This window comes from Staurois parvus, unplaced genomic scaffold (genome assembly GCF_062004578.1).
Source record: "Staurois parvus isolate SC_StPar_1 unplaced genomic scaffold, SC_StPar_1.0 ptg000616l, whole genome shotgun sequence".
NCBI lineage: Eukaryota > Metazoa > Chordata > Amphibia > Anura > Ranidae > Staurois > Staurois parvus.
In genome coordinates this window covers 625,510-769,688 of record NW_028318412.1, presented here as the reverse complement: position 1 = coordinate 769,688, position 144,179 = coordinate 625,510, and the positions used below count along the sequence as shown (strand labels likewise).

Genomic DNA, 144,179 nt, shown 5'->3' with positions numbered 1-144,179 from the left:
TCTACTAATTGTTGACAAGAAGGCGTCTTCCATGCTTCTAGTAGGGTTACTGCAAGTAACTATGAACATCCCACATTCTGTAAAGTTTGCCAGACCCTCCTCACTAGTAGTCAGTAGGTTTTGTAACTTAAAGCCTAACTCCGGGCTCCATGCTCACCCCGTTCCCCAGAAAGTCCCAAATTCTCTAGTTTATGCTATTTATTTTAATATTTATCTTTCTTAAGTCTACGACCTGGTCACAATACACCATGGGGTCCTCTTCCTCTTTTCCGCTTCTCTGGACTAGGGTGTTCTTACTGGTGAACAATATGAACAACTGATTTTTTTTCGGAACGGAGCAGCACTGCAACCATGTGTAATGCATGTGGTTGCGGTATGGTGGTGCAGGTTATTGGGGGTTAAAACAGGCAGTGCACTCTGCCCAACAAATGCCTTCTGAGGAGTGAAATGTAACAAGCCATCACTGTCATGTGTTACAACATGCATGTCTGGGCTGTATCATCCTCGATGGTCAAAGCAGGCTGTAAAACACATACAGCACAGATCATCTGACATAAATGTAGGCAGGTGCAGTTTGTCTTCCATCCAGCAAGTGTTCTACTGTATAGATGGAGCAGAGGCTTACAAGAACATTGCTTCACTGCAGGCTCTATAGGTGTCTAACAGAGAGCAGCTATCTGATTGGATGCTGCGATTCATGGTGACCCTAGGCATCTATCTTGCACGAGGCAGCCCTTTTAAATAAGGGTACCTAACTCATTTTGGCATGCTTTGAATGTATAGTTAGGTCAGGGACAGAGCCCCTGCTTGTTAGGGAAAGCCTTAGCCCAGGGAGTGGTTCCTGTTTGAGGAGGGATAATGCAGGAACATCACTGATTCTCAGCACACATTCTGGTTCCACAGCAGCATTAGCAGACCCCTGTATAGCACAGAAGAACCACTATTTATTTGGTCCTCCAGGCAGCCACCATTCTTGCCATCCTTGGTAAAACAGGCCTTGCTTAAAACCATGCCTTACTGCTATTGTTGATGAGATACCACTGCATTACTGTTTTATTACAGAGTAATCTGCTGTGTCTTCCTGAGTGGCTGGCCACTGCAACAAGGACTGTTCTATTGCATTGCCTGAACTTCTGCCAGGTGTTAATGGGAATCTAAATCAGCAATACCAAATACTCCTGGTTTTGGGGATGGACTCAAAATGGGCTATGATGACATCTCGGATGTCCTGGAATGTGCACTTCTTGCTGCCCTCAGAGGACCAGGGAAGTCCAAATGTACTGGATATAAAGAAAACAAACAGAGGGTGCACCGGCCTAATGCAATACCTTAAAAAACATTTATTAAAGCAATAAAAATAGGTATTGTACTCACAAACGACAATAATATCAAAGGCACATCATGAAAGAACAGCACTGTCCAATCCACACTACGTGTCTGTCCACAATGGGACAACTGTCCACCTGCTGGAACATACGCCCACATGTGCGGTCCATAGACTCAGCTGCTGTCATGCCAGCTAGTGTGCTCCATCAGGAGTTGGGACCACCCCCCCAAGACCAGGAAGAGCGGGCCCACGATGTGCCTCCCCGGGAGCCAATGGGAACGCACTGGCAGAGCATGTGCCTGTTCCCCTACCCGGAAGGGAAATCTATTGTCTGCCAATGTTATTCACAACTAACTGTGCTAACCATTTCACTAAATACAAGATAGTATATCACATTCTCGGCAGTGTGTATACGTTCTCTTCCAGCTGGGTACCTCAACCCCTGTCCCTGCCCACATAATCTGCCAAGAACTATTTCCTCAAGTCCATTTAATTGTACTGCAGCATTGACCCACCTGCATGTGAATAACATCTTGTGTTCCCCACAGGAAAAGGAAGCCTACATTTAATTTGCTCATACACAGGGCTTTCTTTCTCAGGGAATAGGTGCAGGAACTCAACCTTTCAAGTTACCCCTTGTTTCCACCCCCTACCCACCTCTGAGCACTGTCCCTTGGCCCCCCACCTCCAAGTACCACCCCTTTTAGAGAACACAGAACCAAGTATCATTTTGTGGTGGTAAGTATTTTGTATGGAATTTGTTAATGAGAAGCTGCAATATATATCCCTTGCAGCCAGCAACAAAACACCCCATTTCAACAATAGATCCCCCCCCCCCACAATAAATTGCCCCTAGCAACAATAGACCCCCATAACAAATTACTCCCTCTCAACAACAGACAATTTTTCATAAATAATCACATAATCTGCATTCTCAGCTGCATAAGGGTCTTGGGGAACTGGGGTTGGAGAAAAAAACAGTACACTGATCTTCCCAGTGAATAACTGTGCAGGAGGCATGTGAACACACATCTTCACCACTGGAGGAAAAGCAGGCTGGGCTCACAAAAAAACTGACCACACTGAGAATGATGTGCTCTCATGCCTATCGTGGTCAGTTTGATATAGGAAAGTAGAAAGGCTGGCAGGAACACACGGTATTTCACACAAAGAAAGAAATACAAAAAGAAAAGGATACATTTTAACATAGGTCCATTATGCAACAGACATGTATCAGGAATATGAAATGTTGGGGTAACATATTCTTTAACTTCCAGTTTGAACATGGTCTGGAATTCTGTCTGTGGCTGGTAGCCTGAAAGTCTGGCTTAGTTTCTACTTATGGGCTTTGATGTAAACAAGCTAACTGTGACTTTAACATGATGAAAAGCCTGTGAATGGTCTGCTCCCAGTATCAGTCATCATTTTGTGAGACACTGCTTCAGGAATTCACCCCCCTGTGTGTGTGTGGTCTGCATATATTTCCCATGCCAACCTCAGCTCATTAGGATCACTTTTCTGACATAAGACATCTATTTTCTTTAAGAGACACAGACTTTACTTATTCATATACTTGTATCACTGAGCACCATCATCAGCATTCAATATTCCATCTTCAAGTACTTTATGTCTAACCAGCCAGTAATAGTTATACAGGCCCTGATCTCCTAATTTTGCAATCTGCATTCCTCAAACAGTGCTATCCTTCAATACAAGTTTGGCCTACATCATCATATGAAACAAAGAAAAATTCTACAGCAAATTTTTCTCCAAGCCAGGCGAGTGTTTCTGTAATGTCTCCCCCAGCAACTTGCGCTTAGTAATCGTCTGCATCATTCTATGGAGTCATTTTGCACATGACAGAAAGAAAAGTCCATTATCCCTCAGCATCTCAAAGCTCCATCTCCATGGTAACTTGAGAACCTCTCTGTGCCTCAAACATCTGATTCAGAGGGTCTTTTGTCCATCGGAGATGGGGATTGTCAGCTCTCCGCACTATAAAATGTTGCATCTGTATACATACCCTTGGGTTTTTAATCAGAAACCTCAGGGCTCCTCCTTATTTATTAACTGAAACACCCATGAGTTTGTGTTTTTGCTGAGAAGTCCCATCTTTTGAACAAAAAAATGCCTCTTTTTTTTAGCTGTGTTCATATATGTAGCTAAATAGCACAGCAGAGCTACTATACTTTGGCACCCAAAAAAGGGAAATCAGTTGTATTTTGAGTCCAAGAAACCCATTTTTTTTCTTACTGACAAATGAAGGTTATGGAATGGTCATGGGTTGTCATATCAGATCACTTGTTGTTTTTCAGCAACTATAAGAGATGCATTATCATATTAAAATCTAGACTGGCAACCTGGCATTAGTGGTATTTGCCAAAAGGGATACTGTACCAGAGCAGGCTATTGTTTAACCACTTGCCTACCGGGCACTTATACCCCCTTCCTGCCCAGGCCAATTTTCAGCTTTCAGCGCTGTCGCACTTTGAATGACAATTGCCCATATGACCTTTTTATCATTTTTCACACAAATAGAGCTTTCTTTTGGTGGTATTTAATTGCCACTGGGTGTTTTTATTTTTTGTGCTATAAACAAAAAAAGAGCTAAAAATCTGAATAAAAAAAAGTTTTTCTTTGTTTGTATTATAAAATTTTGTAAACAGAGAATTTTTCTCCTTCTCTGATGTGCATTGATGAGGCTGCACTGATAGGCAACACTGATGGGCACTGATAGGCAGCACTGATGAGGTGGCATGGATAGGCAACACTGATAGGCGGCACTGATGAGCTGGCACTGATATGCAGCAATGATGGGCACTGATAGGCGGCACTAATGGGTGGGACTGACTGATGGCACTGACTGGCGACACTGCTGGGCACTGAAGGGTGTCTCTACTGGGCAGCACTGATGGGTGGCACTGCTGGGTACAGGTAGGTGGCACTGCTAGGCACTGCTGGGAACTGGTGGGTGGCACTGGTGGGCACTGATCATCAGGGCACTGATCATCAGTGCCGATCTTTTTTCTGACAATTGCTGGTTATCGGCATTACTTTCCTTATGCTGTGACAGCATGAGGAAAGTGCAGTCGATAACCGGCAACTGCATTTACCCGGCGATTTGCTATGTCATTGGACACAGCTGATCACGTGGTAAAAAGCCGTTGTGATTGGCCTTTTACCACATCACGTGATCAGCTGTGTCCGTAGGACACAGCGATCACGGAGATTGCCGGGTACGTGCCGCTGGGGAGGGCGCAGGAGGGCGCGTTCTGGGAGGACGTTATACGACACCCTCCCAGAACTGGACAACCACGCTGCAGCCGTCATTGGGCTATAGCACAGCTGGCAAGTGGTTAATGGATAAATTCAGCTTTTGAAAAAACAAATAATGCACATTTATTTGGTGGGGAAAAAAATGTGTATTTATTATTTTTTTTTCTAATTAGCCTGCAGTACATTGCCATGTCAGGCTCCTGCAGACTCTCGGGATACCTGTTCACCTGTACCTTCCGTACAGGCAGGCAGTTACTTGAGAACAGGAAGATCAATTAACTACCAGAGCCCTCATAGTTCATTGAGAACTACAAGCTGTCAGCCACAATGGCGTACTTGTCTATTTGTTCACAGCACTGTTTTCAAATTCTGACAGTGGGTTCATGGAGAAGTTCCCCTCCCACTGTCACAATGAGGGAAATTGGAGGGAGAAGGTGCAGATGCTGGACCATGTTCCATGTTCCAGCCTAAAAACAGATGGAACATGTAACGTTGTAAAAGTGAACTTATCCTTTAAACTCTATTTGTTGCCAGGTTATGTACATCCAAATATTTGCAGTTTACATTTTCAGGAAGGTACATACGTGTGCATATGCATGCTTACACAAGTGCCGTGGCATACAGCCATTGATTTCTATAGGCGACTGGACACAGCACCTATGTCTCCCAGGTTGGGAAATACAGTTGTGTTCAAAATAATAGCAGTGTGTTGAAAAAAGTGAATAAAGCTCAAAATCCTTCTAATAGCTTTTATTACCATACACACAAATGCATTGGGAACACTACACATTCTATTCCAAATCAAAACATGAAGAAAAATATATCAAATTTGTGTTGTTCCTCTAAAAAATGGAAGAAAAGTGAATATTAGACTGTTCAAAAAAATAGCAGTGTTTGTATTCTTCTTTACTAACTCAAACATTCACTATATAAACTGAAAAATGTTTGAAGATTTTGCTTTCCTTTGAATCACTTAATTAATATTTAGTTGTATAAGCACTGTTTCTGAGAACTGCTGTACATCTGTGTTGCATGGAGTCAACCAACTTCTGGCACCTGTGAACAGGTATTCCAGCCCAGGATGATTGGACTACATTCTTGGTTTTGCCTCAGAAACTGCATTTTTGATGTCACCCCACAAGTTTTCTATTGGGTTAAGATCCGGGGATTGGGCTGGCCACTCCATAACGTCAATCTTGTTGGTCTGGAACCAAGATGTTGCACATTTACTGGTGTGTTTGGGGTCGCTGTCTTGTTGGAACACCCATTTCAAGGGCATTTCCTCTTCAGTATAAGGCAGCATGACCTCTTCAAGAATTCTGATGTATTCAAACTGATCCATGATCCCTGGTATGGGATAAATAGGCCCAACACCGCAGTATGAGAAACATCCCCATATCATGATGCTTGCGCAACCATGCTTCACTGTCTTCACAGTGTACTGTGGCTTGATTTCAGTGTTTGGGGGTCGTCTGACAAACTGTCACCGGCCACTAGACCCAAAAAGAACAATCTTACTTTCATCAGTCCACAAAATGTTGCACCATTTCTCTTTAGGCCAGTCAATGTGCTCTTTAGCAAATTGTAACCTCTTCAGCACGTCTTTTTTTCAACAGTGGGACTTTGCGGGGGCTTCTTGCAGATAGCTTGGCTTCACATAGGCGTCTTCTAATTGTAACAGTACTCACAGGTAACTTTACACCTTCTTTGATCTTCCTGGAGCTGATTGTTGGCCAAGTCCTTGCCATTTTGGCTATTCTTCTATCCATTCGAATAGTAGTTTTTCGCTTTCTTCCACGTCTTTCAGGTTTTGGTTGCCATTTTAAAGCATTTGCGATCATTTTAGCTGAGCAGCCTATCATTTTCTGCACTTCTTTATATGTTTTCCCCTCTCCAATCAACTTTTTAATCAAGGTACGCTGTTCTTCTGAACAATGTCTGGAACAACCCATTTTCCTCAGAATTTCAGAGAGAAATGCACTGTAACCAGTATGTACAACATTTGCTGCCTTCCTTCCTTAAATAAGGGCAATAATTGCCACCTGTTTTTCAAAGAATGAATGACCTCACTAATAGAACTCCACACTGCTATTATTTTGAACATGCCCCTTTCAATTAGTGATTCAATCACACAGAATCAGCAGCATGCATGTCATGACTGTTGGGTCTGTTGGATTCCCATTACTCTACTACACCTGCTAGTAAATTATTTGTCATGTAGAAATATAATTTCTACCAAAAACAGTGATTGATCAGGTTAGTGATATCTGACTGCTATTATTTTGAACACAACTGTACATTTGAATTTTACATTGTATGACACCAAGTGCCCTTGTGCATAAGGCCACACAATTACAGTGCTTCTGCTGTGAACCTTGAAGATGAATTGCACCACAGTGTCAGCAACTATAGAGGTCATTGATGGCTTGTCTTAAAGTTAATTTACTGTTTGTTGTGAGTATGCATTACAGCTGCAAACTGCCCCCTTATTGGGAAGGACTGTTGTGTACTCATTGCAAAAACAATGCATTCAAAATTTACAGCTTGCCTTTAGTATGTTACAGAGCCGACACTGGTATTAGTATACAAATATTAATGCACCACTGTAGGTTTCCCATATTGGATACAGGCACAAATAAGCATTATAAATATTTAATATGTATATAAAGGTGTGCTTTTACTCTATGGTACAAGTCTGATGCTATAATAATTCTATTTGGTGTAGGCGTATTTGTTTTAGGTGACAGCAGTGACAGTATGTAGTGAGAAAGTCGATGACAGACTTTTTGTTTCTTCAGTGATTTCTGCCTTAATATTCCAACCGGAGGTATGAAACAGAAATATTCATTACATCTGTCTGATACTGACCTGACAAAATGTATTCTTTGTTCTTTCCTTCCCACAGACTCTCACTCGATTTCCACCATCCTGATGAAAATTAGAACTTTATTTTCACCCATTAGAAAAACAACTTTGTTCTTCACATGGTTTAATTAAACAGTTTCTTCTTCTTAGGTGTGATGTCACCTCAAACTAAGTGTTATTATCTAACACTTCTCTCAAACACCACATCAGCCAGAAATATACTTGATTGTATAACACTGGTAACCACCCTTAACGTTTTGAAGGCAGATTTCAATATGCAAGCTTACATTTCTTAGAAGTTTGATGAAGTTCATGAAAACAAGATATGATACCTAGTGCAGATAAAAATGGTGGAGGACCTCATTGCAGTGAATAATGATGGACTTATCCTCTACACTTTAAAAATATGTGATTTTGGTAACTGGCCACCTATGTGGCAGGCACTTTTACTCTTGACTGTAAACAACTTCTTCCTTGTTTGCAGGTCTAATTCATGAGGACAATTTTCCCGTATACAGATCATATCCAGAAGTGTGACCAAGTTCATAAAAACAAGACATGGTACACAATGCAGATCAAGACTGTAAAGAACCCCAGGGCAGTGAATAACTATCCTCCACACTCTAGAAATATGTAATTTTGGTAACTGGCTACTCTGTAGGCCCTTTTATTCTTGATTGTGAACCTCTTCTTCTTTGTTTTCAGGTCTATTTATTTACGACAATTTTCTCCATATTTAAATCATATCCAGATCCCCATATACAAGCTTACATTTCCCAGAAGTGTGACCATGTTAATGAAAACAAGCAATGGTACCCAATGCAGATCAAGACTGTAAAGAACCCCATGGTAGTCAATAATGAATGGCTTATTCTCCACACTAGAAATATGTAATTTTGGTAACTGGCTACTTGTGCTGTAGGCCCTTTCACGCATGATTGGAAACCTCTTCTTCCTTGTATTCATGTCTATTTAATTAGGACAATTTTCTGTAAATCATATTCAGATCCCCATATACAAGCTTATACTTCTCACACGTTTGACCAAGTACCTGAAAACAAGACTTGGTACCCAATGCAGAACAAGTCTATGGAGAACCCCCGGGCTGTGAATAACTGGTCCCCATGGGGTGGGACTAGAGTGGGGATTCCACTCCTACCCATTTCTTGATTTTGGTCCGTCCTTTTGCGTTTGTTCGCTTCCTTCACATTAGTGTTTGTATATTAATGTTCATATCATCCCATGTATTCCATTGCATACTACCTTCATTACATTATCGTACACACATATTTAATTTCTATTGGGTGTATTTACATCCCTACAGATCCTTTGTTTTCTTCTTACATATAGCAGTATCCTTTTAGTCATTCTAGTACATAATGTGTGGGATCCTTGGCAGGGGCGGACTGACAACTCATGGGGCCCCCTGGGCAATAAGTGATCATGGGGCCCCTGTGTCCTTGCCCAAACTCAAAAAAGCCTATGAAAAAGGTACCAGGGGCATCTCATGGGGCCCCCTACTGACCCCGGGCCCTCAGGCAGTGCCCGAGTTTCCAAATGGTCAGTCCGCCCCTGATCCTTGGGTAACATAGGAATGTGAACACATATATGATTTTTGTATTCACACATATAGGCAACCCCTGAGCTATAGAGTATGCACATCGTGGTTGCTTATGCATTTTTTACCTCTAGGGATTTGCGTAATAATTTTTTTTTTAGTATATGCTATTTAGCTCTTTTACTCCTTATTCTATGGACATGTGCCTTTGTCCAGTGAGGCCCATTTCAACTAAATTGAATTATAGCTTTTATTGCACAGTTCACAAAAGATGCATCCCTTTGTTCGTACTATGTAATCTCTACATTATGTATAGCGTAACATATTGGATTTTTAAATGTTATTTATTTTTAATATTATAATTTAATATCATATTGATAATTTTATTTTTTATTGTTGCATCTCTCTCCCCTCTTCCCATTCCCCCCCCCCTCTTTTAGTACTCCTTTGGCAGATTATTATATACACACACACTTTGCACATACATTTGTATTATTATCTTTTTGGATATAGAGAGCTTTTTCATTTATTTATTTTATTTATTTATACATTTAAACATATATATAATTTAGTTATTACCCACATTGCATCTATACATTTAATTGCTTGCTGGCTGACTGTGGAGATGTCCCTTAATCTATACTGCATATCTCCAACAGGAGGAGTTATTCTTGGTGTATGCATCACTGGCTCTCCTCTGTACCGTCCAGAGGATGTGATGTTACGTGACATCATGAGATACCAGAACTGCTTGCTGGAATGAACTTCCGGTGCTGACTTCCAGATGGATGACAGGTGTGTTCCATGCCGGCCTGCCGGTTCCCTGGGGGCTGACTGGTCGAATGCACCATTCTTCCAGTGTCCATCTAGACTTGTGCGGCAACTACCACCAGCTCACTATGCACTTGAACAAGTAGCCTGTGTACAACTCATCACACACCAGTGTATTGACTATCCCTGCTCTCTATATTGCAAGGTACACTATATTGCCAAAAGTATTGGAACGCCTACCTTTTCACGCACATGAACTAAAATGGCATCCCAGTCTTACTTAGGGTTCAATATTGAGATGGCCCTTTGCAGCTATAACAGCTTCAACTCTACTGGGAAGGCAGTCCACAAGGTTTAGGAATGTTTCTATGGGAATGTTTGACCATTCTTCCAGAAGCGCATTTGTGAGGTCAGACACTGATGTTGGATGAGAAGGCCTGGCTTGCATTCTCCGCTCTAATTCATCCCAGAGGTGTTCTATCAGGTTGAGGCCAGGACTCTGTGCAGACCAGTCAAGTTCCTCCATCCCAAACTCCCTCATTCATATCTTTATGGACCTTGCTTTGTGCACTGGTGCGCAGTCATGTTGGAACAGGAAAAGGCCATCCCCAATCTGTTCCCACAAAGTTGGGAGCATGAAATTGTCCAAAATGTTCTGGTATGCTGACGACTTAAGAGTTCCCTTCACTGGAACTAAGGAGCCAAGCCCAACCCCTGAAAAACAACCCTGCACCACAATCCCCCCTTCATCAAACTTTACACTTGGCACAATGCAGAAAGGCAAGTACCATTCTCCTGGCAACTGCCAAACCCAGACATGTCCAACAGATTGCCAGACAGAGAAGCGTGATTTGTCACTCCAGAGAACACGCCTCCACTGCTCTAGAGTCCAGTGGTGGTGTGCTTTACGCCACTGCATCTGATACTTTGCATTGCACTTGGTGATGTAAGGCTTGAATTCAGCATCTCAGTCATGGAAACCCATTTCATGAAGCTCTCTACGTACTGTTCTTGTGCTAGTCTGAAGGCCACATGAAGTTTGGAGGTCTTTAGCTATTGACTGCAGACAGCTGGCGACCTGTGCGCACTGTGCGCTTCAGTATGCGCTGGCCCCGCTCTGTCATTTTACGTGGCCTACTACTTCGTGGCTGAATTGCTGTTGTTCCCAGTTGCTTCCACTTTGTTATATTACCCCTAACAATGGTAAATTTACTAGCAAGCAAATTTCATGGATGGACTTATTGCACAGGTAGCAACCTATCCCGGTACAATGCTTGAATTCACTAAGCTCCTGAGAGTGGCCCATTCTTTCACAAATGTTTGTAGAAGCAGTCTGCATGCCTAAGTGCTTGATTTTATACACCTGTGGCCATGGAGGTGATTGGAACACCTGAATCCAATGATTTGGAGGGGTGTCCAAATACTTTTGGCAATATAGTGTATATCTGTTTAGTATTTGTTAATACTGTTCATCATTATTATTATTATTATTATTATTAATAATAATAATAATAATAATAATATCTGTCACTATTATCATTGTGTGTTGCTTGCACGGTGATCCCTCTCCCTGTTTGAGGGAGGAGCTATGGGTCACCTGCCTAGGACGTTGAGAGATATATTGGGAGAGAGGGCATATGTTCCCTTGACTCGGAGGAAGAGGATTACCCTCGAAACGTGTCAGCCACATTTGGTCCTTGGATTGCACTTCGTTGACATCAGGTCCTTTTGACTCATGGAGACATGCACTTTGTCACTATCTATTTATATGCGATTTGTCTACTTTCGCTTGTGAGGATAATTTTACCTATGTTTTAATAAATTGGCATTTGGGATAATGCGCTAGGTCAGGGCGCTCTTGTTTTATTCCTTTCGCAGTTTCTTCTGGACATCCCCTGTTCTTCACAAGAGCTGCAAGACTACGCCTACCCTCTGGAACTTCATACGTATCCATATTTCACCGACTATTCCCATTTCCCAGCTTTCCACACTTATGTGCAGGAGTTTTTTTACATTATTTCATCTTTGACTGTGAATAAAGATGGGATTATCCTTCACACTCTAAAAATAGGTTATTTTTGTCCACCTTAGTGTTGCAGGCCCTTTTTGAATGTAAACCGCATCTTCCCTTTTTGCAGGTCCAATTGACGAGGACAATTTACAACATGCTGATATTATAGACTTATTGGAAAAAAAATCCCTCTTTAAGATTATTACTACCAACGACAAAAATGGCATACCAAATTGTAATACCAAAATCAATATTTACTCACTAAACCGTATTTACCTTTTAAGAGGATGAATATATAATATCAATATATTGCTTAGCCTACTTTAACATGTGATTAACTGAATGGTTTACATAATTACGCCAATTTGTAAAAATATATCTATAATATTTAATCAATTTCAGCCAAGCAGTGAAACTGTGCTCTAAGATATCTAAATGCTCAACATTCTGTCTTAAAGTGATTTTTGCAATAAATACGTAAGGCAAAAATTCTCTAAAATATTACAGTTTTCATATTTGATAGAACGTGCACCTACTCTTTCACTAGTACATTTATATTTATACAGTACATTCATAATGAATGGTGCGGATAACAGGGTAGCCTCCAGTAAATCATTAGACAACTCCGTTACCATGGCTTTATGTTAGCAAATAAGTGTTAACAAAAATTTACTCAAAGAAACTTTGTCTTCTTAGTACATAGGAGTTGCATCAACACAGGCTGACCTATATCAGAAGGATGAAGATGCCAACAGCAGGAGTAGAACAGATTTTCAGGGCTTCTTTACACTGCACACATAGCAGTGCGTTTTGCATTAACACATATTGTTATGCATTTTCAAATGCATTGCATCTTGAAGTTATCCCATTCAATGGATTTTCAGAGGATATAAAAAATACAGCACATACATTTTTAACGGTAGAATGTATACAGTATAGTATTATATGGAAAGCATTATCATCTGTATTACCTTGCATTTTACCTGCGTAACTAAATAAAGGGTACAAGCAGTGTGAATGAGTTGACAATGTAGCCCATTTAACAAGGTCTGAGCCCTTGTTAGATGCTACAACTTAGACCTCATGCACACGGACAGAAAATAAAGCCACTTTTAAAGGCCTTTTTAATTTTTTGTAACGCCTCTGAACACAGCTCCGTTTTAGCCAATGTGTCCTTGCACATTGTGGCATTTAGATTCACAGCAGCATTCAGGGGCATAAAACATTGCCCTAATCCTGCATTTGGAAAAGAGCTTACTGGCATAATTTCTACACATACGCACATAAACCTGTAAATTCATTCCATAAATAAATATTCTGGCCGGTAAAATTAGGTTTTGTTCTTACGCTTTTAAATGCCGCATGCCTGTAACCACACATACATGCCCAAGCATTTATTTATGTTTGATTTTTCTGCCAGCTCCAGGCAGAAAGATTCAGAGTAGGTAGGAGTATTTTAATACACCCATGTGCATAAAGCCTTAGACTTTTGAAGATAAAAATGTTTTACTCCTTAAATATATTTATTAAACAAGGGTTTATTTAAAGTGTTACTAAACCCACAACAGTAGAATCAATCTGTATATGCAGTAAAGCATGCTTGTTATATTTACTGTGAAACCTAAGGGGTTAATCCTCTGCATTGTGTAAAAAACAATGTTTGATCCTGACTTCTCTGATCCTCCCCTTCTTACAGTGCCCCCCCCCCCCCTTATCTTCTGATAAGACACATCATGTGGAGACACTCTGCACATGCACAGTTTGGAGTGTATTGCTAGAGAAGTTTTTTTTTCTTTTGGGAGAGTGAATGTGATCAGCACAGGGCCAATCATCACTGTCAGCACAGAGGTCAGGGGTTCTGCATCCTCCTATAGTAAAATGAAAACTCCTACAAGCTTTAACCAGTGCTCTGCTGAACAGTAATAGAAGTCAGAAGACTGCTCTAACTGCTGGCGGGAAAAGGTATTTAGCAGTTTATATTTACTAAAATAATTGCCCTTCCATATTCTGTGTGTAACGATTATGCGCAATAGAGACATGGAAGCTGTACGTGACAGCCATCTTGTTAAGGTCTCAGCCATTTTGTTTTTCATGAACAATCATCTTTCTCCCCTGCTCTTGAAATGGAATTTGTAGCTATAAGTTGTAACAGACTTCAAAAGAGCCTCTTATCTTAAATAAAACACAAATAGAGGCCAGCTCTAGAGCTGTAAACCGCTGATTAGTCTTGGCATTTTGCAAAGACACTTTACTCTGCCCTATCGTAAAACAATAACTCAGTCATCCATCACACATGACCTGTTAGGCCATTAGAGCTTAGGAATGCAGACCGTGCCATAAACCGTCTATTTCACATGTAACCATTTCACATGCAGTTCATGACATCCAACATAAACTGGGCTCATTAATATTAGGTATATGTTTGGATAGATCATTTCATACCGAACCAAGCAAGGTCCTACGTGACTATGTTAGCACATAGGAAAGGGGAGAAAGCAGTCTCTTCCCTCTTGGGTGACAAGGGTACGTTGTGTTTGGTATCCCTGGGTTTGAAATATAATTCTGAATATTAATCTGCCAGTTGCTAGAATACCACCTGCACATACTGGAGGTTATTAATATTAGTATAAAATTGTAGTTGGGACTTGGTCATAAACTTTGTGACCTCCTAGAACCCATCCCCTAAATAGGGTGATTGGTCAGTTGTTCTCAGGCGACACCCCTTTAATATCATAGAAAAGAATGACAGGCCTGGAGAAGGGAGCTCTCGTTTAACATCATCAAGAAACATCTTAACGGACTTGAGAGCCAAGGCAATATTTTTGCTCGGACAATTGGACTCTGCTAAACTAGGACTTTGCAAGTATTCTGCCTTCTTATCTCCTTTCTATTATTTCTCTGTTTCATTATTGTTCTCTTTATATCTTTGTAACATCTTTTTCTGTAAATATCTTAATTGCACCATTTTGAATTTTTTAGTATAAACCCCTCTTTCATAAAGTGTTGAAACTGTCTCTAAAGCTTTTAATGCAAACTAAAGAATCCCTGTCTCTTGAAGAGTGCTACCTTATGTAATAATCCTCTGAATATACCTGTCTGTGGTGACAGTGTGTGTTGCAGACGCTTATGCTAATATCATAGTGTTACTGCTAAGATTTGTGAGTTTCCTCCTCTGTAAAAAGGCGGTGGTGGCAGCGTGAAGGGTTAATTGCGTAATTAACCTAACCCAGTAACAATCGCTCTCAGGCTGCTGGCACATAGATTGTGCTCCCACGAGCTGGAAAATCTTTGTGTAGGGTGCAGCTGAGAGTGGCATTGTTATGCAAGTGCCAGCGCGGTGCGAGATTGGCAGGTCCTTTGTCATGAGTAAGTGAGAAGGGCAGGAGTTGGGCACTGTGTTCCGTCACACTGTGCACTGTGGGAGACCAGATATAGTGAATGCAGGGTCCTGGGTTTAGTAACACTTTAAGTAAAGCTGTGAATTCCCAAGGTACACTCCCACAAAATATGTTACCTATTATTCTTTTACACTGATTTGTTCAAGAACACAAAACTATTATTGCAGGCCTAAAAAGAAACAGTGAAAATGGATTTACATAAAAGGTGTCATGTAGTCATATGCATTATCTGGTATTAGAGCATTTCTGGAGGTCAGAAAGGATATTAGATTGTAGAATTACACCTCTGTGATGCAGACTTGCAAAGTTACCAAAATGACCATTTTAAGATGACCATGCGCATTACGATCTCCTTTTAGATCTACCAACAACTAGTAGTGGGAGGGCCTGTCTGGAAGGTTACGTATTGTTCAGTTAGGCCTTCATATTACGTAGTTGTGTTAAATATAAAGGAGTGTACAGTCAGAATTATGGCCAACTTTAAGGAGTGGATGTTGGGTGAGTCGCCCTGCCTCTTCTGCTGCAAAGCCTCTGTCATTTAACTGTCAAGTGATGGACATACAAGTCTATGTACACCCTAACTATGAACTTCTATTTGCTTTTGTTTTATCTGTTTGATAGGTGCAAAAAATAACTTTTTTTTTTTTTAGAAATCTTGTGAGCTAATAACTTCCTGTGCTCTTTTTCTGTGCTCAAGGTGTGGAGAGAGAAGATGAGGGGAGATCTATTATTTTTGCAATCCATAATAAATGAAGTAGGCAGGGCTGACACCACATGTTTAGGAATTATTATTTTTCTCAAGGGTTTAAAGTGGAACTTCACTCTTTCAATTTAACATTAGCTGTTTTTAATCCTTATGTTGCTAGCATTTGTAAAAAACGTTTTTCAGTTACTTCCTGGTTTCTATGCCTAGGCAAATTAAGTCATACATCCCAGGATTCTTAAGTAGGGGAAAAGGGGCATTCTAAGCTAAACACACCCTCATGCCTGCATGCCTGAGCTAAGGGCAGCTGGATTCCAGTAAGTAAATTCTACATGAATCATCTGCCCTTACTCTAGATGGTCGTGACCAGAAATGCTAGAGGGGTGTTTTTCAAAATGATTTCTTAGCAAAAGCCGTGTCAGAATACCGGGCCGGCCACTCGGCTCTGCAGCGGGACCTTATGGAGATGACTGCTGACCTTTGGAGAGGTGGGGAGCGGGTACCTGAATTTGACAGGTACCCGCTCTTACTTCTTTGTTCTTTGATCTTACCTGTTCCTCTATCCAGCGGCGCGCTGTCTTCCGGCTTCTGTAGTGTGGGCACTGGGCATGACAGCCGGGTGCCAAGTGCGCATGCGCAAGAAGCGGTGCTTTTTGTGAATGGTAAGGCGGTACCTGGGACACATGACAGATCCCAGAAGCTGCCGGACCAATCACAAAGCGCAAGTGCTTCTCGCTCATGCGCACTGGGCACCCGGCTGTCATGCCGAGCGCCATTACAGAAGCCGGGAAGACAGCGCGCGGCTGGATCGAGGAACAGGTAAGATCAAACAAAAACTCTGCGGAAGTAAGAGCGGGTACCTGTCAAATTCAGGTACCCGCTCCCCACCTCCCCAAAGGTCAGCAGTAATCTGTACTGTCCGCAGTCTCTGGTCATCCCTGTGCTGTCCGCAGTCTCTGGTCATCCCTGTGCTGTCCGCAGTCTCTGGTCATCCCTGTGCTGTCCGCAGTCTCTGGTCATCCCTGTGCTGTCTGCAGTCTCTGATCATCCCTGTGCTGTCCGCAGTCTCTGGTCATCCCTGTGCTGTCCGCAGTCTCTGGTCATCCCTGTGCTGTCTGCAGTCCATTAGTTCAGAATTTTTTTTTTCTGTTTTCTGCCTCTAAAACCTAGGTGCGTCTTATGGTCAGGTGCATCTTATGGAGCGAAAAATACGGTAATTAAGACAGCTCTCATTGACTAACATTGGATTTTGCATGTCATGTGACTTGGGGTCTCACAAACCGGATCCCAAGTAATAGCGGTGTGAACCGAGCCTAATAATAGATACATTTCAGGATTGATACATTACTGACAAAACATAGTGGGGTGGACTGGTGCCCTACAATGCCTAGTACACACACTATTAGAAAATCGGATGAAAATATCCGTATTTGGAACAGTCATTTGATTTTCTGTTCTTTAGTACATTGCTTGCGAGAGCCAATATAGAGTGTTCAGACAAATATTTCCAAAGAGAAATGTTTGAAAATTTTTCTAATTAGTTATCATAATGTCCGTTTTTTGTTTATGTAGTACAGTATTGACCCTATAAATCCTCATGCACACTGGACATTTTTACAGCTGCTGTTTTGGGCTTCTGGTGTTTTTTACAGCCAGTAAACTCCCCAGCATGTTATCCTATGTGTCCATACACACATAGACTGTAATCAACGTTTTTTGGCTGGGATGTTTTTTGGCTGGAAAAAAAACCCAGGACTAGTGGGTTTCTAGAAGAGTAAAGCTGTAAAAATGCTCTAACGCTAAAAACGCAACAAATCGCTGCAAACCGACTTTTTTTTACCTAAAAATGCAAACGCTGAAAAACTCAGCTAAACGCAGCAAAACGCCTCTAAACGCTAATGCAAAAACGCTATAAAAAGCTGACAAACTCAAATTTTTAACGTGACTTTACACAGGTAACGTTACCAGTGTTATCAAAACACCCAGTGTGCATGGAGACTAAAATCGAATGGGCAAGTTAAAACATGACCGGAAACAAAGTATGAACATAGACAAGACATAGACCATAGCTACATACAAGGGAAGTTGTTTTTTTTTCGTTCGAGAATTTTCATACTAATTTAGGCATTGTCATTTTCAACATGGGACAAGGACATGGAAAAATGTGAATGATCATTCATTTTATTTTCTAATAGTTTGTACTAGGCTTAAAGTTGCATACATCACATTGTTTAAAGTGTATGCTAACCCTAACAATGAACTTCTCTTATTTCCCCCCTTTTGGGCTGTACCATTGAAAGTGTTTTGTTATTATGTTGGATAATTGCAAAAAAATACTTACTGCATCAGGCAGAAATCCGGAGAACTTCCAGTGTCTCTGTTAACTATTATCAATTGGCTTTGTCACAGTCTCTGTGGACTACAGAACACCACTGCTCCCTCTGGGTTATTCAGGTGGGGAGAAGGGGAGGTGTGCTGTAGCACTAAGACCCTGGTCACACTGGGTGCGATTTGGCATGCGATTTGCATGCTATGCAGCTTGCAAATCACATGGCCAGTCACACCCTATTGTCCGCAATTACAGCAGTCATATCGCTGCGGTTCCGACTTGGTCGGAGCCATACCAATTTCTAAAGCAGTACATGCACTACTTTTGATGCGATTTGCATAGATATCTGTGTCAGATGTCTTGCAAATCACACCTGAAATCAGCATGTGCCCCGACTTTGAAATTGTGCGACTTCACTATAAGTCGCACGATTTCAAAGTCAGGCTTGATGTGACCGGGGTGTAACATCCGAGGAAAGAAAATGTGTTACTGGCAGGGTCACCAAGTAAAATTATCCACTTGCCCTCCTGAGGATTTACCCCCCTTCCTGACCAGGCCATTTTTTGTGTTACGGCACTGCGTTACTTTAACTGACAATTCCGCGGTCATGCTACGCTGCACCCAAATGAAATTTGTGTCCTTTTTCTCACAAATTGAGCTTTCTTTCAGTGGTATTTGATTGCATGTGCTTTTTTTTTTTTTTTTTAGAGCTATAAAATAAAAGACCGACAATTTTGAGAAAAAAAAACTATATTTTTGACTTTTTCCTATTAAACATGTCCAGTAAAAATAAAAAAAATCCAATTTTGTCATAAATTTAGAACAAAATGTATTCTGCGACATGTCTTTGCTAAAAAAAATCCCAATACGTGTAAATTCATTGGTATACATGAAAGTTATAGCGTTTATAAATGGCGGTATATACTGGAATTTTTTTTTTCTATCAGCGATTGGCGATCAGCGACTTAAAGCGGGACTGTGGCGGGCATTCTGACACTGAGGGGAACTGACTTTGTGTCACTGACATCCCCAGTGACACCAATACAGTGATCAGTGCTAAAAAAAAGCACTGACACTGTACTAATGGCACTGGGCATGAAGGGGTTAACAGGAGGGGCGATGAAAGGGTTAACTGTGTGCTGGAAGTGTTTTACTGGGGGGCGGTGTGTTGGTGCTTCACTGTAAGCACACTGCTCTGGATGGCTATGCTGTGCACAGCCATCCACAGCAGTGTGTCCGAGCCGACAGGGAAGACTGTTAGTAAACAAAGCCGCCCTCCTCCCCAATCGGAGATCCTCGGTAATCACCGGGTGCTGGAGGGGAATCACCGGGCGGGACCCGATGATTGACAGCCACAAATAGCAGCGTGGGTAGGGCACTCGCACGCGCCCATCTACCCGGAAATACAAAATCACGTATATATACATGATTTTGTGCACCCCTTCCCCGGCAGGGAATCGGTTATAGGAAACAAGCCTGAATAAAAGAAAACAAACTAAACAGTGGTTAACTTCACTTTATTAAAATGTAATTCTTGGATTTAGGCAGGCTTTAATGCTCTGGTTTGAATGGAGCTACAGTAACAGTCTGTTTTGTCTAGAGTTTATCTTGAAAACATATACATACATACATACATACATACATACATAAGATGATCTGCACCAGTCATTTTCAACTAGGTTTTTCTAGCAGTGGTCTCCAAACTTTGGCCCTGGGGCCAGATGTGGCCCTTTGCTTGCCTTTACCCGGCCCTTAAGGCATTATGCCTGCCACTGACACCAATAACGGGGCACAGTTCCTGTCACTGACATCAACAATGGGGCACTATTCCTTCCACTGACACCAATGATGGGGCATAATTCCTTCCACTGACAACAAAAATGGGGCACTATTCATCCAACTGACACCAACAATTTCTCCACCTAATACCAAAGATCGGGCATTGTTTACTCCCACTGGGCACAGTACGGCCCCCCTAAAGTCTAAAGGACACTAAACTGGCCCTTTCTTTAGAAAGTTTGGAGATCCCTGCTCTAGGGTTCCTTGAACTGTAGCTTATTGAGCTCCTATTTGATGGTTCCTGCATAGGTGCAGGGCCAATATCACTTGGCAGAGCCAGCAGCATGACACCAATGATCTTTTTAGCTGTTTTAAGGGTTGCATTCTGATCACCACTAGAATGGTTGCATTTCTCCTCCTGAACACCAATGTAAGGGGCATTTTCCCATTTGACTCTCGATGATCTGGATTTGGTAAGGGTTCCCTGAGACCTGAAAATTATTTTAGAGGTTCTTCTAGGATAAAAAAGTTTGAGAGAGGCTGATCTACATTGATATAAACATGTAAACCAAGACTGCAGATAAATCCAGAGAAAAAGAGATCCAAGATTGTACAGAAAATATTCTTCAGGACCCATGCCTCCATTTAAAGGCTAAGTTCACCTTTCATAACATGTTCAGGGGAGGACTGACCATTTGGAAACTCGGGCACTGCCCGAGGGCCCAGGGTCAGTAGGGGGCCCCATGAGATGCCCCTGGTACCTTTTTCATAGGCTTTTTTGAGTTTGGGCAAGGACACGGGGCCCCATGATCCCCTATTGCCCGGGGGCCCCATGAGTTGTCAGTCTGCCCCTGAACATGTTACACCCATATTCAGGAAGTAACATGTAACAAGTTCGGATCAGACTGGCCCCCACTCCCCGGTTTCACAGCTAGCAGGGCATCTTCTCGCCACACGCTAGCTGTCAAATTAAAAAAAAACACGGCCACGTCACTCATTCACAGTCAACTGTGAATTAGAGACTACAAGTTCCGACAGCCTTAGTGAATGTCAGCTTGTAGTACTCAATGAACTATCACGGTGCTATGGGGCGCTGTGGTAGTTCATTCATTTTTCCTGTCAGTATATCTGCTTACCTGTACATCCCATATGAGCAAGCAGATAAACTGACAGATCTGTAGGAGATCTGCATAGCATCAGCGATCTGCTTATCGATGGTGAAATGCTTTCCAGGCTCCTGCAGATGAAAATAATAAATGTACGTATTGAGTACACTTATAGCCCTCCAGCAACCAGTTCGTGTAGATTTCATAATGGCTAATAAACACGCATCTAAACAGTCATTTCGCACACTTTCCGTGGCCTCTCTCAACGCAAGGGGCCTAAATGTGCCTGAAAAACGCTCGCAGCTACTCACTTATATGAAGAGCCTACGTGCAGATGTGATCTTTGTCCAAGAAACTCATTTTCGAGCAGACCAAGTCCCTAAATTCTCTAATGTTAACTACCCCACGGCATTTCACTCAGTTAATGCGGAAGTAAAAGCTAAGGGGGTATCCATTTTGCTTTCTAAAACGCTCCCGTTTGAACTTGCTGAGTCTCTTGAAGATCCCGAGGGCAGGTTCCTTTTTCTCAAAGGCACCCTCTTTAATAAACCGCTTACCCTAGTCAATGTTTATAGTCCCAATACTGCACAAGTAAGCTTTTTTCGTAAAATCACCAAGTTACTTGCTACATTTCAATCGGGTATCCTGATTCTGGGAGGCGATTTTAATGTGGCTCTGAACCCACTGGAAGATACGTCCTCGGGGTTTTCCTCCATACCGTTCCAAGCACTCAAACAAATCAAAATTGAATTGAAAGACCTTCTCCTTCATGATACATGGCGTACCCTTCACCCTTCGGACAGAGATTATACCTTTTATTCTGCTCCTCACAAACGCCACTCTAGAATCGACTACTTCTTTCTCTCGCAAAACGATTTAAATACCTTGCAGTCTGCCTCGATCGAACCAAAGATCCTCTCAGATCACCACCCGATTATGATAACGTTGCAATTCCTGGATACACCAGGCATATCCAAAATATGGAGACTGGATCCATTTCTCCTTACGGATTCCTCAGTTACCCTCCAGATCCGTGATTCTTTGACAAACTACTTTCGAGAAAATACATCCTTGGAAACGACCCCTCTCGTACGGTGGGAAGCACACAAATGTGTAATACGTGGACTTATAATGTCAATCTCAGCTGCGCGAAAACGTCGGGCTCAAGCATCATTTTCTTCTTTATTGCAAAAAGTTCGCTCACTTGAGTGCGCACATAAACGATCTATAGCCTTAAGATCGGCTACTGAACTGGATCGAGCACGACAACAACTCCGCGATGTCGTAGAGAAGAAAACTAAGCGTAATTTTACTCTACAACAGAAGCTTTTCTATGAACATGGCAATAAGAGTGGCAAATTTCTTGCTCGGGCGCTACAATCTAAAAAGGCAGCTCGACACATTTATCAGCTCCATTCCAAGCATGGACGCCTACTGAAAACATCGTCGGAAATCGCGGCGGAATTTGAAGAGTTTTACTCTCACCTATACAACCTACCTTTACAGCCCAAACCAACAGGTGACATTAGGCCACGTAAGACCATTATACAGGCCTTCCTCACGCAATATCTCCCCAAACCAGTTTCAAGGACACAAGCGAAAGAATTGGAGGGAGCTTTGACGCTACAGGAACTACAACAGGCTATTACACAGTTGAAACCTGGTAAAAGCCCAGGACCCGATGGCTTTATCAACTCTTACTACAAATCTTTTCTTGACATTTTAGCGCTTCCATTTCTACAGGCCTTCAACACATTAGACACGCCAGGACAATCTATGAGTCATCTTTCGGAGGCTCACATTACGGTTATACCCAAAGAGAATAAAGACCAAACTTCTACAGTGAATTATCGTCCGATTTCGCTATTAAATGTTGATCTAAAGATCTTTGCTAAAATTCTGGCTAACCGCTTACTACCTGTTATAGAATCCATCATATCTCCGGACCAGGTGGGCTTTGTTCCGGGCAGAGAGGCCAGAGATAACACAATTAGGGCCATTAATATACATCACTGGCTACTTCAAAAGCGACAACCTGGATTTTTTCTCTCTTTAGATGCCGAAAAGGCGTTTGACAGACTAGCATGGGATTACCTGGAGGCAGTTTTGATTGGACTAGGACTGCCTTTGCGCTTTTTGACTTTTATTATGTCTCTATATATAGCCCCCACAGCGCGAGTGCGCGTTAATGGTCACCTTTCGGACTCCTTCTCAATTGGCAACGGGACTAGACAGGGATGCCCCTTGTCACCCCTCTTATTTATCCTTACATTGGAACCTTTATTGAATTGCATTAAGGATAATGCTAACATCAAGGGGATTTTGATCAATGACAAACTACATAAAGTGGCAGCCTTTGCTGATGACATACTTCTTTTCCTAACAGACCCGCATATCACGTTGCCAAACTTGCTACAAGATTTCAAACTATTTCAGTACTTGGCTAACTTTAAAATCAATTTTTCTAAATCTCAAGCACTTAATGTATCATTAACTCCGGATGTGTTGAAACAAGCGACATCAAATTTTCCTTTTACTTGGCAACGTGAAGCTATCACTTATTTAGGAATCCAATTACCAACACATCTTTCGGAATTATATACAAAAAATTTTCTACCCCTCTTACGTGACATCTCCAAAGACCTACAGACATGGAATAAACCCTGGTTTTCTTGGTTTGGTAGGGCAGCTATACTAAAGATGAACGTGCTCCCCAGAATATTATATCTTTTGCAGACAATACCAATCCAATTACCAAACTCATTCTTCAAATCCTATAGAACGCTCTGTACCTCCTTTCTTTGGTATAATAAACGCCCAAGAATTAGCTTTGCCCAACTCACCATGCCCAAGAGGAGTGGAGGTATAGGACTTCCGGATATTCACCGTTATTACAGGTCCTGTCACCTAGCCAGAATAGTGGACTGGACAACAAACCTCACTCGTAAGGTGTGGGTTGGTGTAGAGGCTGATTTCTCAAAGATACCACTCTCCACCTCCCCGTGGCTGAAAACCTCTCACGTCCCTTCCGAGTTTCGAGAACACCCACTTATAGGTCCCACTCTATGCTGTAGTGCTCAGTTGTTCCAGAAAAAAGAACTATCTTCCTTTCCGAGCCCTCTTACTCCGATCAAATTGAATCCGGACTTTATTCCAGGGATTTCTCCGACCTTTCTCGCTGGGTATGGCCGTGATGAGAGTCTTACAGTGGGTCAATTCTTCAAAGATTCTAGCCTCTTATCTAAAGAAGACATTGCAAAGACGTGGCCATCCATTACACTAACACCATGGATGTATAGACAAATACACCATTTCTTACGTAACTCCCCACATCTAAAAGACTATTCAAGACCGCTTACTGCATTTGAGAAGCTCTGCTTTACGGACATCCCCCAGCGGCATGTTATATCTAAGCTCTATTCCTATCTTGAAAGTACTAACACATCTCATTCGCGGAAGACCTGTTCAGCCTGGCAACGTGACCTACGACTTCAAATCTCACCAGAGGACTGGGACCACATTTACGACCATATGCATAAAGGCTCCATTTGTGTCTCTACACAAGAAGGCAATTATAAATTATTTTCCAGATGGTACAGAGTTCCGTCTTGGGTTAGTAAATTTGATCCTAACGCCTCAGATCTATGCTGGAGATGTTCCCGGGCAACAGGTACTCTTCTACATATCTGGTGGGACTGCCCGCGGCTGCAACCCTTCTGGAGAAAAGTTTTGGACATAATCACTCAAGTAACTACATACACCCTAGACTTTACCCCAGCACAATGTCTACTTCATCATTCCTCACTTTCTGTGCGGACTTATCGTAGGTCGCTTGCTTTACACATGATAAATGCGGCAAGACAGTGTATTCCGGTCCATTGGCGATCGGAATACGTTCCCACCGTGCGAGAGTGGATTCTTAGGATCATCAGGATCGCAGAGATGGAGGAGCTGATTTCAGTGGCAAAAGAACACCCCGAGAGATTCAGGAAGACTTGGGCGTGTTGGAATCATTTCCAAACTACCGATACTTATCATTGTCTAATGAAGGAATGAGCGAGAGGAGATTTGGTGACACGGAAACCCCTAGAACGTTCACTTCAGGAATAGTTCCATTACGGGACTTTAACGAAATTGTATTTCTAAGTAATGATTGAATCTGTCTCAGCCTGGAAGCTGCTAACTGATATGACTGGTTTGGTTATGCCTATTTAGTTATATACCTCATCCTTCCCCCATTCACCTCCCCCCCCCCCCTCTTCCCCCCTTTTTTTTTTTTTTTTTTTTTCTCTCTCTCTCTCTCTCTCTCTCTCTCCCTCTACCTCTCTCTCTCTCTCTCTTCATCTGTATTCGTCCCCTACGTCCCTCCTCGCCCCACTATGATATTTTTTCTCATACTCTTCCTCCATTCCCTTGCTCATTTCATTCCCATCTCTTCTTTCTCTCTTTTTCACCTCTTTACCATATTCTAACTAACTATATTTTTCATAAGGTACAAAGTACTTACAGACACACAGGTGTAACAATACTCCTCCAATCTAATCTATAATGTTCAAGTACGGAATCCTAAGACATATATGCCTTGAGTTGACACGACTATTGCTATATACCTCACTGTCCTGTTTCTTTAGATCTCCCTACACAAGGACTATTGTACCCCGTATTTCTATAAATTACTTACTGCTAACATCATTGCTATGGGTATATACGGTGCCTTCCCCTTAGGACTGTATTTCAGGTTGAGCTACGATTTACTTATATGTCCTGAACCCGTCTGCGTTACGGGAGAACATGCTTAAAGACTTGCGCGGACTGCGATCCGTATTTGTTTATGACTTGTTATGCCTTTCATATCTCAATAAAATTTCTTGGAAAAAAAAAAAAAAAAAAAAAAGAAAATAATAAATGCACATTTTTTTTACCAGCAAAAAAATATGCATTTATTATTTTTTTCTAAAAGGTGAACTTATCCTTTAAGCCTTGTACACACGATGAGAATATTAGATGAAAAATGCTGCTTTTGGAGTGACCGTTCAAGAAACTGATCATTAGTCATTTTCAAGAGCCGACCATGACAGTTCATGGGAAAATATCCAAAGAAATAAGCATGAAAATCTTGTATGATAACAGAACACACGATTTCCATTTAATCAGTACAGTATTTGTTCATAAAAAAATGAGTAACCAAGACCGCACATGCTTGGAAAGGAAATAATACATTACAATGCAATACAATACATTACATCACTTCCGAAGTTGTATTCTGTCTTACGAGAATTTTCGTAACTTTAGTATTTTCTTGATGTTTGATATGAGATCTACATGCAAAAAAAAAATGGATGATCATTTGTCTGATATTCTGATATTATAGTGTATACAAGGCTTATGAAATAAATTGGTTTTCAGTGGACTTTATATTATGGCAGAAGAATCAGTGACCTGTAACATCCTTGGAAACCCCTGCTAATGATGCATTAACCCTCTGTGGCACCAAATTCTTACCTCCCCCTCTTCAATCCCCTGTGTTTGGCTTTACTTTCTCCCTGACAATCAGCAGTGTTTTTTGTGGTTTCTCAGCTAGCTAAAATACATGTTGGGGCTTGCCCAGTTCTGGGAAAGATGCAGTCAGTGAGCAGGAATTTGTATGAAGTCCAAGGAATGAATTAAGTTATCCTATCATCCTGTTACATTACAATTTTTTGCTAAATGTTCTGATTAATAGTGCAGGTGGTGGACAGCTATGGAAATCAGTGAAACTCAGTACCTGTACACAGTGAGAGATGGTTCTAAAATTACATGTACACTGGGGCTTTTGTTAGGGCTCATGTACATGGGGCATTTGGAAAACTCTTCTGAACAATGGAAACTGACTGCTGGAAAATGTAGGTTAACAAACGTCTGTTTAGCCGCGTTTGCATACTGCGTTTATGAGCGTTTGCGTTTTAGAAGCATTTTTAAAGATAACCTCAGGAGACCTTCCCAAATGCCCAGAATGCACTGAAAAATAGTAAAAAATTAACTATTTCAGACATTTTGAGAGAACTAGAGAGAGCAGAAGCAGAGAGATCAGTATGTGTTGAGATGACCTGTCTTTTCTGGTTGTATTCACTACCCATCATGAACATAATGCAGGACGTTCTACCATTTTTTCCTTCACGCGAAACCTGGAACTGACTGTGCTGGTGTGCTAGGTCCATTTGAATACATGGAAAACACTTTGCATGCATTTCTGATGAGGAAAAAAGGCTCTGGACAGCATCTAGATATGGAACAGTTATTTATTTATTTTATTATTTATTTCAGGTATTTATATAGCGCCATCAATTTACGCAGTGCGTTACATATATATTGTACATTCACATCAGTCCCTAACCCCCAAGGGGTGTACAATCTAAGGTCCCTAACTCACATTCATACATACATATACACGGGCCAATTTAGACAGGATCCAATTAACCTACCAGCATGTCTTTGGAGTGTGGGAGGAAACTGGAGTACCCAGAGGATACCCACGCAAGCACTAGGAGAACATGCAAACTCCAGGCAGCTGGTGCCATGGTTGGACTTCTAAATGCAAACGCTTATAAACGCGGTTAACGCAAGTTTTGTGCGTTCAGAAAAACGACTCTAAACTCAACTGCCTGTAAACGACTGTAAACGACTATGTGTACATGGACATATAGGAAAACATTAGGGAGAGTTCAGGGGCTGCTGAAAAAAACGCTGAACAGCTCCTGAACATCAGTTTAGCCCTAACACTTCTCTTTTGCAGGAGAAAAGCAGCTTCAAACAAAGGACATCAATCACTTGGGCATTTGTTTATTTAATTGGCTGGAATATTAATTTATTCTGTCCATCGAAATTAAAGACCTCTCAAGCTCTACACGTGCCTAGTGCTTAGCTGCGTATAGACATGTTTACATGCGTTTAGATACGTTTGGTGGTTTTTCTTTGTATCTTTGCATTTGTAATTTCTTAAGTAGTTCTTGAATTACTTTGCATTATTGCAGTTTTGTTGCGATTTCACACACATAGAATATAATGGAAATCACACTGCAAATTGCAAAAAATTGTTGAAAATCTTCATAAGTAGCAATAAAATCTTCAGAAATCGTACCTGAAATCACGCTGAAATTGCACACAAATTGTGCGATTTTAAATCGCACTGGTGTGACCGGTGACTTAAACAGTTTATAACATTTTGGCATTCATTTCAATGAAAAAAAATCACCTGAAAGCATGTTGTTTTTGGCACCTGTGTCCAAGAGCCCTAAGAGAGCAAAATAAGAGCTTACCAAAAAGAGCTTCCCTTTTCTGTGTATCATAAGACTCCCTGCAAATCTAAAATAAAAATGAGACCTTTTCCCTTTCACTGCAGCTGTGCCCCTTGCTGATGTTGTGGACACTGTTGACCTGCTTGTTCAAAAGGACAATGCTATTTTTTTTGTTTTTTAGCCCTCATGCACACTAGACGTTATTACAGCGGCTGTTTTTGGCTTTTTTTCCACAGGCAGTAAACCCCCCAGCATGTTATCCTATGTGTCCATGCACACATAGACTGTAATCAACGTTTTTTGGCTGGAAAAAATACCCAGAACTAGTGGGTTTCTAGAAGAGCTTTTAGCTGTAGAATTGCTCTAATGCAGCAAAATGTGGTAAAACGTGACAACCTGGCTTTTTGGAACTTTTTTGAGCAAAAAAAAAAAATGGGGGGTGTAAAGGGGTAAAAAAAAAACGCTAAATAAGCGGCTAAACGCTAATGCAAAAATGCTAAAAAAATGCTGAAAAAAATCATGTTGTTAATGTGACTTTACACCGCTAACCTTACCAGCCTTATTATAACATCCAGTGTGCATGGAGCCTTATAGCAGCATTACTATACACAACTGCATGATACCAAGGCAGGCCATAGATTATGTGATTTTCTAGAAAATCAATCTATTCCACCATCAACACAGTCCTACAGGACACAGTGATTACTGCTAGAGCCCATAGCCACTGGCAATAATTGCATGCCAAAAATCCAACACGCTGGCTGTACCCTGACTTGGGTACAACCATCATGTCAGGTTTTTGACATGCAATCAACCTGCCCAGAGATGGATCGAGTCTCACTATATAAGAGAACCCATGTGGATGAGCCCTTTTTATATATTTTTCAAATGTTTAATACATTTTGTACTTTTTAAAATAATTTTTTGCATTCTTCACAATGCTTTTTATGGGGTGAGGGGCAGTGGTTTGTGTCAGTAGGGCAGTGGATGGTGTCAATAGAGCAGTGGATGGAGTCAGTATTTTTTGCATTTGTATTCATTTATTTTGATTATTTTTTACAATTTAATTTTTTTTTTAACAGCCCTATTGGGGGGGGCTTTGGTAAAATATCAGGGTTTTAAACAAACCCAGGCCCAGACTGGCCCAAGGGTGGGCCGGGGCCGCATGGATAGGAGGGGCGGCACACAGAGGAACTGGACTGTGCATTTCTCGGTTCCTCTATGTGCCGCCTGGCCGCCCATCCTGTCCATCTCCTGCATGCCCTGGGCTCCAGTATGCTCCCCCATGGTCCCCCCCCCCATCTCCTGCAGGGCTATGGGGGATCTGTCAGCATATTCTGTCCCAAGTGCTGACAGACCCCCCCCACCACCACAGACGGGTTAAGAGAAAGATCTTTCTTTCTTTCTTGCCACCGGGCTCCAAGGAAAGGGTCCCCAGGCTTGGGGCTGCTCAGTCCAAAATGCTGGGCCCATTTTTTGTCTCAGTCCGGGCCTGAACAAACTCTTGAAGTCTCACTTTTGAGACAGAGAAAAAGACTGAGGAAACATTCACAAGTCCTTTTCTCTGTAGCCTCAGCTGCACTGCAGATGAATGAACAGGAGACAGAAACTCCTGTTCATTCACAAACTGAAGCATAGTAAACACAGTTCACTATGCTTCAGTTATGAATGAACACAGTGAGTGATCGGCACCATCATTCACATAAGTAAGGGGCCAGTAAATGACAGAGTAGTACGGAAAACTGCAGCAGTGTTGCAGTTTTCCATACCACTCTGTACCGCAGGTGACAGCTATGAAGTAGTGTCAACTGGGCACACAGAAAAACATTGTTTTCTGTGTGTCCTTGCAGGCAGCTGTGTTTTTCTTATGCAGAAACATATAGCGTGAACAGGCCCTAAGGTCCAAGCCCAACCACAACATTTGTTTAGTTGTAGAATAATAGAATATAATGTTGGGGAATAGACATAACTTCTGTTAGGTTTTTATTTTTAGTCTGTGTCCCCATTGGGGATATTTAAATTTTATTCCTGTTGAGGCAGTAAGTAATAGGCTTTATCTCCAGGCTTTGATATTTCCTATCTCCAGGGAAAGGAAAAATCTTATGGAGTAACCCCACTGTAAGGGCTAGTTTACACGTGCTTCAAAATGTGTCATTGGACACGCTTTTTTAAAGCGCTGTGAATGCCAATCAAAGCTCCTGTCACTAAATAAAATGGTTAGCTTACAGTCCTGTGTACACCTTTTAGTTTGCTTTGCTTCAAAAACTATACCCCATGCCGCTTTCATTGTTCTTCAAAGCATCTCTGAAGCCTCTATAGAAGCCTATGACAAAGCTTGCTTACAGCACCTGCAGCTTTTGAAAGGCATTCAGCTTTAGTTTTGCTTTGTTTTGGAGGTATTGCAGGTATATGATATCCAAGGAAGCACTGGGAAACCAAAAAGTGAACCTTTCTATTCAGATTTAAAGCTAATAGAGCTACTGGTGGACTTTTAATTTCAAAATATGTGTACTACTGAGGAAAATAATATATTGGAAATAAATGCAATATTTATATGTATTATATAAAAGACTATTCTGTCTATGTATTCTGTCTCCCTTTTCACTGGATAACAGGTTATACTTTCAGAAGTAACATAACATATATTTCTTGCTCATGTACTATATAGTTAAAGGCTTGTGGACACCTGGCCATAATACCTAGATTAACTTTTTAGACATTATTATACAGTATTTATTATTATACAGTATTTATAAAGCGCCAATAGTTCACTCAGCGCTGTACATTACAATGGGAGACAATACATGAGACAGTACAGTAACAATACAATGCGATACACGAGGGTTCAAGAGCATCCCATTCCAGATTAGATTTTAGCGTGTTTCTGATATTGTACAATAGCTGGCCCTCAGAAAGATGTCATAAGCATTCACTTCTGGTTCATGTGTATATAATCTGGGAGTGTCTGGTGCAGACGTCCCATCTGATGTGCAGTGTGGAGCAGCAGGAAGGTGAGCAGGGTCAGGACCAGAGCAGAGCACACATTGTGTGCAACATGGAAACACTATAGCAGAAGGTATGCAGGGACTGGAGAAAGAGGACCGAGCGGCAGAGGAACAGCAGAGCTGAGGGAATGGAGCAGGAATATTAGCAATGGCACACGTGTTGCACAGCATGGAAGCAATAGAGTGGGAGGTGAGCGGGGACCAGAGAGAGAGGAAGAACAGCACACCAGAGGATACGCAGAGCTGGGGGTTACTACTGAGTGAGAGATCAGCAGAGCTGTAGGTTACTACTGAGTGAGGGATCAGCAGAGCTGGGGGATACTGCTGAGCAGGTGATCTGCTGAAAAAGGGTAGTAATAAGCTGGGGATCTGCTGAATAAGGGTACCCATGAGCTGGGGATATGCTGAACAGGGGTACTAATTAGCAAGGGATCTGCTGACTAGGGGTACTTCTAAGCTGGGGTTCTACTGGGCTCCTTTAAAACAAATAGAAAATCAAAACACACACAGGGCATTTGCCAAGCTTCATTAAAGCTTAAAAAAACATAATTGAAGGATCATCAAAGCATCACTGAAGCTTTGCTGAAGGATCAAAAACACATCAAAAAAGCGTGTTGAGAGAAGGAGCTCGAAAGGGTCCACTGGTCCTATTTGTCATTAATCCTTCAAAAAATTGGCTTTCAAGGCCACATCTGTTCTGCTATAATGGCATTATACTAATGCCTGTCAGTGCAGGTACTGTACATTGCTCTGCTATGCTATTCAAACCCTTTGATATCACTAATGGCACTAAACAAGGGTGTCCCCTATCCCCCCTTATTTTCAATCTACTCATGGAGCCATTAGCAAAGATGGTTAGAGCACACACAAATAATACTGGCTTTAAGATTGGCACCAGGGAACATAAAATAAATCTATTTGCTGATGATGTTATTTATATGGTAACTTCCCCTGACTCTTCCCTGGCCGAGGTACAAAATTTACTGAACACTTTCAGTGCTATTTCATATTACAAAGTTAATGCCAACCATTTTGACCTAGGCATGCATCCTACAACAAACACAGACTGCAAAGAACCAAATATGCAGCACACTAACAAGCCAGGGGTATATACGGTAGAAAGTTATTCTAAAGGCATGCCTTTTGGAATAACATTCTACTTTATATACTCCTGGCTTGTTAGTGCGCTGCATATTTGGTTCTTTGCAGTCCTATAATGGTATCCCACCTGAGAGAACACTATTCTTATGCTTGGGCAACAGAAGCTATAGACTGAGGATTAAACTGACTAAATTGGTTTCCTCTTTATATCATGCCAACTTCCCTCCTTTTCTGTAATCACTTCAAAAAGACCTTGCCCACCTGTCTAAATGTATGCTTTCTTGGTCTGGTCGATAGGCTACTTTTAAAAAGTTACCCAAACTGCTCTACTTTTACAGAGCCCTAGCCATCCCAGTACCGCTATCATATTTTAAAACACTTCAATCTATATTAGCCCAATTTGTATGGCAGGGAAAGAAACCTCGCTGCTCCCTCACTAAACTAACAAACATAGGTCAGCTGGCTATGTGGACTTCAGGGACAACTACTGGGCAAACCTATTAGCTCAGCTCAAGACTTGGTTTGTGCACACCCTTCACAGTATTTGGAAAGAACTAGAATCTTCTCAAGCACCAGGGAAATACCTTTGTAACTGGTTGATATGTGATATTAAGGTAAAGGCTACTAATATCCCACTCTCACCCACGATTATTGCTGCCAGATCCACCTTCACATACTTTCGAAAGCGCATCAAGGCAACGCTCCCGGTACATTTACCAATCCCTATTACTGCATTCAAGTTAATGATCCTTAACTAAACATCATCCTCCTGGTCAGTGAAGGGACTTATCTATGTGACAGATCTAGATTCTGGAGGAATACCGAAACCCTTCTCCAAACTTCAATCAAAATTTGACCTTACAATTTCAGATTACTATAAATATTCTCAAATTACACACTGTTTGTTGCACAGCCCACACCTTCTTAAAATGATTCATAAAAAAGCATGGATTTACCTAACTGAATGCACTTCACCTTCGAAAGGCATATCCCTTTTCTATGACGTGTTACAGGACAAGACCAGCTCCTCTAAATCAGACCCCTTCCAAAAATGGGAAACAGACTTAGGCTCCACCTTCACAGACTCTCAGTGGCTAGAGGCCCTAGGGGCCACATTCAAGACCACCAGCTTCGCTAATCTATGGGAACTTTCCTACAAAATTAATTTTAGGTGGTACCTTACACCCAACTTCTTAAGTAAATGTGACCCTTCCACCTCTCCCTTTTGTTGGAAGAACTGTGGGTCACTGGCAGCCTTTTCCATATTCTCTTGAAATGCACTAAAATTTCCCGTTTTTGGACAGAGGTTTTTCAACTAGCCTTTGAGATTACTAATATTATTATCATACCCACACCAGAATTAGCCTTGTTAAATATCTGTATAGAACAGATACTGCCCTATGCTAGATGCCTTTTCACCCATATACTACTAGCAGCTAGACTAGCTATAATTTGGCGATGGAAATCTTCCGACCCAATATCTAGATGGGAAGTCATATCCATAGTTCAAACTCATGGTTTATATGAGAAAATGCTAGCTGCCAGCAAAGCCCATCTACACTCAGTGTCACGCTATTGGTACACTTGGATTCATTGGTATGAAATGTGTTGTGAGGTTTTTTTTTTTCTTTTTTCTTCTCTATGCTAATATGTTGTGGTAGAACCTCTACCTCTCACTAATATTCCACTATATTGTTTACCTAGTTGTAACCAAAGCTTACATGTTAAAAGCACTTTTGTTTTTGTATACTCTTTTGTTTTTTCCTTTCTGGTTCTGTATAACCATTTATATATTTTCTCAATAAACACTATTGAAATGAAAAAAAAAGCATGTCAAAGCAATAGGTGCTTTAATGTGTGTTGAAGCCGAAGCAAGTGTAAATGAGCCCTAAGGGTTAAATGCTTGTGTCAGGAACTTCATGCTGGCCATTCTCACACTGGCGTATCAATAGATTCTGGCACCCGGAGGCCTAATTAAAATTGAGACTTGCTTAGTGTCATCGTTGGATGGTCGTCAGCTCTTATCCCTGTGACCTGTGTTCTTGAAATCTGTTGGTCCTGTTACTGACCTGGCTATGTCTGACTCTTCTCTGGATTTCCCTTGCTTTCTCATGTCTGCTGCTCATCTGCGATATTGACCCAACCTGGACTTTTGACTAAGATTCTGTCTTTAATTTTGTACTTAACAGCCAACACATTGCCACCCCCTGCCTGTCTCTGACTTGGAACCTGATCGTGATTCTGTACCTATATGCTTGGCTGTTACCAAACTCAGCTTGTGGCGGGACTCCTTGCTTCTGTTTATCAGACTCTAGCACTTTCAAGCTCAAGTTTGTTGATCCAGCTACCTGGCACCTGCACCCTTCTGCTGCCCTAGCAGTCCCTGTCACCACTACAAGGGGTGCTTGGATGGGAATTGTGAAAGAGACCACCCTCGTTATCTTGAGCCCCATTGTAGGTATGTGACAGCCCATTTATGTCTAGGGTACCAGAAAAAGACGTTTTACTTACCTGACTTCCCATTCCCCTACACTCTTATGCTCCAGCAGTTAACTGCCCCTTGGTGTCCTCACGATCCAATGCAGAGGCCTGCAACCACTAAAGAATAGGGGAGAAGAGGCTCCCAATGGGAGCAGAGGATTAGGTAAGTAAAAATAAAGTTATTTGTATGGCCTCCAAAATGTAAATGAACATTTGACCCTTGCAATCTGGGAATGGACCCACTGCAAAGAATTTTTATTTTCCCAGGAGTTCAGCTTCAACAAAACACTCTTTTTCCCACCAAATATGACAGGGTTAGACCCTCTATCAGTTAAAGTGGTGCTTCAGGCTACCATAGAAAAATTAAAAGTCAGCAGGTACAAATACTGTAGTTGCTGACTTTTAATATAAGGACACTTACCTGTCCAGGGACCCAGGCATCTTCAGTAAGGAAAACCAGAAGCCAGAAGTGAAACCTTGTGGCTTCACAGATGGTCTCCTACTGCGCATGGATGAAGCATCGTGAATAGTCCCACAGTCTTCTGGGACCTATAAAGTGTCCCAGAAGGCTATTGGTAAGGAGGGGAGGGCCAAACTTCCGGCTCAGATCGCCGCGCTGTATGTCATGTCAAAACCAGGTACCCTCACCCCCCCTCCCAAAAAAAAGGTGCCAAATATGGCAGTGGAGGGGGGGTGGAGCAAACAAGCGTAACTTCCCCTTTTGGGTGAAGTTTCACTTTAATTATTACTGTCTATGTCTTCCTATGGCAATAACAATCACTCCCTTCATTTCATGTGAAGTAAATGGAATTCTCACAGAAAACAATGAAAACTCGATAGAAGCCAATTTTATTCAAGCAAGTCTATCCAAAAACAAAAAAACTGGTAAAAGAGACATATGCAATCCATTGCTGATTACGGAGAGTAAAGCAGCACAAGGAACCAATCAATTGTGCAGCAGTGCAAGGAACTTGCAAATGGATAGAGAAAACAGAGTGACAGAGAAATTACCTCATTAGTCTGCTGATTCTTCTGCCACTGTCCAGTTACAGGCTGGGGAAGAGACCCGACCTGTAAGTGTAACTGCAGCACAGGAAATAAGGGCTCCTGCACTGCCAGATAAATGTTTCCATGTGGCAAAACTGTGTACTATAATCAGATGAAACCATTCAACAAGAGGGAGTCATTGCTCTGACATTTGTGTGTAAGTCCTTGCTTGAGCTATTGAACTGTGTGAGTATGCTTTTTCTTACAGCTAAGAAGCCAGAGGCAAACATGTGAAAAGCAGCATAAAGCTCCACCTGTTGGCTAGATAAAATGCTACATAGTATTCATATACAGTTCGGTCCATATATATTTGGACACAGGCACAATTTTAGTTTTTTTTAGGTATTTACCAAAACATATTCAAGCTATAGTTATATGATTGATATGGACTGAAAGTACAAACTCGCAGGTTTAATTTGAGGGTATGTACATCCAAATTGGAGGAAGGGTTTAGGAATTACAGCTCTTAAGAGTAACCATCCCCCCTTTTTTTCAAGGGATCAAAGTAATTGGACAATTGAATCAAAAGTCATGGCCAGGTGTGGGCTACACCTTCGTTATTTCTTCATCAATTAAGCAGGTAAAAGGTCTGGAGTTGATTCTAAGTGTGATATTTGCATTTGGAATCTATTGCTGTGAACCTACATCATGCGTTCAAAGGAGCTGTCCATGCAAGTGAAACAGGCCATTGTAAGGATTCAAAAATGAAACAAATCCATCAGAGATAGCAGCAACATTTGGAATGTCCAAATCAACAGTTTGGTACATTCTGAGGAAAGAAGAGGTGAGCACTGGTGAGCTCAGCAACATAAAATGGCATGGACGTCCATGGAAGACAACAGTGATGGATGATTGCAGGATCCTCTCTATGGTAAAGAAAAAACAATTCTCAACATCCAGACAAGTGAAGGACACTCTCCAGGAGGTGGGCGTATCATTGTCAAAGTCTACAATCAAGAGAAGACGGCTTGGAACAACTCATGATTCAAAGCACACAACGTCATTTGTAAAACATGGTGGAGGCAGTGTGATGGCATGGGCATGCATGGCTTCCAGTGGCACTGTGTCATTGATGTTTATTGACGATGAGACAGAAGACAGAAGCAGCCGGATGAATTCTGCAGTGTTTACAGATATACTGTCAGCCCAGATTCAGCCAAAAGCAGCAAAGTTGATTGGACGGCGCTTCACAGTACAGATGGACAATGATCCAAAACACACTGCAAAAGTAACCCAGGAGTTTTTGAAGGAAAAGAAGTGGACTATTCTGCAATGGCCGAGTCAATCACCTGATCTCAACCCAATTGAGCATGCATTTCACTTGCTGAAGGCAAAACTAAAGGCAGAAAGACCCAGAAACAAAGAACAACTGAAGACAGCTGCAGTTAGAGCCTGGCAAAGCATCAGAAAGGAGGAAACCCAGTCTTTGGAAATGTTCATGGGCTCCACACTTCAGGCAGTCATTGCCAGTAAAGGATTCTCAACAAAATATTAAAAATGAACATTTTATTTATGATTATAGTCATTTATCAAATTACATTTGAGCCCCTGAATATGGAAGGAATGTGTATAAAAATAGTTGCAGTTCCTAAAATGTGTGTTTGATACTTATGTTGAACCCCTTGAATTAAAGCTGAAAGTCTGCATTTCAAATTCATTTGGATTGTTTCGTTTTAAATTATTCTGGTGGCATACAGAGCCAAAAGTATGAAAATTGTGCCTGTGTCCAAATATATATGGTCCTAACTGTATGTTGTACAAAATTTCATATTTACCTAAAAAGATGAACTTTAAAAATGTATTTTTGTCCTTACTGTAAATGAAAAAAAAATGTACATAACCGCTATGTTTTCCTTAAACTTATTTTTTTCACATTGTTATTTAACAGATAATAAAAAGCTATAGTTTCTCTATAGGACTCCTAAAATAGTCTTCAACTTCCAAGAATGCAAAGAGAGAGGTTGATCTTAATGAGAGAGTTTACCATGCTTTAACCTCCTTGGCGGTATTCCCGAGTGTAGCTCGGGGTAACATTTCAGTACCAAAAGCGGTAACCCCGAGCTACACTCGGGAATACCATGCGGCGCTGCTCCGGCATGTGTTCTTCACTTACCTTACCCTGCGCTCCCACGATGTGTCCCCTGCAGCGTCCCCGGCCATCTCCTCCGGCCGATGCCGGCATCCGTCTTCTGTGTCCTGTCCCTGTGACGTCGGGACGTACGGGCGCCGCCGCCGTCGGCGGCGGGAAATTTAAAAATTTTAAAAAATGTCATTTTTTTTTTTTTCATTTTACACAGTAAAACATTGCTGTTTCAACCTATTTCACATACATATTGTCCCTAGTGCTTTGTCCTGCGCCCTGCCTGCATTTTGTCTGTTCTTTCTGCCTGGAAACTGAGAAATGTCCATGGCGTCCAAAAAGTGTCCCTTTAGGTCAAAAGCGGTTTAGATCAGCTAGAGAACAGCGATAGTAAATCAGAACCACTTACAGAATTGAGTGATAATGATTCGTGGGGGAAATTCGTCATCAGAAACTGAAAACGATTTTGCGACTGAGCTCAGCAATGTGTGAACTTGGCGCTCTATTTCACATTTCAGTGTTTTTGGTTTGATTATATTATTGAATTAAATTTTTTATTATTTTTATATTATTTTTATGATTATTTATTAAATTATAATTTATGATTTTGTGTTTCAAATTTTATCATACCCGGGATGTTTACTAGACTCTTGTTCGGACAGATTTCAGTGAGTTTTTCCTAAAAATTACAGCCTACAATAAAAAAAATACATATTTCCATGCAAAAAAATGGTACCGCTTTCAGCACCAAAAATCTGAAATAATCATACCGCCAGGGAGGTTAAGCAAACTTTTCGAATTTGGTAGGCTTTATCAGGAATATAAGAGCTCCAAGAGAGATGCTTTGGCACTTTTTAAAATGTTTGCAAATGACCTCTATGCTCTACAGCATATTGTTTTTATTAGCTAAATTTAAACATACCCACATGAACTGTACTAGCAGTTCAATGATTAATTTAACTTAATGCTTGGAGTGGCTTTTTAAATTAATTGCCCACCTTGGCCAGTTTGATTCTACTGTCTCCATGACTACAGAATATAGTGCCAGCCTAGATCGCTAATGTACATTTTCAAAATGACTGAATATTAGTACACATACTACAGAAACACGGTCAATCTGTTTTAATTGATTAGGCGCACTTTGCGTTCTATTTATAGTTTGTTTTTTAATAAAATATAAACACTGCAATATAAAGTACAATGTATATATTTGTTTATGATCAACAAATAGATATTTTCTGGTTAGTCTCTTGTACAACATACAGTAGATTTTATATTTAACCACTTCAGTACAGCCTGTAATATGCCTTCATTACCAGTCCATTTTTCAGCGTTGGGATACTTTGACTGACTGTCACTCTGTCATGCAACACTGTACCTGACACTTTGAGCATTCTTTTGGTGGTATTTGATAATCAGTGGGTATTTTTTTTTTTTACTGTATAAAGGAAAGAAGACCAAACATTTTGGGAAAAGAAAGCTTCCCCTGCTATTTATTTTCAAGCAAAAATGCCAGGACAGTACAATAAAAACTCAAACAATTAATTTTCTGGAAAGTAGACACACTAAGGTGATCCTTTTTTTTTTGCACCTTTTTTTTTTGTAAATGAGGAAACATGCTGGTATTGAAGGAGATAAAAACATAGAACTTAGCAATGGTGCAGTAGATACCTTAACATATCATACACACAGGGAGGAGGAGGTGCAGGAGGTCAGGGAGTTAACCACTTGCGCACCAGCAATGTACCCATACGTCGCTGGACCTCAAGTGGTTATACCGGAGTGATGCCTGCAGGCATCACCCTGATATTGTTTTTTTAGAGCCTGTGGTCATCTCCGTTGTACAAGCAATCAGAGTGGCTAACTAGCCCCTTGATTTCTTGTTCAAGCAGCGGGAGGGGACAACCCCCGCCACCTTCTGTGGCTCTCTCGGGATCTCCCATCCCTCGGGAGATGTGAGCAACCAGTCGGCACAGCCAGGATTGTCTTTGATTGTCTCTCCCTTATAGTATATCAGAAGTGATGACCTGACATCACTTCCAGTTTACTCAGGAAACTATCGGTGCCAGTTTTAAAAACACCGATCTTGGTGTTTTGAATGCTTTCAAGTGCAGACGAGAGATTTGGGATTCCCATATTCCTTCATAAAGAGTATCTGTCGTGTGTCTATTGCTGTCACAAGGGATGTTTACATTCCTTGTGACAGCAATAAAAGTGATAAAAAAAAATGTAAAGCAACAGTGTAAAATAAAAAATATATTAATATTTTAGGAAAATAATAAATTATAGTGCCCCCGTGCTCATGCAAAGGCAACTGCAGGAGTCAGTCTCGCACGCATGCAAAATGCGATTGTCTCACACATGTGAGTTATCGCTGCGAATGTCAGGTCATGGGCAGTAATTCTAGCACTAGACTTCCTCTTGTAAATCTAAAGTGGTAACCTCTGAAGGCTTTTAAAGCATCACCTATGAATAATGATGTTTTGTATCTATTTACTCAGCATAACATCATCATTTATATTTTACAAAAAAATGGGTTATATATTGTGTTTTTTGCACAATAAAAAAAAGTGTATTTTTTCCCAAAAAATTGTGTTTGAAAAACCGCCACACAAATACTGTGACATAAAAAATGCAGAAGCCACCGATTTATTCTCTAGGGCCTCTGCTTTATAAAAATATATAATGTTTGGGAATTCCAAGACATTTTATAACAAAAAAAAATGATTTTAACGTGTACACAAAAAGTGCCAGATTTGGCCTGGAGCTTGCAGAGACAGAATAGGACTGAATTATACTGGACAGGAGAAGAGTAAAAGGGCTAAAAATTAACTCACAGCCTTGGGAAGGATTAGCAGATAGTGAAGTTCAGTACACTGGCAAACTGGGACCAAAGGCTGTGTCAGTGCAGCTTCTGTGTTCCAATAGACACGAATGGAACTGCCTGCATACAGAGGCACAGAGCACCTGTGCATTCCCTTGAGGGTAGACATGGCCTTTCACATGGATGTACGCTTACGTATGCCCGTGTGAGCGAGGACTAAAGTTTTTACTTTGCCTATTATGGACAAGGTACAGGTTTCCTTTAAACTAGTTTTATTTCATACATTTCTGTTCTTACATGAGGAAGAAATGTAAAACAAATCCTAAAACACAGGCCAGCTTGGTGCCCTTGGCCTTGACTTAAATCACCTGCTCATAAATCCTGGAAAAATAAATACATAAAGTGACTATATCATCCTGTTAATCAGGCACATAGGTAATTCACATAGGGTTGCTGTGGCTGACCAAATTGTATGATTAGTATGCACCTCTCATTACCTGTTACTAGGCCCAGAACCTGCGTAAATCATAGATAAATTTGCAGGCATATTTTTTTTAAGGTTTTTATGATAAGTGTAAAGGCTAGGCACAGCCAAGGTCATCTACTAATGGAGAAAATGAGCAGTGGATTGAAAGAGATGGAACACACGCACACATTTACTTGTTTTCAAAGAAACCAGATTACAAAAGAATGATTGGTTGAGTTCCGTGCCAGTACTGCAATGTAGATTTTCAGCTCTGCTCAGTTGGTGTATATTATCGTTAAGTCAAAGCTGTTGACATATATTTCATTATCATGGATACTACAATGACAATTGCAATTACAACTACAAAGTACTGTTACGAATCTGTCAAAGTTGTTATTTTAAGATTATAGTTAGTAGTAAAATGTCTGCTAAATGCTTTCTTTTAAGAGCCCATACAAAATGGTGCCTATAATGCGCATAGCCTCATTCAATGAGTTATATTAGTGCAACTTAAAACAATACCCTCCCTGTGTAGATGATATTTAAGGCCTCATGCACGCTGGGCATTTAGCCCTGGTACAGGAGGCTTGAAGGTATAGGTGAAGTGGCACTTAGTGCAGTATGTGCCTAGGGGTTAATGCCTGGAATGCAAACATAAGTACCGCTCAGTGCACCATTTAGCTCTGACGAGTTGCCGCATAGCGTTTCACAGGTTGCCAGCAGCGGAGCTGGGTAGCGTGTCTGTACCTTCCACTCACACCTTAACACAGGGTTGTGGAAATTTTTTTAAAAAACTACTTGTTTAAGGACTAAATCGGTGTCCTGATCTACTTGTCCCTCATGACAATCTACTTGTCCTGATAAAAAAAAATACATTTGAACTAAAACCATATTTAAATCTGCTTTAACCGCTTCCCGACCGCCTTATAGCAGACAGGGCAACACAGGTGTGCAAAATCTTGTATATATACGGGATTTTGCATTTACGGGTAGGGGGCGCGCGCACCCTACCTGCGTCGCCATTCGCTGCTGTCAATCACCGGGTCCCGGGCTGGTGATTACTTTCCGGCGCCCAGTGATTGCCGAGCATCTCTGACGGGGAGGACAACTGTTTTGTTTACAAACAGTTCTCCTCCCTGTCAGCTCCTGTGCACTGCTTTGGATGGCTGTGCACAGCACAGCCATGCAAAGCAGTGTGATTACAGTGAAGCACACAGTTAACCCTTTCATTGCCCCTCATATTAATCCCTTCCTGCCCAGTGCCATTAGTACAGTTTCAGTGCTTTTTTTTTAGCACTGATCACTCTATTGGTGTCACTGAGGATGTCAGTGACACCAAGTCAATTCCCCTCCAGTGTTAGAATGCCTGCCGCAGTCCTGCAGTCCCGCTATAAGTCGCTGATCGCCGCCATTACTAGTAAAAAATTTTTTTCTAAATTCCAGTATCTATACCGCCTATGTCTAAAGGTGGGGAGTTCCTGCATCTATTCTCTGAGGAAAAAAAGCCCTATATTTGTAAACGCTATAATTTTCACATAAACCAATTCATTTACACATATTGGGATTTTTTTCAGCAAAGACATGTAGCAGAATACATTTTGGCCTAAATTTATGATGAGATTTGATTTTTTAAATTTTTTTTACTGGACATGTTTAATAGCAAAAAGTAAAAAATATAGTTTATTTTTCAAAATTGTCGGTCTTTTTTTCTTTTTCTATAAAGCAAAAAATTAAAAATGCAGAGGCGATCAAATACCACTCAATTCGTGGGAAAAAAAGGATGTAAATTTAATTTGGGTAAAGCGTTGCATGACCGCGCAATCGTCAGTTAAAGTAACGCAGCGCCATAACGCAACAAATGGTTTTGTCAGGAAGGGGGGTAAATCCTCAGGAGGGCCCCTATGCCTGCCGGCAGCCAACGAGCTGGTAGGCAAGCGGAGTCTGGAACATATAGCAGGCATGGGGGCTGGTAATATAGTGGGCTGTGTGGAATCAATTGGGCGGCAGCGCTGCTGCTCAAATGTTTCCACCTGACAGGTGAGCCCTGCTGCTTGCAGGGCTAAAGGTAGAAAAAATACCTGCCTGGCGCCCGGAACTACATGTTGGGCGATATGCATTGAAGACCCCTGTTAACACCGGAGCCTCATGCATCGGGGACTAAACATTCGTAAACATGAGTTTGATACATGAGGTTAATAAACTAGTTGATCTACTGTGCCCCTAATGGCTAACCTGATTATCTCTGCTCATTACCAAGCCCCAAGGGGGTGGGTCCTTGACACCCTGGGCTCAAAGTATTGTTGCAAGAGCTGCTTTTTTATTTCAGCATCAAGTTGGACTTGAATTCTAATGCCTTTCTACAGTATACAGAATTGTTGTTATACATCTGCACTTTTCAGAATCAATACAAAAATCCTTTTAGATGAAACATAAGCCTAAAGCAAAAGGCAAACCTGCATTCTTTCCAAATTCCAGAAGCTGACTCATCAGTGATATACTGATCTCTGCGGCTACACCCACAGTCCCTGGACGCAGGTACATCGCTGTTTGTTGTTTCTGAGATTTTTAAAGAATTCAGGTTATGAACTTGCAAAGGATGCTTCATTATTCTATGCCTATTGGAAACAAAATACCTAGCTGCTATGTCTGGGTTGTTTTTAAGCAGCTGCTTGTTAAAGCATAGTTCCACCCAAAAGGGGAAGTTCCGCTTTAATGCTTTGTCCCCCGCTCTCCATTAAGGATTGGCACATTTGGGGAGCGGGGGGGAGCGGGTACCCGAATTTGACAGGTAGCCGCTCCCACTTCCGCTGCAATCACCTAGGCAATTGGAAGCGGACGTTGTCCTCCCTCCCTTCTCACGCATGCGCAGTGGGCACCCGGCTGTGAAGCCGCAAGATGTCACAACCGGGTGCCCACACTGAAGATGCCGACGCCAGGGAGAGAAGACGGCCGGTGAAACCAGCGGTGGTGAGGACACCACTGAGCCGAGGGACAGGTAAGTGTCTGTATTTTAACTGCATGCTGCCCAGCCACTGTACATATACGGCGGCAGGGCGGCACTCGCAGGCAAAACCACATTTTAAAACGCGTGTTTTGTAAACAAATAGGGGGCGCGCGCGAGGCGCGCCGCCGCCCTATCTGTCCCGCCCATCACCGCCGCAGATGCGAGTCGCCGGGTCACAGCCGCTCCTTAGAGGCTATCTCCTGGTGATCGGCGGCAAACAGTGACAGACAGCACAGCTGCAGTAGCTGTGCTGTCTGTCACTTCCCTGTCAGCTCGAGGATGAGCTGATCGAGAAAGAACAGTTTCTCTTTCTCGATCAGCCTTGTCCCGCCCAGTACACACCCCCGCCCCCTAGTAAAACACTCCCCTCACTCCTATAACCCTTCCCTGCAAAATAAAGTTAACCCCTTCCTCCCCATTGCCATTAGTACAGTGTCAGTGTTTTTTTTTTTGCACTGATCACTGTATTAGTGTTTTTGGGGATGTCAGTGACCCCAAGTCAGTACCCCCCAATGTCAGAATGTCCGCCGCAGTCCCACAGTCCCGCCATAAGTCACTGGTCGCTGCCATAAGTCCCTGATCGCCGCCATAATTCGCTGATCGCCGCCATTATTAGTATAAAAAAAAACCTAAAAATCCCAGTATCTTTCCCGCCATTTGTAAACGCTATAACTTTCACGTAAACCAATTAATTTACACGTATTGGGTTTTTTTTTTTTAGCAAAGACATGTCGCAGAATGACATTTATGACTAAATTTGATTTTTGCATTTTTTTTTTACTGGACATGTTTTATAGCAAAAAGTCCAAAATATTGTTTTTTTTTCCTCAAAATTGTCAGCCTTTTTTTTTATAGCGCAAAAAATAAAAACCGCACAGGCAATCAAATACCACCGAACGAAAGCTCAATTTGTGGGGAAAAAAAGGATGTAAATTTTATTTATGTACCGTATTGCATAACCGCGCAATCGTCTGTTAAACTAGCGCAGTGCTGTATAGCAGAAAAATGGCATAAATTGCAGTATCTATACCATAGTTTGTAGACGCTATAACTTTCACACAAAGCAATCAGTATACACTTATTGGGATTTTTTTTTACCAAAAACATGTAGCAGAATACATTTTGGCCTAAATTTATAACCAACTTTGAGTTTACTATATATTTTTTATAGCTGAAAGTAAAAAAAAATTGTTTTTCTTCCAAATTTTTGGCCTTTTTTTGTTTATAGCGTGAAAAATAAAAAGCGCACAGGTGATCAAATTACACCGAAAGAAAGCTCTATTTGTGTGAAAAAAAGGTCGTAAATTTCGTTTGGGTGCAGCATTGCATGACCGCGCAATTATCAGTTGAATTAGTGCAGCGCCGAATAGCAAAAAGAGGCCTGGTCATTAAGGGGGGTAAATCCTCTGGAGCTCAAGTGGTTAAAAGTCATCAGCTATAGTTTTTGTAGATGCTGACTTTTTTTTTTTCAGCTGGAACTCCGCTTTAAGGATAGCTGAGCAGAGTAGCTAATCAATGAGCACAAATACTGCTGCAAAGTGTATAAATGTGTTTACATTTAGATATAGATTTATAGTGGACTATGCATAGTGTATATTGTATCTCCTAGTTTTCTCACCCACACCTGGCGAGGGGCTCCAGGATGTGTGTCTGATTTGGAAAAAACAAACATTGTTTTCTCAGTTTTCTAATAAGTTCTGTTTTGGGTCCTGGAGCCTGGAGGCTTTGTAGAGCTTTGAGTGGGATAAAGCCTCCATTCCTAGATCCACATTGTGAGCTGATTCTCAGGGGTCTTTATCTGCTGTGAAAAGGCTGACTTCTTACAGAACACTAAAATGGTTCAAGAACTGGCTGTTTGTTTTGGGAAGCCTGTTAGGGGGCACTCAGTTAATCAGTAACTGACCTGAGTTTTGTTATTGACTTGGATGACTCAATTTTTTTGATTTACTATGAACTTGCTGTACAAAGCTTTCCTGCAATGAAAATGTAATTGGTGGTGTCCTTATTGAGTAAACATGCAGGATGCACCTGCTTAGACTGTTCCTGAAAGTCCCTGTCTTTTGCATGGTTTGTTGCTGCTAATACCAATTGGGCCTCCCCCCTATTATATATATATACAAATATAAATACATATACACACTGTATATGTGTGTGTATGTATGTATATATATATATGTGGTTTTTTTTCAGCAGGAACTTGGGGGGGTGCAGTTCCAGCACCTCCAGCACTGAATGTATGTGCTGGAGGGTCTGTTTATGCTGGTTGCTGGAGATCTACTGTTACTGATGGGAATCCATTTTTGCATGGGGGTCTATTGTTGCTTGGGGTCTTATTGTTACTGGGGGGTCTTAATTTGCTAGGGGGTCAGTTGTTGCTGCAATGAATATCCTGTTAAGGGAGGAGTTTATTATTACTGGCTGCTGGGGGGCCTATTGATGCTGGCTGCTGGGAGATCTATGTTGCTGCTGGGGTCTAAAATTACTGGGGGTTATTTTTTTGTGGGGGGTTCATTGTTGCTGGCTGCAGGGGATCTACTATATTTTACTGTTTTTCATTTTATCATTCAAACATTACATGCAAATTACTTAGCACCATAAAATGATACTTGGTTTTGTATTCTCTAAAAGGGCCAGTACTGGGAGGTGGGTAGGAGGTGGATCCAAGGGACGGTGCTTAGAGGTGGGTAGGGGACGAAGACAAGGGGTGACTCAAAAGGTGGGGAGTTCCTGCATCTATTCTATGAGGAAAAAAAGCCCTATATACAGCATACACTATATTGCCAAAAGTATTGGGACACTCCTCCAAATCATTGGATTCAGGTGTTCCAATCACCTCCATGGCCACAGGTGTATAAAATCAAGCACCTAGGCATGCAGACTGCTTCTACAAACATTTCTGAAAGAATGGGTCGCTCTCAGGAGCTCAGTGAATTCAAGCATGCTACCGTGATAGATTGCCAACTATGCAATAAGTCCATCCATGACATTTCCTTGCTACTATATATTCCACGGTAAACTGTAGTGGTATTATAAAGTGGAAACAACTGGGAACAACAACTCAGCCACAAAGTATTAAAAAGACAGAGTGGGGTCAGTGCATGCCGAAGCGCACAGTGTGCAGAAGTCGCCAACTGTTTGCAGAGTCAATAGTTAAAGACCTACAAACTTCATGTGGCCTTCAGATTAGCACAACAACAGTGCATAGAGCTTCATGGAATGGGTTTCCATGGCTGAGCAACTGCATCCAAGCCTTACATCACCAAGTACAATGTATCAGATGCAGTGGTGTAAAGCATGCCGCCACTGGACTCTAGAGCAGTGGAGACGTGTTCTCTGGAGTGATGAATCATGCTTCTCTGTCTGGCAATCCAATGGACGTGTCTGAGTTTGGCGGTTGCCAAGAGAACGGTACTTGCCTGACTGCATTGTGCCCAGTGTAAAATTTGGTGGAGGGGGGATTATGGTGTAGGGTTGTTTTTCAGGGGTTGGGCTTGGCCCCTTAGTTCTGGTGAAGGGAACTCTTAAGACATCAGTACACCAAGACATTTTGGACAATTTCATGCTCCCAACTTTGTGGGAATAGTTTGGGGATGGCCCCTTCCTGTTCCAACATGACTGTGCACCAGTGCTCAAAGCAAGGTCCATAAAGACATGGATGAGCGAGTTTGGGGTGGAGGAACTTGACTGGCCTGCACACGGTCCTGACCTCAACCAGATAAACACCTTTGGGATGAATTATAGTGGAGACTGTGAGCCCGGCCCTTTCCTCCGATATCAGTGCCTGACCTCACAAATGTGCTTCTGGAAGAATTGTCATACATTCCCATAGACACATTCCTAAACCTTGCGGACAGGCATCCCAATACTTTTGGCAATATAGTGTTGTGTGTATATATATTTTATTAGTGAAAATGTTTGGTTGACAAATGTATGGTAAATCTTTGCTGAATCCGCAATTCAATAACTTAGTGCAAACCTACATCTAGAGAGGTAGAGAAGTATGCAGGCTTTCACTGCTGCCCTTCTTAAAATGCTACATACTGCCAGGAAAGTCAAAATCCCTGATCTCCATACATGTTCCTGGTCTATGACTCAGAAAATAGTGAAGTCAATTAATCAAAATGACAGCCAGGTTCCTGTCTATCTGTAAGATGACCTGTTTGCCTTTCTTTAACATGATACTGAATGGTGATTATTTTGGAGTTGTGTTTGTTTAGTGATTTTGATTGCACTGGACAGCTTTACTTTTGTTTGTATTTAAGTCTTCTTTGACAAAAAAAAAATGATAGCCAGAAAACTGGTATCTTCAGAAAGAGAGGGTAGCAATGGAAGCCCCTATATTTCCTTCCTCACAGGTTCACTTTAAAGCATAACTCCAGCAAAAAATGTTTTTAGGTTTAACAACATGGTGAAGAATAAAAACTTTATCAGTTAAAGAGAGTAATAAAACATTAATTAGGTACAACTACCATGTGAGTACCACACAACACACGCTGACTGTGATGTTGTTACATCTTCAATGATAACATATGCGCAGTATTGTGTATTTATGTTGTGTCTTTTTCCTTTGTAGCACCCTGCCTATCACCTTGAAGAAGCGGAGTCTGCAAAACGTGTTGGGATACAGCATCCTTCATCCAATAATATTGATGCTTGTGTTTTGGTGGATTCTTGCATTGTTTATGTATTATATATCTGTATAGTAACAAGTTAAAAAAAATGGGTGGGATACAAAAGGTGTAACATTATTGTTTATTTGAGGAGGATTATATCATTTTTTAACAAGATATGTTAGATAATACATTTTGTACATTTAAACAGTATTTTGTTTCCATTTACTCCTGGGCTTGGAAAGAAGGCTCCTTAAAAATCCCAAACATCTTTATAAAGCAGATTGGGGAACTATGAGAACCTGCATTAGGTTTTAATTGCTGTGTTTCTGTTGGGAAAATCTCCTCACTTCCTGTTTGATCACCAAGACAGGAAGTTGAGATCTTCCCAACAGGGACACAGATAAAAAGGAAAACCTGACAGAGTATTGAACCATTTCACGTTGTAACCAAAACCAACTATATGTTCCAACTTACGTACCCTTTGTGTATTTATAGAGATTGTTCACCTAGCAAAGTAAATAATTGTGTGAGAATTTTTTTTTTTTACCTACCACATAACTGGATATTCAAAATGAACATAGCTTCATTTAGCTAGTATACAGCCCGAGTCTCTGCAGTAAATCAAATCCACCACTGCTTGATTCAGCATAGACAAACATTTGTGAACATGTTCCCGTGTTTAATAAAAACTAATGAGAAATGATGACACCCATACATGTCTATCAGAACTGTGACCTCCTAGGCTTTCTGAAAATGTAACTATACAGCCACCTAGTGTCCAAACTGGGCCACTACATAATAGGATTTTTTTAGCGCTGTACTTTCTTACATATACTATTGTAGGGGATTGTTACCTTCACCTTGTGTGCTAGCTGCTCCCCAGATATCGCCAGCGCTCACCTATATATTAGATTCTATTACATAATAGGATTTGTTTTCAAGTACTTATATAGTGCTGTCAAATTACGCAGTGCTTTACATATATACACTACTCAAAATAATTGAAGGAACACTTTGAAAACACATCAGATCTCAATGGGGAAAAATATCATATTGTATATCTATACTAATATGGACTGGGTAATGTGTTAGGAACACAGAGATACCCCATTGTTTGATGGGAATTAAAATTATCAACCTACAGAGGACTGAATTCAAAGACACCCCGAAAATCAAAGTGAAAAAATGATGCAGCAGGCGAGTCCATTTTGCTGAAATGTCATTGTGACAACTCAAAATGGTACTCAGTAGTTTGTATGGCCCCCATGTGCTTGTATGCATGCCTGACAACATCGGGGCATGCTCCCAAAGAGACGACGGATGGTGTCCTGGGGTATTTCCTCCCAGATCTTGACCAGGGCATCACTGAGCTCCTGGACAGTCTGAGGTGCAACCTGGTGGCCTCAGATGGACCACAACATGACATCCCAGAGGTGTTCAATTGGATTTAAGTCAGGTGAGCGTGGGGGCCATTCAATGGTATCAATTCCTTCATCCTCCAGGAACTGCCGGCATACTCTCGCCACATGAGGCCGGGCATTGTCGTGCACCAGGAGGAACCCAGGACCCACTGCACCAGTGTATTTCATCCCAATACCCAATAGCAGTTAGGGTGCCATTGTCTAGCCTGTAGAGGTCTGTGTGTCCCTCCATAGATATGCCTCCCCACACCATCACTGACCCACCACCAAAACGGTCATGCTGAACGATGTTACAGGCAACATAAAGTTCTCCACGGCTTCTCCAGCCCCTTTCACGTCTGTCACATGTGCTCAGGGTGAACCTGCGCTCATCTGTGAAAAGCACAGGGTGCCAGTGGTGGACCTGCCAATTATGGTGTTCAATGGGAAATGCCAATCAAGCTCTATGGTGCCTGGCAGTGAGCACAGGGCCCACTAGAGGATGTCAGGCCCTCAGGACACCCTCATGAAGTCTGTTTCTGATTGGTCAGAGAAATTTGCACCAGTGGCCTACTGGAGGTCATTTGTAGGGCTCTGGCAGTGCTCATCCTGTTCTTCCTTGCACAAAGGAGAATATACCGGTCCTGCTGATGGGTTAAGGACCTTCCATGGCCCTGTCCAGCTCTCTTAGAGTAACTGCCAGTCTCCTGGAATCTCCTCCATGCTCTTGAGACTGTGCTGGGAGACACAGCAAACCTTCTGGCAATGGCACCTATTGATGTGCCATCCTGGAGGAGTTGAACTGCCTGTGCAACCTCTGTAGGGTCCAGGTATCACCTTATGCTACCAATAGTAACACTGACCCTAGCCAAATGGAAAACTAGTCGGAAAAGATGAGTAGGGAAAAAAATGTCAGCGGCCTCCACTTGTAAAACCATTCCTGTTTTGGGGGTCATCTCATTGTTGCCCATCTAAGCACCTGTTGTGAATTTCATTAACACCAAAGCAGCTGAAACTGATTAACAATCCCCTCTGCTACTTAACTGACCAGATCTATATCCCAGAAGTTTAATTGACTTGATGCTATACTCTGATTAAAAATTGTTCCTTTCATTTTTTTGAGCGGTGTATATTGTTCATTCACATCAGTCCCTAATCCATCAAGCTGAGACAAGCTAAATTTTTTGTTTCCAAAATACTTACCTATCAAGCTAAGTATGATGAACACCATGCATAGCTGATGATTTTCATCAATATTGCAGGCAGTCCCCAGGTTATGGACACGATAGGATCTGTAGGTTTGTTCTTAAGTTAAATTTTGTGTTATGTAAGTTGGAACGGGTATATTTTTTAAGTGCTGCTCCAGCCAAAAAAAAATATTTTTAATTTTTGTGGATAGCAAAGGGAAGGGCTAACACCCCAGTAATGTTTATTTTGCTGTCTGTGCTTCTGTTCACATTTCACATCACTTTCTGTCCCTGTGACAATTGTGACAATTGGATTTTGAAAATTTTGGGTTGTCTTGGAAACAAGGATTGGTGATAAACCTTCAGTGAAGACACCTTTTTCCTATGATAACTCTTACAAAAGTGAATTTCCTTTCCTAAGAGTAGATTTCCTCTGACCTCTTGTTTCTCCCTCCGTTCGTATCCCATCAGCAGTGCAGGAGGGGATCTGAGTGAGTACCCCTGCACCCCCTGGGTGGATGGGGGGGGAATACTCTGGTGGGAAACCAGATTCACCACCTACCTGGGACTGTCCATTTCTTAAAGCAACAGGAACTGGATCCCCTGTTCAGGGATACCTCCAGATTGCTGGGTGAAGGAAGAGGAGTTCATCTAGGGTCTGGGGTGGTACATTAGGAGACACTGGCTGGAACTCCTACAGAGACTGTGTTGCAGTGGAGGCTTGTAAATAGTTCCAGGGAGTTGTCCTCAGTTCATCAGTTCCCTTGGGCATCCTGTACACCCCTAACCCTATCCCAGTTCTAATCCCCTAAGTAAAAATAACAAAACCAAAGCTCAAGGACTGATCTCTGACTCTGGATGCAAGTCTATGTGAAAATGCGTGTTGCCTGGCTGTACAGGACTATAGGGAGACCCGAAATCTTTGCAAACCCTAAGGGGGTAGTGCTACACAGGTTATAAATACATTGCACTACATATGAATATCACAAACACATACAACCTTATTGGGTTGGTTAAAGATCAGATTTAAAATGGCTGTAAACCCTTACATCAGCGGTTCTCAACCTGGGGGTCGCGACCCCTTTGGGGGTCGAACGACCATTTCCCAGGGGTCGCCTAAGACCATCAGAAAACACATATTTCCGATGGTCTTAGGAACCGAGACACCGCTCCTCTGACTCAGTCGATGTGTGGGCGGGATGACACGCTGCCCTGTCACCTGGCCACACCTCCGGGACCCCTCAACAACTCCGCCTCCTCGCCGCTGATTGGCCACCGGAACTGTAGCTCAGGAGAGGCACACAGGCGGCCAATCACCGGCGAGGAGGTGGAGCTTGGAGAGGAGGAGCCGAGCGGCAGCGCGCGTAGATCTAAGAAGATCGAGGGAACTGCCGGAGTAAGTGAAGAGGAGAGCGGCCAGAGAAGGAAGACAGCTGACAGGTAAGTGAGAGAGCGAGCCCAGGCTGGAGCAGGGGTCAGCAAGGTAAGTATCATTGGTGTCAGTGGGAGGAATAGTGCCCCATCATTTGTGTCACTAATACCAACGATGGGGCACTATTTCCTCCCCCCCCCGCACTGACACCAATGATGGGGCACTATTCCTCCCCCCTACTGACACCAACGATGGGGCACTATTCCTCCCCCCCACTGACACCAACGATGGGGCACTATTCCTCCCCCCCACTGACACCAACGATGGGGCACTATTCCTCCCCCCACTGACACCAAGAATGGGGCACTATTCCTCCCCCCACCGACACCAATGATGGGGCACTATTCCCCCCCTGACCCCAAAGATGGGGCACTATTTCCCCCTCCACCACACTGACATCAATGATGGGGCACTATTCCTCCCACTGACACCAATGATGGGGCACTATTCCTCCCACTGACACCAATGATGGGGCACTATTCCCCCCACTGACACCAATGATGGGGCACTATTCCCCCCACTGACACCAATGATGGGGCACTATTCCCCCCACTGACACCAATGATGGGGCACTATTCCCCCCACTGACACCAATGATGGGGCACTATTCCTTCCCCCACCGACACCAACGATGGGGCACTATTCCCCCCCCCTGACCCCAAAGATGGGGCACTATTTCCCCCTCCACCACACTGACATCAATGATGGGGCACTATTCCTCCCACTGACACCAATGATGGGGCACTATTCCCCCCACTGACACCAATGATGGGGCACTATTCCCCCCACTGACACCAATGATGGGGCACTATTCCCCCCACTGACACCAATGATGGGGCTCTATTCCCCCCACTGACACCAATGATGGGGCTCTATTCCCCCCACTGACACCAATGATGGGGCACTATTCCCCCCACTGACACCAATGATGGGGCACTATTCCCCCCACTGACACCAATGATGGGGCACTATTCCCCCCACTGACACCAATGATGGGGCACTATTCCCCCCACTGACACCAATGATGGGGCACTATTCCCCCCACTGACACCAATGATGGGGCACTATTCCCCCCACTGACACCAATGATGGGGCACTATTCCCCCCACTGACACCAATGATGGGGCTCTATTCCCCCCACTGACACCAATGATGGGGCTCTATTCCCCCCACTGACACCAATGATGGGGCACTATTCCCCCCACTGACACCAATGATGGGGCACTATTCCCCCCACTGACACCAATGATGGGGCACTATTCCCCCCACTGACACCAATGATGGGGCACTATTCCCCCCACTGACACCAATGATGGGGCACTATTCCCCCCACTGACACCAATGATGGGGCACTATTCCTCCCACTGACACCAATGATGAGGCACTATTCCCCCCACTGACACCAATGATGGGGCACTATTCCTCCCACTGACACCAATGATGGGGCACTATTCCCCCACTGACACCAATGATGGGGCACTATTCCCCCACTGACACCAATGATGGGGCACTATTCCCCCACTGACACCAATGTTGGGGCACTATTCCCCCCACTGACACCAATGTTGGGGCACTATTCCCCCCACTGACACCAATGTTGGGGCTCTATTCCCCCCACTGACACCAACAATGGGGCACTATTCCCCCCAATGACACCAACGATGGGGCACTATTCCCCCCAATGACACCAACGATGGGGCACTATTCCCCCCACTGACACCAACGATGGGGCACTATTCCCCCCACTGACACCAACGATGGGGCACTATTCCCCCCACTGACACCAACGATGGGGCACTATTCCCCCCACTGACACCAACGATGGGGCACTATTCCCCCCACTGACACCAACGATGGGGCACTATTCCCCCCACTGACACCAACGATGGGGCACTATTCCCCCCACTGACACCAACGATGGGGCACTATTCCTCCCACTGACACCAACGATGGGGCACTATTCCTCCCACTGACACCAACGATGGGGCACTACTCCTCCCACTGACACCAACGATGGGGCACTAGTCCTCCCACTGACACCAACGATGGGGCACTATTCCTCCCACTGACACCAACGATGGGGCACTATTCATCCCACTGACATCAGTGATGGGGCACTACTCCTTCCACTGACACCAATGATGTGGCACTAGTCCTCCCACTGTAAAATTACAGTTATGAAGTAGCAACGAAAATAATTTTATGGTTGGGGGTCACCACAACATGAGGAACTGTATTAAGGGGTCGCGGCATTAGAAAGGTTGAGAACCACTGCCTTACATATATCCCGTGAAGTGACTAGCCTCAGGTAATACACAGAGATGAAACAAATCATCCTACATAAGTTGTACCTGTTTATCTGTAGTCTTCTGTTCTCGACATCTGTTCAAAGTGCAAAATGTATACAGCTTGTCTGAGCTTCTGGAAAACAGGGGGTGTATAGCTGAATTTCACTCTGAAGAGCTGATTGGAGGGAAGGAACACCCACCTGAACACAGCACACAGGAACTGAGGCTGTCAGTCACAGGCTGTATCCTGGGATCCCTCCCCTGTTTAGCTCTTGGTGTCAGGAAAACTTGTCAGAAGTGGGCAGCACAGTGGCTAAATGGTTAGCACTTCCACCTGGCAGTACTAGGGTTGTTGGTTCAAATCCCAACCACGGCACCACCTGCCTGGAGTTTGCATGTTCTGTGTCGGTTTCCTCCGGGTACTCTGGTTTCCTCCCACACTCCAAAGACATGCTGGTAGGTAAATTGGATCCTGTCTAAATTGGCCCTAGAATGTGTATGTATGAATGTGAGTTAGGGACCTTAGATGGTACGCCCCTTGAGGGTTAGGGACTGATGTGAATGTACACTATATATGTATAGCGCTGCGTAAATTGACGGCGCTATATAAGTACCTGAAATAAATAAGTGACTCATATAGATGTAAGAAGGCAGCAGACAATAAATGACACTAAGTGCACTCTAGAGGGATATGTGTCATTCATATTTCATGTCTGAGGTTTACAACCACTTTAAAGCTGCAGTTTAGGTATGGCAATTTTTGCACAGATACATTGGTCCACCTAGGACAGTGGTTCTCAACCTTTCTAATGCCGCGACCCCTTAATACAGTTCCTCATGTTGTGGTGACCCCCAACCATAAAATTATTTTCATTGCTACTTCATAACTGTAATTTTGCAGTGGGAGGAGTAGTGCCATGTCATTGGTGTCAGTGGAAGGAGTAGTGCCCCATCACTGATGTCAGTGGGATGAATAGTGCCCCATTGTTGGTATCAGTGGGAGGAATAGTGCCCCATCGTTGGTATCAGTGGGAGGAATAGTGCCCCATCACTGATGTCAGTGGGATGAATAGTGCCCCATCACTGGTGTCAGTGGGAGGAATAGTGCCCCATCACTGGTGTCAGTGGGATGCATAGTGCCCCATCGTTGGTATCAGTGGGAGGAATAGTGCCCCATCGTTGGTGTCAGTGGGAGGAATAGTGCCCCATCACTGGTGTCAGTGGGAGGAATAGTGCCCCATCACTGGTGTCAGTGGGAGGAATAGTGCCCCATCACTGGTGTCAGTGGGAGGAATAGTGCCCCATCACTGGTGTCAGTGGGAGGAATAGTGCCCCATCGTTGGTGTCAGTGGGAGGAATAGTGCCCCATCGTTGGTGTCAGTGGGAGGAATAGTGCCCCATCGTTGGTGTCAGTGGGAGGAATAGTGCCCCATCGTTGGTGTCAGTGGGAGGAATAGTGCCCCATCGTTGGTGTCAGTGGGAGGAATAGTGCCCCATCGTTGGTGTCAGTGGGAGGAATAGTGCCCCATCGTTGGTGTCAGTGGGAGGAATAGTGCCCCATCGTTGGTGTCAGTGGGAGGAATAGTGCCCCATCGTTGGTGTCAGTGGGAGGAATAGTGCCCCATCGTTGGTGTCAGTGGGAGGAATAGTGCCCCATCGTTGGTATCAGTGGGAGGAATAGTGCCCCATCGTTGGTATCAGTGGGAGGAATAGTGCCCCATCGTTGGTGTCAGTGGGAGGAATAGTGCCCCATCGTTGGAGTCAGTGGGAGGAATAGTGCCCCATCGTTGGTGACAGTGGGAGGAATAGTGCCCCATCGTTGGTGTCAGTGGGAGGAGTAGTGCCCCATCGTTGGTGTCAGTGGGGGGAGTAGTGCCCCATCGTTGGTGTCAGTGGGGGGAGTAGTGCTCCATCACTGGTGTCAGTGGGGGGAGTAGTGCCCCATCACTGGTGTCAGTGGGAGGAGTAGTGCTCCATCACTGGTGTCAGTGGGAGGAATAGTGCCACATCACTGGTGTCAGTGGGAGGAATAGTGCCCCATCATTGGTGTCAGTGGGGGGAGTAGTGCCCCATCATTGGTGTCAGTGGGGGGAGTAGTGCCCCATCATTGGTGTCAGTGGGGGGAGTAGTGCCCCATCATTGGTGTCAGTGGGGGGAGTAGTGCCCCATCATTGGTGTCAGTGGGAGGAATAGTGCCCCATCACTGGTGTCAGTGGGGGGAGTAGTGCCCCATCACTGGTGTCAGTGGGAGTAGTGCCCCATCACTGGTGTCAGTGGGAGGAATAGTGCCACATCATTGGTGTCAGTGGGAGGAATAGTGCCCCATCATTGATGTCAGTGTGGTGGAGGGGAGAATAGTGCCCCATCATTGGGGTCAGTGGGGGGGGGGAATAGTGCCCCATCGTTGGTGTCAGTGGGGGGGGGGAATAGTGCCCCATCGTTGGTGTCAGTGGGGGGAGGAATAGTGCCCCATCATTGATGTCAGTGTGGTGGAGGGGAGAATAGTGCCCCATCATTGGGGTCAGGGGGGGGGGAAATAGTGCCCCATCGTTGGTGTCAGTGGGGGGAGGAATAGTGCCCCATCGTTGGTGTCAGTGGGGGGAGGAATAGTGCCCCATCGTTGGTGTCAGTGGGGGGAGGAATAGTGCCACATCGTTGGTGTCAGTGGGGGGAGGAATAGTGCCACATCGTTGGTGTCAGTGGGGGGAGGAATAGTGCCACATCGTTGGTGTCAGTGGGGGGAGGAATAGTGCCCCATCGTTGGTGTCAGTTGGGGGAGGAATAGTGCCCCATCGTTGGTGTCAGTGGGGGGAGGAATAGTGCCCCATCGTTGGTGTCAGTGGGGGGAGGAATAGTGCCCCATCGTTGGTGTCAGTGGGGGGAGGAATAGTGCCCCATCGTTGGTATTAGTGACACAAATGATTGGGCACTATTCCTCCCACTGACACCAATGATACTTACTTTGCTGACCCCTGCTCCAGCCTGGGCTCGCTCTCTCACTTACCTGTCAGCTGTCTTCCTTCTCTGGCCGCTCTCCTCTTCACTCGCTCCGGCAGCTCCCTCGGTCTTCTTTGATGTACGCGCGCTGCCGCTCGGCTCCTCCTCTCCAAGCTCCACCTCCTCGCCGGTGATTGGCCGCCTGTGTGCCTCTCCTGAGCTACAGTTCCGGTGGCCAATCAGCGGCGAGGAGGCGGAGCTGCTGAGCGATCCCGGAGGTGTGGCCAGGTGACAGCAGCGTATCATCCCGCCCACACATCGCCGGAGACTGCAGCGGTGTCTCGGTTCCTAAGACCATCGGAAATATGTGTTTTCCGATGGTCTTAGGCGACCCCTGGGAAATGGTCGTTCGACCCCCAAAGGGGTCGCGACCCCCAGGTTGAGAACCGCTGACCTAGGACCATTGTAAGAATGTATGTGCCATACCTGTGGGATCCCTGTGGAAGCTGAAAATGACTGTAGTAGGCAGCTGCTACTACAGTGACTGCAGCTGGCTTCTGGGTCCTGTGCTGAGTGGCTGCCCCGACACTTACTGAACACAAAAGGTCTCCCACTTGGCACAGGCACCATTCAGAGAACATTTTCTAAGTGGTCAGACAAGGTGGATATCGTCGCCGCTCTGGCACCTTTCCACCTCATCCAATCAGAGAACACTTTGTATTTGTTAAGAAAATACACAACTGTCTCTGAATGGCGCCCATGCCAAGCAAGCAACCTCCTGTTTTCACAAAGCAGCCTCTTGGCATGGAACCTTAAAGCGGAGTTCCACCCAATTGGGGAAGTTCCACTTTAAGCCTTTGTCCCCCGCTCCTCATTAAGGATTTGCACCTTTTGGGACCGGTTACCCGAATTTGACAGGTACCTGTAGCAATTGTACGTACAGTGATGGACGCGGTCATCCATCTTGCTACAGATCCTCCATCTTGTATCATTCTCTCTCCCTCCAATCCCCCTCCCTCAGGAATGTGGTCTGTATGTATGCTGAGATCAGAGCATCAGGCACAGTGGGATAGCTTCATGGTTATGAACCCCAATTAGCCTGGGCCCAGTATGTCTGTGAGACTCTTGCTTGGAGAGGATCGTAAAGCTATAAACCAGTCCTTCACTGAACATGAAAGACATTCCGAGATAACAGTAAAACAGACATTCTATTTAAAATCCCTTTTCCATATAATTTCATATCTTAAGATAGGAAATAATTGCAATGAAACAAAGCATATATTCGGATAGCTCAGTTTAATGCGAGTCGCCTGATATCTTACACCCCTAGTTAAAGTCTACAGGAGAGCAGAAAGCCATATAGTTCTATCTGAAATAGTAAGATATGGCATGTTTGATGTCGGGACATTCAGGATATCATTCTGCATATTAATCTACTAGTGGCTAGGCTGCTACATGTACCTAGGGAAGGTTATTGACCATGGTATAAGTTGAGAGGGATTTGGTCATAGCCTGAGTTCCCCACCTAAAACACCCCTCCCCAAATGAGGTGATTGGTTCTCTGCTTTAGTGAGACACCCTGCTGAGTTCCTAGAAAAGAGGCTGTTATGCTTGGAGCAGTAAGATGAAGAGATCTCCCTTTTAACACCAGGAACCAACTTTGGGAGAAAAGGCACCCTTTTGCTCAGGACCCTTGAAGCTGCTTAAACCAAGGCTGACGGCAAGTATCCTACCTCTCTAAACTTCTTTCTGTTATCTCTCTGTTGTGGTATTGCTCTCTGTATTTATATATATATATATATATTGGCTAAATCTTTGTCTGTAAATATTTTTATTGCACCCTTTTGACCTTTTTAGTAATAAATCCTATTATCTGAAAAGTGTGGAACTGTTTCTAAAGCTGTTAATGCAAACTAAGAATCCCTGTCTCTGAAGAGCACTACTGTGTGTTTTTAAACCTCTATATACATCTACCTGCTGTGACAGTGTGTATACAGATGATTATTCAAACATCATCGTGTTATTGCTAATATTGGCGATGTCACAGTTGGCGCTTTCCCCCCTCTGCTGGCCCGCATCTGGAATGACCCCCTGCTGTCTCTCGTCCTGCCGCGGCTCTTTGAAGCCATGCAGGATGAGAGGTGCGGCTCCTCTCACCTCTGCCACTATCTTATCCCCATCTGGCGAGACCAGAGGGGACAAGATAGCGAGGTTCACACCTCTCTGTGGAGAGGTGCGAACCTCCTGCAGAGATGTTCCGGACCACGGCGTCAGGCTGACGCCGCACGATCCCGGCATCCGCAGTGTGGGCACGAGGTAGTTCCCGTGCTTGCGGATGCCTCCGGACAAAGGCCTCGCTCACGAGAGCGCAACCCATGTCCATGTCAATGCTGAGCAATGGGGCACGATGCCCACGGCCCGCCCACCGTTGCCAGGACAACTGGGAAGTGTCCTGCATCGGCTTAAAAGACCGATGCCGGCTCTTCCCGTTCATCCTCTTCTACTACCAAGCCACCAAGGGATCCCAGCTGCGGCGGGACCCTCGTGGCTAACTCTGCTTAAGACCCCAAGGATACAGGGGACCCCAGCAAGCCAACCCTGCCTGAGACCCCCAAGCTAAAGGGGGAGACCGCAGCCACCCTGCCTGAGGACCCCACAGATAGGGGGAGACCGCAGCCACTCAGCCTGAGCCCCCCAAGGATAGGAGTAGACCGCAGCCACTCAGCCTAAGACCCCCATGGATAGGGGGAGACCGCAGCCACCCTGCCTGCAGACCCCAAGGATAGGGGGAGACCGCAGCCACTCAGCCTAAGACCCCCAAGGATAGGGGGAGACCGCAGCCACTCAGCCCAAGACCCCAAGGATAGGGGGAGAACGCCAGCTGCCACACAAGAACCAAGCCACAGGGGAGAACAACACCAGCTGCCCTTTACAGGCACCAGGGACTTGGGGGAGAAATATTACCACGGACTACGGCACGCATACTCTGGACTCCAGCAGGTACCTGTGTCATACTATCTTGTTCCCTGAGAGCTCGGGCACCCTGTCGGATCCGTGAGTGTATGCTTTCCCTGTTTTGCTTGAATTGTTTTGGTACTGCCCTTCTACCTCACTGTTGGATTAAAAACTGCTGTAGAGACTTTTACTTTTCCCTTTGGGGCTGGACTACAAGTATTTTGGCCCTCTCCTTGAAATTTCCATACTGGGTCCTGTCCCATTCCCTGCAATCCCCCTATTGAGTGACTGTCATTTGTCTCAATAAAGCTTTGTGTGTTTGCCATTTGCCGTGTGTGTTCTGTCCTGCCTACCCTCCGTCACAAGTGAGTTTCCTCCTTCTTTGTACAAAAAGGTGGTGGTGGCAGTGTGAAGGGTTAATTGCGTAATTAACCTGACCCAGTAAAAATCGCTCTCAGGCTGCAGGTACATAGATTGTGGTCCATTAGCTGGAAAATCTTTGTGCAGGGTGCAGCTGAGCGTGGCATTGTTACGCACGTGACAGCATGGTTTTAGATTGGCTAGTCCTCGGCTGTGATCACCTAGGTGGAAGTTGTCCTCCCCCCTTCCCACCATCCCCATAATCTTCTGGGACACGTGACAGGTCCCAGAAGACTACGAGGCCATTCACAAACCGCAGTGCTTCTTGCGCATGCACAGTGAGCATCCAGCTTTGATGCCCCAAGCTGTCACAGCCTGGTGCCCACAATGAAGATGCCGGCGCCAGGGAGAGAAGACGGCCGGTGAAACCAGCCGTGGTGAGGACATCACTGGACCGAAGGACAGGTAAGTGACAGTTTTTGTAACTGATGACTTTATTTTTTTTCAGGTGGAACTCCACTTTAAGCTAGAGGTAATTTCCAGCCTCTATGGGGATCCCACAGGTACAGTAAATACAATACATGCTTACATTTGTCCAAGCTAATTCAATGTAACTATAGTATATAAACATTGCCATACCTAAATTCAGCTTTAAGGCCAGGCAAGGCTTCATTTAAATGTAAGGCTGAAAGTGCTTATCCAGTATGGTGCTGTGTAATTACAGCTGCTCAGCATTTCTGATAATTACAAAACACAGTTCTGTAGCCAATACATACAGAAACTAAAACTAAGCAGTTTCTCCAGTTTCTAAACACTGTAGAGGTATTAAATGTTTGGTTTTTGAATGCCTCCTACTGACTTCTTTCAGCACAACATGAAATTTATCGCTGTGTGACTTGAAGTAATATACAGTACCTTAAACAGAACCTACAAGGTTTTATACAGTACAACCCCAATTGTTCACTCTTGCCAGGTCTTCACTGTGCAACCTGCTGGGCACCACACAGCTCTGCAGTAAAGTCTTCCGGTCTGGCAGCTACTTCTGCACCTGACCAGAAAATTTATTTTCGCCAAGACGGGAGAAGTCATCCAATGTTGGGACACATAATAGACAGCATATGCAAAAGAAGATGTTGCCTGGCTACAAGCCTTTTCAGTGGTGGCCATTTGGCCGATGCAGTATGGTAAGTGTTGTCATACTGAAACAGGAAATGCATTACTGCCAGGTGGAAATAAGGGGAAAAGAGAATGAAAAAAGAAGACTAATTCAGCCACCACATCTAAGGACTGGTAAACTACCATATATTACATATATTTTTTTGGTTTGGGGTATACTTTAATGTTTAATTCCAGGTATGAATTTTATTGCATAGCTACATTGGTCCAGCTTGGACCAATGTAAGTATGCATATGTCATATCTATGAGACCGCTGTGGAAACAGAAAATTGCTGTAATATTTGTTGCTACTATGATGATCACAACTATCTTCTGGGACCCATGCCTTGCAGCAGCCCTGCTACATAGTAACCACATAGGGTCACCCTCTCAGCCTGGGCACCATTTACAGAATGCAGTGCATTTTTTTCAATGGATGCAAAGAATTCTTTAATTGGACATCATGATTGCCCCCACCCTGCCTCTCCACTGCTATTGAGAGAATGCCTTGCATTAATCGACAAAAATGCAAGGCGTTCTGTGGATAAGACTTGTACCGAGCAAGTGACCCCCTGTGGTTTTTATGCAGTTGCTCGGCACAGTACCCTGAAAACAGCAGTGATCACTGCTTCCACAATGGCCCCACAGGTATGGTACATGCATACTTACATTGGTCCAAGCTGGTCCAATGTAATTATACAATAAAATCCATACCTAAAATGGAGCTTAACAGGTTGGTTAGTGTCTCTGTCTTGTCCACACATTCCTTGCATTCCCTGTAAATCGCACTTTGGAAATGCCATATTTATTTAGCACTACCCCGTAAGAGTCGGTGAATAGAATGGGTCTCCAGTTCTTTGCCTCGAGCATTTCAAGAACCTCAGCCCCTCTCACACACCAGGTTCAGTACACAAACGCCCAAACATAGTAAATTACTGAAAGGGATACTTAGTACCCAATAGCAGTGCTATATCAAGAAATAGGCACCAGACCAATTAGCAGAAATAAACTTAATGTGATACTAAACCCAGGACCCTGCATTCACTATATTTGGTCTCCTGCAGCACACAGAACATGGAAGTAAATATAAACTGATACATTCCTTTTCTCATCAACAGTTAGAGCAGTCTTGTGACTTTTATCTGTGTTCAACAGAGCACTGGTTAAAGCTGGTAGGAGTTTTCTTAGTGCTCTAGGAGGATGCAAAAATCCTGACCTCTGCCTGGACAGCGCTGATTGGCCCTGTGCTGATCACATGCACTCTCCCAAGAAAAAAAACTCTAGCAATAAACACCAAACTGAGCATGTGCAGAAGGGCTATGAGTTCAGTCTGTCTTATCAGAGGATAAGATGTGAACATTTGAACAAGAGGAGGGGCAGAGAAGAAAGGATCAAGCGGCTTTTTTATACAATGCAGAGGATTAACCCCACAGTGAGTATAACAAGCATGCTTTACTGCAGATACAGACTGATTTTACTGTTGTGGGTTTAGTAACACTTTAATATATTGTCAACTAATAAGGTTAATAGCCAGTTAAATACAAAATAAAATGGTAATGTAGGAGACATGGTTCAGCAAGTAAAGTAGCTAACAGTAGGTGTTAGGCATAAGGTGACATTTAACACCCAGACCAGCATAAACAGTAGGAACACCACCTGTTGTGCAGCAGTGAGCAGTAGAGTAATTTGATCTGTCAAACACAGGAACTATAATGACAGCGTGCCTTAATGGAGGCCATGCTGGGCCCAAACCAACTGGGTGTACACTGTCAGTATTCAAAATAATAAGAGGGGTAGAGTAGGTAATTTAACAGTACTGATTGGAATACTCAAGGCTTTGGACATCTTTATATGTTCTTTTCCATCTTTATAAAGTTCCATTACCTTGTTACGCAGGACTTTTGACAGTCCTTTTCTAATCCCCATGGCTCAGTATCTAGCCTAGTCAGTGCTTCCACATAAGAGCTAACAAACTCATTGACTATTTATACACTGACACTAATTGCAATTTAAAAAGCCACAGATGTGGGACATTAACCTCTAATTGGCATTTTAACCCGTGTGTGTTACCTTGTGTGTCTGTACCAAGGCCAAACATTCCAGGGGATGGAAACTTTTGATCCGGGCCATTTGGGTGATTTCTGTTATCATTATGATTTAAAAAGGAACCAAACAACTGTTTGATAATAAATGGCTTCATATGATCATCATCCTTCAATAAAAGAGCATTTTTTGGCATGATCAGTCATATTTGCAATATCAATGCCAAACTTTCACAATTTCTGCCAGGGTATGTAAACTTTTGAGCACAACTGTATGCACTGACTTCCACCCAAGAGAGTGGGTTTTTTCTATGCAGCTCAATAAAATCCTCCTCTCTCTCTTCCTATGGTGCAGAGTCTATTGTAGTACAAGTGGTCTATTATCCATTACATGGCTGCCATCTTGGACTACAGTTCCCATGATTCCAGCACTCTGTAATAAAGTCTATGGTCTTGCCTAAAGTGGAGTTCCACTCACACTGTAAAAAAATAAAAGTCAGCAGCTACAAAAACTGTAGCTGCTGACTTTTAAAAACAACCACTCGCCTGCCCCATGATCCCGCGGTGCCCCTGCCGCAGCCCGTTTTACCAGCCATCCTGCATTCTAGGCACCGGCATCTTCAGAGTGTGCGCCTGGCTGTGTTAGTTTGCGGCTTCACAGCTGGGTGTTCACTGCGCATGCGTGAGTAGCACTGTGCTTCCTGAATGACCCCATCAGATTCTGGGACCTGTCACATGTCCCACAAGACTATGGGGAGGGAGGATAACTTCTGCTTCCAATCGCCTAGCTGATCGCAGCGGAAGTGGGTACCTGTCAATTTCGGGTACCCGCTCCCCAAAGGTGCCAATCCTTAAAGAGGAGTGGGGGACAATCTTTAAAGCGCAACTTCCCCTTTTGGGTGGAGCTCTTCTTTAACTTTAGCTCTCTTCCTGCTGGCCAGAGGAGGATTGTGCAACATAATAATGCTTCCTTCTCCACATTGCTGTAGCCCAGCACCTGGCTACACAGAGATTCTTTCCTATTTTGTATGCACTCATTTCCTCTGAAGCCTTGAAATACTACAGAAAGACAAATATGAAGTGTTGCCCAGGGCTTTAGAGGTGAGAAATTGCTGGCATCATTTAGCTGGACCAGGAAGTCTGCAAAAACTAAGCTTGTCACGTTTGCATTGTTTAAATGGCAGAATGAAATCAGAGGGATGGGGGGGTTAAAGGAGACCCTGGCCAGAAACACAACTTAGGTAGTTCAGTCAGTACAGTTACAATGTTGCCAATTTTATCATGCAAGATCCTATTTAAGCAATAGCACTGTAGAAATGTTGGCAACCAATCCATTTATCTGCAAATGACAAGTGGATTTGACATTCGAGAAGTGTGCAGAACTTGTACAGGATGTGTTAAGGCATCTCACACTGCTCTACATGACACCGTTAAGTGGAAATATATATAAGCAACATTCATAGTTATTTTAGGATATTATATAATGCTAACTGAAATGTTATGAAGTATGTAGTGATCAGATGACCTGTAAGTGATATGATGGCAGTTACACCCTAAAACAGGGAAATGTACTTAGGTGAGAATGAAAAGTGATGAAGATAGTATGAACAAAGAATGTCTAAGGGGGGATTTTTTCTGTATGATCCCTGTTACCATTTTTTCCATGTACATTAAAGGAGACCCATAGGCATGAAAATGCCTGGTGCCATATATTATTACATTGAAAGCTTATACTAGTCAATTAGGGGAATTTACTAAAACTGGAGAGTACAAAATCTGGTGCACTTCTGCATAGAAACCAATCAGCTTTCAGGTTTTATTGTCAAAGCTTAATGTGGAATTCCACCGAAAACCTAACTAATGCTAAACCTTATCTATCTAACCCTGTAAAGGAAAGATCACTTTACTTACCTATTCTGAAGTCGCTCCGGTCCATTCCCAGGCTGAGCTGTCAGTGACGGCTTCTGTGTGAAGTAGAGGAAGCCAACAATGGATGCCCCATAGTAAGTCTATGGGTGATATTATCTCCTGTTCATTTCGCAGCTGTTGTTGGCTTTCTCTACACAGAAGCCTCCACTGGAGATCAGAGCAGTTTCAGAATAAGTATAGCGATCTTTTTTTTACTGTGTTTGATAGATTAGGCTTAGAATGGTCCTGGGAGTAGGTTTAGTGTTAGATAGGTTTTGGGTGGAATTCCACTTTAACCACTTTCCTACCGGGCACTTTTATCCCCTTCGTGCCCAGGCCAATTTTCAGCTTTCAGCACTGTTGCACTTTGAATGACAATTGCGTGATCATGCAACATTGTACCCATATGAAATTTTTATAATTTTTTCACACAAATAGGGCTTTCGTTTGGTAGTATTTAATTGGCACTGAGCATTTTATTTTTTGCACTATAAACAAAAAAAGAGCAAAAAATTTTAAAAAAAAGTTTTTCTTTGTTTCTATTATAAAATTTTGCAAATAGGTAATTTTTCTCCTTCACTGATGTACATTGATGAGGCTGCACTGATAGGCAGCACTGATGGACACTGATGAGGTGGCATAGATAGTCAGCACTGATGGGCACTGATGAAGATAGTATAAACAAAGACACCTGGGCTGACACCCACCGGTCCATAAAAGTCTATGGACAGACCGCTCTGGTCCGCTTGAAAAACACCTCTATAGGCAGTCGGATGTAAAAAGACCGCCTGTCTGTTTGCACCCGAATGTCATCCTATCTGATCCAATCTGCTAGACTGAAGGGGAATGGATCCCCCATTTGTCTGTTTTTAGCATATTGGATTGTATGCAGGTGGCTGTAAACAGACAGGGGGTTCATTTACATCTGGCTGCCAATAGAGAACAATGGAGGGTCTGATCGGGTCTGCCTGAAAAACAGACAGGAAGACCTGATCAGTCCATCCGTGTGAAGGGACATAAAAGGTTAAAAAAGCCTTTTTAAAACTCCAATAGCCTTTTTAAAACTCACAATCAAGAGCATAAGTAGAGCACTGCAGCAAAGCATATAAATCTGTGGTAGGACTCCAAACCAAGACTCCAAGAGGGGGAAAGGATCAGTGGACAGCCTCTGGACTGCTGTCATACACTCAGCTGGATGGAAGAAGAAACAACTGTTGGGTCCTCTGCTCCGACCAGACTCAGGTTCATGTCACCACAGGAGTCTGAGCACAGGACTTCCTCTTCTTCAGCTGTGAACAGAGGATCCAGGCAGCTGTTTCTTTTTCCATCCAGTTGAATGTGTGACAGTGATCCAAAACTATTGAAGTTTTAATAAACTTTTCAATCTTTTATACAGTACTATGGGCTTGCATGGTCTCTCCCCGCCCCCACTCCTTGTGTCCGGTTCTCTGCGGGGGCCCGGGCACACAGGGGGAACCAAATGCGGGCATGACAGGGAGGATGATCGGTGCAGCAGAGTCAGGTGAATACCGGGATGATGCTCTGTAAGTCTCTTCTTCCAGCAGCTGAAAGCCGGCTTACCTTCCTCTCCCTCCCACTGGCTTTCAGCTGCTGGAAGGAGAGAACACAGAGTATCATTCTGGTATTCATCTGACTCTGCTTCACCAATCATCCTCCCTGTCCTGCCCGCATCTGGTTCCCCTTTGTGAGAGATTGCTGGGTGTGCGCCACTGGGGGAGCACAGGAGGGTGCGTTCTGGGAGGACATCATATGACGCCCTCCCAGAACTGGACAACCACACTGTAGCCGTCATTTGGCTATAGCGCGGTTGGCAAGTGGTTAATTGAACAAGCTGAAGTTAGAAGCTGATTGGTTACCATGCCCAGCTGCACCAGATTCTGAGTGCTCCAGTTTTTGTAAATGTGTGCCCATTCTTTTGACTGGATTTAAATTATGATTTCCTAAACAAAATCCTAGTGGTAAAAATGTATTCTTTCTATTAATATGAAAAAAATGTGATGATTAGCATTATGGAGTATATAACATATTGTAAACTGCAAAGCTTGGAAGGGTTGACATGACAGTACAGGGTGCAGCACAGCATTTATAGTACAGTGGCCTATAGCATACAGAGGTTTGCGGTCTGAATAATGCAGCATAGCATACTGACTGCAGCCATCTGGAATATACAATGTACACCACAGCAGAAAGAGTGTAGTGGTCAGATTATAACATATAGCAAAGTGTACAGAGTGCACTGATCTGTACAATGTGTAACTTACAATCAGGGGCGGACTGACAACTCATGGGGCCCCCTGGCAATAGGGGATCATGGGGCCCCTGTGTCCTTGCCCAAACTCAAAAAAGCCTATGAAAAAGGTACCAGGGGCATCTCATGGGGCCCCATACTGACCCCGGGCCCTCAGGCAGTGCCTGAGTTTCCAAATGGTCAGTCCGCCCCTGCTTACAATGCACTATAAAGTAGAACCAACATAACACGTTTTCTGTCTAATAAGGTAACCAATTTGGAGTTAGGGCTGATTCATACTTGTGCATTGATCTGCGTTTTAGTGCAGCTGTAAAATGCAGACCAACGGAAGGACATCTGCAAAACAATTGTTTCCAATAATGCTGTGTTGACCTGCGTTGCACTAAAATGCAACATGTACTGTATGTATTTTAACGCAACGCAGCAGATGTAAGCAAACAAAAGCGGATATCAATTCAATGCACAGGATATGTGAAAATGATTTAACGTGCGCTAAAATGCGTGTCAACTAACATCAAAATGTATGTCAACGGACAACTAACATTGATGGAGAAGTACATTCATCTAACAAGTTAGTGTGAATTGGTCCTAGTGATTTCAGAAAGGATATTAATATAAAACAAAATATGATTTACAAATTCACATTAAAGTCTACTATACAGAAACGTGCACTGCTCCAGATGGATATATGTTCTGCACTCCTCTGCAATACCCAGCTGGCTGTTCGGCCCACTTTAACTGATATATCTAGCAGGTTTACAACAGTGATACCCTTTGATGAAATGCTTTGAACCGTGCGAAATGTACAGTATAAATTTATTCATTCTTGTTGCTGCAAATTTTTAAAGACATTTTCCTGCATCCAGTAGAGCTGTAAACGGTTTGTTATGAATCGGGTTCACTTTAAAGTTACATGTGTGCCAACTGCTGAATCAAAAAATCTTTGGGAAAACTCAATTAACCACTACAAACAGTTTTCTAGTGCTATGGACCTTTAAAATGTGCCAGATTCAAAATTTACTACCTCATATTTGGGTAACTTTACCAATACATGCAGCAGATTCAGGTGGTATTATTGCACCAAATTCACAAATAATTACATCCAGTAGAAAACAAAACTAAGTAAGACCTACTCTAACTTGGCACACAGAGACAGGCAGAGTTCCCATCTCTGTATGTGGTGTAGCAAAGTGGCTACCGCCTGTCACTGGTTGTTAAAGATGTTTTTGCCTCTTAGAAAACAATGATGCTGCATTGGGCAGAGCTGTAAAAGGGGGCGGGGCAGAACTGTGGGGGGGGGGGGTGAAAAGGGTAGCAGTGTTGTGGGGGGGGCTGTGAAGGGGGACAGTGCTGTGGGGGGAGATCCAAAGGGGAGCAGTGCCATGGGGCAGAAATGTGATGTAAAGGGGGCAGTGCTGTGGGGGGTTATTTGGAAGCGGGCAGTGCTGTGGGGAGGAGATGTAATGTAAAGGGGGCCAAGTTCTGGGGGGTAATGTAAAAGAGGGGCTGTGCTGTGGGGGGTTGATGTGATGGGGGCACTGGACACTAACGTGAAGGGGAAACTGAGGGGGGACTGAGGACACTGATATAAAAACAGGATTGTGATAAAAAGTGAGGGGGTTGTGATGGGAAAGATCTGAGACATCGCACAAACATGCGATTCGGACCTCTGTTGGAAGAGAAGTTTACTGATTGAACCTCCATGAATTTTATCTCAATACCCCTGCAATAAACTGTCCTTGTACACTCTCAACTATTTTGTTCTACAACAAAGGTTTTGAGTGTGATTACTGGACAGAAAGTCAGACATAATGTATGTAGCAAAATATCATCCCCCCATGATAACAATTTATCTCAGATAATATTATTTAAAAACCAATAGTTATAAAAATTACTACATTAGTTTGTGTTTTTAGTGGAAATATTTCTGTGGTGGCAACAACAGGACCAACTGAGGAGGCCACCTCAGGAAGCACTCATGGAGGCACTGCAGAGGGTGGCACTGAAGTCAGAGCGTCTATACCTTTCCATCTTCAGGGCAAGCCCTGTATATGTTCAAACCTGGGTTGCACTGGGTGTCACTGGTTGTTATGGTGCAGGTGTCTGCCTGCATCGTAACAGGTGATGAAGATGTATGGCCCTGCTGCATGCGTACTAGCAACAAAGGACAGTGTATGGACTGACTGCCAGTGTTCTGGCAACAAATGGCGGGCAAGGGGAGCCAGGAGGATGTAGAGGGGGCAGCAGAAGTGGCTGTCTCAGGCAACATCTATCCTTACCACAGCTCTGGTAAGAAAGAAACATTCTAACATTGCAGCTCAGAAAGAACAAATCGGGGCAACACTTTTCCTTGCAGCGTGAACACAAACCCTTTATGGCCCCCTCTATAGTGGAAAGATAAATTCTACAGATCAATCATTCCTGATGAAACCCATCACTACAAGTATTAATCCCAGTACTTCATTTTAGGATTAAGACATCCTTTGATCTAAGGATTGGTGCTCAAAATATGAATAGTATTCTAAGTGAATTCCAAAATGAATTTAGAATCAGCATGATGTCTGCTATTTTTTAACCCAACTTTGGGCACAAAAACCAAACTTCCCTCGCAGTGGGGTCCCTCTAAACTACAAGGGTTAAAGAAGATCTATACTTATGATTTTTTGTTACAGTTCTGTCTCCTATGGGACAAAGCTCATGTAGTATATTGTCTCATGTTGTTGGGTGCGTTCTAACCATATTTCTGAGGTTTGACCTGTCCCACTCTACTACTTACACAGCCGATGACAACAGATATGGTGGAGACAGCCAATTCATACGTGGAGCCTGTCTTGGCTGTGAACACTTTCCATAGACAAACAGCGGTAAGAGCAATGCAGAGGAAGGGAGGACGTGTCAGGCTCTTCATTCCTCTTGCTGCTGCTTGTCTGGAAAGTCTTCACAGCCAAGACAGACACTTATGAATCAGCTGTTTCCTTCAAAGCTGTTGTCAGATCGGCTGTGACAGGAACAGAGGGGGGCATGTTGTAGGCAGCACAGTGGCTAAATGGTTAGCACTTCCACCTGGCAGTACTAGGGTCGTTGGTCTGAATTCCAGCCAAGGCACCACCTGCCTGGAGTTTGCATGTTCTCCCTGTGCATGCATGGGATTCCTCCGGTTTCTTCCAAAAACTCCAAAGACATGCTGGTAGGTGAATTGGCTCCTGTCTAAATTGGCCCTAGTATGTGTATGTATGAATGTAAGGTAGGGACCTTAGATTGTACACACCTTGAGGGTTAGGGACTGATGTGAATGTACAATATATATGTAAAGCACTGTGTAAATTGACAGCGCTAAATAAATACGTTAAATAAAATAAATAAATAAATGTTGAACCTCATAACTTGGGTTATAAAGCACTTAGCAACCTGAGACAAAGTACTGTACTTTGTCCCGCAGAGGACAGGACTGTAACAAACAATTATATACATAGATCTTCTTACAATGCTTATTTTTGCCTAGGGGTAGAGGAATAATGAGAACTAGTTACTCTATAACTTGCTCCAGCAGGGTTTATTCAATGGAGCAACCGGTCCCCTAAAGCCTCATCTCTAAAGTGCTCCTGGTCGTGATTGCACTCCTGCCTCCCCCATGTGCAATGCAGTGTTAAAAGCTCTGCATTGTATTTATTGGTGCTAGAGGATGGCCCATCCTCCGGACTGCCAGAGGAAGAAGCCAGTGCCGGTGCATGCCAGAGCCTGCCAGAGCACAGGTAAGGCTGGCCATACATTATACAATTTTCTTGTACAGTTTTCCTTTAGATTTACACTTTCAATTGTATCCAATTTGGCAGGCCCTTGCACTATATAGTTGAAGGTAAATCTAAAGAAAATTGTACAGAAAATTGTAAGACAATTGTATAATGTATGGCTAGCCTACAGAGAAAAATACAATTTTATCCTCTCCCCTAGATGTAACAAGCATTTACCCCTTGCAATGTGGGGGAAGGGGGGCACAAAAAAGGTGTTTGTTTTTTTTAATTTTAAATCCAGAGTTGGACCATAAAGTGCACGTACACGATTGTCAGTAGAGCTCTGTTCCACTTTATGAGCAAAGGATGTATCAGTTCTGCTGCTCATACAGTCTGGTATGCAGTCTTGGTCACCCGACATGATCATTGCCCTGTAGCAGCCATTGCTCAATACAGAGGCGCAGTTAGGGTCCACAGATTGGCAGTAATGGTTTTTAAAGTTCGCACAAATAAATATGAGGCACCCAAAAAAGAAAACACGAACTTATGGTCTAAAAATGAAATAGGCATATCTACAAACTGTATTTCTGTCTTTTTTTTGTATTTTTGGTTAACTATTTATTAGAAAAAGTATTGATTCACAAAACATGGCCCTAAAAATGAGCCCTGTCTGTAAGAGCATGCTACTGCTGTATATTGTGGACACTTATTAGTTCTTATACACAGAAATTTCAAGCAACAAACAGTAACCCTCTTTGTCGGAACTGATTTGCAACTCTTAGCACAGGCACAGGTCAAGTTTTAAAAAAAGAAACACCAAATAAACATGACTTAATATTCTATATGATTACTGAGAATTCAGCCACTCACACTTCTCATTAGTGCTATGGATTTTTGCCCATATTGCTCTTTTCATATGATTATGAAATAACACCCAAAGTAGCAGCTGATGAGATCACATAATTCATCCCAACAGCTGCCTTAGAAACTGCTAATTACAAAACATGTGTCAATCTCACAGTGTCCAGCAGAGGGTGCTGGAGTTCAATGTAAGAAATGAATAGCAAACCACAAAAGGCTTGTTGGGTTCTTGATAAAGAGAGGATAGAATTTGAGAGCAAGAAGACATTTCAGTAGATACGTAGCTGGTACACTCCCTTCCCAGATGTAAATCCTTAAAGGCTCTTTCATTCCCGATGTTTTGTATATAATTTACTATTAAATATACTGTATTTTAATATTGAAGGCAATTTTTCAAATATATAGCAATGTCTAGTACCCACGGTACATCTAGCAAATTAGAAAAACATTCTTGCTGGATGTTTTAACACATTATTATAATATGCAAATTTTGTGTAAAGAGATTTTTATTTGTGTTTGTCTGAAATAAATCAACTTCATATTCTATGAGGGTATGTACACTCTGGGGTTGATTGGTCGAAACTGGAGAGAGAAAAATCTGGTGCAGATCTGCATGGTAGCCAATCAGTTTTTAATTTCAGCTCGTCCAATTAGGCTTTGACAGAAAAACCTGGAAGCTGATTGGTTCTATGCACAGCTGCACCAGATTTTGCATTCTCCAGTATTTAAGTAAATAAACCCCTTTGTGTTTCTAGTTCAGTAGCGGAGTGCTTATGTACTCTGTATGCTCAGATGCAGGCACAGGTCATAATAAAGAGATTCTTCAATAACCCCCCCCCCCCCACACACACACACAAAATGAAAAAGTCAGAAGTAACAAATCCTGTAGCTGCTGACTTAATAAAAGAACATTTACATTATATCACCAATCTTGTGTCCAAATATCACCCAAATTGTACTCTGCTCCTCGCATGCCTCCTGCTCTCTAGCTCCCTTGTCTCCTCCTCCCATGCTTGTCTCCAGGACTTCTCCAGAGCTTCCCCCATCCTCTGGAACTCTCTACCCCAATTTTTCGGACTATCACCTACTCTGCTCACTTTTAGGCGATCTCTGAAAATCTATCTCTTCAGTGAAGCCTATTCTGCCCTCAGCTAATAATGGAATCTTCTGTTCCTCCTACCAGTCCATCCCCCACAGTTATTACCTTTTGTTCCACCAGCCCCTCCCTCTTTGATTGTAAGCTCCAAGGAGCAGGGCCCTCGTAACACTCTTGTATTGAACTGTATTGTTGCTGTATTGTCTCCCATTATATTGTAAAGCGCGGAGCAAACTGTTGGCATTATATAAATCCTGTATAATAATAATTATAAAATTTACCTGTTCAGGGATCCAGCACTGTCCTCGTCTGGGCCTGTTCTTTGCTGTTCTTCATGTCCCCTTCTCAGTCATGCTAACTGACTCCTTGCGGCTTCACAGCCAGCTCCTCACTGCACATGCATGAGCTCCACTACCCACCTGCCTAGAGTTTGCATGTTCTCCCTGTACCTGCGTGGGTTTCCTCCGGGTATTCTGGTTTCCTCCCACACTCCAAACACATGCAGGTAGGTGAATTGGATCCTGTCTAAATTGGCCCTAGTATGTGTATGTATGAATGTAAGTTAGGGACCTTAGATGGTATGCCCCTTGAGGGTTAGGGTCTGATGTGAATGTACAATATATATGTAAAGCGCTGCATAAATTGACGGCACTATATAAGTATCTATAATAAATAAATACACTGTGTAATAGGCACCTGCGTCGTTCCCTAGAGACTGTGTACAGAGAAAGGGGGCTGAACTGCTGCTCAGATTGCCTAAGTCACCGGTGTCAAACTGGCGGCCCTCAAGCTGTTGCCAAATTACAAGTCCCATGAGGCATTGCAAGACTGACAGTTACAAGCATGACTCCCAAAGACAGAGGCATGCTGGGACTTGTAGTTTCGTAACAGCTGGAGGGCCGTCAGTTTGACACCCCTGGCCTAAGTGATCCAGGCAAAAGTGGGAGAGGGTACCTGTCAAAAAAAAAGTGTCCTAAAGTTGAAAATGGGAGAGAAGCAACACTTCCCTTTTGGCGTGAAGATATGCTTTAACATAGTTACATAGTTAGTGTGGCTGAAAAAAAGACAAAAGTCCATCCAGTTCAACCATTAAAAACAAAAACAAGTTATAATCCTACACCCACACCCATACCTATGCTTCCCTACCTCAGCAGCTCAGGGAGGTCGAATCTGATGAAGCAGGGGAAGATGGGCCAGTGATCTGCAGCCAGGTAAGCGACTCTCCACTGTCAGAACAGCTGGGCCAGGGCCTAATAGCACAAAGCTTCTCTGGAAGACCCATTTACTGTGGGGAAAGCCTCCCCAATTTCTACCAGAGTACTCAAGCTCTGTAGGGTCGCTTTGTGCTTGGGTCTTGGAACCCTTCAGCTGTGTACCTGTGCTACCAGAGTTCCTCTGGACTTCACTGTGAGGGATTCTGTCTAGGAGAATAAGCACAAACAGCTGTTAGTGATCCATACACATGGACTAAAACAGGTATGTTCAGGGGCGGACTGACAACTCATGGGGCTGCTGTGTCCTCACCCACACTCAAAGCACACCCAAAAAAGCCTATAAAAAGGTGCCAAAGCATTTCATGGGGCCCCCTACTGACCCAGGGCCCTCGGGCAGTGCCCGAGTTCTCAAATGGTAAGTCCGCCCCTGGGTATGTTGTATGCTGTATGCCTATTGTAAATCTGGCACTTTCCTGTGCCTGGAGAACTGTACACACTTGGTACAGCCTGCCCCACAAAGCCGCACCCTTGTAACTATGCAAGAAAAACTATGTATAACAAACCCAATGCATATCAACTGCATGATTAATATGTACATACCAGAAAAGAAATCCAAAGAACAATAACATATTCCCTGGGTTTTAACTGCTTGCGATTAGGCACCCCAACAGCAGAAGCACTGAAGTTCTAGTCATTTGCAGCACAGCTCCCTCTGCTCCCCCTTCCAGAACACCTACTCTGTGCTTAAACTAGAGATTGCAAGGCTGCTGGGTTACTGCTGGGAGGGGGAGCAGAGCTGCTGAGAGAACCTGAATGACTTCAGGGCTTCTGCTGTGAACTTTGAGGATGAGTTCCAGCAGATGCAGACGTCAATGAGGACTTACCGGTATATTAAAACTAATTTTTTGCTTGTTAAATCCAAACTCCCCATGCCTCCTTAGTAATACTTACATACCTTTATTTCTCTTTTTCAGCCCCTGAAACTTCGTTCATTTGGGAATGAAGAAATCATTCAAAACCTCTGGGTAAAGAGGAGCATGTGACAGCAATAGGTCAACCATCAAATACTTTTAAATGGGGAGAACCCATAGCCCTGTGTAAGTTGCAGTTTGAACAATCTATAGCTTACACACAGGGCTGCTGTTAGAAACCTCAGGGCCCCATACAGACAACCTGACAATCGCGCCCCCCCAAACCACAGTCTACAATGCTTCAGTTATGAACACAGTGAGAGATCGGTACTGATCACCCATTGTGTTTATTCAGGAAAGGCAGAGGCTTGTTAAATGTTGCATACAGTATTTACTGGGCCCTTCCCCACTCTCCATCCTGAAGGACCCTATAGCGTGCTTGCAGCTGCCAGTAGGAAGGAGAGGAGGGAAGCCAGAAACACTGCACGGGTGGGGACACACGTGGGGGGGGGGGGTGAGTCTGGGCAGTAGGTGGAAATGTATGGTGCACAGGGAGGATGATGGGTGTGGTGGGGGGCAATTACTGGAACCTATCCCCTGTATGGTTCCAGTAAGTGATCCCTGTAGTGCCAATCACCCTTCCTACCCACATCCGATTCACCCAGATTCCTGGGCCCCCCTGCTTGCCTGGGCCGCATACAGGAGGACTGGTGGAACCCCCTTATCCCTGGTCCTGCTTGCATTGGGACCAACAGCCAAAAAAATCAATAGGGAAACAGAGGATATGTGAATATGCACTGACAGGGAGGCAGAAATTAAACTGAACTTTTTAAAGCACAGATTCACTTTGCAGTACATGTTCAGTGCATTTCTGCAATACATGTACATTTAACCATGTTTTGTCTCTTCTCATAAAGAAAAAAACCCATTGATACTGCCAGAAATCCAGTGAGCTTCTAAGTTGTTCTTTGAACATCTCCCACTAATGTTATGGTGGTGAGGAGAAAGGGAGGCGTTCTGTAGTCCACCAAGTGAGAACTTATGCATGGCCGATAACGCTGCATGGGGTTTCCGTACAGCAGAGGCACTGGGCTGATTTACTAAAAGTAAATATACTGTGCACTGCAAGTGGAATTGCTTTAGATCTGAGAGAAAGCTCTGAAATGAGGCGAAACTCTGCTGATTTCTTTCATCCAATCACGTGCAAGCAATGCTGTTTTTTTATTTTCCTTTCATGATCCCCTCAGATCTAGAGCAACTTCACTTTCACTGCATTTGCAGTGCACAGCCTATTTGCCTCTTCAATCCCAAAGTGTTATTAGAAGCACACTGGATTTACACTTGTGGTGTTTTTAAGCACTTCAATACCGAGCACTTATACCCCCTTCCTGCCCAGGCCAATTTTCAGCTTTCAGCGCTGTTGCACTTTGAATGACAATTGTCATGCAACATTTTCCCATATGAATTTTTTATGATTTTTTTCACACAAATATAGCTTTCTTTTGGTAGTATTCAATTGCCACTGAGTGTTTTATTTTTTGCTAAATTAAACAAAAAACACCTGAAACTTTTTGAAACAAAAATGCACTTTACTGTTATAAAATTTTGCAAATAAATAACATTTCTTCATACATTTAGGTCAAAATGTATTCTGCTACATTTCTTTGGTGAAAATAATAATAATAATTGAATTTTTTTTTCAAATGTTTCTATTATTTTTTTTTTTCTTATTACATTTTTTCTTTTTTTTACTCTTTTTTTTTTCAGCACACTGTGACCAAAGCAATACAATGTTACCATAGTAACATTACACTACTCTGGACAAGTGTTCAGGATTTTTATTTTTTTAACACATTATGATTGCTAATACCAATGTATTTCATTGATATTTGCAATCATTGTTACTGAGTGAAACTGATTCATTCAGTCTTTTGTTGTGATTAGCTGTGATTGGGCAACGCTGATCACATGATACAGATGGGCTGTGATTGGCCCTGTCTGTATCATGTGACTGCCTTGACCAGTCACAGCTAACAACATAATTGTGTACAATGGATGGCTTGACAGGAAGCCACCCATTGTATACAATTGACATGTGATCTGCTGTGATTGGTCACAGCGTTCATATGACACTGGCAACGGGCCGGTGTAGTGATATGTTATCAGCTGTGTCCCGTGGACACAGCCAGTGACAGATCGCACCTCGGCCGCGTGTGTGGCTCGTTTTGACAGGACGTCATATGCTGCCAAGTCACAACGGCAAGTGTCCCGTCCGGCCATCAATCTGCTTTAGGCCGGGTGGAAAGGTGTTAAAGGGATAGAACATGGGATCATGTGCATGTATTACGCAGATGTACTAAATATGTTTTTTCTTTATTTTGCCCACACATATCCTTTAAGGGGTTACCATGTATAGGCAACTTGCTAAAATATAAAGACAAAACATGTCAGACCTACCTTTTCCTTCCAGCTCAGACGACCTTTTACTGTAACATACAAGAGATAAAAAAGATAGCTTTCTTTTCTATTAATAAAAGGGAACAAATGCTAATCAGTCACAGATATTACCAAATACTGGAAACTCTTGGCAAGCAATAACAAGTACTCCCAATACATGCAACTGCATGTAGTTTTTCGTAGCACTGTTGAAACATTTATAGAGGATAAAAGTCCCCTAGGGCAGCCATTAATAGGCAGATCAAGTATTTAGCCATTGATGGCCACTTCCTTTAGGGCTTTAGTAGTTTTTCTTAGCTAGCTATAACATTTTTTTTTAATGTAAAATATGTGGAGAGTGATCTGAGAATCACTGATAATAACTCAGCAGTGCCTGGCTGTCCGGCTGTTCCTCTGGCTGCAGTATTTGCTGATACAGTGCCTTGAAAAAGTATATATAGCCCTTGAAATTTTCCACATTTTGTCATGTTACAATCAAAAATGTAAATGTATTTTATTAGGATTTTATGTGGTAGACCAACACAAAGTGGCACATAATTGTGAAGTGGAAGGAAAATGATAAATGTTTTTCAAACTTTTTTAAAAATAAATATCTGAAAAGAGTGGCTTGTGTTTGTATTCAACCCCCTTCACTCTCACACACCTAACTAAAATCATCATGAAGGCCAAGGAACATACCAGACAGGTTAGGGATAAAGTTGTGGATATGTTTAAAGCTGGGTTTGAACATCTTATGGAGCACTGTTCAATCCATCATCCAAAAACGGAAAGAGTATGGCACAACTGCAAACCTATCAAGACATGGCCATCCACCTAGACTGACAGGCCAGCAAAGGAGAGCATTAATCAGAGAAGCAATCAAGAGGCCCATGGTAATTCTGGAGGAGCAGCAGATATCCACAGTTCAGGTGGGAGATTCTGTCCATAGGACAACTATTTTTTGTGCACTACACAAATCTGGCCTTTATGGAAGAGTGGTAAGAAGAAAGCCATTGTTGGAAGAGGCCATAAGATGTCCCGTTTGCAGTTTATGAGAAGCCATATGGGGGACACAGCAAACATATGGAAGAAGGTGCTCTGGTCAGATGAGACCAAAATTTTACTTTTTGGCCTAAAAGCAAAATGCTATGTGTGGCGGAACACTAACACTACACATCACCCTGAACACACCATCCCCACCGCGAAACTTGGTGGTGGAAGCATCATGTTGTGGGGGATGCTTTTCTTCAGCAGGGACAGGGAAGCTGGGAAGAGTTGATGGGAAGATGGATGGAGCCAAATACTGTCAGGGCTCCAGGTATGACCAGAGGTGTGTGGACCGACACAGGGAAACACAGACTTCAGGTATAGCGTGTAAAACAATATAATTTATTAAGGGCAACACAAACAAAAGCAGTGCAACAAACCAAACCCAAAACTAACACAAATACGTACAACAAGGTGCAACAAACCCAAACCTTAACTGATATATATATATAATATGGAACACAACGTAGTCAGGCGGGCCGGGTCGGTAGCTAACGGGCAGACAAGGTACAAGGAGTAGGCAGAAGATTGGTCAGGAGTAGCTGAGGTCGGTGCAGGCAGAGTTCAGGCAGAGTCAGGATCAAGCAGGAAGCAGACAGGATGCAGGTACAGGGGCTTATGGGAACAATACACCAAGGCCCTGACTGCAGGCCTGGCCAGTCCTTAAATACACCTCCTGCAATCAGCCTCAGGTGATGGCTTGATTGCAGGAGTGAGCTTCTGGCTGCTTAGAGCACCCGCTGGCCAGCCCTGGTACTGCAGCCCACAAGGCAGGTGAGTCCCACCACCATTGGCGAGTCCATTCCTGACAAATACAAGACAACCTTAGAAGGAAACCTATTAGAGTCTGCAAAAGACTCGAGACTGGGGCGGAGGTTCACATTCCAGCAGGACAATGACCCTAAACATACAGCCAGAGCTACAATGGAATGGTTTAGATCAAAGCATATTCATGTGTTAGAATGGCCCAGTCAAAGGCCAGACCTAAATCCAATTGAGAATCTGTGGCAAGACTTGAAAAATTGCTGTTCAAAGATGCTCTCCATCCAATCTGACAAAGCTTGAGCTATTTTGCAAAGAAAAATGGGCAAAAATTTTACTCTCTAGATGTGCAAAAAGACTTGCAGCTGTAATTGCAGCAAAAGTTGGTTCAAAAACTTATTGACTCAGGGGGGCTGAATACAAATGCATGCCACACATTTCAGATATATGGAAAAAATTTTGAGAACCATTTATCATTTTCCTTCCACTTCACAATTATGTGCCACTTTGTGTTGGTCTATCACAGGCATCACTAAATGGTGGACCACGGTCTGAACACAGACTGGGTGAGAGTCCTGTCCAGACTGCGGCCACACCACTTAGCAGCCTGAGTGGACTCCTCTCCTCCAACCGCTGCAGCTGTTAGAAATCTGGAGGAATGGCAAGGTGGACTCCTAACCTGTATGTACTCGCCTGCCAACGCCAAAGTCTCCGCTGCTGTTGAAGTCACAGCAGGGAAGAGGGCAGGAGGAATGGAAGGAATGACTCCTCTTCTGAATGTACTGGCTTGCTGCCGCCGCCGCCGAACTCAGAGCAAGGAGGAGGACGAGAGGCACTGCAGGCCTACACAAGGAGCGGGGGAGGAGAGCCAATTTTTTATATTAACAAGCGGGTCACTCGCCTTTTTGTTGGAGGGGCTCTGACGTGAAAGGGAGTTGCTATGTACGGGGGCTGCGATGGGAATGGGAAAGGGGGGACTGAGGACATTAATTAAGGGCTGTGATGTGAAAGACCCGAGTAATAGAAAAAAAAATGAGATTCGGACCTCTGCAGAAAGAAAATGTTACCAACCGGACCTCTGTGAATTTTAATTCAGTACCCCTGGTCTATCACATAAAATGCCAATAAAAATTAATTTATGTTTTTGGTTGCAACATGACAAAATGTGGAAAATTTCAAGGGGTATGAATACTTTTTCTAGGCATTGTACAAAAGGAGTATTTATTTGGTAGTCTACTTGTATCTCCTATGAAAGTTGGTTACTCATGGATTGTTTCCTTTCTTCCAAAGAAATGAAAATTATACTTTTATTTAAAATTTTAAAGAAAATGGCATGGAGGCCCCCAAAATCCATACCAAACCCTTATCCGAGCAGCCCAGCAGGTCAGGAAAGGGAGGAACAAGCAAGTGCCCCAATGAACTATACCAGGCCACATGCCCTCAATATGGGGGGTGATTTGGGACAGGGGGGCTCCCCCCAAAGCACCTTGTCTCCATGTTGATGGGGACAAGGCCCTCTTCCTCACAACCCTGGGCGGTGGTTGTGGGGGTCTGCGGGCGGGGGGCCTTTTTGAATCTGGGAGATCTGGGGGTATACTAGCATGGTATCTCTGGTCTGCTGTTCAGTGCTCCCTATTGCCTACAAAAATATGGGTGCATTATTTTTCTTTTTGTGAATAAAAATTGAGTGATATTACATTAGATGCATGTGCTCTTCCCTATGTGCCCAATTCTTGTGGCATCGTGGTTAGCTTGCCATGCGGTGGGCCATTCTCCTCACTTCCCTCAGTGGGCCTCAGACTCCCAGTCCCCCCCATGTATGGTTGGCTTAGCACTTCTGTTTGAGGGTAGGGCAGAAAATGAGTGGACAATGGTACATGTGCTTTTTGTTTTTATTTCCTCACATTTTGCATGGTTTTTGTTTTTATGAGGTTACTGTTATTACAATGTGAATGCTTTATACTGTATATATATATATTGTGAGAACTCGCTTCAAAATGGTAGAGCTTCTTCAAAGCACACAGCAACTCGCTTCTTTTTAAGGGCCTTTTGCCCAATTTTATTTAAAGGAAAGAGTTCAATAACCAAAATGCTTCCCACACAGGGGTATCCAACATCAAACCAATGCCCTCTGGCTATTTCAGCTATACCGCTTTATATAGGTCTCCTACAGACTCCTTCCACAAGGTTGTTTTTGCACACAGCAAACTTCTAGCACACAGCTAGTCTGGCTTCCACCTCTCCTTGGTGAAGCCCACCTGACTCCAAGGCAGAGACCTCCCGTCTGCCAGGGTGGAGCCCTCCTGACTCCTATCTGCCGGGGTGGAGCCCAGAATCATGGCCTGGCCTCCACAAAAAGGCCTGCACACACCTGTGCAATCATCGTGTTGGCTGTTCTCAAAATATGGGCCCAGGAATGGAGATTTCATCCCTCCCAAATCTCTTAGAAATCTCCAGGCTACAGGTCCCAAAACAGGCTTTACAAACCAAAGAGGAAACTGATAAACCAGTTTCCTCTGCATTATGAGAACTGCCTGGAGCCCCTCAACCTGTATAGTTGAGAATCCTGTGTCTCCATCATGATTTCCACCGTGGCAGGATACCGCACTGCCACAATATATATATATATATATATATTATTTATTTTATTTTTTTTAAAGTTTATAAAAATAGAAAATGACTTTCTTTCTCTAATAAATCAGCAACATGAATGTAAAATTTAGATGTAATATTTACTTTCATGAAGTCTGCTTTCTACATAACACTGGTTTAGCTTTACACGGCTAAATCATTAGTTGTGATACTAATCCTCATAGTTTATCCATGAAAAAGTATCAGTTCATGTAGAATATTGCACTAGTACACCTATGGGATCTGCACTGGTCAATAGTTAATCTTGAAAGCACATTGTGCGGTTCCATTAGATCCTGTCAATAAGCACAAGCAGATCGCGTTCCTGCAGAATCAATAGAAAAGTACTTTGTACTACATAAACACACAATCACACACACAGCAGATGTAAACCCCCAGGCAAAATAGGGGTGCTAGATGAGCCTTCCTGTAACCAATGTGTCAAAGCAGATTCTGAACTTCCTGATTAACCATTGTCACCCAACAATACTGTGATTGTTACAGCCCCTCCTTTAGTACACAGTCCATGTGTGTCACATACCCTTCTCTAATTGTTTGTTGAACAGCTCATCAAAACTATTTCCAAATAAAATAACAAGGGCAGGAATGCGGAAAAAGATCGAAATAAAGCAAAAAAAAAAAAACACTTCTAATTGATGTACAGGGGACTGCTATTGTTGGTCTTTCAATGAAAATGCTAGTTGCCTGGCTGTGATAAGAGTTTGTTGTAAACAAGCCAAAATGTATATATACATTTTTTAATTTTGGACAGAGTAAATGAGGGTTGTAACAGCTATCATTTTCTTTGCTTTTTTTGTCCCACTGGGGAGATTTCCTATCACGTCCTGTGTGGTCACCAGGGTCACTAGAAAAAGTGCCCCCCATTGGAAAATTTCCCCTATATTCCCCTATGTTCTGGTAATAACCCAAAATTTAAAATTTTCTTTCACTTTCATTGATAACATTAAACAAGACAAATACAGCCAAGGGCACAGACAGCAAAACAAACCTGACAGCGGTTCTAATCCCCCCTCCAATCTGTCCAAAACTACACAAGATAAAAGTTTTCTTTCAGTTATGCTTTAAAGGATAAGTTCACCTTTTGGACAAAAATAATAAATACACATTTTTTTGCTGGTAAAAAATGTGCATTTATTATTTTTGTTCAAAAGAGCCTGGAAAGCATTGCACCAGAGATCAGTAGATTACTGATGCCATGCAGGTCTCCTGCAGACCTGTCAGAATATCTGCTTGCCATACGGGATGTACGAACAAGCAGATAATGTGACAGGAAGATTCAATGAACTACCACGGTGCTCCACAGTGCTGTGGTAGTTCACTGAAAACTACGAGCCCACAGCCGCTAAGGCTGTCGGGACTTGCAGTTCATTCATTCACGGAAGTCTGTGAATGAATGACGCGGCTGTGGGTGGAGCCACGCTGTTTTCAAATCTGACAGATAGTATGGGGAAACTTCTCCCTGTACTGTCAGAGGGGGGGGGGGGCAACTGGCACGGCTGCAGCTATGGAAACATGTTACATGTTCCACCCTAAAACAGGGTGGAACATGTAACATGTTCCCAAAGGTGACCTTATCCTTTAAGGTTTGTGTACATTTTTCTTTTGATAAGAGACGGGGTTCATTAGTCATTGCGTTTATAGTGTTCTATTCACATTTACTATGTTGTGTGAAGTGATTGAGAACCTCGAGAGGAAAAGCGATTAAAAAATACTATTATAATAAACAATGATAAATGATTGAATATATTATGACACTACCAGAGCGGCAGAAAGGGAAGACTGCAGATACTGTATGGTTCTGAGTCAAAATCCCCAGCTCTGCTCTTTTCTCACCCTAATTTAAAAGTTTAGCTCTTGTGCAGAAAATGATGACAATTACTATAAGGGCTCATTTACATCAGAACCCAGTGTGTGAGAAACTTGGATTCACGTGTTCAAAACACACTAGATGTGCGATCTGCTGCGGGTGTCAATGTGTTCCTAACCACACCCCAAACGCAGATCATAATTGCACCAGATTGTAATCCGGATTGCATCGTAACCAAAGTAAATCATGCCGCACCGAATCACACAGGAACATGGACCACGTTCCTGTGCGATTCCGGTGTCCACTGGTCCTAGATAACCACTTCCCACCAGCCGTAAGCATATATGCAGCTTCTCAGCAGGTGGGCTTTAATGCTGAATTGCCGCATATATGCATCCCTAGGTAAACACTTTACTGTACTGAAAGCACGCTCCCAGCACAGTACCTGGTGGGTACCAGAAAGCTCCTGATTCATACATGTGATCGGAAGATTTCTGATCATGTGACCACTGTGACTGCCAATCACAGCATTCACATGATCAGAATGCCTGTCTCCCAGCATTTAGATTCTCTTAACCACTTCAAGTCCGGACACTTTCACCCCCTTCCTGTCCAGGCCAATTTTCAGCTTTCAGTGCTATCACACTTTGAATGACAATTGTGCGGTCATGCAACACTGTAACCATATGAGTTTTTTAGCATTATTTTTGATACAGATAAAACTTTATTTTTGTGGTATTTATTCACCAGTGGGATTTTTATTTTTTTTGCTATATAAATGAAAATGTGCAAACATTCTGAACAAAAGTGTTTTTCTTATAACATTTTGCAAAAAAAAAAAATCTTTCTTCATAAATCTTTGCCAGAATGTATTCAGTTATCTTTTTAGTAAAAAAAAACCCAAATTAGTTTAAAGGCAAAAATAATAATTTTTTTAAAAATAATTTAAAATTTTTTTATATATATTTTTTTAACATACTGTCACCCTAGCAGAACAGTGTCACCATAGTGACACTGTACTACTTGTTGGGGGTGATGAAGATTTTTTTTTTCACACTGATTGCTTTTACACCCATAAAGGCTGTAAAAGCAATAATTTCTCCTACTCTCTGGCTGCATTCTTGCAGCCATTGAGAAATACTGTGTGAGCTGTGATTGGTCACAGCTTGTCACATGGTACAAGGCTGTTGTGAATAGCCTTGTACCATGTGATCTCTGTGATCATTCACAGATTTCACACGTAGTAAGCAATGTCAGAAGTGACATCTTGCTTACTACTCTTCATGTGATGACTGATTAGCCAATCAGTGATCACATGATCGGGACCTCACTCCGGACACAGCGGACAGCGGATCGTGGGGCCCCCTACTGACCCCGGGCCCTCGGGCAGTGCCCGAGTTTCCAAATGGTCAGTCCTCCCCTGCTTCCAAGCCAGACACACAATAGAACAATGGGAGAACCACATGGCATTAAACAATGAACAACCCCCACCTATACATGTCTACACAATAGCAGGACATTTCACCTTGCACCCCTAACAGGCACAGGGTGACTTACACATAAGAGAGATATGGGGAGCTGAGACAGGGGTCTCCCCACCCCTCCTAAGGGGGCTGTGTTCCATGAGCCCGCCACCCAAAGTGACTCCCATCACATATCTCCCGTTTCGGCAGGAGACTAACACAGGAGTAAACCCCAGACAGGTGGACTCCGAAGTTAGTCTGTACTTCCAGTCCCCCAATGCCAGCACCCACACAGTACCCCAAACAAATTGTCCCAAACATAGCATTACTCACCCAGCCAACCTCTGCCTCTCTCACAGAACATACCCACCGCTGGGGAGACGTACGGGCTGGTCCTTCTCCCTGAAGTCCTCTCAGTCGCTGGAGAGAAGACAGAGTGGCTGGGCCAACTCTATCATGCTGTTGGGGATCTGGGCCGACTGCCCAGCATCCCTGGGGTATCCAGGTGGTGACTGTAGTCTCATCCACTTTGACTTGATGGACATCCCTCAGTGTTTGCAAAGTAAGGCTGACATCCTCCTGTCCCAATGCCAGACCCTTTTCTGGGGTGGTATCAGTGGAGACCGAAGTCCCATCCACGGACATCAGCTCAAGTTGCCGTTGTGAAGTTCTGATTGCATCCTCTTCCTGTAGCTCCTGCGGTGCTGATTGTTGTGGGCAGAGGTCAACAACGCCATTGCCTGATGCCAGCTCTTCTACTGGAGGCGCGCCGGCTGATTCCTTCTCAGCAGAAAAGTCAATCAAATCCCCAGTCTCTGGAACCGGTGTCTGGGGATAGGGGTTCACCATCTCCTGTCCGTGGAACTCAGAAGATGTTACCAGTGCTGGGCAGAGTTCAGTACTGTTTGGCCCTGTTACCAGCTCTTCTGCTGGAGGCTCACTGGCTGGTTCCCCCTCAGCAGAAAAGTCAATCAAATCCTCAGTCTCTAGAATTTCCACTGCTGATTCTTGGGCATGCTGCTGAACATGTTTTAGCAGTTGACTGTATGCCTTTTCCAGATCCTTTTCTTTCATCAGCAGGTATTCCAGATCTGGTTTAAGCTCTGAGACCCCTGTGAGACCGAACATATCTTCTCTGTCTTCTCGCAGGTCCTCCAGGGTAGGTTCTCCTTCATTGCCAAACACAAAAAGATCTGTAAGGCTCTCCCACAGCAATCCAGGGCCACAAAAGTCATATCCCTCCAGGAGAGCATTCTGTTGTCACCCCTAAATATTCCTGCTCTGCGTACCACTGCAGAGCCCAATATCGGTTGTGCAGCTCTATCTCCTGCTGGACCAGCCTGTCCAACTCAGTCACCTATTGCTCCTGGGGTCACTCTCCCAGGAATGGCATCTGTAACTTCCGATGGTCCCTGGCCCGTTCCCCTGGGGTTGGATAGCACTTGCCCTTGTCTATACCAGCAACCTGGAGGGCTCCTCTCCAAAGCACCTCCCAAATCCGCTGCCTGAGTTCCATGTACTCATCCGTAGACACTGGGGTATGTTGCAAGAACGGTCCGCAGCAGCCCTGGGAACTCTGATGCCAGGTCCATATCTCCACTGGGGTGACCGACGTCTCCTTTCCTGATCTTGAATCCCAGTGGTGGTTTGGACGTGTTCACAGCTTGGAAGCACAATCCCACCGCTTGCCACCAATGTAGCGGAACCGGACCCCGACTGCACTTGGGTATTCCGTTAGACTCCCGCTTCCCTGTCCGAACACAGATACACGGACACCACCGATGATCATACATGAGAAGACAGCACCAGACTTGAAGGAAACCAGAAAATAGATTGCTCTATTTTAACACAGACACAAGATATATACACAGGGTGGGGTAATACATTTAGTAACAAGAGACACACAGCAGACACCCCCCCCCACCAAGCCAATACACAAACACATACATCCCATAATAGTTTGCTCCCAAGCCAGATACACAATAGAACAATGGGACAACCACATGGCATTAAACAATCAACAACCCCCACCTATACATGTCTACACAATAGCAGCACATTTCACCCTACACCCCTAACAGGCACAGGGTGACTTACACATAAGAGGGATATGGGGAGCTGAGACAGGGGTCTCCCCAACCCTCCAAAGGGGGCTGTGTTCTATGGACCCTCCACCCAAAGTGACTCCCATCACACTGTCATTGATTTGAACACCTCCACAGATTGGTGTACCCGTGTGAATGAGGCCTATATATTGATGTTTCTACCGAAGATTTTCTTGCATTTCCTACAGTCACTGACATGTCCTAACCAGAGGCGGACTGACAACTCATGGGGCCCCCGGGCAATAGGGGATCAAGAGGCCCCTGTGTCCTTACCCAAACTCAAAAAAGCCTATGAAAAAGGTACCAGGGGCATCTCATGGGGCCCTCTACTGACCCCGGGCCCTCGGGCAGTGCCTGAGTTTCCAAATGGTCAGTCCGCCCCTGGACCTAACATAATATAATATGTGTGTTCTATAGGTACATATTCAGCATACATCGACTCACTCTTAGCTACAAAAGTCTGCCTATGGTGAATTGTCATTGACTGAACTGGCCTTTGCACACAACCATTAGATAAGCCAAGTATTTTCCTGTGATGTGGGATGTCACCTGACATGACTTTAGGCTCCAGCTGTGTCTGAATATTTGCTCTCCACTGAAGAGGACAGATTCCTGATTTGATTCCTGCAAGGCAGTTTGTCTCCTCATTCCTCGAGGGATTAATAATCTGTCCTTCAACCATCACTCCTGACTTCCCTGCTGATGACTCTGTTTTATCTATACTTCAATCTGTACTTTTTATTATAACTCTTCACAGCAGCTGCTGGCCTGTAGTAAGGAAGTGCAGTGATTCACAGAAGAACAAAGATAGCTATTAAAGTAGAAGTCAAATATACAGCTTGTGTTAAAAAAAGATATCCACATAGCAACCAATCGAAATATTCCATATCTTTTTTTTTTACTTCATCTTGATTAATGAAACAAAGATTCTGATTAGTTCCTAAGAGTAAGGCCTCATACACACTGGGCATTTTTACAGCTGCTGTTTTGGGCTTCTGGCTTTTTTTTCTACAGCCAGTAGACTCCTCAGCATGTTATCCTATGTGTCCATGCACACATAGGCTTTCATTAGCATTTTTTTGTCAGGAGTATTTTTTGGCTGGAAAAGAAACCTAGAATTAGTGGGTCTCAAGAGGAGTTTCTTAGCTGTAAAACCACTCTAACGCTAGTAGATACGGTAAAATGCAGTAAACCGCAACAAAAAGGCATTTTAAAAAAAAAATTTGTGTTAAAAAACACTAAAAACACTAATGTGTAAAAACACAGATAAACGCTATAGCAAAAACACTGAAAATGCAGAAAAAGACTTTATACAGCTAACAATACTGGCGTTTTTTAAACGGCCAGTGTGTATGAGGCCTATCACAGACAGAGCTTCACAGAAGTAGATTTTCAAATGAACGTTCTTGCAAAAATTCTCAATACGTGTGATGATTACATACTGTATATGTATTCAAAAAGACTTTTTTTCTTTTTAGGCTCAGTTTAAAGTATAACAAAAGTGATTTTTCATTCCAAAAAATATTCTCCATCATGCTCTGTCGAATTTCCACTGCTGTCAAAAACAAACACTGATTTTACCCACCCCAAGAAGATTGAATGAATGTTCAATTAAAAAATCAAATTAAATTCTACTACTGTAGCTTAAAGCGGAGTTCCACTCACTCTGCAAAAAAATAAAAGTCAGCAGCTATAAAAACTGTAGCTGCTGACTTTTAAAAAACAGCCACATCCCACGTCCCACAGTGCCCCCGCCGCACGCACTCCTTTTCACCGGCCATCCTGCATTCCAGGCGCCTAGGCGATTGCAGCGAAAGTGGGTCCCCCCGCTCCCCAAAGGTGCCAATCCTTAATGGTGAGCGGGGGACCAATCTTTAAAGCGGAACTTCCCCTTTTGGATGGAATTCCGCTTTATGGCTAGGTTCACACTAATGCAGGACCTGTGCAAATCACCTGCAGAGGTTCACATGAACTGGGTGCAATTCTGATGCGGTGCGGAATTCGCACAGAAAACTGCCAATGCAGATAATGTGCACTAGTAGATAAAACAAAATTGTGCAGCTTGGCTAAACCTAGGTTGACACTTATGTGGATTTCAGTGCGTTTTCCAGTTTGCAAAAACGTAGTACAGTCCATTTAATATGATTGCCTATGGATCTAGTTCAAGTTTTCATTTATTTATTTTTATTACAGCTACTCAGTTTATGCAGCACTTTACATATACACTGCTCAAAAAAAATTAAAGGAACACTTTTTAATCAGAGCACAGCATTGATTCAATTAAACTCCTCGGCTATTGTTCTGGTCAGTTAAGTAGCAGAGGTGGTTGTTAATCAGTTTCAGCTGCTTTGGTGTTAATTAATTTAACAACAGGTGCACTAGATGGGCAACAACGAGACAACCCCCAAAACAGGAATGGTTTTACAGGTGGAAGCCACTGACATTTATTTCCCTACTCATCTTTTCTCAATTTTCACCAGTTTTGCATTTGGCTAGGGTCAGTATCACTATTGGTAGCATGAGGCGATTCCTGGACCCTACAGAGGTTGCACAGGCAGTCCACCTCCTCCAGGATGGCACATCAATAGGTGTCCTTGCCAGAAGTTTTTCTGTGTCTCCCAGCAGAGTCTCAAGAGCATGGAGGAGATTCCAGGAGACAGGCAGTTACTCTAGAAGAGCTGGACAGGGCTCTAGAAGGTCCTTAACCCACCAGTAGGACTGGTATATGCTCCTTTGTGCAAGGAAGAACAGGATGAACACTGCCAGAGCCCTACAAAATTACCTCTAGCAGGCCACTGATGTGAATGTCTCTGACCAAACAATCAAAACAAACATCATGAGGGTAACCTGAGGACCCAATGTCCTCTAGTAGGCCCTGTGCTCTCTGCCTGTCACCATAGAACTCGATTGGCATTTCCTGTTGAACATCACAATTGGTAAGTCCGCCACTGGTGCCCTGTGCTTTTCAAAGATGAGAGCAGGTTCACCCTGAGCACATATAACAGATGTGAAAGGGTCTGGAGAAGCCATGGAGAACATTAGGCTGCCTGTAACATCATTCAGCATGACCATTTTGGTGGTGGGTTAGTGATGGTGTGGGGAGGCATATCCACGGAGGAACGCACAGACCTCTACAGGCTACACAATGACACCCCAACTGCCATTAGGTATCGGGATGAAATCTTTGGACCCACTGTCAGACCCTATGCTTGTGCAGTGGGTCCTGGGTTTCTCCTGGTGCACAACAATGCACGACATCATGTGGTGAGAGTATGCAGGCAGTTCCTGGAGGATGAAGGAATTGATACCATTGAATGGCCCCCATGCTCGCCTGACCTAAATCCAATAGAACATCTCTGGGATGTCATGTTTTGGTCCATCCAACGACACCAGGTTGCACCTCAGACTGTCCAGGAGCTCAGTGATGCCCTGGTCCAGATCTGGGAGGAAATACCCCAGGACACCATCTGTTGTCTCATTAGGAGCATGCCCCGACGTTGTCAGGCATGCATTCAAGCACATGGGGGCCATACAAACTACTGAGTACCATTTCGAGTTGCTGCAATGAGATTTCAGCAAAATGGACTAGCCTGCTACATCATTTTTTCACTTTGATTTTTGGGGTGTCTTTGAATTCAGTCCTCTGTAGGTTGATAATTTTCATTTCCATCAAACGATGGGGCATCCTTATGTTCCTAACACATTACCTAGTCCATATCAGTATAGATATCCAGCATTTTCCCCCATTGAGATCTGATGTGTTTTCAAAGTGTTCCTTTAATTTTTTAGTCCCTAACCCTCAAGGAGTGTACAATCTAAGGTCCCTAACTCACAGTTACATACTAGGGCCAATTTAGATAAGAGCCAATTAACCTACCATCTATGTGTTTTTAACTAGTGCAGATTTTTTAAAGGGTAAGGGACTTTATTTTCCGCATAAGATTGCATTTTGTGTGTAATAGACTTCAATGGAACAGACATCTCCCCCTAGCAATATTAAACACATCCTGAAAAATGCAAAATGCATTAAAAACACATTAAAAAGTATCAAAAAAGAACCTAGCCTAAAGTTGAATAATGTCATTGTTATAGGTGTAGGCTATTTGCATACCTCCTGTAGCCATGTTTAAAAAACTCCCAGACATGGTGTTCCCACGTCCTGATTTGTTCTTAGGACATTGCTAAAATTGTCTCAGTCATTGATGTCACCCCTGGGGATGAACTTTCACATGTTCAGACCAAAGTTCTAGCCTGAACCCAGAATCCAGCTGTTATTCTTAGTCAAATGAGTTGTGGGCAGAGGATTCCAAGTCCAGCTGACATTTCAAAGGGGCTATGATGTTTATGTGGTCATTTTAGGTCATTGACGTCATGAGCATCCCCACCCCTTTGCAACATCAGCTTCAGGGCAGGCAACCCCCTGTCCACAATTATTGGACCAAGAATGACAGCTGGCTTTCGACTTCAGATCTGAGCATGAGTCCAGACAAATGCAAGCCATCCCTATTCACTCCCACCATTACAAGAGCAAGCCCTCCCTCTGACTCAAAACCCCTTGCTCTCTCTCCCCTTCGCAGTAGCTCTGAGCTCAGCACTGCTACAATGGGGAGTTAGTGAACTGCGCATGTGTGGGGTTTTGAATTGGAGAGAGCTCCTGTGATGGTGGGAGTGAACATTAATGCTGGGAGCATCTTGGCAACGTCCTAGCAACAAGGGAAGATGGGGGAACACCATGTCTGGGAGTTTCTCTGCATGGTTTCAGGAGGTACATAAATGGCCTACACCTATAGCAAAGCAATTTTGCAACTTTAGTCAATGCTGCATATTTGGTTTTTAATTACTGTCACCTTTTACCTGTGTAGACAGTTGTTTTTGCAAAGGTGAAGTAACCCTTTGCAGGAAATCTAAAGCCAAAACTCCCTAGTGGGGCCAAAGTGGAGTAGTGGGTTAGATTGGGCAACAAGTGACCTAAAATAAGGGTTTGCAGACAGTTTGGGCCCCTTATGGCCATGTAATCGAAGCACACTGATGCGTTTATAAACATTTTTGCAAATGGGTTTAGGCAAGTCAAGCACTTCATATATATTTAATTGACCAAACTACTCCTCCTTAGCTGCAAAGGCAGTGTTTGAGGGTGTACACTTGCCGCGGCAAGAATTATGCCCTGGTTGCTTTCATCACTCTGCAAGCGCCCCAAAACCGCATGTAGCGAACAAGGTTGCGGTGCACTGATGCAGAGTTTAAGGGGTTAAAGAACAAGTTCACTTTAAAAAAACAAAAATAAATTAACAACTTTTGCTAGTAAAAAAAATAGCATTTATTATTTTTTAACTTGGAGCCTGTAAAGTACTACAGCTGTGATCACCAGAATCTGGGTGCCATGCGGGACTCCTGCAGACTTGTCAGTGTATCTCTGTGCTTGGGCCTCGTTCAGGCAAGCAGATACAAATTAATAGGAAGAGGCAATGAACTACTAGAGTGTAACAGCTCTGTGATAGTTCATTGAGAACTATGAGCCAACAGCTACAAAGGCTTTTGATACTTGTAGTTTCCCATTCATAGAATTTTGTGAATGAATGACACAGCTAGGTAGGTGGAGATCTCCCACTTGCTGTCACTAGAGGCAGCGACTGCAGGAATGGGAATGTTACATGTTCCACTCTAAAAACATATACCATAATCTCAAAGGTGAATTTATCCTTTAATCCAGGCAATGGGGAGGCGATACAATGCCTCCTCATCACCTGTCAAATGATCTCTGAAAAGCATGAACGTGGAAAATCAATCCGAATACAAATCACTAGTGATGAGCTGTATCTACGTTAGTTCGACTCAAACATCGGCTGTTCGTCCACTGCGCACTGACAATGCATTGTGATTGGCCAAGGCAATGCACCTAAGGTGCAATGCTTTGGCCAATCACAGCGCTTGTGACATCATCACAGTATTTAAGAACTGTAATCCTGTTAGATAGCTGTCAGACGGCGGGAGCCAGTGTCGAGAGCGGAGTGTTTTTTTTTATTCTTTTTTCGGGATGGGCATTGTGACTGACATCAAATCTACTTCAGGAGACATTTTTAAAATTTTTGTTTTTAACAAAGGACTTGTCAATGACTGTCTCCTGTCATTTTTACACTACACTTTTTTTTTTTTTGTGAATGGGTACTCATTCACATGGGGGGGGGTGGGATCTGGGGACTTCCAGATTCCGATAAGCCCCCCTGCGCGTGGACCCCCACAACCACCGGGCCACGGTTGTGGGAAGGAGGTCCTTGTCCCCATCAACATGGGACAAGTTGTTTTGGGGGGGAGTCCCCCTGCCTCAAAGAACCCCCCCATGTTGAGGGCATGTGGCCTGGTATGCTTAAGGAGGGGGGGGGGCGCTTGCTCGTCCCTCCCCTTTCCTGACCTGCTGGGCTGCATGCTTGGATAAGGGTCTAGTATGTATGTTGGGGGGACCCAAACACCATTTTTAAAAAGAGTTTGGCGTGGGGGTTCCCCTCAAAATCCATTCCAGACCCAAAGGGTTGAGGTTGACCGCACGCGTTTTTAAAAAAAAAAATAATTTCCAGGCAATGCCAGCAATTCTTTTTTACATTCAGCTGTCAGCGGGGAAACCAAAAACAATGAAAAATGTTTTTAGTAGCTGTGCTGTATGTTACGGATACTTAGCCGTTTGTAGTTTGCGGTCGAATGTTCGTTAAGTTCGATTATCTAACCGCATAGCGAACGGGGGGGAGGGGGGGTTCGGCCCATCACTTCAGATCATTCTTCAGAGACCAACGCAAGTGTGAACAAGGGCTTGAAGCAGCCTTTAACATGCACCTATAGCATTAATGGATGTTTCTGACATGATGAACAGACATTCAAGTCTGCAAAGCAGCTTCAGATTCTGGCTGATCCAGTTTTAGTAATCCCCTCTCAATGTACCTTGTAAGGTGCTGTGGGCAATATGCCTGGTTTTGAAAGGAAGGATTTAACATATGATCTCATTCAATACACTTTTCATTTTGTTGGTACTAATAAAAGATCTCCTTGTGTATGGTCAGCAGTACACCCAATCTGTGCATTCCACCTTGTTAGATACACAAAGTAAACAATCTTTTCATTTGACTCCCTCCTCTTCTACTACAAAGAATACACAATCAGTCTCACTTTATGGCTCCTTCCTTCCCAGTACATGATAAGAGGTTTCCCTGCTCACAGCTTCAAATAAAAACACACTTTCCTCTTAAAGGGGCAACGCCAGCATGAGGCCAAGACACGCGGCCCATCCGACACATCACTGAGCAGTCAGGCAGAAATGGCTCTGATGATTTTACATCACCTAGATCTCTCCTGGGTAAGGTGTTCAGTTAATGTGATGCTGTTATTAAATGTTCTTCTCACATACGTCTTTTACGCTTCACTCTTACATCTGTCAAGGAAAAACCAGCACATTAGTGGTGTCTATACGTTCTGTGTTTGTAAGAGTATAATAAAATCACATATTACTGTTCAAGGAATTACCAAAACACATTGATAAATGAACACAATAAGGCTAAGTTTAGACTTGTGTCTAAATTGTCACACCTCTGAAAAGCAATCCGTGTTTGGATCACTGTTCAGAAGTGTTTGACAGGAGGCGATTTCACCGTCTGTTTTAACCCTGTAATTGCTGCATCAATGCACCACAATTGCGTGCTTTGCGTTTTCAGCGTTTCTCCATTTGCCTAAATAGGTTGAATTTGGGGAATGCAACAGGAGTGATAGTTATTGCTGTGGGCAAAAACACTGCCCTTGCAGCTAAAGGGGAGGCTAAAAAAAAGAAGCTCAACTGCACAGTTTTAACCGCAAATCTAAACAAGCTCTAACTATCAGTTACTTTTGTAGATTAAAGTGTAATAAATGTAAACTTTGCCATGTTCTATGTAGCATATGTTGGGGCGATATACATATATAGCATTACTATAAAAATATATTATAATTATTATAAAAATATTGGTAACCACAGCCAAATGTAAGCAGTATTAAACCCATAACTAAAAATGTAATATATTGCAGCTTACCCATCATCAGATGTGGTGGCTGCATTTGTTTTCTCTTTTTAGGTTTTTCCCCTCTGTTTTCCCCTGGTGATCTGTCCAGTAACACTCCTCCTGTTTAATGTTCCATATTAATGTGCAGGAAAAAAAAATCACATGATACCAGCATTGTGATGTGAACAGAGCACATCGAAAATAAGTGTATTCTTTGCATCCTCGCAGAGAGCTATATTAGAAAAACGCTTGATGTGAACAAGCCCAAAATATTCCATGCAAGTCAAATCTGCGCATCTTTTCCTTCAGTTTTCTATGCACATAGGATGTGAACGAGGTCCAGCATACCTACACTCAGAGCTGCTGTTAGGTACCATGGGGCCCCATACAGCCAACCTGACAAACCCCCCCTCCTTCCCCCCTGTTTATTTTGCTTCAGTTATACATGAACACAGCAAGCGATCAGCACCAATTATTCATTGTGTTCATTCAGGAAAGGAAGGGGCTGGTAAATGTGACATATTTACCAGACCCTTCTCCATCCTGAAGGATTCTATTGTGTGCTCTCTCTGCAGCAGCTGAAAGCCAGTGGGAGGGAGAGGAGAAGAAACCAGCTTTCAGCTGCTGCAAAGAGAGCCATACAGGGGATCGGTTCCACTAATTGCCCCCCTTCGCCACGCCGGTCACCCCCACGCCCATATCCGATTCACCTAGATGCCTAGGCCCCCCTGCTGGCCTGGGGACCCGTACAGGAGGACTGGTGCTTCCCTTTATCCACGGCCCTGCCTACACTCTAGTCTAGATAAAGGAGCAATACAGATTGTAACGGAACTGGACCCCGACTGCACTAGGGTATTTCCGTTAGACTCCCGCTTCCTTGTCCGAACACAGATCCACGGACACCACCGCTGGCCATACAAGACGAGACAGCACCAGACACGTATTAAAACAGGAAATGGACTGCTTTATTTTAACATAGATACAAGATATATACACAGGGCGAGGAAATACACCCAGTAACAGAAAACACATCAGAAGACTGTCCCATCAGGGGGAAGGGCTGCCGGAAACACCCCCCCCCCACCAAGCCAGTACAAACACATATATCCCATAATAGTTTGCTCTCAAGCAAGACACACAACAGAACAATGGGATACACCACGTGACAGTAGATGATACACAAACCCATACATCCCATAATAGTTTGCTCCCAAGCAAGACACATAATAGAACAATGGGATGCAGCCGCATGGCAGTGAACAATGAACCCCCCCACCCCAATATTAGAACATTCCACCCTGTACCCCTAACAGGCACAGGGTGACTTACACATAATAGGGATATGGGGAGCTGAGACAGGGGTCTCCCCACCTCTCCAAAGGGGGCTGTGTTCCATGGGCCCCCCACCCAAAGTGACCCCCGTCACACAGATCCATTTTGAAAGCAATATCAGTCTGGGGGAAGGGAGTGTTAGATGTACAAGCAGATTTAGATACACTAACAAATTGAAGCCAAACGTCAGCTAACACTTTATAAGCAGTTACAGCAACTGTTTATTTTTTCCTTTTGGGATAAATGTTTTTCATAAATAAATACATGCTGATCATTGTAAGCATCCCTTTCAGCGGTAAATTGTTTGTCCCAACTCTTTAGCTAACACTTTATCTGGACAGCTTGTTCTGTTAAAAGAAGTTGAAAAAAACAGACTTTCTGGTAGGATCACAGATGAAACAAAACAAAAATAAAAGCCTAGAAAAGTAACCTAATGCAGCCATCACATTTAAGAATTGGTGATCTGCAATATAATAAATGTTTGCATTCAGGTTTAATACCGCTTTAAAGAAGAATTCAAGGTATTGAAATTTTATACATAGTTATATTGTGCCAGCTTGGACCAATGTAACTACGCATATTCCATACCTGACAGATGCCCCTGAAAGCTGGAAATCACTGAAGAAGACACCACTACTTAAGTGTTCCCCATTTGCTTCCAGGTCCCACACCGAGCAGCCAGCCTGCTGCATTCTGAACACAGGAGATTGGGTGGTCAGCACGGGCGCCATGCAGAGAATGATTTGCATCTTCTGAATGAATGCAAAGCATTCTCTGATTGGACGAGATGGATAGGCAGGGCAGTGACATCACACAGATCACTAGAATAGCGGAGTGTTCTTCAGTGATTTCCAACTTCCAGGAACATCAGCCAAGTATGATATATGCGTAGATATATTGGTCCAAACTTCACCAACATAACTATATATAAAATATCCGTATCTGGAATTCATCTTTAACAGATGTGCGAACAGAATCCCAGGTTGAAGTCTGGTAAATGATCTGTTGGTGCCTTATCAGCATCACGCATCTGAAAAGCAGATGCGTGATGCTGATAAGGCACCAACAGATCTGGTATTATGCACCTTAAAGTACATACACATTTGTGTGTGTGTATACAGTCAGGTCCATAAATATTGGGACATTAACACAATTCTAACATTTTTGGCTCTATACACCACCACAATGGATTTGAAATTAAACGAGCAAGATGTGCTTTAACTGCAGAATGTCAGCTTTAATTTGAGGGTATTTACATCCAAATCAGGTGAACGGTGTAGGAATTACAACAGTTTGCATATGTGCCTCCCACTTGTTAAGGGACCAAAAGTAATGGGACAGAATAATAATCATAAATCAAACTTTCACTTTTTAATACTTGGTTGCAAATCCTTTGCAGTCAATTACAGCCTGAAGTCTGGAACGCATAGACATCACCAGACGCTGGGTTTCATCCCTGGAGATGCTCTGCCAGGCCTCTACTGCAACTGTCTTCAGTTCCTGCTTGTTCTTGGGGCATTTTCCCTTCAGTTTTGTCTTCAGCAAGTGAAATGCATGCTCAATCGGATTCAGGTCAGGTGATTGACTTGGCCATTGCATAACATTCCACTTCTTTCCCTTAAAAATTCTTTGGTTGCTTTTGCAGTATGCTTTGGGTCATTGTCCATCTACACTGTGAAGCGGCGTCCAATGAGTTCTGAAGCATTTGGCTGAATATGAGCAGATAATATTCCCCGAAACACTTCAGAATTCATCCTGCTGCTTTTGTCAGCAGTCACATCATCAATAAATACAAGAGAACCAGTTCCATTGGCAGCCATACATGCCCACGCCATGACACTACCACCACCATGCTTCACTGATGAGGTGGTATGCTTAGGATCATGAGCAGTTCCTTTCCTTCTCCATACTCTTCTCTTCCCATCACTCTGGTACAAGTTGATCTTGGTCTCATCTGTCCATAGGATGTTGTTCCAGAACTGTGAAGGCTTTTTTAGATGTCGTTTGGCAAACTCTAATCTGGCCTTCCTGTTTTTGAGGTTTACCAATGGTTTACATCTTGTGGTGAACCCTCTGTATTCACTCTGGTGAAGTCTTCTCTTGATTGTTGACTTTGACACACATAGACCTACCTCCTGGAGAGTGTTCTTGATCTGGCCAACTGTTGTGAAGGGTGTTTTCTTCACCTGGGAAAGAATTCTTCGGTAATCCACCACAGTTGTTTTCCGTGGTCTTCCGGGTCTTTTGGTGTTGCTGAGCTCATCGGTGCGTTCCTTCTTTTTAAGAATGTTCCAAACAGTTGTTTTGGCCACGCCTAATGTTTTTGCTATCTCTCTGATGGGTTTTTTTTGTTTTTTCAGCCTAATGATGGCTTGCTTCACTGATAGTGACAGCTCTTTGGATCTCATCTTGAGAGTTGACAGCAACAGATTCCAAAGGCAAATAGCACACTTGAAATGAACTCTGGACCTTTTATCTGCTCATTGTAATTGGGATAATGAGGGAATAACACACACCTGGCCATGGAACAGCTGAGAAGCCAATTGTCCCATTACTTTTGGTCTCTTAACAAGTGGGAGGCACATATGCAAACTGTTGTAATTCCTACACCGTTCACCTGATTTGGATGTAAATACCCTCAAATTAAAGCTGACAGTCTGCAGTTAAAGCACATCTTGTTTGTTTCATTTCAAATCCATTGTGGTGGTATATAGAGCCAAAAATGTTAGAATTGTGTCAATGTCCCAATATTTATGGACCTGACTGTATATATATATATATATATATATATTTATCTAATGTTATAAATACTATGAGAGCTGGGGGTGGAGAAACAGCAGTACACTGATCTTCCAGTGAATGGCTGGGTGGGGGGTCATGCAGACTCTGCTCTCAACATAGCCTGAAAACTGACCACACTGGTAGGATGTGCTTTCATGCCTGGCGTGGTCAGTTTGAAACAGGAAAGCAGGGGGATTGGCAGGACAAAGGAAGCAATGCAAAGAGTACATGTTACTTTTTAACACAAGTACATGGTACAACAGGCACATATCAGAAATATGAAATGTTTAGGTAACATATTCTTTAACAGGAAAGGGAGGAACCCTAGACCACTGTTTTTTAACCTTTTTTCCATTCTTGAGGCATCCCAGTTTAAAATGGGGTTCCCATCACTTCAGAAGCCTCTGTTTCACGTCCTCAGTTCCCCAACCCTCCTTTTCACATCAGAGTCCTAGTACCCTTGTCCCCTTTTTCAAAAGAGAATTCTACCTCCCAGTCACTACAGCGTGACTGTGGCAGGGAGCTGGAAGCTGAGGAGGACTGGAATCCTGCTCCCTTCTGATTGCTGGTGCTCCCCTGAATGCCACCCCCCCTTGCTTAGCGTCATGCATTTCCATGATGCTGACAGCTAGCAAACCTGTACACTGAAATGCCTGATGCTGTATAAATAAAAACAGATGCAGCACTGCACCCCTGACAAGTCAAGGTGGCATGGTGCTTCGGCACCCTGGTTGGGAAATACTGCCTTGATCATAGGCTTGAATAATGATTTGAGTAATCCACCTAGTAAGGGTGGAGCAAGAAGCAGAGAACCCTCGCAGGAACCTTTGGGAAGGACAAAGAAGCAATCTGACTGCTAAAAATAAGCTGTAACCAAGAGATAAACTCTCACAGCTTGTACCACTAGGGGAAATTAGGGAGAAATTTCCTTAGGATTTGCTGAAGAAGGGCATAAAGAGGGACAGACAATGCCCTGCTTGAGGTGCAAGCTATGGAGAAAATAGGCTTTAGGCTTTCATGACATCCTTGTCCTTGTGTAACACTAGGAAAGGCTGCTACCTCAAAGGCCATTTGCCCTGTGGTGATAGCAACAGGAAAAGCCACCTTGCAAGTCAAGTCACACAAGGGATTATACCTAATAGGTTCAAAGGACAACCTCTGGAGGACTGGAAGAACTGAGTTAACCAGGGGAATGTATTGGCGGTGGTGGGAAATGTACGTGACACCCTGCACAAAGGACTTAACTGGGGAATGGGAGTCATGAGGTCTTTAAATTGGAATAGCCAGGGCCGTAACCTACCTTTTGATGGTACTAAAGGTCAGATACTGGTTCAGTCCAGGCTAGAGAAGGGCAAGCTATGTCCCATGCAGGATGGAATTTCCTAGCTTTGCACCAGGCAAAGTGGGCCTTCTAGGTGTGATGACAGACTTTATGAGAAGTCAAATTCTTAGCCTTCAAGAATGCAGGGATAACTAAATCGAAATGGCCCCTGGCCCTCGGGACTTAGGCTTCAAAAGCCATGCCATTAAAACCAGCAACCACCCCTTCACACAGAAAGTGTGCCACATTCTTCTGGGCAAGTCAGGTTTAATGAAAATCACCAGAATGCCTTCCATCTCAATACTGTGGAGCAAACAATGGAGGAATGTTTGCCAAGGAAAGGCATAGACAATGTTAAACTAATCCCACAAAGTCGCAAAGTGAAAAAAACAAGAAGCGCACCAACCTTGCGCATTACCTCAGTAACCAAAATTTATTATTAAAGGAATGGTACTCACAAACAGCGAATAAAAACAGGCATGTAAGTCCTCCAAGGGACTTCAGAGACAAGAGGCCAGCGCGAATTCCATAATGGGGGTAGATACTCAGTACAGCTGACGCGTTTTGAAGGACGTACCTTCTTCCTCAGAGATGAGGTACGTCCTTCGAAACGCGTCAGATGTACTGAGTATCTACCCCCATGATGGGATTTGCGCTGGCCTCTTGTCTCTGAAGTCCCTTGGAGGACTTACATGCCTGTTTTTATTCGCTGTTTGTGAGTACCATTCCTTTACTAATAAATTTTGGTTACCGAGGTAACACGCAAGGTTGGTGCGCTTCTTGTTTTTTTCACTTTGCAGTATTGTTCGGGCTTCCCCAGCCTTGTTTTGGAGCTGCACGACCTTTCATGCTCTGGTGGTCGTTTCCTTTGGGTTTGATTTCACCTACTCACCACCGGCCTGGGTCCTGGAGCGCAGGAGGAATCGTTTTTTTTTTTAATCCCACAAAGTCACCAAAGCACCTTCTGTGAAGGCCCAAGAGTCCTTGGATCTGGCCACAAACTTGTCCAGTTTTTTGTTGAATCGAAACACCAGAAGATCCATGTTCAGCATCCCTCAATTCTGAATACAGCCATTCCCTTAGATCCAGATGGTGATGGTTGACAAAGTCTGCCTGACAATTTCCCATGCCTAGGATAGGGATTAACAACAGGGTTGGAATGTGCAATTTCACCAACGTCAGCATCAAGAAACTTCTTTTTGCGCAATGGTGCCAGCTTAATGGTTGATGTAGTAATGGCATTGTCCAACTTGATTCTGGTCTAGGGACCTTGGAATTGAGAGGTCCAGCACTGAAGGCACAACTGAATTGCCCCAAGTTCCAGCATGTAGATGGGAAGTCGAGCTTCTCTGATTCCCAAGTCCCCTGCACTCAAAGGGAATCCAAGACTCCCCCACAGCTTGAAAGACTGACATCTGTCATAAGAACTTTCCACCTCTTTAAGGAAATAAGTTAGCATGACTCCAGTGCCTGGTTGAGAATCCACCACATCAGGGGAAGTCTGGCCTTGTAGGTCAGACACATGGGATGGTCCATTGAAAGTCTGTCTGTCTCACGCTGTCAGAATGTTGAGTTGCAATGATCTTGGATGAAACTAGGCATACAGCACTGCCTCAAAGCTACCTCACATCAAGCTCAAGACCCTCATGCAAGCACAAATTGAGGGCTGACCATGTACTGTAATCAGTGAGAATGTAAGCTTAAAGCAGATTCCCAGCTGAAAAATAAAAAAAGTCAGCAGCTATAAAAACTGTAGCTGCTGACTTTTAAAATACAGCCACTTACCTGTCCCTTGGTCCAGTGGTGTCCTCACCGCCGCTGATTTCACCGGCCGTCTTCTCTACCTGATGCCGGCATCTTCAGTGTGGGCACCCGGCTGTGACAGCTTGCGGCTTCACAGGCATGTGCCCACTGCGCATGTGCGAGAAGCGCTGTGCTTTGTGAATGGCCCCGTAGTCTTCTGGGACCTGTCACGTGTCCCAGAAGACTACAGGGAGGGAGGGAGGAGAACTTCCTTTTCCGATTGCCTAGGCGATCGCAGCAGAAGTGGGAGCGGGTACCTGTCAAATTTGAGTACCCGCTCCCCAAATGTGCCAATCCTTAACGGGGAGCGGGGGACACAGCATTAACGCGGAACTTCCCCTTTTGGGTGGAACTCCGCTTTAAGGCCTGATAAGGATGTAAGGAATTTTTCCTAGTTTCCCCAATAGCAGATCTGCCTGTAGAGTGCAAGCCTTCTTTTGCTTGGGATGAATACTCTTTCCCGTGTTTTGGTTTTGTTTAATCTACTTATCTAAGGAAGTGACAAACAGGTGTTTTTACTTGAAGGACATTTGCGCATGCTGTTTCTTGCACTGGAGTTCCTCCTACCACCATTTACTCTTCACAGGACTGACATTGAGCTCTGCAGTCACTTTTGCAGCAGTTGTCCTTTTTTTCTCTTTCGGTCAGTTGACTATATCGACCACATTTATGCTTATCAGACGGCGTTTTCCCAGAAACTGTATGTACCTTTGATACTGTACCTCGTCACACAGCAAATAAATTGACAATTTCAGTCACAGAGGCACCAGCTAAGGGGGCACCAACAATTTGCCCTCTTAGAAGCTCAGTAAGCTCTGACATGACTGTATTACTAGCATCTCACGCAGTGAATGACAAAAGTAAGGCTTCCCACCTGTCAGCTAGGGGTCTCATCACACAGTGGAAGTAGAAGAATGTTATATCACTTCCGCTTTCAATGCGAAACATGCCATCACTTTCACACCTGCAGATCATGTAGTGTTTCCATTTTTTTGTCTAACCCCTGTATATGGTCAGCAGTAACAAATTCAAGAAGACTGACCATACACTGATCACAAATTGTCCGGTTTAGTGTGTGGCTGTCCCTGCTCGTTTAATCAACTTCTGTTGAAGGGACATGCTGGAAAACTTTTGTCAGTCAGTGGCTGCAGTTGCTGATCTGTGTATTGTGACAGCAGAGAGTTCCCACTGTCAGAATACAATGTCTCAGCGGGAAAAATTCCTTCATCCACCTCAATTTTCTGGATGGAGGAATCTGTTACTTCTTTTTCATTTAGCCTGCTGGCTAAATGAAAGGAAAACTGTCTATGGCCAGTTTTACTAAAGCTGGGAATACATGTACAGTTTTCTTTTTCATTCAGCCAATGGATTGAATGAAAAAAACAAATAGATTCCCCCACCCGCACAAGTAAGGTGGATGGAGGAGCCCTCCCCACTGCGATATTGTATTCTGACAGCAGGACTCCGCTGCTGTCATGATTGGCTGCAGTGCTAATCACATGAAAATATACTGGAAGTTCTGTTTAAGAGACGTCAGTCTTTAGATTGTTCCCTCTGGCTTGGGAAAGACCATACATAGATGGATCAAAACTCAGCTGGTCCCTGCTGAACTGGCCGAATTTGGATCCATCTACAGGCCCGTATACATGATGAGAATATCAGACAAATAATTGTCTGTGTTTTTTTTTTCTTTTTTACATGCTAGTCTTATATCGAAAATGAAGAGATTACTCAAGTTATGAAAATTCTTGTACAACTGAATAAAAATTCAGAAGTGATGTGATGCATTGTATTGTATTGTATTTGTATTGTATGTTCTGACAAGAACTGTACTGATTAAGGGCTCCCACGCCACCCTATAGCAAACATATGGTGGCACAGCTGCGAAAATTCACATATATACGTGATTTTGCAGTTCCAGGTAGTGCCTGCGCTGCCATTCGCCCATTCACGGCCTTGGCTGTCAATCACCGGGTCCCTGCTGTTGATAACCCACCGGCACCCGGAGCTCACTGAGTATCACTGATGGGGGACAGACCTGTCTGTAAACAACACAGATCTCTCCTGTCAGCTCCTGCACACTGCTTTGTATGGCTCTGCAGAACAGAGCCATACAAAGCAATGTGCTTACAGTGAAGCACACACACAGCCCCTACAGTGAAACAGCCCACAGTTAACCCTTTGATCGCCCCACCTGTTAACCCATTCCTGACCAGTGCCATTAGTAGTGTCAGTGCTTTTTTTTAGCACTGATCACTGTATTGGTGTCACTGGGGATGTCAGTGACACCAAGTCAATTCCCCCCAGTGTCAGAATGCCCACCGCAGTCCCGCTATAAGTCCCACTGATCGCCGCCATTACTAGTGAAAAAAATATTCCAGTATATATGCCGCCATTTGTAAACGCTATAACTTTCACACAAACCAATTAATTAACATGTATTGGGATTTTTTTTTTAGCAAAGACATGGAGCAGAATACATTTTGGCTTAATTTATGATGAAATTTGATTTTTTTAATTTTTTACTGGACATGTTTAATAGCAAAAAGTCCAAAATACATATATTGAGCTATAAAAAAATACATATTTTTTTTTATAGCTCCAAAAATTAAAACCGGAGGTGATCAAATACCACCGAAAGAAAGCTCTATTTGTGGGGAAAAAGCCTTACGTTTCATTTGGGTGCAGCGTTGCATGACCGCGCAATTATTATTATACAGTATTTAGAAAGCGCCAATAGTTCGCTCAGCGCTGTACATTACAAAGGGAGACAGAACATGCGAAAGTACAATAACAATACAATGTGAGACACGAGGGGTTCGAGGGCCCTGTTCCTTGGAGCTTACAATCTAGGAGCAATTGTCAGTTAAAGTAATGCAGTGTTATATCCCAAAAAATGGCCTGACCAGCAAGGGGGGTAAATCCTCTGGAGGGTAAGCAGTTAAAGGAAAATCTACCATCTTGTAACCTATGAGAAAATGTTTCCTGCCTGTCCCTTCTAATAATTTCAGAGGAAAGCTGTGTACTAATGATCAGATCATCATACGATTGCTTCAGAAGCGTTCTTTTTCGTACAATTTTCTGATCGTGTGTACTAGGCTTATGGCCAAGTGAAGCAGATTTTGAGCAACTGTGCACGGCAACCAATCAGCTTCTAGCTTTCATTTTTAAAGCTCCACTGAACAATCTGAAGCTTGAAGCTGATTGGTTGGAATGCTGCAGATTCTGCTTCTTGCTGTGTAGATGAGTTCGGTAAAGCTCTGGCCTTCTGCCTATATACAGCGATGACACACAGCCCCCCCCCTCCCTCCCTCCATAGGACTGGTCGGTGCAGAGGCTGTGACATCTCCCGGCCACGTTTCCCCGCAGGAGGCTGAGTTGTGGCCCTTTTAAGAGCCCCCTCCCCAGTGTGAGGGGTGTGATCGGGGAGGAGATGGATGGCTGGGGATGCAGATTCATTATCATGTGAAGGGTTGGAGGAGGGAGAGATAAGAGGACGGAGGAGAAGGAGCAGACACCGGAGGAGGGGTGACATCTGCCCGGCCCGGGGGATCCCGCACACCCCGGCAGACCTTCCAGCACACGGCATGCTCGGTGGTGAGGATCCCCGCAGGGCGCCGCACACAGGTCACCTGTAGACATGGGGAACATCTCCTCCAACATCTCGTCCTTCCAGTCCCTGCACATCGTCATGCTCGGCCTGGACTCCGCCGGCAAGACCACCGTCCTCTACCGGCTCAAGTTCAACGAGTTCGTCAACACCGTGCCCACCATCGGCTTCAACACCGAGCGGATCCGGCTCAGCAACGGGGCGGCCAAGGGCATCAGCTGTCACTTCTGGGATGTGGGCGGCCAGGAGAAGCTGCGACCCCTCTGGAAGTCGTACAGCCGCTGCACGGACGGCATCATCTACGTGGTGGACTCGGTGGACTCTGACCGGCTGGAGGAAGCGAAGACCGAGCTGCACAAGGTGACCAAGTTCGCGGAGAACCAGGGAACCCCTCTGCTGGTCATCGCCAACAAGCAGGACCTGCCCAAGTCCCTGGCAGTGACTGAGATCGAGAGACAGCTGGCCCTCCAAGAACTGAGCCCATCTACCCCCTACCATGTCCAGCCAGCCTGTGCCATCATCGGAGAGGGGCTCACCGAGGGCATGGACAAGCTCTACGAGATGATCCTCAAGAGGCGAAAGACCCTCAAGCAGAAGAAGAAGCAGCGGTAACATCGGGCTACCCTACATGCCAACCAAAGATGACCTCCTGACCTTTGGGGAGCTCCTACTGTGGTCATGGCATGTCTGGGTGCTGGCCTGGAACCCCACAAAGATCAAACTCTTCAAAACGAGACACTTGAGCAGAAACTGCAATAACACTGGGTTTGTTCTACATGCCAAGTAAAGATGACCTCCTGATCTTTACGGCTTGTCTGGGTGCTGGCCTAGAACCCAACAAATTTCTCAACAAGGAGAAAGAGACCCTCAAGCAAAATAGGAAACCGCAGCTATAACAATGGGTTGGCCTACATGCCAACCAAAGATGACCTCCCGATCTTTAGGGAGTTCTCACCGCGGGCATGGCATGTCTGGGTGCTTGTCTGGAACCCAACGAAGAACAAACTGCTCAAAAAGGAGAGAAACCCTCCAGTTGGAGAAGAAGCCGCTATAACATTGGGTTTGTTCTGCATGCCAACCAAAGAACACCTTCTGATCTTTAGGGAGTTCCTACTGTGGGAATGGCATGTCTGGGCGCTGGTCTGGAACCTACAAAGAACTAGCTCCTTGCACTATGTGACAAGGGGGACCCAGTTAACCAGATGCAGGGCAGGACCCTGACATTTGACCTCATCTATCCTGAAGGCATAAGCTGTGTCATTGCAGAGCAATATGCAGCCCAACCCTCCAGTGCCACATGGGGTTACAAAAATATTTGACACTATTGACCCAACCCTGGTGTATCAAAATAAATGAGATAATTGACCCTGGGTAGGGCAGGTTGACGAGTGTCTTGTGTGACAGTGGACTGCAGACCGTCCTTGGCGATAGATATGGCTCAGTCTGTATAATTTATGGTCCTGCCAAAAATAATGAAACTTGAAGTTTTTAGCATCCAGTGTTGACATTATCTCTGTGGACATGTCCTCCTATCACTGCCTCCTGGGGTGTGCTGTGTCTGCAGGGGGTTTCTCTGCTGTCTGACCTCAGTCTGTTTGACAGCTGTGCCTGGTATTCATTTTCCTCCGACACCCCTGCACCATTTCTCCTCCTTCATTCACATCCACAGGTTCCAAATGTAACATAGATTCTGTGCTACATTTCTGTGATTCAGTCTGTAAACGAATGGGGTGTAGATATGGGGTGGGAGCCATGCTGGTGTCATCTCGTGCCCATTACTACTGCATGAGATTAATATGTGAGATTGCTAGAACGGTCAACTGTTGACATCTCTAGCCTCCATATTTTTGCACTCCTCACTAAACTGATTGTTGAATTTTACAAACTCCTTTGTTCCGTCTGTTTTGTTGTGTCCATGATGTGTCTCTTCATTGCAGACAGTCTGATTTTCAAATTTTTTTTTTTTTCACGAAAAATATAGAAATGAACAGCTGCTGCTTTGTGATGTATGTGTGCATGCATGTGTTTTATTTTGTGTAGATGCGATTTGCTATAGTTTTCCATTTGTTGTCTGTCTTACTGGTGGGTGGCCCAGAAGATTTGATCATCCTATGGTTCTGCAGAAATCTGACAGATATGAGTAGTCATCAGATGCCTGGACTGTTCATATTATGCAGGAGACAGTAGAAACAGCTGTTTATACATCCACTGATGTGGCCCCCAAACAATCCCATCTTTCATTTTGCCTAAATAAGATCGGAGCAGCTGAGTTTTGCGAAGGGACATCATTGGGGGGGCATATAGATTTCTCAAATGTCAGAAGAAGTCTAAACTCAACATACACTACACAATATGATTGTACATTCCACTTTAGATCTACCATCAACCATGTAGTGCAAGGGCCTGCCTGATTGTATACAGATTGATTGCATAGGTTAGGTATGCCCCCATGTTATATAGGTTTGGTAAATCTAAAGATGATTGTACAGTCAGATTGTATAGTGTATGTCCAGCTTATGGCTCATACAGATGGCAGATTGGCTCATGCAACATACAAACTGACTATCTCTGGGTGCCTGGGGGGCACAGACAGGTGCAGTGTACAGCCTGGTGTCAGCAGCCCCTCAAAATCAACGAGAGACTAAAATATACTGACCTGTTCCAAGCAGGACTCGCACTTATATCCATATGTGTTCAAGGCATAGGACCCAAAGTGTGACCACTTTGAACAGTGTACAGGCTCTGTGTATTTCAGCCTGTCATTGATTTTGACAGGCTGCTGGCAGTGGGCTGTACTTGTATCTCCCTTTTGCCCAAGAACACTGTTTTTTTTTTTTTGCTTTTTTTTTTTTTACACTGTAAGACCCACAATGCCCACATGCAAATGTCCAAAAACACTACTTTAGGACCAATTCAAAGCAGGATTGCACAGGAGCATGCACATTTGAACACCTGTGTTGCTGTGCAATTCCCATGTGTTGCGGCTTGATAGCTGCAAATGCACCAGTCCACACAAACAGTAGTGCTTGCAGAAGTATTAAAAATGCACAGCACCAAACTGCGTAGTACTATGCGATTTGGTGCCCACAAACGCTCATAGTTTGGGGTGCCATTGACAATACATTGGCAACCGCATGCAGACTTCAAGAGCAGTACGTTTGAATGCGGTAAATATGCACAGAACGCCTTTCCTGCACAACATTCTGCTGTGAACTGGCCCTTACTGCAGATGATCTTCATATTTGTAAACCTTTTTTTGGTAGATGTGTAAACAATAAGCACTGCTTCTGTTGCGTCTCATTTTTTGGGTTTACTCTTTGCACACATTCAATATAAAATTGGTCAGTCGAGACTGTGGCAAGAAAAAATTTCCAGCATACAGACACACATCCCAAATTGGTCTTCCTCTCACTTTGCAGTCAGTATCATGTGCATGTGTCATAGCTGATAGTTGAGTCCACCATATTATTTGTCTATGGCCCTGATTCCTGAGTTGCAGCCCTTAGTTACTTGTAAGGCTTGTGGATTTATTTATTTTATGCACCTATATAGTGCTGTCAATTTACGCAGCGCTTTACATATATATTGTACATTCACAGCAGTCCCTAACCCTCAAGGGGCGTACAATGTAAGGTCCCAGCAATTTGGGGTGGGAGCGGAAGCATTGATTTGTATAGGGGTAATGGCAGAGATTTCTCTTCTCCAGTCTTCAAACAAACCTGTAGCATATTAACAGTCTCTATAGATCATTTCTTGTAGTATGTCTGCAGTCTGACAGTCCTCTCTATCACTACCTATACTGAACATTTGTGGCCCTTTGGAGATGTCAGAGACTGCAGTTGGGGCTCCTATACCTTGTAAATTGACGACCAGTGGCAAATGGTTAGCTATACACGGGGAGTATTGTGTATTTTACATGAAGGAATAGTCATTTTTCCAGGCAGCCTAAAGAGCTATTCTTAGCTGCACCAGACAAAGGTGTCTCGAAATAGAATAGCCTTGGTTCTTTGCTTTACTCGTCATCCATAGTGTGCTCACATCTGTAATTCCTCAGGATTTAGACAGGAGATACTAATTCATTAAAACATTCAAACATATGGAACAATCTTATAGGTGGTGAATATCCTCCTATAGACATAAATATACCCAGTATTTCAAAATAGACTAACAGCTTTGTTTATGCATGTATTTGTTTATTCTGTCATGTTTTTCTTTGGTATTCCAGTTCATATCATTATGCAAAACATCAGCTGATTTAAGAATAGGATTTCCACAAGGCAGTCGATTAATTCATAAGATGAAGGGTGGAGGGAAGGCATTTGCAGCATGTTACACCCTAAATACGGTTGGTAATGGTGCAAAGGGTGAACAAAACCTTTAAAGAATTGGGGCAATTTATTCTTTTTTGTGAAAATGCTAGTTGCTAGGCTGCCACTTCTTTCAGTACTTTGACTTACTGACCTGGAAAGCACTCAACAAGGTCCATGTGAAGTCAGTACTACCGATTTTGTAGGCTTGTTCCAGGTCAGCGACTCAGAAATGATGGTAGCTGGATCAGCATAAGAGCTTGTCTATATATTTCTTTAGTACAGAATAGTTTCCTTAGAGACAGACAAGCACATTTCTGGGAATAGACAAAGCCGGGCAGTTACCACATTGTCCTCACTGTCTCTGCAAGGTGTTCATGCCACATTGGGTATATTCTTTGTATAGTTTGGCAGTACTAGTTGAGGTCCTTGGCATTTGCCAATGACCGGTACTAGTGACTAGTGATGCTCTGGAAAATACTTTCTTTTTTTTTTTCTTAACAGAGCAAGAGTCTGGGGGCATAAATCAATTGGCATAGTCTCTCATGTACAAGCATTGACATATTTATAATCCATTGCACACTGGGAGTTTGCCTAGTGTTTCTAAAAACCTTTCTCCTGGCAGACGAAAAGCAGCATAAAAATCATGTTTAAGCGTGCCAGGCACTTGGGCGTTTATTCTTTTCATTTGCCAGACTATTAATTTATTCTAGAGATTAAAATAAATGAACACCCAAGTGTTTGACACACTTATGTACGTTTACATGCATCTAGGTGCATGATTTTTTTTTACCTGCCAGAACACTGCTGCTTCTGAATGCACTGGCTGTGGGTTTTTCTTTCTGCCTCTAAATTCCTATGTGTGCATGAGCACAAAGACTAATATTGAGGGGCATATAAAGGCAGAAAAAAACCCCTGCAAGATGCCTCTAAAAGTGGCGTTTAAAGCACCCTGTGTGCATGAGGCCTTACGATGCTGTGATTAAAGTATAGTGAAACCCATAAACAAAAAATATAATATATTGCAGCTTGCTAGTCCTTAGATGTGGTGTCTGCATTTATTTTTCTGATCCTTCCAATAAAATCCTTCTTGTCCTAGGTGACAAGCAACATAATAAACCTAATACAAGAAGTAGGATTACAGAAGACCTTCCCCTCTCCCCCTCTCTCTAAAATAGGAGGGAGGTGTTCTGTAGTTCACAAAAGGGAACTGGGCACGACTAACAATACTGCTTAAGATAACACTGCATAGACGTGTTCCTTGCAGGATTAAACGGATATAACAAAACTCTTTCGATGAGATATATAACAGAGCACAAGCAAGGAAATAAAACAAGTTCATTGTTACGGTTTACATACACTTTAAGGTTACTTTTGTAAAAAAAATCGTAAAAAGAAGTGTGGGCAATTCTAGGTGTCTGATCTTTTAGGGGCCCTGCATACTTTTTTGCTTGGTTGCGGTGTGTTACTGTTAAGTCAACGTGTGTTTGTGTTACATTAGCCCAATAACCTAGAATGGGATGCCAGTGCACCAAAACAGACCAAAGAAGACCCTGCACCATTTTTGTAATGCACAGCACCACAATGCATGGCATGTGCTTGAAAAGAGCTACAGTGGGGGTGTGTTGAAGACTACTGTACTTATGTTTTGGGGTGCCATTCTAAATGCACTGCAACACACAACACATTTTGGTGTTTATTTACTAAAACAGGAAAGGTGCAAAATCTGGTGCGACTCTGCATAGAAACCAGCTTCCAGGTTTTATTGTCAAAGCTTAACCTCTTGGCGCCGGTCACACGCAAATGTGCGGCCTCCCGGGGTCTGGGCCTTGACGCCGAGCGGCCTCACATTTGCGTGCAATTAAGAAAAGTATATGTGCTGAGAGCGCGCTCCCAGCACACATGTCTGGTACTCACGGAAAGGTCCCGATCTCCTTTTCGATCGGGACCTTTCCCAATCATGTAACCGCTGTGACAGCAAATCACAGCGGTCACATGACCCTAATACCCCGCCCTGCCTCCCGGCTTCTGAAACCCTTAAAGGGCCGGGAGGTGCCGGCGCCAAGGGGTTAAAGTGTTACTAAACCCAGGACCCTGCATTCACTATATCTGGTCTCACACAGTACACACAATGTGGAAATTATTTATTTTTTTCAATTATTTTAGTAAATATAAATTGCTAAATACCTTTTCTCATCAGCAGTTAGAACAGTCTTGTGATTTCTATCAGTATCCAGCAGAGCACATGTTGAAGCTTGTAGGAGGAGTTTTCTTTCTGCTCTAAGAGGATGCAAAACCCCTGACCTCTGTCTGGACAGTGCTGATTGGCCCTGTGCTGATCACATGCACTCTCTCAAGAAAAAAAAACCTCTCTAGCAATACACACCAAAATGAACATGTGCAGAGTGTCTCCACACATATATTCTTATCAGGAAATGAAAAGGGGACACTGGAAGAAGGGGAGGATCAGAGAAGTCAAGATCAAACAGCCTTTTTACACAATACAAAGGATTAATCCCTTAGGTTCCACAGTGAGTATAACAAGCATATTTTACTGCATATACAGACTGTGTTTACTGTTGTGGGTTTAGTAACACTAAATGAACAAGCTGAAGTTAGAAGCTGATTGGCTATCATGCACAGCTGTACCAAATTCTGAGTGCTCCAATTTTAGTAAATCTCCCCCTTTGTGTCAATGCAACGCATTGCCATGAAGCCAGCCTTATCCCTAAGGCTACGTTCACACTAGCGTTGTCTGCAGGTGGCAGAGAGGAGTTTGGGAAGAGTTTTTACCGCTTCCCAAACACCTCGGACAATTCTGCACATTGCAGCACATGGTGCTGTTCTAACGGGAGCGTTAGCGTCGCGTCGCGGCAAAACGGACGTCTCTGGTCGAGTCAGGAGGCGTTGAAGCCTCCTATTCTAGCCTATGGTGCCGCTGGCTGGGCGTTTGCGGATCGGTAACACCATTTAAACTTCATTATAGGTGTTTGTGGGGCGTTTTTAACGCTCGGCAAACGCCTACCAACCTACGCTAAACCGCGCATGCGTCATTTGCCGAGCGTTAAAAAATGCTCCGGAAACGCCGGAACAACGCTTGCCAAACGCTATAGGGGCATTTGGCAAGCGTTGGTAAAACAGTCAAGTGTGAACGAGCCCTAACACCTTTTAAGTTTTTAGATGAGGGAGTCATATTTTTTTTTATATTAATTACATGTTCTTGAAGAATTTATGTGCTGTGGTGTGTTGTTGACACACTAGTTGATTTCTCGGTTAGTATTTCAGCTTACAGTGCACATGTGCATTTTTTCCATGTGGTAGTATTCCTCTCTATGGAAAAAATGCTACAAATTAGGGCTCATTCACACTAGTCTGCAATGCTAAACTGCAGCGGTTTTGGGCTGCGGAGCCATGCAGCAGGAATTATTATTATTATTATAATACAGGATTTATATAGCACCAACAGTTTGCTCAGCGCTTTACAATATAATGGGAGACTACAGCAACAATACAGTTCAGTACAGGAGGGATAGGAGGGTCCTGCTCCTTGGAGCTTACAATCTAAGAGGGAGGGGCTAGTGGTACAAAAGGTAATAACTGTGGGGGATGGACTGGTAGGAGGAATAGAAGATTCCATTATTAGCTGAAGGCAGGATAGGCTTCCCTGATTCCCTGGTTTTCAGAGATCGCCTAAAAGTGGGCACAGTAGGCGCTAGTCTGATAGATTGGGGTAGAGAGTTCCAGAGGATGGGGGAGGCTCTGGAGAGGTCCTGGAAGTAACATTTCTTATGTGCATGGATGGACATGCATTCATCCGGAGAGGTGCAATATTAGGCAAACATGTTGCACAGCTCAGGAACATGTTCTGGTGTGAACATGACACACAGAGAACGATTGTTTTCTGTGTATCATTGCAGTAATTTGAGTTATCCCATAGGAAAAACATAGTGTGAACAGGCTCTAAACTACTAAAAACCAGAAGTGGTTCTAAAGGGCTTTTTTTTGGGGGGGGGGGGGGGTTCATAAAAATAATAATGTTATACTTACCTGCTTAGTGCCATTGTTTTTCACAGAGCAGCCCCGATCCTCTTCTGGGTCCTCCACTGGTGCTCTCAACTCCTCCTCCCTTTCAAGTGCCCTCATAGCAAAACTACTTTCTATGGAGCCTGTGGGGGCTCTATCCTGATCGGGGTTGTGTGTCTAATGATATACATTGCAGCTTGGCCCCCAGCCCCCGCTTCCTCCTCACATAATTTGGTGGCTTCTAAGTCCTATAGGGATAGAGAAAGAACAGCGCTAGACCAAGATCGGGTTCGGGTAAGTATTTAGGGGGGCTGGGAGAGCTTATCTTGGAAGGTATTTTACCTTTATGCAGAAAATGTATTTAAGATAAAAAAAATTTACCTCTACACCCACTTTCACCATTTGCCCTCCAGAGGATTTACCCCCCTTCCTGACCAGGCCATTTTTTGCGTTGCGTTATTTTAACTGACAATTGCGCGGTCATGCAATGCTGCACCCAAATTAAATTTACATCCTTTTTTTTTTCCACAACTCAAGCTTTTTTTTGGTGGCGTTTGATTGCCTGTACAGTATTTATTTTTTATGCTATAAAAAAAAAACTTTTTTGAGAAAAAAAACAATATTTTTTGCTATTAAACATGTCCAGTAAAAAAATTTTAAAAATCACATTTCGTCATAAATTTAGGCCAAAATGTATTCTGCTACGTCTTTGCTAAAATAAAATCCCAATATGTCAAAATTAATTGGTTTACGTGAACATTATAGTGTTTACAAATGGCGGTGTATATATACTGGGATTTTTTTTTTCATTTTTGCTAGTAATGGCAGTGATCAGCGACTTATAGCGGGAGTGTGGCGGATGTTCTGACACTGGGGGGAACTGGCTTGTTGTCATTGACATCCCCAGTGACACCAATGCAGTGATCAGTGCTAAAAAAAAGCGTTGACACTGTACTAATGGCACTGGGCAGGAAGGGGTTAACATGAGGGGAGATCAAAGGGTTAACTGTGTGCTGGGAGTGTTTTACTAGGGGCGGGATGTGTGTGCTTCACTGTAATCACACTGCTGTGGATACAGCCATCCAGAGCAGTGTGCTTGAGCTGAGAGGGAGGAGGACTGTTGGTAAACTAAACACTGCTCCCCGTCGGAGATCCTCGGAAATCACCGGGCGCCGGCGAGTAATTATCATCTGGGGCCTGGTGCCTGACGACCGAAAATAGTGGCGTGGGTAGGGCGCGCGCACCACCTACCCCAAATGCAAATTAACATATATATATATACACGTGTTTTTGCGCATCCATGCCGCCCTGTAGCAGTATTTCTGCTATAGGACGGCCGGGAAGCAGTTAAAGAAAAACAAACCCAAGAACAAAAATTCAGTATATTACAGCTTATAGTCCCTTGGATGTGCTGGCTGCCTTCATTTTCTTTTTTTTTTTTAAGCTAAGAACATTTTTAGCAAAAACAGAGAATACCTGTTGATTTTGCCAGAAATGTAGTGTCATTCTTGCTTCCCGCAAACAACACCAAAGAATAACTTCCTTCCTAGCTAAGTATCTGTAAACTACAAATTGACTGGCACTCCATGTAATGGAGATGAAGAAATACAGAAATGTTTGTAGTCCATATCCAGAAAGCAGCCTGGGGTGACAACCTCGGTTCCTTCCATAGATACAGTGGAGGAATAACGCGGACATCCAGGGACAGAAAGTGTATTTTCACCCAGTACTGCTGCAAATAACTAAGACAAAGCTTGAAAAATGAAAATTAATGCTCACATCACACCAAGAACTAGTAAGCTGCACTATAGTAAGTTTTGGCTTTAGATACACTTAAAAAAAAAAAAAGCCATGATAGCTTTCATTCCCCACAGTCCCGCAACCTCCTACAGTGCCACCAAGTCCTCTGCAGTGCCCCCTAGCTTGCTGCAAAGCCTCCAGCCCCCCCCCCCATAGTGCCTTCAACTTTGAACAGTGTCCCACAAAGCCCCCCCCAACCTGCTGCAGTGCCCTTCAGTCTTCCACAGAGCCCAGCCAAAGCCCAAAGCCTTCTGGAGAGACCCCTTCCCCCTACAGCTAGCTACAGAATCTTCATGCCCACCAGAGCCACCAAGTCTTCTACAGAGCCTCCTCACCCCCTCCAGAACCTTCGTCCACCTACAGTCACACCCAGCCCAATCCAGAGAGTTTTCCAGAATTTCAATACATATTTTTTATTCCCTTTTATTGTGTGAATATAAACCTTTTTTTCCTGTTGGGGGGGAAAAAGTTTTTGGAAGAATGTACTGGTCCCTGGTCCCAATAAGGTTGAGAACCACTGGCTTACGGTATGGAAATGCCTATAATGCAGTAGAATGGGCTCTTAACCCCTTTATGTTCCAGTAACCCATTTGCAGCAGCAAAAAGCTGGGCTTTAACGCCCACATGCCACACATATGCATTGCTGGGTGGGCAAGGTTTATGTGCTGCACAACCACCAAGCTGCAGGAAACAGCTGTTGTGCCCAAGAAAATATCGGTAGTCGGGGGGGGGGGCTTCTGATCATTTGACCACTGAGAGCTAATCACAGTGGTCGCATGATTGCCAGTCTCTCCCATCCTGCTAGAAGTTAATAAAGGGGACACCAGGGCAGGTGGGATGGGGTTAAAATATAAACTAGGGTTTTACGCATGCACAAAAACAGACATTGCATGCAACACCAACACATACAACATTGTGACATAAAGATAGCCACAGTGCTGCACTATTTTTGTATTAATTTGATTTAATGTATAAATACTGTATCTCTGAGCAGGGGCGTCCCTAGGGTTGGTGTCACCCGGGGCGATAACACTTGGTGACACCTCTTCATACGATCCCCGCAGAATGGATCGGATCTGCGGATTGAGCATAATGGATCGGACTCCGATCCATTATGCTCCCCAGTCCGCAGATCCGATCCATCCTGTGGGGATCATTGGCATTCAACCTATACGGGGTGACACTGGACCCGCTCCACGAAAAGGTAAGTTGTAAAGCAAGCCGACGATCCCCGCAGGATGGATCGGATCTGCGGATTGGGGAGCATAATGGATCAGACTCCGATCCATTATGTTCAATCCGCAGATCCAATCCATCCTGTGGGGATCGTCGGCTTGCTTTACAACTTACCTTTTTGTGGAGCGGGTCAGGTGTCACGCCGTGCGGTAGGTGTCACCCAGTGCACCCTCCTAGGGATGCCACTATCTCTGAGTCTCATTGTCAAAATGCATTCAGATTGGGGTGGTGTACACGACATGCTCACTGCCTTCCTATGTCTAGACGTAATTCGATGGTCTGCCTGCAGCAGCCAGACTTGGTCATTCGCTCATATCTGCGGTGGCTTCGTGTGCTCTGACTACGTCCAGTAAGGCGTTGCCACGGCTCGGCTTGCTCTCTTACTCATACATACAGCTGTGTTTATCCTTTCAAGTGGTAAAGAAATGGTTTATTTAGGAGATTTAAGCAAAAGCAGCTGTGACACTGCATGATATGAAGGCTAATCCTTTGAAGGGGCAGTTTATAGACGGTGTACCTCATACCGAATCTTATCAACAATGTGCTGACACCGGAGGAAAAATGTGCACACAGCCAGACTGTCATTCTATTAGTGTGTGAAAATGTCAAGTGGAAGCAACCACCTCTTTTTCACAGTTTAAAAAAAACACATTACTATTTTTGTACACAATATGAAAAATACACAGAATCTTTTTATTTTATATACATTTTGATGTCAGTATTGCGTTTCTGTAAATAAATTGCTGTCTAGGATGAATCACAACCTAAAAAATAATAGCTGGAAAGATTAAAGTGTTACTAAACCCAGGACCCTGGATTCACTATATCTGGTCTCCCACAGTACACACAACATGGAAATGCAATTATTTTAGTAAATTTAAACAGCTAAATACTTTTTCTCATCCTCAGTTAGAGCAGTCTTGTGACTTCAGCAGAGCACTAGGTAAAGCTTGTAGGAGGAGTTTTCTTTCTGCTTTAGGAGGATGTAGAAGTCCTGACCCTCTGTCTGGACTGTGCTGATTGGCCCTGTGCTGATCACATGTACCCTCCCAAGAAAAAAAACAAAACCTCTCTAGCAATACACACTAAGCTGAGCATGTGCAGAAGAGCTACAGATTCAGTCTGTATAATCACCATGGACATTTCAACAAGAGGAGGGGCCAAGAAGACAGGATCAAACGGCCTTTTCACAATGCAGAGGATTAACCTCTTAGGTTCCACAGTGAGTATAACAAGCATGCCTTACTGTATATACAGACTGATTTTACTGTTGTGGGTTTAATATCAATTTAAAAAAAAATATTATTTTATAAAAAAAAAAAGATATCAAGGAGAAATCCGAGACTGAACTGTATGTGTAGTCTGGGCTGTTATACATTTGTACATGGATGGCCTCAAAAGGACAACAGGGCCCACCATCAGGCAAGGAGGTACAGGGATAACCTCATGGTAAGTGAAGTAGACATCCTGGAATATGGCTTTCTTCACAGTTGATGATGTAGGACCTTGTACAGTGAGATGACACGTACTTCATTATGAAATAATTGATAACATTTAGAGAGAGTGCTTGGAAATGGCCAACAGAGCTACAAACAGCAATGAGAGGCTCACAAGTTCAAGGTGGGATACAAAAGAATGGCAAAAAAAGCTGACATGGGTTATAACCCCCCCCCCCCCCTTACTGTATGCAAAATGGAAATTAAAGTTTAGCTTTTAGTTCTGCTTTAAATTGATAGTTTAGAAAGCTGAACAATCAAAGAGAAACTTCACGCATAATCTGAATGCACAGTTGAAATACATATTTACTCCATTACCTTTTTTAAAGATTTGTGATTCTGTGTGGCCAGTCTTGTGAGTGCTACATACTTTTCACACTGCACAGCCAGACAAATGATGCGTGTGTTTACTGATTAAAGCAGAACTGATGTCTCATTACCAGACCACAAAAATAAGTTTGTAGTGCATCACTGATCAATTAATGTGAATTTAAAGTGTGAAATCACATATGTTTCCAGAAGATACACTGCAGAGCTCTGCTTTAAAATATATCTAAAATCATTTTTAATTATACTTGTTGGGGATTTTATTGTTGAGAATTACTGCCTCCAGGAAATAACTCAAGTCAGGCCTTTTAAGGGAGAGAGGTAAGAACAGAGAAAGAGGGGAAATATCTCAATCAGGACACTTATTCCAGTGACAACTAAGAGGACACTTCCCTTATTATGGAGAGATTTACTCTCACATCCTATTGTGTCCACAGGACAGAAAGTGAGGGTGAATGCCACAGATGGCCAAAAGATATTGATATGGATGTTAAAACAGAACTCCAGTTAGAATTTTTTTTTACCATGAAGTGGGGCTGTGCCCCCACTGCATGGATTGGCTGCTTGTTTTTTCTAGAGGTGAGGACTAAGCTTATAACTTACCCGCCGATCCTATGGAAAACTGCGATATTCCACGGTCCAGCGGTGGACTGTCCTTGTCTGTGGAGCATACATTGAGCGTGCTGACATCAGGAATGGCATTACAAGACCGCTGGATCGCGGGGGGCAGGAGCTGAAAGGACCGGTCTTGTGTGGGGAGGATCGGCGAGTCAAGTAAATATATCTTCAGTGTCCTCTCCCCTAGAACAAAACGAGCGTTTGACCCATGCAGTGTGGGCACAACCCCACTGTACAGGACAAAAAAAAAAAACTTTCCTTGATTTCTGCTTTAAAACTTCCTGACTCTTATCCAGCTTCTTTTAAAAAAAAGGTTTAGGTATTGATGCACTTTAAAGGATAGGACACCTTTAGTAACATTTTACATGTTATTCCCAAATTCAGGATGTAACATGTACTAACGCACCCCCTATTCCCCATTGTGACAGCGGGTGGGAGTTCTTCTCCCCGCACCCGCTGTCACAATTTAAAAATAGCTCAGCAGGCAGCTTGTAGTTCTCAATGAACTGAAAGGATGCTGGTGAGCACTCTTCTAGTTCATGGACTCTTCCTGCAATTCAGCAACCGTCTGCCCATGCAGGAGGTACAGGCAGACAGCCATGCTGCGTGTGTGCAGGAGTCTGACATGCTGATCGCGGTTACTGTGCTCTGTAGGCTATTAAGAAGAGAAGTAATAAATGCATATTTTTTTATCTGCAAAAAATGTGCATTTATTTTTATTTTTTTAAAGTGAACTTAGCCTGTAACCTCTTTCCGTCTGGCCCATGTCGATAAAAGGCCGGATTGGAGCGCTGTCGCTGCAGGTGGACTTTTCTAAACGTCCCCCCACATCCATTGCCTGTGCACGCTCCCTGAGAGCGCGCCGCACTGTGATCGGTGCCCGCTGTGTCTGAACACAGATTACTGTGTGGGACCTTTGTGTGCGGCCCCAATTAATGTAATCACTGATTGGCCAATCAGTGATCACATGAATAGTGGTAAACAAGATGTCACTTCCTGACATCATTGCTTACTATTTGTGAAATCTGTGAATGATCACAGAGGTCACATGGTACAAGGCTATTCATAACAGTCTTGTACCATGTGACAAGCTGTGACCAATCACAGCTCACACGGTATTTATCAATGGCTGCAGGAGTGCAGCCAGAGAGGAGAAATGATTGTTTTTACAGCCTTTATGGGTGTAAAAAAATAAAAAAATCTTCATCACCCCCACACAAGTAGTACAATGTCACCAGGGGCGAACTGACAACTCATGGGGCCCCCGGGCAATAGGGGATCATGGGGCCCCTGTGTCCTTGCCCAAACTCAAAAAAGCCTATGAAAAAGGTACCAGGGGCATCTCATGGGGCCCCCTACTGACCCCGGCCCTCGGGCAGTGCCCGAGTTTCCAAATGGTCAGTCCGCCCCTGAGTGTCACTATTTTGACACTGTACTGCTAGGGTGACAATATATTAAGAAAAAAAAAACATAAATAATATAATAAAAATGTAAACAGTTATTATTTTTGGTTATAAACTAATTTGGGTTATTTTGTTTACTAAAAAAGATGAATACATTTTGGCCAAGATTTATGAAGAAAGAGTATTTATTTGTAAACTTTTATAATAAAAAAAATGTTTTTTCAAAATTTTGAAATTTTTCATTTATATAGAAAAAAAAATCCCAGTGGTGAATAAATACCACCAAAATAAAGTTTTAACTGTCTCAAAAAAAATGCTAAAAAATTCATATGGGTACAGTGTTGCATGACCGCGCAATTGTCATTCAAAGTGTGACAGCACTGAAAATTGGCCTGGACTGGAAGGGGGTGAAAGTGTCCGGTCTTGAAGTGGTTAAGAGAGTCTTTAATTCAATACCCTCTTAACCCAGAGGTGTTTCTGTGTTGCGTTTTTGTACTTGCGTTTTTGCCGTGTTTTTGATGCATTTTGCTATTTGTTTTTCTTGATGCTAGGCAGATTTTAAATGCAAAACACAGCAAAAACGCAATACATGCTTTTCTGCAGCATTCCCATTGAAGTCTATAGAACAAAAAATGCAACATTTTGTGTTAAAAAAAAGTCCCTGACCCTTTCCAAAGAACGCACAGGTGAAAACACACAGGTGTGAACATGTCTCATAGGAAATCATGTTAAATGGCCTGTACTGCATTTCTGCAAAACGCTGCAGAAAACGCTTAGGTGTGAACGTAGGGTTAGTTTTCAGCAGAACATATGTCACCATTGGATGATATACCCTCACAACTCACTCTGACCATGCATGCTTCAAATTTCCCTTGTTCACCCCCATGCACTGTGAATCGGTGTATGGTCAGCTTTTCTCTGGTGGCAGCCGCAAAATTTCCATCCCATTCTGTTTGGGTGACAATGGTCACCAGGGCAAAAAAGGGTAAATCTTCCCAGTGGGGAACTCTTGTCTTTACATACACTTTCATTTTAAAATCTTCATTTTTGAAAAGTGTGGCCCCCATGGGTTGCACAGCGAAGGTCTCGATGTGAGGGCAGGTAAGTGTAAGGATAACTGAACTAAAAGTATAATGATTTTTTAACACCTTTTCATTAAAGTGGAACCAAACCCATCAATTTAACTGTTTCCCAAAACTGTTACAGTCAAGGCATGGTGTAAATGATAACTGTCACAGTTGCTTTTGCTTTCAAATGAACTGTCAAGCCATCAAAAGGCTGGTGTCATAACTGATCACATGTGCAGCTTCATGGCAACTTCAGATCAAACCAAGGCCAAGACAGCAGCTTCCCTCTCTGTTAAAGATAGAAAGGTTTAGAAGAGAAGTATGGGATTATCATTTTTTTTTTAATCACACTTACCTAGGTGGATACAACATCTATCCAATGCTGCATCTGTCCCCGCTGGCACGAAGACTGAGAATTGAGCAATCAGACAGTACTGCGACCAGAGAGCACTGCCCCCCCCCAGTGCTCACTAGAGCGCTGGGCTGTGGAGGGAGAGGGAGCGGCTGGTTCAGGCTCTCAGCGGCTCACTGTGATGCTGAGCCAGGTGCCAGTCCAAGCTCCTGAGTGGATCCCAACCACCATATGATTGCGATCATTCCCCAGCCTGTAATGGCTCTGTGACATCAGCCAACAGCAGTCTTTAGCCCCCTGTTGGCTGAATACAGTTCACAGGCAGGGGCGGACTGACAACTCATGGGGCCCCCGGGCAATAGGGGATCATGGGGCCCCTGTGTCCTTGCCCAAACTCAAAAACGCCTATGAAAAAGATACCAGGGGCATCTCATGGGACCCCGTACTGACCCCGGGCCCTCGGACCTTAGATTGTATGCCCTTTGAGGGTTAGGGACTGGTGTGAATGTACAATATATATGTAAAGCGCTGCGTAAATTGACGGCGCTATATAAATACCTGAAATAAATAAAATAAATAACATCCTTGTCATGTTCATTGTCACATGATGGCATTCTAAATGAAAACATCTGCAGTTATCGCTGTTTGAAGTTAGGGGGATGATATTTTATGGCATACATCTGATCATTTTTACGAGTCAATCAATCATTATATACTTGGCAACTACATTGTTTTGAATAGACATCTTAAATTGTAGCATTTCACAACAGTACTCAGCCGTTGTCTAGTGATAATTCTTTTTTTATTTAGGGCAAAACATTGTCTTAAGAAATGTATGTCTATAACTCATACACAGAGGCATCAGAAAGGGCTGTTTATACACACTCTTGATGCTGCTGAGCAGTTGCTGATGCTTGGAGCATTTATGGTATATGAAGAAAGAAAGATCAATAGACACGGTAATAAAAATAATATGAATCACAGAATTTATTTATCTGTTGACCCTGCAGCTGAAGTGTGTGATCTTTTCAATGGATTCACTAGGCAGGCTCTCTCCCACTAAGGTTCTACTTGTGAACACATGTGGGACCTTTGTCTCAGCTTTGTAGATTAGTACATCTGGAAAATGTGTTACAGAAAAGAGCCTGGAGCATTGGTGTATCCAGCAGCATTTCAGTGCTTGTTTTTATTCCCTTAAAATCTAATTGGTAATCAGCTAAATACATTCCAGGTGCATCAAAACAAAAAGTGTGCCAAGTCTTAGTCCTGGTTCACATATGCGCATTCCTGTGGGCCGCGTTTTGTGCGGGCACAAGAGCCCATTCATTTGATTGGACTCCCGTGCCCCGGGACACGCAGGAAAGAAGTCCCTGCAATTGTTTGGAAACCAAAGCCCACACTGGAACCTCGGTTCCCAGTGCGGTTGCGATTTCCAGTGTGGGCAGCGTGCCATTAGAATTATTGGCACCTGCCCATGAGTCCGCATTCTTCTGTGTGGGAGGTGCGGCTGCATGGATTTTTGTGCGGATCCACAGCGGCACCACCCGCACATATGTGAATCTAGCCTTACAGTTCATTTTCTTTACAATGTAGTCATAGCCCATGTAGAAAAACCCATCCCCTGCCTCCATACTGCAGAGATGGACCCTTGCTCTCTGGGTGAAAGCAGTGGTCTCTCTGCAGAGGTCCAACACCCCCTCTCCCCTGAGTCAGAGCTCCAATCAGCAGGGAGTACAGATTTTGCTGACTGCAGATCCATAGGCATGACCTAGCAAGGATGGGTCAATTTTCCACAGAGAGACCCATAATTCCACACAGGGAAAGGGCCCTTCTCGGCAGCATGCTGGCAAGGGACAGGCTTTTTTACTCAGTCAGTGGCTACTTTGTAAAGAAAAGAAACTCTAAAGTCGGTCATATATGGATGAAAATTTGGACAGTTCAGCAGGGTCCACCCAAATTTCGATCTAAAAATTGACTTCTGTACAGCCGCCCTGTCGGATTTTTGCCACTCAATCAGCACTGCCAGCTATAGCCAGCAGCATTGATCAGTGTGTTCTGATGGTAGAGACAACTTCCACTAAGGCATCATGTACACTGGTTTATCTTAAACGCTGTTTCTCCTGACAGGAGAAAATCAGCATTAAAAACTCACCTAAGCTGCATTTTTTTAAACCAGTTTAGGTGGGTTTAGCACAGCTTAGCAGCATTTGGTGTTTGGGAGTTTATTTATTTCATTGGCCACAATTTTAATTTATTCTGGGTATCGAAATGAATAAATGCTGAAATGCTCAACGCACATAGAGTTTAAACAATATGGAAAATATGGTGTGCTTAGACACGTTTATGCGCATTTAAGAGCATTTTGTGTTTTAAATCTCGGTAAACTCTTGTCCTAAACGCAGTTTTTGTGCTTTTGGAGAAATGCCAGTAAACTCAGCTGCTTGTAAACTGCTCTAAACAACTCTGTGTACATGGACACATAGGATAACATAGAGGAGAGTTCAGGGGCTCCAGAAACAAATGCCCAACTGCTCCTAAACGTCAGTTTAGCAGCTGCAGTGTACTGAAGCCTTAGGCTCCATGTACACGATCTCACCTTGGCCGACAGCCACGGGAAAACGCAAATCGCGGCAACCACGGTACCGTGATTTTGCCACGGTTTTAACGCGTTTTGTGTTTTCCCGTGGTCGGCGGTGAAAACGTTCCTATCCTGAATACGATTCTTGCATGCTCAGGGGAGGGAGGTTTAACCTCACCTAAATGCGGTCAGCTCCTAAACTCTGCTAAAAGCCTATGTGTACATGGACACATAGGCTTTAATGGAGTTGAGTTTAGGCGCTTTGGCAAAAAAATGCCAAAAGCTCCTAAACTCAAGTTTAGGAGCTGCTCATGTATATGAAGCCTAAAAGTGGTTGTAAAAGCTCAAGGTTTTTTACCTTCATGCATTTTACACTCAGAGGCCACTTTATTAGGTACACCTATTCAATTGATTGGTAACAAAAATTGCTAGTCAGCCAATCACATGGCAGCAACTCAATGCATTTAGGCATCAAGTTGTGGTGAAGACAACTCGCTGAAGTTCAAACTGAGCATCAGAATGGGGAAGAAAGAGGATCTACGTGACTTTGAACACGGCATGGTTGTTGGTGTCAGAGGGATTTTCACGCACAACCATCTCTAGGGTTTACAGAGAATGGTCCAAACAAGAGAAAATATCCAGTGAGCGGCAGCTGTGTGGATGAAAATGCCTTGTTGATGTCAGAGAAGAATGTGCAGACTGGTTGCTGGGATGTCCAGATGGTAGGGTCAGAATCTGGTGTAAACAACATGAAAGAATGGATTCATCCTGCCTTGTATCAACGGTTCCGGCTGGTGGTGTAATGGTGTGGGGGATATTATCTTGGCACTAACAAGGTGTACCTAATAAAGTGGCCAGTGACTAAATGTGCCTTGTTTGAAGCAGCCACAACCTGAGCCCCATCGTGATCCAGCAATGTGCACTAGAGCCTCTGCTCTCCATGGACTCTCCCTCCTCATTGGCTGAGACAGCAGTGGGGCCCAATGAGGAGCGAGAGGGGGCGTGGCTTAGCCATGGCTCTGTGTGTAAATGGACATGCAAAGCAGCAGCTCGAGAGGGAAGGGCCAGAAGTGCCGACAGGGGACCTGAGAAGGGGGAAAAAGGACTGCTCTATACAAAACCACTGTGGCTGTAGGAGAGAAATGTATGACATCCATTGCTCTACATGCCTCCCCCGTAACCTCCTTATCCCTGTCCTGCTGCTCCGGGCCCCTGTGAGCTCTCCTGCCCCTCCCTTACTCCCCCTGTGTTTTCCCCTTCCGCTAGCTGCTGTGGGGATACTGTCAGGATGGAGAGCGGGGAAGAGCCAAATGTGTCATTTATCGGCCATTCCTTGTCCTAATTAATAGAGTCAGTGGTCAGTACCGATCACTTGCCCTGTTTTTTTTTATTCATCATAGCTGAGGCATAGTAAACTGTGTTTACTATGCTCCAGTATACAGTATGAATGAACAGGAAGCTCTGTACCAGGGGCGGACTGTCCATTTGGAAACTCGGGCACTGTCCAAGGGCCCGGGGTCAGTAGGGGGCCTCATGAGATGCCCCTGGTACTTTTTTCATAGGCTTTTTTGATTTTGGGCAAGGACACAGGGGCCCCATGATCCCCTATTGCCCGGGGGCCCCATGAGTTGTCAGTCCACCCCTGCTCTGTACAGAGCTTTCCTGTTTATTCATTCTGTGCTGTTGAGACTGCAGAGATGGAGATTGAGGTTTCTGAAAGGTGAAACATCAGAAGTCTGTTTAGACCCCTGATATTTCACCAAAACCCCCCAACAGGGGTCCTAAAAAAATCTAAAAAATAATAAAAAATAAAATTGTTAACTGTTTCCCGTCCGCCCTATAGCAGAAATACTGCTACAGGGCAGCACGGATGTGCAAAATCATGTATATATATGTGATTTGCATTTCCAGGTAGGGGGCGTGCGGCCGCTGCTGTCAGTCACCGGGTCCGGTGATTACTTGCCGGTGCCTGGTGATTGCTGAGGCTCTCCAATGGGGAGGAGAACTGTTTGTAAACAAAACAGTTCTCCTGCCTGTCAGCTCATGCACACTGATTTGCATGGCTGTGCCCAGCACAGCCATACAAAGCAGTGCGCTTACAGTTAAGCGCAAACACATGGCCCCATAGTAATACACACCCAGTACACAGTTAACTGTTTGATCGCCCCTTTCTGCCTAGTGCCATTAGTGCAGTGTCAGTGAGGTTTTTTTTAGCACTGATCACTAAATTAGTGTCAATGGGGATGTCAGTGACACCAAGTCAGTTCCCCCCCAGTGTCAGAATGCCCTCCACAGTCCCGCTTTAAGTTGCTAATCGCCGCCATTACTAGTAAAAAAACAAATCCCAGTATATATACCGCCATTCGTAAACGCTATAACTTTCACGTAAACAAATTAATTTACACTTATTGGGATTTTTTTAGCAAAGACATGTAGCAGAATACATTTTGGCCTAAATTTATGATGAACTTTGATTTTTTTAATTTTTTTACTGGACATGTTTAATAGCAAAAAGTAAAAAATACTGTTTTTTTCTCAAAATTATTGGGCTTTTTTTTATAGCACAAAAAAAAACGCACAGGCGATCAAATACCACCGAAAGAAAGCTCAAATTGTGGGAGAAAAAGATGTAAATTTAATTTGGGTGCAGCGTTGCATGACCACGCAATTGTCAAAGTAACGCAGCGCCGTAACGCAAAAGATGGCATGGTCAGGAAGAGGGGTAAATCCTCAAGAGGGGCAAGTGGTTAAAATAAATAAATTAAATGGTAAACAAAATAACAAAAATAAAAAACTGACACCAGGGCAAAACTACCAGGATCATAAAGGTCACACTTGCAACCGGGCCCTAGCATTCGCCACCGTGGTGGGATCCCAAGATGGCAGGAAGGGGGCCCGCTGTAGGACTGTAATAAATGGTCCCACAACAGGAGTAAAGGGCCTCAGGAACAGTGAGAAGGGTCCTGAATGGGGATCAGGGAAGGTCTACATGGTTTCTTGCACCGATGCCCTTAAAGTTATAGTTATGCCTCTGGATATCACAGCTTTTCCATCACAGATCGCTCCAAAAATTAAAACTAGAATGTATTGGGAACGGGGGCGGACTGACCATTCGAACACTCGGCCACTGCCCGGGGGCCCAGGGTCAGTAGGGGGCCCCATGAGATGCCCCTGGTACCTTTCATTGGCTTTTTCATAGGCTTTTTTGGGTGTTGGTGAGGACACAGGGGCCCCATGATCCCCTTATTGCCCGGGGGCCCCATGAGTTGTCAGTCCGCCCCTGTTTGGGAACATCTTTTGGCACAAAGCCTTAAGAGTGAATGGTATCAATTTTAAGTAATATACTTTTCCATATAAAAGCGCTACATGTTATTAGGTAAAGCCTATAATATAAAAGGACACAAAGTGAAAGCTAGCATGAAACATTTTACTGTTAACATTAATAAACTGCTTAGTCCGCAAATGGCTTTACACATAGTGCCTATGCTTCATGCAATCCTTTGACAGAAGTCACAAGGATTTATTAAGCTAAGGGTAATTGCTTGTGTGCCTCTTTAAAGGGATATAAAGTCAGCAGATACTGGGGGATGGTGTAAAGAGCCTGGAGACAAGGTTAATTAAGCAGTGTACTGAAAAACACCTACAGCTTAGTTCCTGGAAATCATCACAGGCTAGAAAGGAGGGTGCATTGTCCACTTGATAGTTGCAGATGTGTAAAGCAATCTAAGCAATCCCAATTACTAAGGTTTACCCCGAGGGAGAGATCTGTAAGTGTGCATGGATATGTCTCTTCAGTTATTCTCAGATGACTGTTGGAAGCTGCAGAACAGGGGCTCATCCTCATGTGAATTAACTCCTGGTATAGCATAGTGATCCTAAGGACTCCTTTTGTGCTATAGTGCTTGCATTAACTTGTTGACGTGTTTTGGCCCATTCACACCATTACCACTATGTTGCATTAGGAAACTCATTAAAAAAATATGTTATCCCAACATTTCATGTTCCTTATATGTGCCTGTTCTACCATGAAACACCCTAGCATTAACAATAATACACCCCTATGGTGGTTATAACAGGTATTATCAGCTCAATGCGTTTCCCAGATTCTTAATGTTTAGCTTCAATATATAATATATATACAGTGGGGCAAAAAAGTATTTAGTCAGCCACCAATTGTGCAAGTTCTCCCACTTAAAAAGATGAGAGAGGCCTGTAATTGGCATCATAGGTAGACCTCAACTATGAGAGACAAAATGAGAAAAAAAATCCAGACAATCACATTGGCTGATTTGGAAAGAATTTATTTGCAAATTATGGTGGAAAATAAGTATTTGGTCACCTACAAACAAGCAAGATTTCTGGCTCTCACAGACCTGTACCTTCTTCTTTAAGAAGCTCCTCTGTCCTGCACTCATTACCTGTATCAATGGCACCTGTTTGAACTTGTTATCAGTATAAAAGTCACCTGTCCACAACCTCAAACAGTCACACTCCAAACTCCACTATGGTGAAGACAAAAGAGCTGTCGAAGGACACCAGAAACAAAATTGTAGACCTGCACCAGGCTGGGAAGACTGAATCTGCAATAGGCAAGCAGCTTGGTGTGAACAAATCAACTGTGGGAGCAATAGTTAGAAAATGGAAGACATACAAGACCACTGATAATCTGCCTCGATCTGGGGCTCCACGCAAGATCTCACCCCGTGGGGTCAAAATGATCACAAGAACGGTGAGCAAAAATCCCAAGACCACACGGGGGGACCTAGTGAATGACCTGCAGACAGCTGGGACCAGCGTAACAAAGGCTACCATCAGTAACACACTACACCGCCAGGGACTCAGATCCTGCAGTGCCAGACTTGTCCCCCTGCTTAAGCCAGTACATGTCTGGGCCCGTCTGAAGTTTGCTAGAGAGCATTTGGATGATCCAGAAGATGATTGGGAGAATGTTATATGGTCAGATGAAACTAAAAATAGAACTGTTTGGTAGAAACACAACTCGTCGTGTTTGGAGGAGAGAGAATGCTGAAAGAACACCATACCTACTGTGAAGCATGGGGGTGGCAACATCATGCTTTGGGGCTGTTTCCCCACAAAGAGACCAGGATGACTGATCCATGTACAGGACAGAAAGAATGGGGCCATGTATCGTGAGATTTTGAGTGCAAACCTCCTTCCATCAGCAAGGGCATTGAAGATGAAACGTGGCTGGGTCTTCCAACATGACAATGATCCCAAACATACCACCCGGGCAACGAAGGAGTGGCTTCGTAAGAAGCATTTCAAGGTCCTGGAGTGGCCTAGCCAGTCTCCAGATCTCAACCCCATAGAAAACCTTTGGAGGGAGTTGAAAGTCTGTGTTGCCCAGTGACAGCCTCAAAACATCACTGCTCTAGAGGAGATCTGCATGGAGGAATGGGCCAACATACCAGCAACAGTGTGTGCCAACCTTGTGAAGACTTACAGGAAATGTTTAACCTCTGTTATTGCCAACAAATGATATATAACAAAGTATTGAGATGAACTTTTGATATTGACCAAATACTTATTTTCCACCATAATTTGCAAATAAATTCTTTCCAAATCAGCCAATGTGATTGTCTGGATTTTGTTTCTCATTTTGTCTCTCATAGTTGAGGTCTGCCTATGATACCAATTACAGGCCTCTCTCATCTTTTTAAGTGGGAGAACTTGCACAATTGGTGGCTGACTAAATACTTTTTTGCCCAACTGTACACATATATACACTGCTCAAAAAAATTAAAGGAACACTTTGAAAACACATCAGATCTCAATGGGGAAAAATATCATATCAGGATATCTATACTGATATGGACTGGGTAATGTGTTAGGAACATAAGGATGCCCCATCGTTTGATGGAAATGAAAATTATCAACCTACAGAGGACTGAATTCAAAGACGCCCCGAAAATCAAAGTGAATAAATGATGCAACAGGCTAGTCCATTTTGCTGAAATTTTATTGCAGCAACTCAAAATGGTACTCGTAGTTTGTATGGCCCCCACGTGCTTGTATGCATGTCAGACAACGTTGGGGCATGCTCTTAATGAGACAACAGATGGTGTCCTGGGGTATTTCCTTTCAGATATGGACCAGGGCATCACTGAGCTCCTGAACAGTCTGAGGTGCAACCTGGCGTTGTCGGGTTAACCAAAACATGATATCCCAGAGGTCTTCTATTGAATTTAGGTCAGGGGAGTGTGGGAGTCATTCAATGGTATCAATTCCTTCATCCTCCAGGAACTGCTTGCATACGCTCTCCACATGAGACCGGGCATTGTCATGCACCAGGAGGAACCCAGGACTCACTGCACTATGTAGGGTCTGAGAAGGGGACCAAGGATTTCATCCCAATAGCAGTCAGGGTGCCATTATCTAGCCTGTAGAGGTCTGTGCGTCCCTCCATGGATATGCCTCCCCAGACCATCACTGACCCACCACCAAAACGTCATGTTGAATGATGTTACAGGCAGCATAATGTTCTCCACGGCTTCTCCAGATCCTTTCACGTGTCTCACATGAACTCAGGATGAGCTTGTTGTCATCTGTGAAAAGCAGAGGCCTGCCAATTCTGGTGTTCATCGGCAAATGCCAATCAAGCTCTATGGTGCCGGGCAGTGAGCACAGGGCCCACAAGAGAACATTGAGCCCTTGTGCCACCCTCATAAAGTCTGTTTCTGATTGTTTGGTCAGAGACATTCACATAGGCGGCCTGCTAGAGGTCATTTTGTAGGACTCTGGCAGTGCTTATCCTGTTCCTCCATGCACAAAGGAGCAGATACCGGTCCTGCTGATGGGTTAAGGATTTTCTATGGCCCTGTCCAGCTCAACTAAAGTAACTGCCTCTCTCCTGGAATTTCCTCCATGCTCTTGAGACTGTGCTGGGAGACACAGCAAACCTTCTGGCAATGGCATGTATTGATTTGCCATCCTGGAGGAGTTGGAGTATCTGTGCAATCTCTGTAGGGTCCAGGTATCCCCTCATGCTACCAGTAGTGACACACTGACCCTAGCCAAATGCAAAAATAGTGAAAAACAGTCATAAACGATGAGTAGGGAAAAATGTCAGTGACCTGCACCCGTAAAACCATTCCTGTTTTGGGGATTGTCTCATTGTTGCCCATCTAGTGCACCTGTTGTTAATTTCAATAACACCAAAGCAGCTGAAACTGATTAACAATCCCCTCTGCTACTTAACTGACCAGATCAATATCCCAGGAGTTTCATTGACTTGATGCTATACTCTGATTAATTTTTTTGAGGAGTATATAATTGCCTAATTTGTGGTAGATGGTAGAGGTATCTGTATTTTGAGATCTCTGCTCTTTATCTTTATTCATGGTCATGTTTTAAACTGATAATCTGTTTTAACTTTTGTATCAGTAAAAATTAATATTATTTTATATAATAGTGTACTGTGGAATTTGTGGTGCCTTAAAAGTCCTGCCTGCTGTACCTTTTCTTTAGCATGTTATGATTAGGCACATTTGTAAGGGGTTTTGTCTAATAATGTTGTTTCTCCAAAGTAGTACTTCAATGTCAGGGCCAGATTTCCATCAATGGCACCCATAAGCACACATAAGAAACGCTCTTCTGCCAGGATCACCAGTATTACTATTTTTTTTATTTACTGGACCCAATGTGTCTTGCCAATGATCATAATGTGTAAAAAAAAGCTTAAATAAGATAAGTTTATATCCACTGATGATGGAGGTGGTAACCATATGCTACGTATATAGGGAAAATCCACCTCTCTGCATCTACCACCTATGCCTATGCCTAATGCCAAGTTCATTCTTGACTGCTATGAAAAGGTCATGCTGAAAACAATGGAATTTCCTTGTCCATGCATGTTAGCTGTGCTGGCCGCAAATGCCTGGCAACACATCCAGAATAAATGATCCCTCAGCAATTTCATTATCTTCACTCAGGCACACGTTATTACTCTGTAAATTGTTCATCAGATTTGTGTTTCACTGTGTGCAGATGATCATTCATAGTGTGAGGCTTTACTTTATTATAATATAGGTTTCTCTAAATGTATTGCTGTACTTCTCTACCGCTCTCATAGAGCCATGGGTACCAATCCAGAAATAGACAACCTCTGCACTCCATCTGTGGTGACACTACAAATCTCATTATGCCTGTGGGAGTCATGCCTGTGGCTGTCAGTCTTACAATGCCTCATGGGACTTGTAGTTCCTCAACTGGAGTGCCAGTGTTGCCAAGTTCCTATGTAAACTCATGTTGGAGTTTACGAAGGGGTAATTACCTCCTTGTCTACCCCATATCAAGTGTTTGGACCTCACAATTGGCTGCTCAGGCCCCCAGTGTTGCATCCTAGGGGTAAGGCAAAAAGTCACATTCTTCCCCATACTCAGAAGTATGGATTATCTCCAAAGACGGACAAACAAAAAGGAACCAGAGTGTGGCAAAGATAGTAGTGGGTAGGGGATACACTAATAAGAGAATCTGTCAGTTTGCCCTTAGGCTGCATTCACACTTGAATGTTTTCTAGCTTAAAGCTCAAAACTCCAAAAAAGCTCAAACTTAAAACACAATTATTCTCTATGGTGCCTGTTCACACTCGATCGCACGAACAGGCACCATAGAGATTTTTTTTAAATTTGAGCATTTTTGGATCTTCAAGCTTCGAGCTTCAAGCTACAAAATGCTCAAGTGTGAATGCAGCCTTAAAGGGTGATATTGCAGACTCTCTTGAAGTCCTGACTATCTATGACAGATGGAACTGATGTTTTGATGTATCTATACATAAGACACAAATTTGGTGATAGAATACTTATGTCTAATTAGGATTGCCATTACATCCACATTTATTGTTTGGGTTTGCTGACATTGGATCAATCAGGTTTTCAAGGTCTTGCAAATCATTTTTGATCATTTCCCATTCTCATTCATAGATAAAGAGAATGATCCTTTCTACGTGCAGTGAAGAAGATGTATGCAGACATGCATATACAGTGTTATTTCACGTGTGTGGTGCTGCTGAGTGGGTGGACAGGTGACCAGGGGGGTACGCCGTTGGTTTTTGTGTGGGGTGCAGCAGGTGTGTGCTTACAGTTGAATAGCAATCCGTGAGCTGCTGGATTCAGCATTTGTGGATGGGAGTTCCCAGCACTGCAATGACTACAAATCACTCTGCTGCACAAGAAGAAAGTCCAGGCAGTGGAGACATCAGCAGAATGATAATGAGGGGAGGATGGAGAGACCTGCTCCCACGCAGTATGCAGGACACCTCTTCCACTTCTGGTGCAGCAGCTACAAGGAGGAGTCCTTCCTGCTGTGTGTACATTTACATGCTGAGGATGAGTCCTTGGATCTGGGTGGATATGAGGTGGAGTGTGCTAAGCTTTTAATTCCAGGCTTGATGGATGCACAGCAGTGTGACTCCTCTATGTTGCTTCCATAGGTACAAGGCTAGTAATTGCTGCCTAGTTAAAAAGTCTGCATATTAATCAGTGCCTTATTACTGAGCAAATAAGTGCCAACTCATAGAGCTGTAAAGGATCAGTCTGTCGAAAAGTCAAATTAAAGGAATTCCCTGCTTAGAGAAAAAAGGAGGCTTCCTTTTCTGATCTTGTGAAATGGTAGTTGCCTAAAGCCTAGTACACATGATCAGAAAATTGTACAAAAAAACACTTTTGAAGCGATCGTACGGTAATCTGATCGTTAGTACACAGCTTTTGTCCAAAAAATTTTTCGACAATTTTTCTCATACGATACCAGATTGTATGATTTTCATTTAATCAGCACAGGTTTCGTCCGACAATACTATACAAATACATTAGAATACATTACAGCACTTCCGAAGTCATACAAAAATTTTTGGAACGTAAGTAACCTCTTCACTTTTGTTATGAGACTAAAGGGTTGTATCCAACCCTTTGGTGATTGCATGGACCATCACTCGTAAGCGACTTTTTCCATGAATTCTCTTAGCAATTAATTTACAGGGTAGGTTGCCAGGTCTTTCCCCAACCCCTACCATGCAGGAGATCCCACATGGCCAGGGATGAAACTAGGACAATTTTAGACAGGAGCCAATTAACCTACCAGCATGTCTTTGGAGTGTAGGAGGAAACTGGAGTACCCGGAGGAAACCCACGCAAACACAGGAAGAACATGCAAACTCCATGCAGGAGGCGCCATGGTTGGGAATTGAACCCATGACCCAATTACTGCAAGGCAGAAGTGCTAACCACTAAGCCACTGTGCCGCCCGTTATGAGACTAGCATGCAAAAAAAAAAAAAATATGGGCAATCATTCATCTGATATTCTCATCGTATGTATGAGGCTTAAGAAGAATGGTACTTCTGTAGAGTTGAATTCGAATTTTCAGAAGAGAAAGTATAAAAACCACTCATCCAATCATTTGATGGTGCCTTTATGAGCATGATTAATTTGTAGTGACTTTGAGTTCGAATACCATGTCAAGGTTTCGATTTTTGTAGCATGAATGTTCTACTTCCAGATTAAAGTGATTTTAAAGCTTTATTTTTTATTAAAATATTAAACATGTCATACTTGCTTTGTGCAATGGTTTTGCACAGAACAGCCCCAATCCCCCTTCTCTGGGGTCCCCTGCTGGCACTCCTAACACATCCCCACCACCAAGTGCCCCCATACAAATCCGCTTACTATGGGGTCACTCGTGCTTGCTCAATCCCAAGCCAGACTGTTTCATTTTTACACAGGTTAGGTTAAGCACGATGGGTAGGAGGAGGTGGGAGGGAAAGAGTATGTTGTGGGCTGGGGGGGAATCAGAGAGAGAGCTCACTTCTGTGATGGTGAAGATGAACAGTAGTAACTGGGCGTCTCTTAGCAATGTCTGAGCAACATCCTGGGAGTTTTCAGGTCAGGCTTCATAAGGTATGTAAATGGCCTACACCTATAATAAGGACATTATTCAGTTTTCATCTACAGACATCCCTCATCTGCATAGACTGTATTTTGGTAAAGGTGAACCATGCCTTTTACCACTTAAGCTCCTGAAGGTTTCTCCCTCTCACCAGGGCATTTTTTGCTAATTGGCACTGCACTACTTTAACCTGCAGTTGTGCAGTCATGCAGCACTGTATGCAAATTAAATTTATAGAATTGTTTTCAAACAAATAGAGAAATATAGCTTTCATTTGGTGGTATTTGATCACCACTGGGCTTTTTTATTTTGTATTATATAAATGAAAAAAGAACGAAATTAGAAAAGAAAAAACAATATTTTCTACTTTCAATTATAAAATAACCAATTTTGCCAATAAAAAAATAAAAACGGCAAATTTCTTCATACATTTAGTCCAAAATGTATTCTGCTATATGTCTTTATGTCTTTGGTATAAAACAAAATCCCAACAAGTGTATATTAATTGGTTTGTGTGAAAGTTATAGCATCTACAAACTACAGTATATATATTGGAATTTATGCAGCAATGATGCTATACTGGTAATGGCATTGATCAGCGACTTATAGTGTGACTGTGATAGTATGGTGGGCAATCTGGTGCTAGCTGACACTGGCTGGGAGGGACACTAACTGACAAACTGACACTGACAGCAGTGATACAGTGATCAGTGCTAATACTGTACACTGTCACTATACTATTGACACTGGCTGGGAAGGGGTTAACATCTACAGGCAATCAAAGGTTAAACTGTGTGCCTAACAATGTGTAATGTTTGTAATATGTGCTGCTTTTACTAATCAATGTGGATGCTTTTTCTCCCTGCTTTGCAGGGAGAAAACACAGACACATTGCTGCTCTCTGTACAGGGCCCTGTGTTATTAGTAAACACAGGGCTCTGCTGTGATTTGCTAAGCTATAAATCGTTGGCTGGGACCTGCTGACTGGCTTGCGCTGTACTGAATGACAGCACAGACTGGGCGGGCACGCACACTCCCTCTGCCCGGAAATATCAGATCATGTACATGTACATGATCCAGCACAGCAGGCCGCCCACCTGCATTATATATACAGTGGGCAGACTGTTCCCACAATTTGGGAGCATGAAATTGTCCAAAATGTCTTGGTATGCTGACGCCTTAACAGTTCCCTTCACTGGAACTAAGGGGCCAAGCCCAACCCCTGAAGAACAACCCCACACCATAATCCCCCTCCACCAAACTTTACACTTGGCACAAAGCAGTCAGGTAAGTACCGTTCTCTTGGCAACCGCCAAACCCAGACACGTCCATCGGATTGCAAGACAGAGAAGCGTGATTCATCACTCCAGAGAACAGGTCTTCACTGCTCTAGAGTCCAGTGGTGGCGTGCTTTACACCACTGCATCCTACACTTTGTATTGCACTTGGTGATGTAAGGCTTGGATGCAGCTGCTTGACCATGAAAATCCATTCCATGAAGCTCTCTATGCACTGTTGTGCTAATCTGAAGGTCACATGAAGTTTGGAGGTCGTTAGCTATTGGCTCTGTAGACAGTTGGCAACTTCTGTGCACTTCATGGCTGAGTTGTTGTTGTTCCAAGTTGCTTCCACTTTGTTATAATACCACTAACAGTTGACCGTGGAATATTTAGTAGCAAGGAAATTTCATGGATGGGCTTATTTCACAGGTGGCAAACTATCACAGTACCACGCTTGAATTCACTGAGCTCCTGAGAGCGACCCATTCTTTCACAAATGGTTGTAGAAGCAGTCTGCATGCTTAGGTGCTTGATTTTATACACCTGTGTCCATGGAGGTGAACACCTGAATCCAGTGATTTGGAGGGGTGTCCCAATACTTTTGGCAATAAAGTGTACTTAAGTAACAATTTACTCTAAGAATGGCCTTCATCACACCACAATAACCATTTGCAACTCCCTCTAAGTGGAAGTCATAAATGCATATTTATATACAATTATCTTGGCATATGATATATATATTCCTTTGCTTATATTTTGCCGAGGGACTTCCTACTGTGCAGTTACGAAACAATGGAACTTTCTTTACTGCAAGGAAATCTGCTTCTCCCTTAGAACATATTTTTGTTCAGGTACTTTGTGTTCAAACAAGACATTGAACCATTTCACAGCAGTTAACCTCAGTTTTGTTGCTGCCTATATCTCTGGATATTTCCATTACTTTAGTTAAAAGTAACCTCTGCAGTTATATCTTTTCATCACAATTTCAGTTTAAATTGCTCAGGTTTGTGAAATGTTCATTTTAGGTTCAAAAATGCTGATCCTAACCTCATTACAGCTACACAATCCAAGCTCTATTACTTGCAATTTATACTTTTGGGACCAAGTCCTATTGGGTGCCCTTTTGGCACTTACTTTGTTCATTCTTGCTTTCTTGAAGTTTTTATAACAGAAGTTACATATACAGGGAGTATAAAAAGTACACAGGTGGTATGTTTCAAACCTTCCACTAGTGATAGAATGTACACTTCCAGAGATTTTGCATAGGTATTCAGTTGCTGGTGATAAATGACAGAAGGCACTAATGTTGACACACTACTATCTGGGGTCATCTAGGGAGTAACTAGGAAGTAGACAGCCCATACAAATTGGTTAAAGGTTGTCTTCATCAGAAAACCAGTGAAAAGTAATGCAATTCAGCTGTCAGGTACATCTGTTAACAGAAACGGGGTAATTCAGTATGTAAGACTAGTTACATAGTTGATAGAAAGGTGACTGAGAATAAACCAGTTGAAGAGGAAAGAAGGCAATAAAAAAGGGTGACCAGGGGTTAGAAAGAAGAGGAGTTGTGGTAACTCTATCATGGCTGGTTGGAGGTTGACGGATATCCTCCTTCATCCAATCCTGAAATACAGAAGAATAGCGAAACATCGTTTTGCCACTTTTTTAAACTGGCTCTATGTTTATGCATTGATCATGGCATTGCCCACATGTTCCATTTTGAGAACATGCATATCCCATAGCTGCTTGGAATATCTGCAGCACCAAAACCACCTAATGCTAACCATTTACAGGATGATTTTCAACCAGTTTACTATTTCACAAATGTTCACATAGATCAAGGTAACGTTTAAGCAACAGGTAATATACAGTATAACTATATTTCCCTGATCAGATTGTGATCAAAGCCAGTTGAAAGTGGTTGAAATTATTACGAAATTGTCAATATGCATGCTCATCATCATCGACTTTTTATAAGGCTCATCTTATTCTGAAGATATAAAAAATAGTTTTTTGAAAGGATAGATCTGTTGGGTGCAAATTGCCTGGATGAAGATAAATTAAAAAAAAAAAAAAGCTTCATGGAAAATTGCAGAATGATTTTTTTTAGAATTATTTTTATCTGTTTCATTTAGGCACTGCATAGATTGGGGAACCATTCTTGAATAGTCAGGTATTGTTCTTTGTGTACCTTTCGACTATCCATTGTGTCTTTCTTCCACCCTTCCCCTTTTTTCATTAAAATAATGGAACAGAAATGGGGCTTGATGACATATACTTTAAAGTGCTCATACACATAATGATTAAGCTACACTAATTTATTTAATCATCTGATACAATGGCTACTTCTGACCTATCCAAATATTTGCCTCCAATGTCATACTTCTACAATATGTGGGTGTCAACAGCCATTTAATATACAAAGGGATATGTGTGGGCCTAGCCATTTATTAGGGGGCTATATTTCAGCCTAGTTATTTAACAACCAAGGAGATATATGTAAACCTAAGAAGTTGGGGGCAAATAATAGCCAACTCAATTATGTTTGAGCGCAGTCTAAACTGACTTGCCTTAACTGACTAGGATATGAATATGCATTCTTAGTCTGTGACAAAGGTATTACTTATTTTAGGGTTCATTAGGCAAAATATATTTATATGGTATTTCCTGTATTGCATTCCTTTGAGAACAAGCATGAGAAAGTCATACAAAATGCCTGTAGGTGTTAGTGGTTTAAAGTTTTAACTACAGGATGTTGTGTGTGTGCTTGTCTTCCATCTGTATTCAGGGCATAGTTGAGGACAAACAAATACACTCTTAAGTACTTGTCTATATGATCCATTTAGAGTGTGTGGTGGAGTGGGAAGTCATTGAGTAATTCCTGTTCTTGGTTAGCCCATCAGCTGTGCTGTCAATCTCTCACCCATCCCCCGGCCTACCTTCTCCCACCCCCACACATTCCTCAGGAAGCTGCTAATGCCCACCACTGTAATAAACAATAGTCCTGCCCTTCTCCTCTGCTCTCCTATTACTAGCACTTACAAATTAGCAGCAGATTTGATCAATAAAATACTACCTGCTCCGACACGCTCAAACATTTATTGAGCATAACAATTAAATTAAAGGCTTCTTCAGGCAAACCAGAAGTCAGAATGCATGTACACACAACTGGAACTGCACAATTTGGTTTCTTGAAAATGTTATTGTTCAATGTTCACATTTGCCTGTTATATATAGTATCTATATAATGTATAATTGCTGTCTGCAATGTTTTATCAGTCCACCTCCCACTCCCCATCAAACCATTTCCATGGCCACCTCCCTTTGTTCAGCTCCTGCACTCTTGAATCTCAGAACATTCCCAGGTTATCTATGAATGGCCTATATGACAAAGTGTCATTACTAACAACTTGCTATTTATCTACAAACACCAATTAATTCACATTTGCCCTATACAATGAGGGAACTGGTTTATGAGGACCTCTCATTGTTCAGCATTTATTGAAAGAGAGAGAATAGTTAGAACATTTTTTTAGTTATTGTTGCAGTTAACACAACAGGATCAAGTTAAAGTGTTTGTAAACCCAAACAATGGACTTTTCATATTTACTCACTTTTGGTCTGTTAAAGAGTTAGTTCACTTTATATGAAAAAATAAAAAGCAGAACTAACACCCTACACTCTCCACACTCTCCTGGTCCCCACTGCACTTACCTCCATGGCTGATACAGTTTCACAGTCCACGCAGCCCAATGCAGCAGTCCTGAGGCTTGAAAATGGCACTGTTCGCCCTCTTCTCTCCCTAGGATGCTAGTGTGAATCAGACCAGTCATGTGCCAGCGCTGACCAATCACAACATCTCTGTTCTATCCTGGCATCCCTGGGGACCATTGCAATGGGCTGCATGGATGGTGAACCTGTATCACCCATGGGGGTAACTGCAGCAGGAACCAAGGAGGTAGGGAGAGTGTAGGGTGTTATTTTATCTTTTAATATGTTTTTGAAAAGGTGAGCTAACACTTTACATGTTCAATTAGAAGCATTTTGTTATATCCGTTTGATAATTGATTTGATAATAATAACCTGTTGAGCTTGCCAGAGATTCATAGTTGTCCAGTGTCCTCTGCACTTCCTGTGGTGTCTGAAAGAGCCCTCTAAGTCCTTATCTTGGACTACAAAATGATTTGTTGTTATGTTGTAGAGATCTGACATTGGCAGTGGTTCAGTAGAGTAGCTAAAGACACTGGGCAAGGCTGACACCACTCAGTCCACATAAATGCTGTGTGTTCTCGGCTTGCAATAGGGCTTAGGAGTTCAGTGCTGTTCTGTCCGATCAGCAGGTATTTTTCTCTACTTGCAGGGACTTTAAATGGATAAAAATGTGGAAATGTACATGTACTGCAAAGATGTACTGTGAGGGTTCTTTTTTGCCTTGACATATGCTGTAACATAGCCCCCCCCCCCCCCAGCATATACATGTACTTATTTATTTAGCCATCCAGGTGCAGGGGAAAGTCCTAACAGAAATGAACAAAACAGGGTGCGCTCTCCTCATGCATTAACGCAACAACCAAAAATGTATTAGAAAGATGCAAAAACATACTCAAAAGCCATGAAAGAACTCAGCGACAAGAACTCAAAGGTGCCAGTCGTGGACAGCATGCGTCCTCGGGTGAAGTGCTAACACATTTCGGGAGTTGAACTCCCTGCCTCAAAGCAATAGCTGAAACCATGGCTTGTGAGCATGTTTTTGCATCTTTCTAATACATTTTTGGTTATTGCCTTAATGCACGAGGAGAGTGCGCCCCGTTTTGTTCTTTTCTGCTAGTATCAAGATTCCCCGATCTATCAAGCACAGCACCTCAGTAAGTGCACAATTCCATTTTGAG

The 144,179-nt window shown here is 43.4% G+C and overlaps 1 protein-coding gene across 1 annotated transcript; it reads left to right on the top strand.

Annotated features, from left to right (window-relative positions):
* Window positions 1-107,702: 107,702 nt before the first annotated feature.
* ARL4C (ARF like GTPase 4C) lies at window positions 107,703-109,787 on the top strand. The gene has a single exon (XM_089693155.1). It carries the CDS (start codon window positions 107,933-107,935, stop codon window positions 108,512-108,514), a length of 582 nt encoding a protein of 193 aa, XP_089549281.1. The 5' UTR covers window positions 107,703-107,932; the 3' UTR covers window positions 108,515-109,787.
* The last annotated feature ends 34,392 nt before the right edge of the window (window positions 109,788-144,179 follow it).

Coding starts and splice junctions, on each gene's coding strand:
- ARL4C (XM_089693155.1), top strand. CDS start 107,933: ATGGGGAACATCTCCTCCAACATCTCGTCCTTCCAGTCCCTGCACATC.